Genomic DNA, 138,574 nt, shown 5'->3' on the forward strand with positions numbered 1-138,574 from the left:
GTCCCAGCGCCAGCCTGCACCCGGGCGAACGCCCCTAGTGGCCGGGGTGAGTAGCGAAGAGACCGGACGTCGGTCCCTAGGGACCTGTCTCTGTTCCGCCGTTCTTGGTACCTTTCCAGGCCTTCTTCAGACCTTCGAGGCTGCAGCCTTGGTCATCCAAACCGAAGTTTGTCTCTGAGGTCAGGGGCGGGAGATAAACTCGGAACAGGTCTCCAGCCCAGCTTGCCCAGGACAGGAGAAAGGTGGCTCCAGTGCCGCTGTTCCTGCAGGCGGCATCTCCCGCACTAGCCCTCGGGTCAGCCCTGCGCCACCCCCAGCTACTCATGGGTTAAACCCCCTAGCCGCCCGCTCGCTTCCCGGTGCCAAAGTGGGTGTTGCTGAATTCCTCTCTCCCTCTCCCGTAATGAGGGGGCTGAGCTGTCCCTCCAAGGAGGGGGCATGGTGTGGATAAAAGAGACGAAAAAACAGGGAGAGGTTTCCAAAAATAAAAACCTTCCAGTTCCAGTTCCCCTTCGGAAGGCTCCGGCGACACGGAGAGCGCGCGAAGGTGCAGCTGCGGTGCGCGCCCAGCTGGAGACCAAGCGCGGCCGCCAGGCGCAGAGCGCGCAGCCCCGGGCCGCTCTGCCGTCCAGCCCTCGCCCTGGGGAGAGCCCGGCCCGCAGCCTTTCTCCGCGCCCCGCACACGAGGAGAAGCCAGGAGGGAACCCGAGCGCAGCCCGTGGGCGGCCGGGGTAACCTATTGCCAACCCCCGACTGGTCCCGCGCGCACTGCTCTCCAGTGGCCCCGGCGCCATGAGGCCGCCGACCACCTCTTCCTGCCCCGGGCGCGCCCTGCGGGACCCCTGGAGGCGCTTCCTGCCGCTCACCCTGGCTCTCTTCGTGGGCATGGGTCACGCTCAGAGGGACCCGGTGGGACATTACGAACCGGCTGGCAGGGACGCGAGTAGACTGTGGCGCCCCAGGGGCAGCCACCCCGCAGGGGCTGCAGCCAAGGTGTACAGTCTGTTCCGCGAGCAGGACGCGCCAGTCCAGGGCTTGCCGCCGGCGGAACGGGCCCAACCCGGCTGGGGGAGCCCCAGGAGGCCCGCTGAGACCGAGGCCAGGAGGCCACCCCGAGCGCAGCAGCCGCGGCGAGTCCGGCCACCTGCGCAGACCTGGAGAAGCAGCCCCTGGAGCCAGCAGCAGCCCGCACCCCGGGCACGGGCCTCTCCGGCTCTCCCGCGCTTCGGGACCCTGCAGCGGCCCCGGGCCGCGCCCCCAGCCCCGCCGCGAGGGCGACTCACGGGGTGAGCACTGGAGAGGAAAGCATGGGGGTTGGGGGGAACGCGGGCTGCGGCTGAGCGTTCATTCCTGGAGGGATGTGCAGGCGAGAAGAGAGGGCGCCGGGGCTCTGTCCTTAGTCCCTCTGGCCTCAGTAGTGCGGGGAAACAGCACCGAACTGGGGCTTGTAGATCTGAGCCACTTTCAGAAAGTTGAGGGGAAAGAGAAACGCCATCCTCTCCCTTTCATACCAGCTCGCCAATACCGGACGTTAAATCCTTTCCTAATGTGCCTCTGCATCCCGCCCCCTCAGCAAACCGGTGCTGCTGGGGTCCGAGAGGGGGCGGGCAGGAGCCGCAGGGCGCGCGTCCGAGCGCCTCGGGCACAGGGGAGGTTGAGCCCCCCAAGCGCCGTTGGTTGGGGATGTCGGGGACTCCATGGCGCGAAGGCAGATGCATCTCTGAGAAGGGGGCTGGCAGCGAAATCTGCGCGTGGGGACGAATATTTGGGTTGGGCGCAGGTTGGCCTGGGTACACGGAAGGGGAGTTGGCTCGGGGGCACTTTGGGCAGGAAGCCTGCCCCCGGTGTGCCTGTGGCACAGTGGTTCCCCCTGGGAATGGGCCTGTGTGTCTCCCTGTGCAGTGAAGTGTCAGCGCCATTCAGTCACTTCGCAGGTTTTTCCCAGCCCAGCGATTTACTTTTTCCCCTCTCCCCAGGCACCGCCCGCTGCCCACCGGGGGGCGCCCTCGCAGCGTGGGGAGGCTCCTCAGTCGGGGATCATCCTGGCTGCCAGGCGCTGGGCCCTGCCTGGATGTCAGGTGTTTCCAGAATGGAGGGAAGGGGAGCCTTTGGGCAGTGCAGGGCTGGGTGGGGGCACCACCGGGAGGCTGGGAAGAAACTTGGCATCCCTCTTGGCCTGAGTCCGATTTACCATTTGAGTTTAGTCCTGGTGCATGAGCAGAAGGGCTTGTACCCCCAGTTCTATTCCCCAGCACGTTCTTAGGGCCTTTGCACTGGCTGCTTTCCTTGGCTGCAGCAACCTTCTCCCACACTTCAGCAGGACTCCCTGGCTTCTTTGAGATCTCTGCTCCTGCCCCACCCTCTCTCTCCCTTCACAGGTTTTATATTTCTTCATAGCACTTATTCCCGTGTGACATATTATGTATCTGTTTCTGTGTTTCATGCTAATGTAAGTTCTATAAAAACAGAGGCTTTGTTTTGTTCATTGTTGTTACCATTGCCTAGAAGAGTGCCGCATATATGTGGTGCTCATTAAGTACCTGTTGAATGAGTGAATGAACTCCCTGCTGCCCACAGAAGGCCCAGCTTAAAGCAGGCGGACTGTAGACTCATGCACTGCCAAGTCTCTTACACACAGAATCAGTCAACAACTGTTAATGGAGCACCTACCATGTTTCAGGTTGTTTTCTTTCCTGACCTGTGCAAGTGAATACATGCTTCCTAAGAGCAAGTGTGGGGAGCATGGGATAGGAGATGGGTCCCAGAGACAAAGGCATTGTGCCTGCCAGGAGAGCAACTCAAATACTTATAACCGAGTTGGAGAAATGAACAGATATGTACCAGTGAATGTGCTTTCTAGTACCAGAAGCTTCATGTTAAGTATAAAGGAATGGGACAAGTGTGGCTGAGAAGCTCAGAGGACAACGAGGCCTGTGAGCTGGAGCCCGTGGTGCCCAATGGACAGCATGTGGGGAAGCAGAGGGGAGGTGGCAGAAGTGGGACCTAGAGGCGTAGCACTGCCCGAGGACAAGGGCTTCCCACTGTTGGCACTGGCCTAGAGGCAGGACTGCACCTGTGTGTAGTGGAGCCATGGAGGTCAGACTGGAAGCGTAGGTTAGGCCAGGTCGTGGAGGAGCTTTCACTGTAGGCATTTAGGTGGGGGCTAGGGGTGGGAGGGTGTACTATTAGAAGTCATGAAATGAGGTAGTGATGAGCAAAGCAGATTGTCACCACAATAAGGCTGACAGATGTGCACAGGTGTGTAAGAACACGGGCTGGGTGCCACCCACAGGCACCTGCTGTATGCAGGTGCATGCAGAATATCACATGTTGGGTTTGGCTCCTTTCCCAGATAATTTTCTGCAGCTTTGATAAAGAGTGAGTTCCTCTGGCACTCCAGCCAGCCACTCCAAGTCAGCCAGGGAGGGGCTGAGTGGCAGTCTTGTTAATGGGCTTTCTCAACCCAGGTCCATTCTGGCTGATGGCCCCTGGCCAGGCTGACCTCTGGCAATTGCCTTGTGGGTTCCTTAGGGCCAAGAACCAAGTGCCACCTGCTGGTGAAACTTGGAATTACACCACTACTGCCAGGGATCATTGGATCATTCATTCATTCATTCATTCATTCACTCATTCATTCAACAAGTATTTGGAAGGCCTCCTATATGCCAGGCACTGTGCTGGATGGTGGGGATACAGCAGTGGCCAACACAGCCTTTGTCTTCATGGAACTTGCAATATAGTGAGGGTTTTTTGCACACAGCAAACCAGAACAGACACAATTTCTGCACTAATGAAATTTACAGTCTACAGGAAAATTTTGGAGCCATTGTTTCTCAATATTTAGGGTTTCCTGGACTAGCCTCAAAGCATGCCACCTTTTAAATATTTTCCTCTTTTATCTCTTGCTTTATTATTTTTCTTTAAATTTATATACTGTTAAAATAACAGGATTTTGTGTTTTATTTATTTTAAAGTATTTTATATTATGAAGTTTTGTACAAATGCACAAAAAGGTATTGGATGTAATATAATTCACAAGCCAACTTTATCAAACCTTAATATTTTGGCACATTTTGCTTCTGATTTTTTTTTTAGTTGAAACTTCCTCTATGAATTTGCCTCCATCTCTACCCTAAATTTACTTATGAGTCCAACATATGTTTTTATACTATTACTACATATGCATGCATCTGTAGAGCAACAATTTGTTTTGCATATTTTAAACATAGATAAATGATGCCATGCTGTATTATCCTTCTAAAATTTCTTCTCCTCTCCTCGTTAGATTTTGAGATTGAACCATGTTAATATAATTAGCCCAAGTTTATTCATTTGAACTGTTGTATATTATTCCACTGTCTGAATATACCACAGTTTATTTATCCATCCTCCTGTTTTGGGACATTTAGATGAGTTACACTTTCTTGCTATTACAAACAGCGCTTGACTCATTTTTCTACATAAATAAATTCATTTCCAAAGAAACTTTGTATCACTATCATAAGTTGAAAATAGTTTCACTTGTCATGAAGAGAAGATAACTGTAGGAAAGTTGAAATGAAAACAAAAGTTCTCAAATTCTAGTCAGATACTGTTATCTTAAGAAGCTCAATCCTGTGTTCTCCCTGTTGAAAAGGGGGACTGGCAGGTGTTGGGGGAAGGACCTGGCTTACAGATCAATTTTTTTTCACTGACCTAATTAGGCTAGAAAATCACCAAAACAGGAATCACTTTATCACCAAGTAACTCAGAATTGTTGAATGCTGTGATTGTGGAAACCTAAAACCCACTTCTCTGCTCTCAGTGCTGCTCATCTGCTTTTTGGGAAACACTAGATTAAGTTAAACAAAGAAGTATTAAATGTATCACATGTGTCAGGCGCTGTGTTAGACTCTAGAGGCACAAGGAGGAATCAGAAAAGAACCCTCAGGTAGTCACATAGAGAATCATACAACTAACATCCTGAGACAATCACTACTCAAAGATCACAGGGAATGGAGAACAGGGAAGGCAGGGTAGATGTCAAAGTAGGTTTTACACAAAGAAGGTAACATTTGATTTGGAAGTCTTGGAGTGCAAAGGATTTTAATTGCCAAAGAAGAGAGGGAAGGCATTCTAGGCAGAGAGTAGCTTAAGCAAAGGCATCAAAATGTGAACACAGAGAATGCAATTGGCAGATGACAAACTTTGTATCCTTGGAGGATCACAGCCTTGGTTGCGGGTGGTCATGGAGACGAGGGAGGGGTAATGGAAACAATTAGGCTGCAGAGGCAAGTGGGGGCCTGGTTAACTTTGTAGAGGCCAATGGAGAGCTATGAGAGGTTTTAAACAAAGGATTACTATGATCATATTTGTCTGAGGTGGAATAGCAACTGTCCCAAGCTGTTAGTCAGAAGTGTCCCCAAGTATTGGGCAATGATGCTGCATATCAAGCTAATGTTTGCTGAGTGGTATCACCTGGAAGGTTGGGCTCATATGATCTCTAAGTGGGACCTTCCGGGGAGGCAGACCAGAGTCATATACCCCAGCTAGTAAGGCTCATTTGCTATCACCAGCCGCGCAGAGCCCACTGAATGGTCATCTCTTAGCTGGCCACCTCCCTGGGTCATCTCTTAGCTGGCCATCTACCCAAAACTCTAATACTGGCCTAAAAAGGACCCTCAAGAGGCCGTCATTGAGAACCTGAATCCCTCTTGAGCACCCATCCAGTCCCAAGCTGCTCCTCCCACCCCCACTGCCTGGCAGCCTTTAATCCTAGCCACTCCTCACTGTGGCCCTGATGGCCCTGAGGGTTCCACCATGGGCAGGCAAGGGAGGCCCAGCTGCCGCCCTCCTACAGTCAGCTGCGAAACCATCCTGAGGTCATCAGCTGGCTCAGGGGGCCTCCTTGGGCAGTGCTCCATGCCATGACTGCCCAGCCAGACGGGCCCCTCAGTTTGTGCTATCTGGACTCCCACAGGCCCTAGTTCTTAGAAAACTCCCAGGGAATGTGGTCTGTTTCCTTTCAAAAACTTCCCAGGCCTCTAGGAGGTCTTGTCACCACCATGAGGAGTAGTGAGTTACAAATGGGTGGGTAGTTTCCCCCTTCTGCCAGGGGACACATTCAGAAACCTTGGGTATGAGAACCAGCCCCCTCTCCAGAACCCGGTGCCTGGGCCCTGATGGGAAGGAGGCCATCATGGAGCCAAGAAGCTGCTGAAGGCAGTCAGTGGTCCAGAGAGGCTTTGGGGTGGCTGGAATGGCATAGCCCTTCGCTGGGGGAACATTCTGGGAGCTTCCTGGGAGGTTGGGCCAAAGGGCCAGGAATGAGCCTCAGCTTTTTCAAGCTGCAGGAATTTATTTGGAAAGTTTTGTAAGGCTCCAAAACCACACAAGCTTTGGGGTCCACTCAAATGTTAAGCAAATTCCTAAGTGAGACCAGATGCTTGCCCATTCTGACCACAGAGGTCATGGGATGGCCCCTGTCCTGTCCCTCTCCCTCACTCTCCAGCTTGGTACCTCTGCCACCACACTCATCCTGAGTTTCATGAGTGCTTAGTAGACAATTTCTGATGCTGATGATGGGGTCCACGAAGCCAGAACCAGGAACGGCCTGAGCTGAGGAGTCAAGCCCCCAGAGGTCTTCTCCAGGAAGATCCCTTCTAGGCAAGTCACCCAGGTCCAGGCATTTGGGTCTTTATACCGAGACTCAGGGAGTGGTGACACCTGCTGGTGCTGCAGGGGGCCTCACCAGATGCCTGAAAGCAAAGTTTGGGTGAGTCAGGTGAGTGCCCCAGCAGTGAGCGTAGGTCAGTGTTTCCAGTGGATGCGCTCAGTGCCAGCACCAAAGAGGAGCTGGGAGAAGGACTGTGTCCTATTAAGTGTGTCCTATTAAGTAAGTTCCCTCAGCCTGCCCAAGTTAAAACAGAGTGCTCCTTCAGCAGAGGCAGCTTAACCCAAGTCCCCAGCCCCGTCTTCCTACCAGCTTGCCACCTCACAAGTCCTGCTTAAATAGAAGAGCTAGAGCCCAGTGCTCAGTCTTACTGCAGCCCCTGGGCCAAGGCTCCTCCCAATGTGCGTTTGTTAGCAGGCGATGCAAATGTATGTCTGTAAGAGTTTTATGTGTGTCTTCCAGCTCTCGTTGGGTTGTCAGCATTTGTTGGGCAAGGACGTGGTGCTTGTTTTTTGGTGAGAGGAAATGTAGACTTGGAGCATGACAGTGTTGGGCCAACTCAGGTTTGAATCTGGCTCAGGCTCTCACTTACTGTTTAGCCTCAGCAAGTGACTGAACCTCTCTGATCTTGCTTTATGGCCATCTTCATGATCACTGTCATTGTTGTCCCAGTGGGTTCTGTACTGTACGGATGGAGAGAGTGAGGTTCCCCAACATCATGCAGAGAATGGCAATCAGGACTCAGTATTAGATCTTCAGAATCCCAAAGTGCCTTCCCCGGGCCGAGTGGCCTCCCTAGAGAAGGGAGACAGTCTGTGCAGCCTGACAGTGTTCTGTAGAGGGCAGGACCATCAGAGGGGCTCTGTGAATAGTCCCCTTCTGAGCATCCTTATACCTGACCCCATTTTGGTGACTCCACAGGAGGAACGTCTGTGGGGGAAAGTGCTGCCCGGGATGGACAACAGCAAACAGCACCAACCACTGCATCAAACGTGAGTGCTTCTCCCCACCTACCCTTCTCCTCTCTCTCTTTTGAAGTGGGCTGGGCGTGGGGACTCCAGACCTGGAGCAGAAGTGTCTTCCCCAACCTTCCTCCTGAGGATGGGAGTAGAGGCAATGTGCCCTGGGAGGGAGGAGATTATAAAATGCCTCCAACTGAAAACAACTTCTCAAATAAAAGCCCAGCTTACGTGTTTAAAGCTTCCTGCATTTCCTTCCTGCTGCCCCACTGTGTTGGCACCTCACTTGCTGTGCCCACAGGGTCCCTTAGGTGCCCACATGCCCTGTGGTCTGTAGAATGTGGCTGGCCCCAGAGCCTCTGCATTGCACATTTCCAGAGACGCCGCTCTCTGGACCTGGCCTCTGTCAGGCATCCCGCCAGGATGGTCAGATGAGGCTCTGACCACTTGTCTGGAGCAGCCTTCCTTTGGACTGCTTCAAAGCCCGGCGGGCTGGCCCAGATGAGAGAAAAGAGAGAACAGTCATCTTAGTTACGTGGAAACCAAGGAGTGAGGCAGGAGGAGCCAAGCCTCCACTGACGGTGTCAGGGGCAGTAACAAGGGCCAGAGCCCATACTCACGCAGCACTCGCTTTGTGCAAGGCGCACTTACATCCCCACAGGGCAGGTAGTACCACTGTCCACTTGGCAGATGAGCAAACTGATGCACAGGCAGGTCACGTGCTCAGGGTCACATGACCTGGAAACGGCAGGATTTGAACTCAGGTAACCGGACTCCAGGGTCCCTTTTTTTAAATCACTACACTCGCCTTCCACATATCTTACCTTGCTTTCTGGGCCTTTGTGCATCTGTGAACTGGGGATGACAATCATCTACTACTGCCATTGCTACCACTGCCACCGCCATTCCTGCTGCACTGCTACCACCACCACCACCACCATTGCTGCTGCCATTGCCACCACCACCACCACCACCATTGCTGCTGCCATTGCCACCACCACCACCACCATTCCTGCTGCACTGCTACCACCGCCACCCTTATTACTGCTGCTGTTACTGCTGCTCCTACCACTGTTGCTACCGTTACTTCTGCTACCACCATTACTACCGCTACTACCATAACTAGTACTTCTACTACCATCACTGCTGCTATCATTACTACTGCTACTACCATCACTGCTACTACTACTACCAGTACAACCATTACTACTGCCACTACCATTACTAGTACTGCCACTACCATTACTAGTACTGCCACTACCGTTACTAGTACTGCTACTACCATTACTACTACTATCACCATTACTGCTGCTGCTACCACTGCTAGGATTGCTACTGCTGCTGCTCCCACCACTACACTGCTAGCTAATAGCTGAGGATTTACTGTTCCCAACACTGTGCTAAGCTCTTCACATACACTATCTTAGTTAAGCCTCCCAATAATCTTATAATATGAGTATTTATTGATCATTTACAGACAAGGAAACCGAGGCTCAGGTTAGTTGGGAAACATGGCCAAGGATATCTCACCTCAAGTGCTGGAGGAAGAGCTGGATTCAGGCAGTCTGACTCCAGAACCCAGCACTCTTCTCTATGGGGCTTTGTTCCCTCCCGACACCAATGAGGCTGGGCCTTCTGGAGTTGGGAATCCCCACAGATAATAACAGATATGGGGGTTTCAGGGAGCCCCTTGGATCTTTCTCTTTCACATCCAGGGCCCCTCTTGAGCTCCCGTCAGCTCCCAGGTCTGTATGGCAGCTCCAGGAACTCCCCCGAGCGGTCCTTCCTGGAGCTGCCACCACCCTTAGTCTGGCCCTAAGCCTGGCTGCAAAGCCTCAGTCTCACCAGCAACCCCTCCTGCCCAAGGACAAGCCCACAGGCTCTTAGCAGTGTGAGGGTTTCCAGGTTCATGACAAAACTTATGGTGTTCCAGCCCTGATGGAGACCCTCATCTCTGGTTCTGACGCCTCCAAAGTGGGGATGAGACAGGGATGAGATGGGGCTGCTTCCATGCCTGTGGGGATGGGAATGCTGGCTCACCAAGTTCTTAGTCCTGCCTCAGACCTCATGGCCTTGATCTCTCCCAGTCAGCTGATGATGGTCAGGCAGAATCTTGGGCCTCTCTAAGGATCTACAGATAAAGAAATCAAAACCCCAAATTCAAAAACAAACAGCAAAGCAGATTGCCTCCCTGGAAATTCTTTCCTTTCAGGACCCTGGATTAGTGTGGGCTTTCAGAGGACAGGCCCTCTGTGGCTGGGGGAAGAGTCAGGGGACACCTCATAATTTTAAAGATGAAGACAGCAAACCTCGGAGAAGTGGTGACTAGCTCAAGGTCACAGACCTCATTAGAGGATCTGAGAATCAAAATCAGTGACCCCCCTGGCAGAGAAGCCAGAGATGTGTGTAGTCAGGTAGTTTTATACTCAGCAGAAGCTCTGGTGTGTGTGTTTTTAAATCACCCTAGGTGATTCTAGCCAGAGCTGAAGACACTGAACAGATTTTGGGGTCCATCATAGGAAGATCTGCCTTGAGGGAGTCCTACTCAAATGTGAATGTTCCCCTGAATCCTCTAGTATCTTACTAAAGTGCAGATTCTGATTCAGCACGTCTGGGGTAGAGCTGGAGAATCTGTGCTTCTAACAGTTCCCAGGGGCTGGTGCTGTTGGTCCAGGGACCACATTTTGGGGGCCTTGGGAGACTCTGGAGGCTGTGGAAGGGACTTGGGGTTGGAGGTGGAGAGTAGGGTTGGAAAGTTCTAACTAGCTTAACAGAGAGTGTTGCTGAGATTTGAGTTGAAGTTGGAGCAGGGTGGCTTCAGAGGGGGTGGGCTTCTCACCAGCTGCCTGAGAAATCTGGGCATGAGCCTTGCTCTGGCCCTCCAGCCCCCAAAGCTCTGTTTCCTGACTTGCACGTGATTTTCCAGCATTACTCTCTGCCAAACTGGAGTTTCGACATTGGAAACTCGAAGTTGGGTGAGTCTGCAGATTGTCAGAACCAATGTGTGTGTACACCCTTGTGCCCCAGTAGTGGGCTGCTCCAGCGTGCTTCCAGTGCCCACTGCACCCTGGGGGTCCTAAGCCCCTGTTATTTCCCTCCCGGGCCCTCTCACCCTGCTGCTCCCCTGGCTGTCCCCTGACCCACGCACACAGGCTGGCACTTCCCCTGAAGGAATTGCCAATGGGCGTCAGCCTTTCCCACTTGGTCAGCTTGCCCACTGAAGGGCTGTGTGCTAATTAGCTGGGCTGTGCTGTTTGCTTGTTGCTGTTCCTCTGCTAATAAGCCTAACAAGAACCACGTGGGCAGTGGGGCGTTGGCTCTGGATGGCTGGGTCCTAAGCTCTGTAGAATGTAGGGCTCTTGGCTCCACACCCTGTCAGCTGGCTCTCCTACCTCCCCCAGTGGTTTGCCGGCTCCCTCTCCCCTCCCCACAGCTGCCCCTCTGGCTGGAGCTGAGACTGTCAATGCTGGGGAATGCTCATGACTCTGTCCGAGAAGTTTCACACATATTGGGTGACTCCTAGGACAGCAGAGGAGGAGAGCTGACAAGGACGGGTGTGTGACATCCTCCCACTGCCAAGAATGAAATCTAGTCCCAGAACCGTGTGGAGACTCTGTCCCCAGGTGTCTCCCAGATTTCTATGGGTACAACCCACTGCCCATGTACAGGGAGTGATGGCCGAGCCCCCTGGGGCCACTCCCTGGCCCCCTCTTGCATCCTCTCACAGAATCCTAGGTTGCTGTAACACACAAGCCCATCTCCCTGGCAGGTCCTTTCCTTCACCCCTGCCCAGTCGCTGGACCTCGGGGAGCCACTGTATCTGCAGGTGGCCATTGCTGGAGCCACAGCTCCTCCCTCCGCCTTGGCGGGGTCTTACGCTGGGTCCTCTCTCCTCCTCTCATTTTGGTATCTGCCTGTCCTTCTGTGGCTTTGCCAGCTCTGTCATGCAATTTATGTTTTTATGCATTTGTGGAAGCTGAGGACTGGGGCCTGCCTGGCCCCCTCAACTGAGGGGAAGGTCTGTAGAGTGTGGGGTGAGTGGGTCTTGTGTATAATTAGGGCTTTTGGAAGACTGTCCATCCTTCCCAGACTGGCTCACCCTCATCATCACCCCAATACACACACACACACACAAACACACACACACACACAATGGTAAGAGGATTCTTTAAATTCTCATTTTATCTCTGCCTAGCTGCACAGCAGCTGGGGCTGTTCTGGGGTTGAGGATGGGTCTAGGTGGGTCGCTCCCCTCCAACCCTGCAGCAGTAAGGCGTAAGGTTAAGAGCACGTGTTTTGAATTCTAGTGCCAGATCCAAGGCGTGGTGGGTTTGAATCCCAGTTCTGTGTCCTCAGGCAAGTGACTGGCCCTTTTTTGCTAAAGAGCCTCATCTATACAGTGGGTATAATAATCTATATAGAGTTGTTTGGGGAGATTAATCATAACACTCTGTATCTCTTACTGTGGGTCAGAGCTTAAATTATTAATTTTTAATCCTCACAACAACCCTAGAAACTAGATTCAATCTTTATTCTCATTTGCAGATGAGGTTAAGTATTTGTCCCAGTCTTGCAGCTGGGAATCAGCAGAGCCTGGAAGTTTAGCCATTACCCTTAATCTGGACCCAGGAGATTGTGCTACCTGCCTGGGCTGAAATGCTTACTCCACCTCTTAGCTACATGACTGCGGGCAAGATGCTTAAGCTCTCTGTGCCTCAGTTTCCTCTCCTGTAAAATGTGACTAATATTAGTCTCTGCCTCTCATAGTTGGAAGGAACAAGTGAGATAACTCAAGTTAAGTGTTCAGTTCAAGGCCTGGCATGCTCTGTCCACATCTGGCCTTGGTGTTGAGACAGGGACTGTGTCTCCTGGCCCCTAGCATGCCGCTCAGTAGTAAGTGTTCACTGGACACAAAGTAAAGGCTCAATAAGTGTGTACTGAATAATCCAGGGCCTAGCCCAGGTCTGTGCTGAGGTGAGCCCTTCTGCAGTCCCAGGTCTGTCAGCCCCTCCAGAGAACTCCTCATAGTCCTCAGGAGACCCTCAGGAGATCCTGGAGTGGCCTGGGCATGTGCTCCTGCCTTCTTGGTTTAGAGCCTCTGCGTGGCCTTCATTCTGGTCCACATCTCAGTGCTATGAGGACTTTAACCCTCTTGATCTGGGCTTTGCCTTGACTCCCCTGAGGGAGCTTCCTTAGCCCACCCATCCGAACCCTGTAATGATCTCATCCCACAGGGTAAGAGCCCCAACTTTGGAGCCAAACTCACTGGGTTCAAACCCCTGCTCCATCACTTACTAGCACGGTGATCTCAGGCAACTGCTTGGCCACCCTCAGCCTTACTTTCCCCATATGTCAAGTGGGAGTGAGAATAGTTCTTATAGTGGTTATAAGAAGGAAGAAAAGAGACATGTGTAAAGAAATTAGCCCAGGGCCTCATAATGGTAAGCGCTGAACAAACGGCTGGGAGAAGGGTCAGGGCAGGGGCATGATTTGCAGGCCATTCACTGACTCGTCAGGAACCACTGGCAGCCAGAGTGGTGGAGAGGAGGGCAGGAGGTGGCTAAGGGGAATTGCGACATGACCTCAGTGAGACCCAGCCAACACGGAGGGTGCAGTCCCAGCAAGACACCATCCACCTCCACCCCCCACCTACGGGCACCGTAGCTCTTCCTGGTGAGCAGGTGCATCTCCTGAAGGTCTAAGTTAGAAGATGTTCTTACCCGGGGCCTCCTGAAGCTGAGTGCCATGTCCTGTTGATAGCAGGGCAGTGTTCGCCCTCTCTACCTACTTGGCATACGTTTGTTAAAGGACTAAGTGGGTGAATGATCACAGGGGTGACCTGGTAGTTTCCTTCTGCCATCCCCAGCTGCCTCCTCTCACCTCCTTGGCTGGCTTCTCCTTTTCTACCCGGCATCTTAATGTTGGGCTGCCTCAGGACTTTCCCCAGATCTTCCAAGTCCCCACACAAAGGGGGCCATGGGAGCCAAGCCAAGCATTATTTGCTCCCCATTTCTAAGCACCAGTAAGCACCAGGACAAACAATTAACATGCAACAATAAAAGAGCAAAGCTCTCTGTGTGCCAGGGACCACACTAAACACTTCGATCCCCTTCACCCTGTGAGCGACCATCATGTCACTATCCTGGCCCCTCCTGTGTCCCTGCTGCTGCTTCTCCTCTGCCCAACCACCAAACGTGGCTTCTCAGAACAGAGTCCTGGGTCCTCGGCTTTGCTCTCTAGCTGTACTGCTCCTGGAATGATCTAATGCATTCCCATGGATGTAAACATCGTCTCTGGGCTGACGACGCCCAGATTTATATATATCTTCAGCCAGACCTCTCCTCCGACCTCCAGACTCCTCCGTCCCACTGCCTACTCGACATCTGTTCTTGATGCCTCCCAGACATCCCCACCCCTACTTGTCCAAAATGAACTTGTGGTTTCCTTTTCTCTGAGCTGACTCCCCTGGCAGGTCTTACCCACCCTGTTAAAAGGCATCCCCATCTACCTAGATGCTCAAGCCAGACACCTGGGGGCCCTCCAAGACACCTTCGCCTCTCAGCTTTATATCCATTCTGTCCTGAGCCCTGTTTGTTTTACTTCCTGAGTCGCTGGGGAACCTGCCTGCTTCTCCCTGAGTCCCCTGCTGCCTCCCTAGTCCGGGGCTCCAGCACCCTCTCCTGGGTGACGGCAGCCACCAGCTGACGGTTTATCTCCTGCCCACCTTACCCTCCAGCTCTTTCTCCATAAATTAGATCATAACACATCCCTGTCCAAATCTGCCTCTCAGTGTGCACCCCCTTGCTCGCCATAGCAAGCTGGGGCTCCTGGATAGAAAGTGCTACCTCGGGGCTGTTGCATGTGCCGCTCTCTTGGTTTGCTTTCTCTCCTCTCTTCACGAAGCTGACTCCTTGTCATCTTTCCAGTCTCCATTTCAAGCTCCCCTCCTTGGAGGAGCTCCCCCTAACCACTCAGCCTAGAGCTGCCCCCCACTAGCCTTGTTCTTCTAGATCTCAGCCCCCCTCCCCCAACGCTTTCCATCCTAACTCACATCCCAATGTCTGCTCTTCTGCTTCTGTGTTTGCTCGTTTTGTGACAGTCTCTCTAAGTTGAAAGGTCCATAAAGGTGAGGACAGTGTCTATCTTGCTTACCATCTTAGGCAAATAGTAAATATCAGGTGCATGACCATTTTCTAGATGAGGACACTGAGGCTCACCAAAGTAAAGAAACTTGCCCAAGGTCACGTGGGCAAAATTCAAATGCAGATCGCTTTGACAGCAAGGCCACGCTCTCCTGTGTATTACGCCCTGGCCTTGGCTGTGCTATAAGTGGGAATGGTGCCCTCCCCTCCTGACCTTCCTGGGTCCTGGACATGGAGCTGGTGCTGCTGTAGAACGGCTTGGATGGCTCCCTGCCAGCCACACAACTCTTCCATGCCCTGAAGCTGCTCCCCTGGAAAAGACTGGCCCCAAGCTTGTCCCTGATGGGGGCTGTCCCAGGACGCCATCCCATCCTTCTCTCATCTCCAGGGACCTCGCTGGCACTAAGGCCTCCAAAGCCCTGCCTCCTTCTAGACAAGGCCCTCTGGGCTGTGACAGGGTGGACAGGGACCTCTGCTTTGGAGCAGGAGCTGGAGGGGAACCCAGGCCTCAGCCCTGGGCCACAACCCTGCCCATGGTCCCCCTCCTCATGCCTGCTAGAGCCCGTGGGAATTGGGGCTGCTCCCTGGCCCTGGCCTCCAACTGGCCCAGCATCGAGGCATTTGTTAATGCAATTAGCAGGGCGGTCCATGCAGAGGGGCTGGGGTCCAAGGTCTGACTCACACCTCCCTTTCCTCCCCTCCCTCTGCCAAACGGTAGAGGCCCACTCAGCCTGCCAGACAGCGTCTGCAGAGAGCTCGAGAGGGGCCAAGAACGGCATCTTTCTCTCATTAGAGGCTTTTATGTGAACACAACTGCTATTTTGGAGCCGGGCGCTTGGCTGGCCCCTGAGCCCCAGTGCTGTTCCAGCCATCCTGAGCTGAGGCCCGAGCACAGCTGCGGTGGGAGCAGGGTCAGTCCTTGAGGACTTGACTTCTCCCACTGCCTGGAGGCTGGAGGCTGAGGTTGGGGCCTAGGGACACAGACCCTGGGCAGAGCTTGGGAGTGGAGAGGATGAGTCCCCAGGTGGATTCTAAGGTGTGGAAGCCAGACAAGCCTTTCCTTGGTCTCGGAGATCTCTGACATCTGGGCCCCCTTTCTGTGAGGGTAGCTCGGCGGGTAGGTCCTTAGTGTCACGCTGACACAAATTTTAGGGAAGATGGAGGTTTAATGGAAGAGCAGCTAAGCTTCAGGTGTAGGGGTACTGGGCCCAGAGTCTGATCTGGTGCTGAGGTTCATCTTCCAGAGAAGAGAGAATGGTATTCAAGGCCTTGGAGGAGGGTACAGGCCTAAGAGGCCCACCCAAGTCAGTGCCTCATCTAAGGGGTTATAGATGGAGGGAGGAAGTATCTCTGGGGCCCAGGAGAGAGACCTGATGACAAAAACCCTCCCTTGGGAGGGTGGGGTAGAGAGGGGACTGGCTGAATTTCACACCTGGAAAGCAGCCCTGCTTTCTGGACCACAGGCCTTGGTCCATCTCTCTAACCAGAGCCTGCATTGACATTGCCTTTCTCTGGGACAAGGGTCATAGCAGAGGTCAGAAGCCCTCTTGCTGCTGCCGTTGGGGTTATGGTGGGTATTTTTAAGCGTTGCCATGCCGTCCAATAGAACTTTCTGGGATGATGGACAAGCTCTGTGTCTTTATGTTCAACATGGTAGCCATGAGCCACCTGTGGCTATTGAGCCTTTGAAATGTGGCTAGTACAACTGAGGAAATGAATTTTAAATTTCATTTCATTGTAACCAATTTCATCTTAAATAGCCACATACAGCTCATGGCTGCAGCATTAGACAATGTTGGACAGCCAGCTTTAAAGAATATAAAGTACTTCCACATCCATGGTCTCTGTTGAGATTCACTACAGCTCTTGGAGGCAGGAATGATCACACCTACTTTATGGATGACACGACTGAGGCACCGGTTGGAGAATCTCAGGGAGATGAGATGATCCCAGGGTCACGCAGCTGGGATGTGGCTGAGCTGGAGTCAAACTAAATCCTACTGACTCCCGACCCCATGCTCTTACTGCTACCAGGTAGTTGATTGCAGAGGCTCTCAGCAAATGGTAGGAGCAGCCCACATGGTGGGAGCTGAGCAGCCCAAACGGTGGGAGCTGTTTCCAGAATCTTCCCCAGGCCTGCCCATTCCGAGTTTGGTCTCCTCCCAAAGGTGGGGGTTTTGTGTGGAAAATCTGAGCAAATCTCTGCTTGGCTGTTTTGGAGCAGAGTGGAGGTAGAAGGGGCACAGCCAGAAGGCCGGGGGGGTGGGGTGGTGTGTAGAGGAACAATGCCTTCTATTTCTTACTTGCAAAGCAATTTTGAGAGTTTTCTTTTTGTTCCCCTCTCTTTTGGCATCCTGCTAACTCCACAGAGCTGTACTCCCAGAGCTGAAACTTTCCACATGCCCAGTCCTCAGTAAGGAAGGGAGTGCCAGGGAAGTATGGAAGTGCCCAAATTATGAATGGCCATAGGCTGGCATTGGGGAGGGGGCATAGGGAGGCTGGTAACAGCATCACCTCTCGGTTGTCTAAGGATGCTGGCTTTCAATAGGGAAGGGAGAGGGTGTGTCCTCGATGGCTAAACCTGGACCTCTTGGCATCAGGCTTGAGAACCATTCACCAATAATCAAACATGTCCATCATGACTTCATGCTTCCTAACATTTCACCAATAATCGATCAAGGAAGAATCACTCGAGCCACGTCCCCATCCTGGGATGATTTCTCATGTGTAAGGCACAATCTGTGCCCTTGAGGAAAAATGGAAGGGATGAGGCTCTAGAAGTAAAACAGAAAGACTTCCCGGCCTGCCGAGTTTGGGAGTTTTCTCTCTCAAAATTCCCACAGTGCTGCATGGAGCTGTCTCTCCTGGACCCTCCACATTTCCTTCTTTGCTTTAAGCAGTAGCCCCTGCCATCTGCCATTCTGAGTTGGCTGATCTCCTTTCAGATCCTTCAGTTTTGAAAGCAGTGCTCATTTGACAGAGGAATGTTTTGCTTCAGTCTCCTTTAAACAAAAGGACACGTAGCCACTATTGCCCCCTCCTTCCCAAAGTGTCCCAAACTTTTGGATTTCATGCACCAGTAAAATATCCAAAAACATCTTGGGCACCAAAGTACAGTAGCCAGGTTTCCTTTTTGCCAAGTGAGGGTGTTAGAAAAACAAACTACCATTTGCCATCACCTTTAATTAAAAAAGAACATTTTAACACCAACAAAGTAGAAAAGATATAATTTCAAAAATTATTAAATGGGTGGAAGAGGCATTACAAAAAACCCAGGAAACTGTTTTTATTTCCCTTATTTATGGTAGACCAATAAAAACTGTCATAAGAATGTACCCTTTCATAGACAGGCACTTGGAGCCACCATTTGGGGCCATTTTGGGGTGATTTGTGGGGAATGGAGAGAGAGGAAAGGAGTTTATGCTCCAATCCCATAATGCAGAGGCTCAACTCAGACCAAAAGTAAAGTGTTTACTTTAGTGAGGAAGTCAGTTCTTGCTGAGACTTATGAAAACATCTCAAGAGCGGATGCAAATGAAGTCGGTGAGGGCTGGCTCAACACCTCCAAAAACCTGAAACTTGTTGGAAAATCTTTCTTAGAAGATCTGATCCAGAAAGGTTATCTTCCCAGGGAGGTTTTTTTCTGCCAACAAATTGGGCTGGTTTGGAAACCTTTTAGAATTTTTATTTACCACGGTGTTATATACATATTAAATGCCATGTTTATAGTTTTCCCCCTCTAACTACCCATTTTCCATGAGCTGTTCATTGTACCAGCCGAAGCTTGCCAACCCTGGTCTGCACTGAGGACCTAACTCCCTGCATGGCAAGGGGCTTCTGTGGTTATGAGAACCTACCACTGGGCAGAGTTTCCTCTGCAGTGACCAGTGCTGTTTTCTTTGCACCCCCAGCAGCCAGTATGACCAAGAGGGTGCTTACTAACTGTTTGCAGAATGTATTAGCAAGTAAGGCACAGCCAGAAGTAAGCGAATCCACGTGAAACAGGGATTTGGGGCCTTGGGTTTTAGAGAGTAGAAGACGTTAAAGTTAAGAATGGGCTGTCCTCAGAGTCCATGAGGGGAATGGTAGAAGCTAGATTGGTTTTGAAAGGCCATCTTAAAAGCAAGGACCACCCATTCAAAGGAGGAAGTGACCTATCCTGGGAGACAGCTGCATGACCTTCCTCTCGCCCACGCCAAGCTTCGAGTCTGTCAGCAGAGAGGCGTGGCTTTGAGGGACTAGGAGTAATGCAGCATTTGTGGTCCCCATGGAAAACCACTCAGGCCTGCCCGTTCTACTCCCTCCCTAAAATAAAGCAAGGCAGAGACCTGGCCTGGGCATACCTCCTTCCCCAGTGTTTGCTGGACCTGGTTTGGCAGTGGGGCTATTGTCTGGGGGTGGTGACAGGTACCTACCTGGCAGTTAGGTGGGGGCTGCGAAATCTGCTTCTGCTTCACACTGAATACTCTCCCACTCTGTTACCAGACCCCAGCCTCCCCAGACCTCTACTACTCCTAGAACATTCCATGTTCCTTCCAGCCTCCAGGGCCTTGCACTTGCCTATCCCTCTTCCTAAAAGAGCCTGCCCATATCTTTTCCCGTCTACTTCCTTTGCACCAGTCATATCTGACTCTTCAGAGAGGCCTGCCCTGATCACCCCATCTAAAGCAGCTGGCCGGGCACGGACCTCTGCATCGCCCGTGATAACGCCTGATACGACATTATGCTGCTGTTTTCTTGTTTCTTACTGGTCTCCCTCACTCGAAGACTGCAAGCTCCATGTGGGCAAAGGCTTTGTCCGTAGTGCCTGGCACATAGTAGGGGCTCAGCAAATAATTGTTGAATGAATGAATGGCAGATGGAGGAGACACTAGATTTAGATGGCCTAGCATGAGCTCACTGTGCTCTCCTAGGTTCCCACCTGCTCCCCAGAGGAGGTCCTGGGAGAGGTGGGCAGGCCAACCTCGCCCTGAGGCCTGTGGGTAGACGGGAAAGAGAAATGGGGCCAGGGAGCCGTCGGAGGTCAGCAGTTGGCTTCCTGCTTGAGTGGAGGAGGCCAAGCAGCACGAGGCAAGGGGCCCTTCTGACAGAGGGTGCCAGCCCCCTGGCCCCTGCCCTCACCCCTCTCCCTGTCTCCCTAGCCGTGTGCCAGCCGCCGTGCCAGAACAGGGGCTCCTGCAGCCGGCCCCAGCTCTGCGTGTGCCGCTCCGGCTTCCGCGGAGCCCGCTGCGAGGAGGCCATCCCTGAGGAGGAGTTTGACCCCCAGAACTCCAGGCCGGCCCCCCGACGCTCAGCCGAGGGTTCATCCAGCTTGCGCCGGAGCAGCGCAGCCAGAGAAAGCACAGCGGCCAGAACATGGCCACTGACACCACGGCTGCCGCCAGCCAGGTAAGTCCCCTCGTCAGGGGGACGTCGGGCCTGGGGCTTCTCCCTTAGACTGTTGGGTGAAGATCTTGGTCCTTCCTTCCCTCGTCCTCACTGCCCTCCCATTCCCCTGCCCCCTCCAGATGTGCGGGGAGCAGGTGCTGGGGCTGGCGTAGGCTTTGCCAGGCTGGGGTGGACAGGGAGGTGGGAGGTAGGACAAAGCTGAGGTGGGCATGTCCCTGGGACCAGGCTCTTTAGCTGCCAGTCCTGGCATTGTCACTTCCTAGGTGGGTCACCTTGAACAAGGTACCTGATTCCTGCTCAGTGGGAGGGAACAATGATGACCGTAATCATGGAGCTGTAAGGATTAGGTTAGTCAACACAAGGAAAGCGCTAGAACCGTGCCTGGCAAGTAGTAAACTCTTTATAAATGTCTCTCCTTCCCCTTGTCCCCCTCCACCTGTGGTCTCAGCGATGCAGAGAGGACTCCTCTGCCTGAAAAGCCCCTTCGGTTCACTCTCCACCCAGCGCTAAGCCCTCTCCTTGGAGGGCTGAGAAGGAGCGTATGGGGGAAGGGCGTTGAAGAAAAAGTGGGCAAAGGGAGTGTTCACGGGCAGGGTTCCCTGGCCCGTGTGCCAGCTGCACTGGCGAGGCTTTTCCTAGCTCAGGCAGGAAACCTGAACTTTGTAAACTGGTCCATTTCTAGAGAGCTGTGTTTTCTCTTTTGGTTTTTCAGGTTAGTTTTTCCATTCGCTTTCCACTTAGGAAGTTCTTTGTGAGATGTTGCAACCTTGTCTTGCTGAACTAAGGGGAAAAAAGGATTTGCCCTTTCAGAGGCCAGGAGAACCAGGGAGAAAAGATGGGTCCCCAGTGGAAAGCTCAGGAGAGAAAGGAAAGGAGCCTGAGGTTGTCCAGCAACTCTGAAGAGGAGGCCAGGCCAACCAGGGTCTTGGTAAGGTGGAGTTTTAGGGCCCGACCACCCAAGCAGGTGGTTTCCAAAGGCAGCCAGGAGCAGAAAGAGCTGAAGGATGAACTCAGGTCAAAGCCTAGGGGGCTCCAATGTCAAAACCAGAAGAGCCAAACCCTTAGGCCAAGGCCTGGGGATGCTGAGACAGAGAGGGGCAGAGCTAAGTGCCTAGGTGGACAACAAAGGGGCAGGTGGACATGGCCTGAGCTTTGTTCTGAGTTGTCCCAGCTGTGGGTTTCAGGTGGTGAGAAGGCACCTTGAGGAGCCCCAGTGGTACCAGCTCCAGGGCCAGCCTGGGGCAGGGTGGGAACAGAGTCCTTCTAGCTGGACTTCCTCCCTGCAAGCTCTCTGCTGGCTTGTGTGATTCATTCATTTCATGATGCACTGATCTTCTCTGTATGTGTGTGTTCATGTGTATGTTTGTGTGTTCAGGTATGTGTGCATGTGCGTGTGTGTGCCCATGCGTGTTGGAGGGTGGTTGCTTGGCAGGTGATTCTGCTCTCGCACCCTTGAGTCAGAGCTATCTAATATCCCCTGCCCGATCTTGCCAGCCCACCCTACCCTTCACATTCTTCAAGGCCCATTCCTGCTTCCTCCAAACCTCCCCTCCCAGGCACTTCTACCCAGCTCTCTGACTTCCTGCATCACACATTGGCATGCATCTCTGTGGGTCTGTGCCCTGTGTCTGCAATCAGACTGTGTGGCCGGTGCCCTAGAAGGCAGGAGCTCCATCTCACACCCTGGATTTCTCTGCAGCTCCTCCCACGGTCCTAGCTTATAGAAAGCACTCAGTCTGCATTTGTACTATCACTTGGTCCAAACTGAAGAGTTAGCATTGAACCCTCACCCTGTGCCTGGAACTGAGGGCATGGCTCGGAGTGCAGGGGGAGGCTCCCTGCCTTCCTGTAGCACTTTTCACTCTGCTTGGGGTGGTCTGTTTATTTGTTCCCTGGACCAGGAGCTCCTGAGAGCAGGGACTCTGTCCTGCTCATTCATGAATGTGGCCCTGGTACTTAAAACTGCAGGTACTCATTCAACAGAAGTTGAATGAATAAATGAATGAGGCTTGATGCTGGGGAGAGGAGGAAGCTGGGAGGAAAAGAGGATGAGCTATGGGAGCCTTTGATCTCCCAGTGAAGGTTTCATTTGTGCAAGACGTGCTAGAGGGCAAAGGCCCAGGGTGAGGTCTGTGGCCCACAGCAGGGCCACCCTCTTTGAGCTTCACAGGCTCCCTGGCCAGGGGCTACTGTGATGTTTTTAATGAGCTGCATCCTCCAGGCCAGCCCAGTCTCTCTGCCCTGGGACCTCAGTGCCATGAAATCTGGGAAAGTCCGAGTGGCCCGCTGTCGGCCCAGCTGTGTTTTGCTTCTGGAGGCCAAATCCTGCTTGCGTTGTGGTGTCAGACATTTCCTGTGAGTGTAGCCAGGTTTCCCAAGCAGCTGCTTGCCTCTCTCCTGGTGGCAACTTGGACAGGCCCTTGGTGTCCAGCTAGAGGGAGTGACATGACTCAGGGGCACTCTAAGAGCGAGAGAGGGGTACAAATGTCCAAGAGAGGGAGACACTGCAGGAATTGGTGACAGCCAGAGGTCCCTGTTAAGAGAGGATTAGCTAGAGGCCAAAAGACTTGTGTCCCAGAAGGAAGATGAGAGGGAGAGGCCAGGAGAGTCTGAGGCAGCAGGCAACACACCCTACACAGAGCCAGACATGGATAGATGTTGTCCAGCTGTGGCCTGGGCTGACTGCTTCTTCTGAGGTCTGGGGAACAAGAGCCAGGCAGCTGGGGAAGGGCCTTGAAGATTGGGGAAGGGGTGGTTACAACAACCTGAAACCAGCAGACCTTAGAAAACAGTGCTTCACACAGTTCTCAACTCTGCAATGGAAAGGGAATTGCCTGGGAACTTGTTAACATGCAGCTTCTGATTCAGCAGGTCTGGGGTGAGTGTCAGGTCTCAGGTGATGCTGATGTTGCTAGTCCATGGACCACACCTTAAGTAGTGAGAATCCTAGCCTGAGTCAGTAGTCTCAACCTGCTAGGATTGCAGAGAGGATTAAATGAGATCACATGCGTAGAGCACTTAGAATGGTGCCTGATTTGAGTTAGTGCTCAATACCTGTTCGCCATCAGCAGGGCGGTTCTCTTTGCCTTAGGGACTGGAGTGGACAGAAGACTAGGGTGCGTGCATGTGGCTGTGCGTGTGTGTGTGTGTGAGTGCAGACCTGCTCTGGGGAGAAGCCAGAGGTCAGACCCAGCCTCGCGGGAGGTTTGACTAGCAGATGCAGCAGTAGCACCAGTGGTGGCTTTGTCCAGCTTGGTTGTTCCACCAGGACGAGTCTCAGCAGCTTTATGGCAGATGGGATCAAGGGGAACTGTCACATTTCTCAGAATGGGAGGAACTTCCACTGGGTTTGCCCCTTAGCCTGACCTGAGGACTTAGAGGCTGACTCCTGGGGACATTTAAGCATCTTAGTCAGTACTTGGGCAACAAGGAGCCTGGAGGACAGTGCTGAGCACAGCAAACGGGGATGGCAGAGAGGTGTCTGGGAAGTTGTGGACCCCAGTGGGCTCTCAATTGGGCTGGTGGTGGCTTTCAGTGGGCTGCTCCCCAAGAAGGCAGCTCTTCTCTGCATACTCCCTCTCTTTATATCCTCTGTATTAATTTTCTATGGCTGCAATAACAAATTGCCACAAATTTAGCAGCTTAAAACAATGCAAATTATTACCCTACAGTTCTATAGGTCAAGTTAAGGTATCACAGGGCTGAGTTCCTAGAGGCTCTAGGGGAGAATACATTTCCTATTCATTTGGGTTGTCAGCAGAATTCAGCTCCTTGCAGTTGTAGGACTGAGGTCCCTGTTTCTTTGTGCTAGCATCTAGAAGCTGCCCACATTCCTTGACTTGTGGCCACCTTCCTATCTTCAAAGCTAGCAATGGTGGGTGAACTCTTCATGTTTTGAATTCCCTCTGCTTCTTCTTTGGCTGAATCTCTCTCACTGACTCTTCTGTTTTCTCCTTTAAGGGCCTATGTGATTACATTGGGCCTGGAAAACCCAAGCCAATCTCCCTATTTTAAGGTCAGCTGATTAGCAACCTAAATTTCATCTGCAATCTTAATTTCCTTTTGCCACTTAATGTAACATGTTCCAAGGCATAACACCAGGGGACAAAGATCATGGGGGCCAGCCACACCCAACCACTGCCCCCCATTCCTGCTGGGACCCTCCGTCTGAAGTGTGATAGCTCCATTGTCAATAGCTTGCCACAAGGGTAGCCCTACAGGACCTGGCCCCAAAAACCTTTCTGACATCTCTGATGCTCACCACTTGCTCTCCTCATTCACCCTGCTTCTGCCATACCAACCAACTGGTGTTTCCCCAAACATGCCAGACCTGCTTTCACCTTAGGGCCTTTGCACTATGCCCCTCCCTGGAACACTGTTAGTTTCCTAGGTCTGTGATAACAAATTACCACAAACTGAGTGGCTTACAACACCAGAAACTTATTCTCTCACAGTTCAGGAGGCCAGAAGTCCAAAATCAAGGTGTTGGTAGGGTTGTTCATTCTGGAGGCTCAGAGGGAGAATCTGTTCCATGCCTCTCTCCTAGCATTGGTTGGCTCCTGGCAATCCTTGGCATCTCTTAGCTTATAGCTGCATCATCCTAATCTCTGCTTCTGTCATCATATGGTCTTCAGTGTATGTGTGTGTGTGTGTGGTGTCCTTCTTATAAGGGCACCAGTCATTGGATTTAGGATCTACCCTAATCCAATCTGACTGCCTCCAAACCTAACTAATTACATCTACTAAGACTATTTCCAAATAAGTTCATATGAACAAGTTGGGGGTAGGACTTCAATATCTTTTTGGCAGACACAATTCAACCCACATCAAGCACTTCTCACACATATCTGGCTTGCTTCCTCCCCTTCAGGTCTTTTCTTCTCAGTGGGGCCTTCCTCAGTCACCCAGTTTAAACCTGTGTATCCCAAGCACTTCCTACCCCCTAATATTTTTCTGCACAGAACTAACATCTTATATATTTTGCTTATTTATTTGATTTGTTGTTTTCCTTACCCCAGTAAAATGGCAGGTCTGGAAGGACTTTACCTGTTTTCTTTGCTGATGTATCTCCAACACCTCAAATAAGACTGGCCTGGAGTCGAGTTGAGTAAATATGTTCTTGGCTGTCTATCTGCACTATTTCCTTTACTTTCCACAGCTCTGCAGTGGGTTCCCAATGACTCCATTCTACTGATGAAGCTCAGAGAGGTGAGGTCACTTGTCTCGACTCCCACAGCCCTGCCTGGGACACAGATCTGTGCCAAGCCTGTCTGGGCTCTTGTCTGTGGGGACAGGGCGGAAGGGTTGGGTCACTAGTGCAACTCCTGCCCAAAGTCCAGCCCTCAGTGGTTAGTGAGTGCCGGGGCCACTGAGCACTTGTGTATGCCTATGCGTGGGTGGTCAGAGAACTTGCTGCCTTGGATCAGGACCCTGGTATTGTTCAGCCCCCATGTCTCAGTCCCCACCCTGGCCCTCTTGGCACTTCCTGACCTGTGACCTTTAACGTGCTGTTGCTGGAACTGAGCCCGTTGATTTCCCAGGAGAGTGCTGCCTCCCTTTGCCCCCAGGCCTTGCCCAGGTCTCCTCTAGGGAGGGGGCAGGGAGAAGAGGACTCTGCCCCAAAGGGCAGTCTCTGCTTTTCTAGGGGAACAAAGCAACCACTCAGTAGGTCACAGTGCCTGGAGCCCCTATAGGGGAGACCCAGGCACCTCTTCCCGAAAGAATGGCAAGGGATATTCCCAGGAGACTGACGATCCAGAATAAGAGACCAGGTCCCTGGGGAGAGGGCAGCTGGGCACAGAAGGGACAGTGAGAAGGTGCAAGGAGGCAGGGGCAGCTTTGGGCTTTGGAGTCAGGCACAATTTGGACCCTGGTACCTGCATAAACTAGTTATGCAAGTCCCTTCACCTCCCTGAAATCAGTTTCTTAGACTCTGAAGTGGAGAAACTCATACCACCTCATAGGATGGTTGAGAGAACTCACTGAAATAATGCAGGTAGAATGATGGCGGGGTGTCTGGCACACAGTAAGTCCAATAAATGTGAACTCTCTTACCCTACCTGCCTATTCCCCATGCTTGTGACAGATCAGTGTGAGACACCCCATTTACCAGGGTAGGTTTTCTTCCACCCCACTGTCTGGGCTTATAGATGGAGAAACTGAGGCAGGACAACGTTTGGCAGCTAGGTTGTCGGTCTATCCTGGGAAGCCAGGAGACCCTGACTCTGGCCCAGTCTGAAGGCTCGCTGGGCCTCTGAGCCTGCCTCCTGCTCCAGCCATCTCCGTCCCACTCCCTTCCTCTGGCTTGGGCTTCTGCTTGCTCCTTTGGGCAACATGAGCCCGTTTGTCCGTCCTTCTCATTCAAGTCCCTCGGACCCAAGACCACTCTCTAATGGAGAACTTGGAGAACTCCCTTGCCCTTCCTGGGCCACAGTTTCCCCATTTGTAAATCAGAGGGATAGAATGGATCTTCTCTGAGGTCAAGGTTTGATCCCCAGTCGGGGCACAGACAAGAATCAACCCATGAAAGCATCGATAAGTGGAGCAACAAATCAGTGGTTCTCTCTCTCCCCCTTCCTCTTGCTCAAAATCACTCCATAAATAAACATATTTTTAAAAAAGAGTTCATGACTTCAGCTGGTGGCCTCCAGCTTTGACTACTTCCATGGCTATTCCACGCTCATTCCCCCCTTTACCCATCTTCGAGGTCGTGACAAAGATATGTGATGCCTTTCACCAGGGCAGACTGTCCCTGACAGTCTGATCTCAAGTCCTTCCTCCAGAGCAAGGCTGTGATGGGGTTAAGTGAGCACACCTTTTGTGCTGTGTCACAAATTCCTCAGAGGCCATTGAGTGGCGCCCCGCTGCAGCGTTGACTCAACCCTATAATCCTGATTGAGTCAGGGGGACCTCCGGGAGTTGACTGCCTTCTTTCCTTTTCTTGTCTTTTTTCTTTTCTTAGTCTTATAGATATTTTTTTCTGATTTGTTTTTATAACTCTAAACCCCAAGCTTGCCTCCTGGGGTTTTTCTGGAATTTCCCAGTCCTTAGGACCTTGACTACACTATTTTGAAAAGGCAGAATTAGGAGACCAATTTTGCTTGTAGCTGGGCTACTAATTGGCCTAGCAACCAGGGCTACTTAACTCCCTCAGCCTTAATGTCTCTGTCTGTAAAATGCAAAGGACGATTCTTGCCTCACTGGGAGGTTGTGAGGATTAACTGAAACCATGCCCGTGAAAGGTTTCTTCTTGAATTATTGTAATTCTTCCTCAGTCCTGGCAGTGGGCTGAGGTATCTGCTGACACCTCTTATACGTGAGTGGGTTACTTTCAGGAGGAACTCCTCACTGAGGCCCTCCCTGGCTATCTTTTAAAGTTTCGACCTTAGGGTTAACTTTAGCCACTGTACACAACACCAGATGTGCTTCGTGCCGTAGTCTCTGTGATGGGTACCCAGCAGCTGTGCAGTGTGCAGCCTGTGTGTCTGTGCGTGGTGACCCTGGACCTGGCTCCTTCCCAGAGGGAGGTGTCTCCCATTTTCCTGTTATTTAATATTGTAAACCTCCAGCTTGAAAGTCCCCTATTTATTGGCTCACTTTTTATTTCCGCAGTGCTTTTTATTTTCCACTTTCTAATATGACATAATTTACTAATTATGTTTATTGTCTGTTTTTCCCCAACTACAGTGTGAGCTCCTCCAGGGCAGGGATCTTTGTTTTGTTCAGATAGATCCAAGGCTCCCAGCGCAGTGCCTGCTGTAGAGTAAGCATTCAATAAATAGCTACTGGATGAACACCCCTGTCACAATGTATCCCCTGTTGCTGCCTGGAGCAAAGATGATGGTTTAGGGTTCATTTCCTTCAGAGCTTGCACGCGGCCCATCCCCTAGCATGCCATTGATCGGGAAGGGGAATCTCCCAATGCCCCCAACAGGTGGGTACCTACCCACCCTGTGTCCTTGGCCACAAGGGTCTGGAGTGAGGGCAGGCTGAGGGCCATACTTCTCTCCTAAAGTGACTACAGGGCAGCCAGAACTGGGGTTAGCAGACCCTCAGGAGTGCCGGGAGTCTGGTGTGGGACTGTGGCAGCTGTGAAGGGGTCTCCCCCTAGTTTCTTCCATCTCTTGACCTTAGGAGAATCCCATGAACCCCTTCCCTGGGGCTGTGGGTTTGGAAGAGGGAGGGCTTAGAAGGGAGTAGCCGGAGGGAGATGCTCGCTCATTGGCCTCCAGCCAGAACAAACGGAAAGGGTTTTGTTGTCCCAGGTCTGAAGTCACAGAAGTCCTGCTGCTGATTTTTGAGAGGACTCAGCTGAGGACCTCCCTGACTGTCCACGGCCCTCTCCCTGCTGCTTGCAGAGTGTTCTGAAAAAGAGACAGGGGCCACATTAGGGTTTGTGCGTGGTCCCTTGGCACTTAATCCCTGCCAACTGTGCCCATCCCTGCCCAGCAGAGATGACTGGGAGTAACTGGGTGGGTCTGAAGTACTCCATTCCCACCAGGGAGAGGAGGGAAGCAGGCTGTTCTGTGCTGGACCTTTTAGTGACTGGACACGATACCAGGAGACGACTGTCACTTCATAGTCTCTGTGGCAGATACTCCAGGAACTGTGCAATGTGCAACTGTATGTGGTGACCCCGGACCTAGCCCCTTCCCAAAGGGAAGTGTCCTCCATTTTCCTCCTATAAAGCATGTTACTCCAAGGCCATCCTGTCCTCTGGGTTTAGCTGCTGAGGTCCCTCTAGGTTTCTCTAAAAGGGAAGTAGACCTCCGGGACCTTGTAGAGTGTTAATGTACGCCTCTCCAATCCACCCATATATCTGAGACCCATGGAGCTCAGGGTCCGGGCAGGGTGTAGCTGGCCTTAGGGTACCTGTGTGAATAACAAAGGACTCGGGCTCTGGGCAGATGCACCTGGGCACGGGATCTGGCTATGCTTTGCCTCTAGGCCTAGGGGTCCTGACGAAAGTCATGAGGAAGGTGGAGCCCAATGTGCCTCTCTCTGTGCAACAGAATCTGCAGCCTTCCTCCTTCCCCCATGCTCTGTCCAGAGCATTCATCTCTGGACTGGTGAAGATCCCAAGCTCAGGCCTCTGGGTGCTCAAGGAAGGGGGGGGCCTCCTTGCTCCCCACATAGAGCAAGTGGGAAGATTCAAGGGAAGTGGTGTCTGCTTTCTGCCCACTTCTTCTTACCCCCCTCCTCTCCTATTTAAGCTTGAACATGGACATTTGGCCTGGATGGCCCGAGACAGCCCCAGATCTCAGATGAAGACTGCATGATTCCCTTTTCCAGGACCCTCCCTGAGCAGAGGAGAATCAGGATCTTTCCCTAGGTTAGGAGCCAGAGAGGGGCTTCCTCTCAGCCTGGCCCTGGCCCCAGCCCTCTACCATCTCTAACATAGGAGCTATTGGCCTCCTATCTGCCCACAGCTGCAGCAAAGTGATGGAGAAAGCTCCGAGCCGCTTCCTCTTCTAATTCCCCTTCCTTGTCACCACCATCCACAGGGTCATTGCACCCCGCTCTGTTGCAGGCACTGTACTGGGTACTCTGCCCTCTTCTCTTCTCTCCTTTCCTCCCCACACCAAAGTCACCAGCTCAGTGACATACCAGAAATGGATGCTGCACAAATGTCTTTTGGCTAATTATGTTGAGTCCAAGTACGGCGTATAAATGGAGTGGGGTGCAGGGCTCCACCTGCCGCTGGGGTGGGGGCAGGCACCCAGGACCAAAGGGGCAGGGAGGCTCCTGGTGCTCACCACGGCCCTGACCTAGCCTCAGCCTAATGGGGCATCTGGAATTGTGATTACAGTGGCAAATGTTTGGGTCAGGACCGAGTGAGACTAAGGTTATGGTTGAGGTGACATTCTTTTCACAACAGGGTGGCGGTTAGGGTAACTTGAGTGTGGTGTCAGAATGAGGTTATAACCTGAGGGTTGTGGTTAGGGTTGGGTTGGGCTTATGTCACAGTAGAATTTAGGACTGTGGGTTTTTTTTAGTGTGGTAGGGTTGTTATTTTAACCTACTCTTTACGAGCATTATTGAATCAGCTGGCCTACTGTGTGAAGCACTTGACAGGCTCCACCTAATTTAATCCTGGGGACAATATGGCACAGTGGTCAAGAGTGTGGGTAACGAGTCAGACCTCAGTTTCATTTTATTCCGTTGCCTACTGGCTCTTTGATACTATATGAGTTTCTTTACCTTCCTGAGTCTCAGTGTACATTGATGCAAATACTGGCCAGAATAAAATAAAGTACAGGGTTGCAGCCAGAATAAAAGAAAGCAGGCAAAGTGCTAAGCCACATAGCTAAGTGCTCAGTACTTGATAGCTGATGTTCTCTTATCTGTATGGGTCAGAGTTCCAGCAGGAAACAGACGGCACACTCAGTGGGGACAGCTTGATAAAGGGTCTGTCCACAGGGGCACAGACAAGGTTAGGGGAGACAGTAAAGGGTGGGGGCATCCTGGGGATAGCTGTGCAGGGAAGCCCTTACTTAACCCTCCAGGTCTAAAGGGGACAGGGACCAGGGGTTACTGGAACCCAGAGTAGCTCTAGCCATAGGGCCCCTGGTAGAGGAACGCAGCCTCGGCCCACCCACAGCGGCCCGTCAGAAGAGAGCCGGAGGATGAATACCTCTGCTTTTTGCTGGGTCCCACGCGGGCTGGGGCGAGCAGAAGATCTCCAGCACATTGGCCAGTCCCCACAGTAGCCCTGTGAGAAGGATACTCCTACTACCCCCACTCCACAATGAGGAATCCGAGGCAGGGTGACTCCAGCTCTGCTCTGCTCGAGACTCAGGAACCCGTGCTTGCAGCCATTTAGCTAGCCAGCCCCTAGAGCAGGTGAGCCGAGGCACGTGCAGACCAGCAAGCCTGGCCTGGGAGCTGTGGAGGAATGGGTCTGGCATGGCATCCAGTGTCTTTTTCAGAAAACTACGGAAACCTGGCCAGAGCTGGAACAGCATTGCGCATGGCCAGGTGTGTGGGAGCGAAGGGAGCTTACTGGGTCATTAAAACGTTAATGTATGCAGTTTCCAGCATCCAGCTTAAAAAAATAGTAACAACAAACATTTCAAGCTTGTGGCTCTCCTCATAGCATTTAACTGACCTAATCCTCTAGGAGTTTTGTTTGAAAGGAAAGAGTTAGGGAGAGATGAAGCAAAGAGGGAAAGGAAAGACAATTAATACTCTTTCTCAGATGCCCCAGGGAATGTCTGTCCCATCCGGTGGCTTTGTGTAGGCTGTGGATGCTCAGTAAATACCACCCTCTGGGTTGGTGGGGGTGTGTGTGTGTGAGAGAGACGTGGGGTGTGAGTGGGAAGCTGTGCTGAGAGGTCATGCCTCGAAAATCACAATAGAGTTTTTCAGGTCCTGTGAATTTTCCTTTTGAGCTCAAGGTTTTCAAATATGTATCCGGTTTCACCCCCATTCACAATGAAGAGGAAGTTTCGGATGTATGGGTCCAATAGTTTTTCCAGTTACACGATGTTTAAATCTGCCACCACTTAACTAATTTGCCACTATCAGAAAAGGCACTGTAAGCTTCCCAGGTGAAAATACTTCACTGAGATAAAGTGGTGCCAAAATGCTACATTTGGCTCTCTGTATCTGCAGGTTCCACACCCGCAGATTCTACCAACCACGGATCACAAATATTCAGAAAAGCCCGGCTGGTGTTGCTCAGTGGTTGAGTGTCGACCCATGAACCTGGAGGTCATGGCTCCATTACTGGTCAGGGCACATGCCCAGGTTTTAGGCTCGATCCCCAGTAGGGGGCATGCAGGAGACAGCCAATTGATGATTGTCTCTCATCATAGATGTTTCTCTCTCTCTCCCTCCCTCTCTCTGAAGTCAATAAGAAAAACATTTCAGAAAAAAAAGTTACGTTGTTGCTGACGTGTGCTATATAGTTAGGCCCATGAGTCTATACCGAACATGTACAGACTTTTTTCTTGTCATCATTCCCTAAACAATACAGTATAACAACCATTTGCATAGCATTTACATTGTATCAGGTATGATCAGTAATCTAGAGATGATTTAAAGTATATGGACACTATGCATAGGTTATATGCAAATACTGCACAATATGATACAAGGGACTTGCGCATCCATGGATCTTGGTGTGCGCCAGGAGGGTTGGATAAGGAGGGAGGGCTGTATTATGGTAACAGTAATAAAAAGCGGGCTCTGAAATGTACAGTTTCCACTTGTGGAACTGAATCAGTGTGTCAGCATTCTTCCCTCCCCCCCCCACCCCCACCAGCTACCTGTGTCCACGGAGGGGCGGTCATACACCCACCCGCCTCTGGTGCGGGCTGAGGAGGAAGATTTAAGTCTTGCAGGATAATTTCCCGGAAAAAGATTAGAAAAGGAAAATGGGTTACATGCAAAGTCATGTGGTGACCATGGTTGTAAAATTGGCTACTTAGGACCCAGAGGGGTGTGTATGCACGTCTGTCTGTCTGTCTGTCTGTCTGTCTGCAGATGACATAGTGAAGATTGCTAAATGATTTCCAATAACAAAATGTGAAGGCACATAGTTCCTTTGTTAGCCACATAGCTGTGGTTTTGTGTCCATGATTCATTGTGGAAGTGAGTAGCTGTGACAGGCATTTTGTGGGATTTTTTCTTCTTCTTTTTTCTCCTAAAAAAAATATTTGGGAAAGATCTAAAATTCAAGGAAGTCCAGTGCTTTTTGAAAAGAAAAATCTCCATTCCTTGCAAAATGAAGACTGCAAATCAAAACCTCTGGAGCTACCACACTTCTGCTTCCAGCTGGTCACCTAGGCTGCATTTTCCTCCCAGCCTCAGCCCCCGACTGCTGCGAACATGTCCACAGACAGGTGCCCAAGGGAGGGCGAGCGATGCGTCAGAGGCCTCTCGAGGGAATCCGGTGCTGCGAGGAAGTGGGGGTGTCTTCTCTAGACCCCAGCCAAGCCACACTCTTGGGAAACAAATTGATTCCACATTTCTTTCTTTCTTTGAGGATCTTGGGTCAAGGTCAGAGCCCCTACAGCAGGCAGTAGTGTGTGAGGGAGGAATCGTGAAATCATTTATGTCTCATAGTTAGACAAGTCTGAGTTTGAATCTCAGCTCCACCACTTAACAGCTATGCTGCCTAGAGGCGAGTGATTTAACCTCACTAGTCTCAGTTTTCTCTTCTATAAGCTGGGGACAACATCGCTACCTTGTAGACTTGTCAGGAGGATTTACTAATATATATAAACACGTCTGACACCTTTTAAATGTTCTATGAAGGCACCCACTCTTGCTTGTCCCTGGATTCTGGGGTTATCTGAGCTTTTTGTTTCCATCAGAAAAGCAGCAGTGGTAAATAGAAACTCTGTTTGCCCAGACCACTCGAAGGTGTTTCTGGCCCTGGTGAGGTTTTGTGTCATGGCCAAGGGTGAGCCTCAGGGTGGGGAATGTCACCTGCCAAAGGCAGGCGGAGCTCAGGCCCTGAGACACACACAGAACTTTCCTGCTAGTGGGAGTCCCAGGGAGGGTAACAGCCTCTCTGTGCCTTAGTTTTCTCTTCTGCTATAGTTCCTATAGCAGAGAGTTGTTGCATTCAGCAAGTGAGGATTCACATGTAAAGGGCTTAAGAAAAATAAAAAAGGAAATGCCTATAGCTGATGTCTGGCATATAATCAGTTGGTAGCTTTGGGCTGCTACATTACTGAGTAAAGACTTCTCAGGTTGGGTCCCAGTTCTCCTAGAAATCTCCTTTTGTTTATGGTCCTGGGGCAGAGTTTCAGCTACTGGAAGAGTATGCTGGCTGCAGGCTGCCAGGACTTTGGCCAGCCCCTGAGGAGCATATCCTTGACCCAGGCCCCCGCTGCCTTGGTCTACAGTGGGCCTGCCCAGGCAAGTCCAGGAGTGGGGTAAGCTCACCTGAAGTCATAGGCCTGTATTTGCTGTCCAATCGTGCAGGCCTGTTCAGCTCGGGGGAGAGGGGGCATGTGTATGGGGGGGGAGGTATATTATGGAGGGTCGAGAGGTCCTAAAGATCATGATCTGGGGACTCAAGGGTTCAGGAGGTAGGCATTTCATGACAGTTTGGTGGTGGTGAGATGCCCTTATACGAAGCTCTCCCTGGCTTCAGGATGTGATCCTAGCTCTATCCCCTCAGCCTAAAGGCCTCTCCTCTCCTCTTCTGATCTTCTGGAATCCTTGTCAGGTGTCCATTGGCCCTTACTTGTGTTTTCATTCCTGGCCAACGGCTTCATCTCTCCCACCACTTCCTTTTTCCCTGTGCTCCTTTGTAACTCGTCCAGTGATGAGGCTCTGAGGGGCCTCTGGGCCCTTGGGAGACTGAGGCAGCCTCTGCTTCACGACTGCCTGAGGTAGGGATCAGGCCCCAGGCGAGGCCTCAGTGCCCCCCAGACATTTCCCCAGACATGTACAGTTCCTGCCCACCTCTGCCTCTTATTTAGCTGCAAGGAAACAGGAATGCTGTGTTCTCTCCTGGGCAGAGCAGGATGTGGTCTGGGCAGGAGACACTCCCCCCTGCGCCCCCCCCAGTTCTGCCACCTGCCGGGGCATCCCCTGGGATCTGTGTGCAGGAGCTCCAGACTCCTCAGACTTGGGTGTGGCTGCAGAAAGAGCTAGACCTCAGAGCAGGGGGCTGTGACCTCAGAGCAGGGAGATGTGACTCACAGGCGGCCAAGTGGGGTGGAGTGAAGGCCTTGGGCTGACCAGCAAGGCCGAGGGGTTTGGAGGAGTGGACACAGCAGAATCCACAGCAGGAGAGGTCTTGAGACACTTGAGGGTGCTGGCTCTGGGCCCTTTCAGGAGGGCACCAGGGAGTGAGGGTGCTGGTATTGACTGTGCTGCATCAGCGTGTCAGACAGCAGGTGGGGCTGGGTCCCCTGGGCACTGCCCACTGAGTACCCCCACCGCTGGTCCCTCAGAAGTCATCAGCCTGGAGCCCTGCCCCGAGCAGGACTATCTGTGGCTTCCTCTCTGGCACACAGGGACACAGGGCCTGGGAGCTGCGGCCTCTCCAGGGGCTGCCATGTTGCTGGTCAAGTCTGGCTCTTTAGAAGTCTTTCCTCACACTGGGCTGAAACCTGCTCCCCTGTGACATGATCCTGGTGTGTCCTTGGGAAACCCAGTCTCTTTTCTGCCACAGACCTGCTGACATCTCATGGCAGATAATGCAGTTCGGGGGCCAGACAGCAAGGCTGGGGGGCTGCTGATTCCCCTGGAACAGGACAGGGAGGGAACCTAAGAGCCGGGGGTATGAGTGAAGCTTTCCAGGGACAAAAAAATGCGGTGAGGGTCGTTAGAGGAGCCTCCTAATGCTACAGTTACAGGCCAAGGTAGACTTTTGGGGTTCAAGTCCCAACTCCTCCATTTTCTCTACTGTGCTGTCCAGTGCCGTAGCCCCCGGCCACAGGGGGCTATTTAAATTTAATTTAATGTAAAACTCAGTTGCTCAGTGACACCAGCTGCACTTCCAAGTACTCAAAAGCCATAAGCGGCTAGTGGTTCACAGACTGAATAACACAGACTAGTGAGCATTTCATCAGCACAGAAAGTTCCATTGGACAGCACAGATCCAGGTGCATGACCTTGGACAAGTTCCTTAACCTCTCTGCACCTCAGTTTTCTTTTCGGAAAAATGGGGTTAATAACAGTCCCTAGCCCCTAAGGTGGTTGTGAAGATTAGCTAACATAAGGCAAATATAACATATAACACACAGCACAGAACTAGTGCTCAATAAATGTTCACTATTATTGTCTAGCACAAGTGGGGCAGGGTTCAAGTCCTCCCCTCCCCACAGTGACACCTGGAAACCCACCAAGCTGGTACCTCTGATACCCAGAGGCTGGAGAACGATGGCTGTGGCCTTAGCCCAGCATGGGTCTCACCTGCTCAGCCTTCAAGCCCTACACCACCCAGAATCAGCAGGCTCCTGGCTCTGGGCCAAGGCCACAGTGTCCCCTCCCCTTTACCCTCCAGGTCCAGGTGCCCACTTGTTCACTGCTGGGACAGGGCTGGTGTGTGGCAGGGGCTGGGGCAGGATGTGTGGCAATACCATCTTGGGTGCCTGGGGGAATCGCACAGGGGCCATCTGACCGTGGCCTGGGCGTGAGGCCTGCCTGGCCAGCCAGGAGGACAGGAGGAGCAGACCTCGGTGAGGACTCCCCTTGCCTTGCCAGCGCCCGGATTCTCAGGAGAGACTGAGCTACCTGGGAGGCACCAGGACAGTTCACCTTCGGTCACAGGAAGGAGCAGCCTCCGCCCCTTCACACAGCAACAGAGATGGAGCTCTGGGAACAGCCTCCTGTTTGCTGCTCCCTTCCTGTCCCCTCCTTCCTCTCTGCCTGCTCCCCCTCGGCACCTTCACAGCCTCTCCCTCTGTCTGCCTCCTAAGTGTGGGTGCTCCCCAGACCCCCCTACCCTTCTCTACTCTCTCTTATATTTCCCAGTGTTTAGGTGTCAGGGCACCTGGAAGTCATAAGAAATACCATAAACTATCAATGTAATTAATCCCACAATTAGAGCTGGGAACAGTTTTATTAGCAGAAACTATGACGATCGTCTGTATGGGCAAAATAAAAAGCCCGGCTGCGGGCACACGTGAGTAGAATCAGCTGTCGAGTGAAGTGCGGTGGGCTGCTGCCATGTTTTTCCTTTAATATTCATTTACAGCTTGTTCATTTGTTTTATCGTGTGCTAGCAGACAAGTGGTAGCAAGCACCAAAGGTCGGAGATGGGTGGATGGGAGCATAACTCGAAACGGAGACTAACCGGTTCATTGACATTTTCCCCCCTTGAAACTGGGAAACGTTGGCAGAGTTAATGCCTCAGTCCACCAGTGGAAGGAACTCTGAAGTGTGGGTTGTTCTGCACACTCCCGGGTGATATCATCCCTCCTCCTTTATTCTATAACCACCACCTCTACACTCGACTCCCCAGCCCAGCCCCCATCTCTCTCCTGAGTGCTCCTCCTGGGTGTTTCCATCTGCAGATCCATCCTGAGACACTCAACAGTCCTCCTGTCCAAAGCTGAGCCACTTCTTGGACCTCTTACATTGGGATCTTGGCTCCTGGAACCCTCTCTGCCCATTTGTCTAACTCACAACTGGGAATTCTCTGTTTTAAATATCCTTTGAAGCCAAGCTCATTCTGGGCCCCACCCTTGGTCCTTGTAGCCTAGACCAGAGCCTCCAGCCCTCCCCAATCTGGTCCACTCACCACCAGGTAATCTCACCAGAGTAATAATCATTTTGAAAGGCCCATCCTTCCATGTCCTAGACCTTCTTAAAGACCATGAATATCTTGAGGCTAATATGTGGCTCCCCTTGTGCCCCCACACCTTTCCTGGGGTGCTGGTCCCTTTGCCAAGCCTCCATTGGAGCAGAGAGGGTAAGAGCGTCTTTGCCATCCTTGGACCTCAGTGCCTGGCATGTGGCAAGCACTCAACAGATGCTTCTTACCCGTTACCCATTCAGTACAGCCTAGACACCCCCATATTTTAGACCCTCCACCATGTGGACCAGACTTACTCTTCTTAATCCCTCAAAGCCTTAATGTCCTCATCTGTAAGACAGTGGTAAAGAAATCACAAATGCTGGGGTGGCTTTATGGTGAACTTAAAGTTCATCCTGATTTGGTGACCTCACTTCTGCACCTGGGAGTTCTGCAACCTTCAGCAAAGCACAGAAGCTTCCTACCCTGTTTTCTTGCTGTAAAATGGGGATGAGTAACTCTTAGGGTTCTGGAGAGGCCCACGTGAGGTGACGCATGCGACGTGCCCTACCAGACAGAGGCCGGTGCAGAGAAAGCTTCGTTACACAGTAGCACTAGCTTATACCCCATCCACCCACTTCCCACTGCTACCACTTCCCAGGGCGTCCTTCCAAGGCTGCTTTATGGATATGCAAATAAATGCAAAAGGTGTCCTTATTTTCTCTATTTTCACCCAAAAGTTTACATGTCCCACACTGGGAGTCAGCAAACTTTTTCCATAAAAGGCCAGATAGTAAATATTTTAGGCTTTGAACAACATGTGGTTTCTGTGATTACCCAGCCCTGCCATCGCTGAGGAAAAGCAGTCTTAGGGGAGTGTGGCTGTGTTCCAATTAGCTTTATTTATGGAAACTTAAGTTTGATTTGCATATCCCTTTCTCATGTCATGAAATATTATTATTATCCGTTTGATTTTTTTCAACCATTTAAAAATGTGAAAAAGCTATTGTTTCACAGTCTGTTCAGAAACAGTGAGAGGGCAGGTCTGGGCTGCTTTTCACCTTTGGGCACATCTCGGGGACCTTTCCTAGGGCTGTAAGGGAGCTGCTTCGTTCCCTTCTGAGGGCGCGCAACTCCATCCTGTGCACGCAGCCTAGTTTGTTTGACCTGTCCCCTACTGCAGGACACTTAAGTTGTTTCTATTCTTTACAAAAGATTTTGCTACTACAGAATAGTGTTGTTATGAATAATCTCGTCCATCCATCATTTTTGACACTTACAAGTGTCTTAGGTCAGATTCCCCTAGAGGTGTGGCTGGGAAATGGATTTGGGTGATTTACTGGGGTGAGCTAAGGGAGGGAGGGAAGCAGAATGGGAAGGTGGGAAGAGCCAAGAGAGAATTGGTCCTGGGGAAATCAAGCCAAGGCCCGACTGAGGGTGCAGCTTGCAGTTTTCCTACCCTGAGGCAAGGGTGGGGCTTTTGAACTTCTGGTTCAAGCTGTCATTGGCTTTAGTGGTCATGGCAGTGGGAGGAGCCTGTCAGGTGGCTGCCATCAGTCGAGAGCAGGACTCAGAAGAAGCCAATGGAGGGTGCAGCAGCTGCAAAGGGGACCTGGGCCGGGAGCCTGCAGCACCCACCACAGCAGGTTTATCTGCAGGATAGTCTTGGAGGTGGAACTGGAGAGGCAAAGCATAGATGCACCGTGGTGTGGGTAGACATTGCCAAATTGCTGTCCATAAGGGCCGTATGAATTTACAGCCCTACCAACATCTGAGAGTGCCTGTTTCAGCACAATCTCGTCAAATTAATATATTATTAAACTTTTGAGTTTTTGCTAATCTGAGTAGTTTTCATTTGCACATCTCGTAGAATGAAAAGATTGAACATATTTTCATATGCTTAAGAAAAAATTGTATTTTTCCCCCCTGTGAACTGTAGACATATTCCTTTGCTGATTTTTCCTTTAGGGCTATTGGTCTTTTTTCTTTCTAAGAGCTCTTTATATATTATGGAACTTGGTCTTTTGCCTATGACATGAGTTGCACACATTTTTCTCATTTTGTCATTTGTCTTTTTACTTTGTTTAAGGTAGTTTTGGCCAAGCAGAGAGTTTTTATCATAGGGTTGTTTGGACGAGTAGATGATACATTATGTAAAACACATAGCAGGAGGCCTACTACCTGATAGGCACTGAACGAATGTTATCTCCCTTCCCTCTCCTCTCCTCAATTCTGTGCTTTCTCTAACAGTGCTCATAATTCTTCCTTAAATATGGTCCATGCTTCCCACCTCCATGCATTTCCTTATGTTATTTTTCTTGTCTGGAATGTCTTTCTCCTCATTTTAGACTAAAAATCCTATCCATCTCTTAAATGGGTAGCTCAGATGTCATAGTCTTTCTTACATCTGAATTCCTGTACCTCTATTAGTTGTCATAGTCCACCTTGGATCCTGGTTATCTGCACACATTTACTGTGCTTTTCCTGAGCCTCGGTTTTCTTATCTATAAAATGGAGTTGCTGGGGGAAATAGACATTTCTTTTTATTACAAAATGATGCGTGTTTACTATTAAAAAAACTTTACTAAAAAAATTCCACAAATATAAGAACACATAAAGTTTAAAACAGTAGTTACACATACACAGGCACTCTCATTCCCCAGGGCAGCCTCTGTTTACAGATCCTTCCAGACCTTTCCTGTGCCTGTATAAATATTTTTAGGGGAGAGAAAAAGAAGTTTTTCTTAAAACACAAAACTGGAAGCATACTACCCATATTGGCCTGCAACTTACTTTTTTTCATTCAATAAAATAACGTGAATAACATGATATATTTAAAGCACCCGGCTCAGTGCTCAGTGAATGGCAGCTATAACTGTCCTAGCCACCTTGCAGTGATGTTTCTAAAGGTTCTGTTGGCAGCATAATATTTATCAAACACAATAGTATATGGAAGCCCATTTATAAATGAGATGGGGTGGAGCTCCCACGTGAGGGTGAAGGTGGGTGGGGTGAGGGTGGGGTGGAAGGCATGGAGCCCCTTACTGATTTGTTTTCCCATCCCTGTTTGAAAACCTGAGTGTATTGGGCAGGGTGCAGGCACATAACTTTTAACTGAGTGGCAACGTTATGGGAATGTACTGTCCAGGCAAGCTGGTAGCTCCCCTGATGATCTTCAGCTGGCCCTTAAGGGATTTGAACTCAGGAATCTTGGGGCCATTAGCATTGAGTTCCAATGAGAGAAACAAGTGACAGCAGGTCAAGTGAAAAATCAGAATTTGAACTGTATCTACAGGCGATGACAATAGTTTAAGAATATATACTTGAGCAAAGGTTGAAAGGAAATATGCAAAATTATTTGCTCTGTTGGGGTGGGGGTGATGAATTCATTTTTTCTACTTGAATATTTTTGTTATATTATCTTTGCAATAAAATTAATGAAAGGGATATGCTAGGCTCTGCCCCTGAATCATTCTGTGAACACGTATATGTTGGGCACCTATGCCACAGGTAATGTGCTTGAAGGGTTGCATTAAGAAGTGGCAGAGGGCCCTGGCTGGGTGACTCAGTTGGTTGGAGGTTCAATTCCCCATCAAGGCACATACCTAGGTTGCTGATCTGATCCCCAGTCGGGGTATGTATGGGAGGCAACTGATCGATGATTCTCTCTTGCATCAACCTCTCCCTCTCTCTCTCTCTCTTTCTCTCTCTCTCTAACTCAATATAACCTATCCTCAGGTGAGGATTAAAAAAAAGGAAGTGGTGGGGTAGGCACAGGACTTGGTTTGGGGGCAGGGGCTCGTCCATAAGTGTCTCAAAAACTCAGAATATTAGAGCTACATGGGACCAGTCTAACACCTTCATTTTGCAGTCCAGGGGCCTGAGGCCCAGAGAGGCTAAGTGACTTGCCCAGAATACCCAACCAAAGCCTGGCTGTTCCACATAGAGGTAGGCACTCCCACTGAACTAGCTGGCTGGCCTTAGCTCAGGCCCCTACTTCAGGGCACCTTCATTTTCTTGGAATTGGCAAGAAGGCAGCCAAGTACAGAGCACTTTTCTGGTGCAGGTGGGGGTGGGCATCCTGAGCAGGGTTTGCACAGAGCCACTGCTCTTCAATGCAAACCCCTGTGCCACCGTTGTCTCCACAGGTCCCTGAGTGAGCTCAGCCAGACCCGCCCCTCCCAGCAGCGCATGGGGTTGTCCCGGACCGTCCGACTTTACCCGGCCACCACGGCCAATGGTCAGCTGACTTCCAATGCCCTGCCTGTGGGGCCAGGCCTTGCGCGGAGGGATGGCACCCAGCAGGCAGCATATCTGGACCACCTGTCATCCCCCTGGGGTAAGGATGCCCTGTCTTGGGGACCTAGAAGAACAGGGCATCTCAATCTCTGGTTTTCTTCCCCCACCTTGCTTCTCTCCTCCACTCTCACTGAAGGGTTAAGTGGTTACCTGTCCCTCATCCTCTCAGCCAGTCAACAAACAATTGTGCAGTGCCTGCTTTGTGCCAGGCTCCAGGGGTCCCAAACCAGCGGTCAGGACTTTGCCCCTTTGAGACCCTTAGATTTTGATTGCTCCATTTCTGCCCCATCTGTCACCCGTCCTGCCTTCAATTCCTTCATGTCCAGCTATGAACCTCATCTCCCTGGCCCTAGTCCTTCCAACTCATCCTTCCTGCAAACCCCACCTCCTGAACCAAACCAACCAGTTGCTTCCTTAGCACCTAATGGCTGGGCCTCCACTTCCCAGAGGAGAGAACCGGGGATCCCTGTGGATTCACACCTCCGCACATGCTTAATGGTCTCCCAACAGTCCTTCCCTATGTGCCTGGACACTCCATCCCATTCCTCAGAGCAGCTACTCCAACTGCTCCCACTTTCCCAGGTCCCATCCCTTCGGCACATGGACATGCCACCCACCTCCCAGAAAGCTCCTCCCTTCCTGCCCATCCGCCCCATCATGAACACACTGCCCCCTTATCTCAACCCATGCCCAAGCTGATTTCCTTTCTTTTTCTTCCATTTTAAAAATTGAGGTGAAATTCACATAACATATTAAATTTTAAAGTGTACACGTTAGTGGTTTTTAGTATGTTCACAATTTGACACAATCCCATTTAATTATTCCAGAACATTGTCATCACTCCAAAAAAAAAAAACCCACCAAAAAACCCTCAGTCATTAAGCAGTCACATTAAGCAGTCACTTGGCCCCACTGATCTACTTTCTGTCTCTATAGATTTGCACGTCCTGGACTTTTCATATAAATGGGATCACACAATATGTGGCCTTTCGTGTCTGGCTCTTTCAGTTGGTATAATGTTTTCGAGGTTTATCCATGTGGTAGCATATGGTTGATGCCTTCCTTTCTTGTCATCTTGAAAAGGCGATGTCCCGCTTCTTGTCTAAGGCACACACACCTCCTTTCTCGATCACTCTGGAGAGGTAGGCCATCACAGGTCCTCCTCACACCTCCTCTTCCATCCCCCTTCAACCTGTCCCTCTCTCACCCCTTTCCTGGCAGCATATACACTCACTTACAGCTCACTCTCTCTCACATTCACTCTCTCTCTCTCTCTCTTACACACACACACACACACACACACACACACACACACACACACACACAGAGTTATTTCTCCACTTTTCTTTGGTTTCCTCTCCCTCTTCTCCCATCAGTCAAGCCTCTTGAACGGGTGGCCACATAGACTTTTCACTTTCCCTCCTCAACCCCTCTGCCTTCTGGCTTCCTTCTCTGGGCTCCCCACACCAAATGAACACCCCTCCTTTGAATTTCCACTGCTACCACCCTTCAGTGAAACAACTTTAACTCACACTGCTCGTGACTTCCTCACTGGCCACCCTGCGTCCCCTCCACTTGCACACCAGGCTGGGAGGGCATTTGTCCCCCCACGTTTCCTCTTTGATCTCTTACTGGAATTTTTGAGTGACTTCCCACTATCAGCCAAATAAAGTGCCAATCCTTGTTCTGGAAACCAGTCTCCCAGCCCCCAACCTGTCTCTTATCTTTCAGGCTTTACATTCCTCCATTTTTCTTAGAAAATTCTCCACTCCGGCAGGTCTGAGCTACATTCTATTCTCTGCCCTTTGGATCAAAGCCCAGTGGCACCACTTGCAACCCAACCTTCTCTGAGCCTGTTTCCTTACCTGTGAAATGGAAATATTAGGTTGGATGTAGGAACTTCGCCAATATACAACCATTCTAACCTAGAAAAATGGCATCTTCTAATGGTTCAACCTAAAATGATACTCACTCAAGAGGGCTGAGAGTTAATGTGCATAAAGCATGAATTTATTGGCTGCACACTGACGTCCCTCAATAAATGCTGGTGGGTACTTAGCAAATGCCCTTGGGATGGATTCACCCCTGGTCCCATGGGCCTTTCTAAGCAGCCTCTGGAGGTCACAGCTGTGCCTCTCAGCCCTGCCCCCTGGACCCAAGCCCTCTCTCTGCAGGGCTGAACCTCACGGAGAAAATCAAGAAGATCAAGATTGTCTTCACTCCTACCATCTGCAAGCAGACCTGTGCCTACGGGCACTGTGCCAACAGCTGTGAGCGTGGCGACACTACCACCCTGTACAGCCAGGGTGGTCACGGGCATGACCCCAAGTCTGGCTTCCGCATCTGTGAGTCCCTTCCGCCCTCAGTTTTCGGCTCTCCTTGTCTCCCAGGTTATTGGGGGGTCGAGGAAAGGCATGAAAGGGCTCTTTAAAAGGGCGAGGGCTGGTTCTTATCTACCCTTCTTCACTCTGGGCCTCTGGAAAGTCCCCACATTTCAGGCAGTGCTGGGCTCTCCCCAAGCCATGTATTTTTGGAGCACTACTGCTCCCCTTGCTTCTGTTGTTACCCACTGGCGACACGGTGGGTGCTATGTTCCTCCACCGTCGGTCACCTTGAGGTTGATGTTGTAGATTTCTGCCAGATCCCCTGCCTGAATGGAGGCCGCTGCATCGGCAGGGATGAGTGCTGGTGCCCCACCAACTCCACCGGGAAGTTCTGTCACTTGCCCGCCCCAAAGCTGGACAGGGAGCTTGCAGAGAGGGGCTCCCACCACAGGGCCCCAATGGAGGGCCCCTTGAGGCAGTCCACCTTCACACTGCCGCTCTCCAACCAGCTGGGTGAGTACAGGGCTGGGGATGTGGGGATGTGGGGACGTGGGGCTGAGGGTGCACTGGGTGACCCAGTGGGGGGTGCCGCCATTGTGGTGGGGAGGACAGCAAGCTGTCTCCAGGCCTTTCTTCACAGTCAAGCCTCCCTCCTTCTCCTCTGCCCTCAGCACTAAGTTTTATTCCCTAAACTTCTCTTTGCCCTCCCATCTGAATTAGCGATATGTTTGTCCTTACCCCATACTGGGCGCTATGCATGAGACAAAAGAGTATTAAGGACAGGGTCCTGCCTTCAAGGCACCCACGGACCTGGACAATAGAGGGAGAGTGAATGGAAAGAGAATAGCATTATAAAACCCTTCATTTCCCCTGCCTTCCATTATTAGGTGCCAAATTAAAGGTACAAAAAATATAGGAGGTCAGGGTGGGGATGGAGATCCCCTAAGCCCAGGGTGTTCAGGGAAGGCTGCTTGGAGGAGGGGGACTTTGGTTAGGTCTTAAACAATGGGCAGCCTTTGGTTCTGCAGAGGAGTGGGAGAGGCTCCGCTGCGGAGGGACTAGCATGAGTGAAGCCATGGAGGTGGAACCACGTGGGCTCGGCTGCGCGCTGGAGCTCAGGATTGTGCAGGATCGTGGGGAAGGTGGAATCAGGAGGGTAGTTTAGAAGTTGATAATGAAGGTCCTTCATTGAGAGGCAAGGAGTGAAGGAGTCTGTGCTTCATCCTGTCCTTACTGGGGAATTGTGCTGGGGTTTGAGTAGAAAATGAAGAAGTGAGGGAGAATTGGGGGGCAACACATGGCCAGTGGCTTGCCTGGCCCAGGGCTAGGGGGCACTTTCAGAGGGGGGGCATTTCCCTGACTCTGATCCCAGCCCCTGTGCCCAGCCTCTGTGAACCCCTCCTTGGTGAAGGTGCACATTCACCACCCGCCCGAGGCCTCCGTGCAGGTCCACCAGGTGGCTCGGGTGCGGGGCGAGGCCGAGGAAACCCCAGAGGAGAACAGCGTGGAGACCAGACCCTCGCCCCGGCTCCCTGCCAGCCCCGGCCACAGCCACTGGGACAGCAACAGCATCCCCACTCGGTCTGGAGAGGCCCCTCGGCTACTGCCCCCAGCGGCACCCAGGCCTCAGGGGCTGCTGGGTCGGTGCTACCTGAGCGGTGTGAATGGCCAGGTGAGAAAGTAGCTCCTATCTCAGCCCTGGAAACTTCCAGAACAGTGATACCTCCCCACTCTGCCCCCTCCTCTCTCTCTTCCTTGTTCTTATGGAATGTGAGTGTCAGCAGAGTCTCCCATCCCCCAGATGAGAAAACTCAGGGCATAAAATTGCCTGCATGCAGACAGGCTGGGCCTCCTACCTGGGCTCCGCTAGGTACCTATCAGTGCAAGCAGAACGGGGCCCAAGAGATTCCCCCTCTGGAGGGTCCCCTGTATCCCTGCGCCCCAGTAAATCCTGGGCTCTCTCCGAGCTGAGTCTAGGATGTCCTGGTGCATGGACAGTGGGGCTATTAAATCTGGCAAGAAAGAGTTTGGCATTCAGTTGAGATTGGAGTCACAGAGATGTGGAATTAGCAAATGCAGGTTAAACCCCAGAGCCTTGGGGGTGCACTGATAAGAGACACTCCATCCCCCTCTGGAAGCAACAGTCAGTGATGAAAAATCAGGTGAGCTTTTCTGAGTCCAGGCACCTAAGAATGGGGGCTAAGCCAGACTCAGGATGATTTTTCTAGGGGTTGCAGTTGGTTGTTCCCAGAAATTGCTCTTGAGGTTAGGAAACTGGAGGAGGTGAAAGTAGCCAGGGGATAGAGACCCTGAATTCCCAGACCCTCCTTGGCCTGCCAGCTTGTGGTGTCCCTGAGCCTGGGCCATGCCCATGAGGAAGGCTGGCACTGTGGGTGACCCTGGAGCTTAACAGAGGAAAAGCACATCCTTTGGGATCCTCTATCTATGGGCTGTGACATGGAAGGAGGCAGTTTGCAGACCTGCACAGAGATCTTATCTTGCCTGGGGAATGTCCCCACCCCTCAAATTTAGGGTCTGGTTGAGTGGACTATAGGTTTCTTTGCTTTCTTCTGGGACATCAGCTGATTCTTTCCTACCCTCCATTGGGTGTGGGTATCCTTTGGCGAGGTGTGGGGGGAAGGGAGCCCTTGTCTCAGGCTTTTCTGGGACATCTCTGTGCACAGCAGGGGAGAGAAGAAGTGGTGACACATGTCCATGGCCTTTTTTCCAGTGTGCCAACCCCCTGCTGGAGCTCACTACCCAAGAGGACTGCTGTGGGAGTGTGGGGGCCTTCTGGGGGGTGACCTTGTGTGCCCCATGCCCGCCCAGACCAGGTGAGTGCTAGGTGCCAGGATCCAGGGTTGTATGGCAAGCTATCCTGGGGCCTCACCTCTGTTTCACCCCTGACCCATCTCCTACCAGGGTCTCAGAGGCCAAGCAGGTAGAACTTGCTGATAAACTGGGCAGCTTTTCCAGATCTGCTTCGAGGGTGCCTCTGGCTGGTGGCTGAGGCTCCTGATGGCTCAGACCCTCTTTCAGGGCAGCCTGGCCTACCTGCTCCATCTGATGCCTGAAGAGGTTCCATCTTGCCAGTATTCCTGCTCAGATTTTAGGGATCCCATCCCATACTGGGCCCTCTTCTACCCCTGTACCCCCTTCCATATGGCCCCTGCAGACTTGGTGATTTAGTATTTCCCTCATTCTCTCCCTGGAGTGGCTCCAGACCTCCTCCTTGCCTCCTGTTTTCTGCCTCCAGTCTTTGAATCAGGATTAGGTGTCTGTCCCAGAATGTCCTCAGCCTTGGGTATGGGAAATGCAGTTCCCTGCCCTCTTTTGGATAGTGGGAAAACCTAACATGTATTTATTCATTTATTCGTTCATTCACTCACTCAGCAAATACTTGCCAGGTGCCTCGTGCATGCCAAGCACTGAGAATTCAGGGGTGAGCAAAACACTGCTCTCATAGGCATTGATCTTGCAGTCGGGAGGCTGAGACAAGGTGCCTGTGCCTTGAGTATGGCTCTGCCCGCCTGGCCTGTCTTCCCTTCCAGGCCTCACTCCTGGGCTCCGTCCTGCCATGTATTTCTTTGGCCTGTCAGCAATCAACTTAGTGAGTTGGCTTGGTGGGGGGCCTGGGCTGGAGCCCAAAGGTGGGAGGGGCAGGGCTGTTCTTAACTTCAGACCAGGCTTTGGAGCAGTGACTGTATTTTCCTAACTAAAAATAAGTGTGGACGGTTTCACAGTGTAATAGAATTTTTGGTGAAGCAGCAAAAGGTTGTTTTAAGCTCCCAGGCTTAAACACCCAGCACATAGCTGGTATCAGTCCCAGCTCTGCCTGCTGACCTCTCTCTTCTGGGCCTCTGATCTAGAAAATGCAGAGGGTAACAGTGCCAGCCTCCTAGGGCTGCTGTGGAGAGTAAATGAGATGATGCATGTGCTTAGTGTCAGGTCCATAAATGGTAGCTGTTAATATTATTATTAGAAAGATCTCTCCAAAAAGGGAAAAGGGAATGGACCCACGGGCCCACTAGGAGTGTGGTCAGACTGCTCAGCATCTCCCCCTGCAGGCCAGAGATTTTTTTGCCGCTTTTCTTTTTTCCCCTTGTTTTTCCTTCCTCCTGGTCCAGCTGACCCTGGAGACTTCCATACCCCACATTCCACTCAGTCAACAGCTACATTGATGAAGCAAGTTTAAAATACCCTTAGTGTGCAGGCCCTGGCCAGAGTGGAGAATTTGGTAGAAATAGTGCTTCTTGTCTCCAAGCCTACAGTCTGGTGGGGAAAAGAGGCACAGACATATAATGGGAATCAGTAAAAGAGAAAGAGTGCAGTGACTAGACAGTGCCAAAAGCAGTGGGAACAGACAGCAGAACCAGGGACACTGATAAGTTCTACAGCACCTTTGTGCAAATTAGAGAAAGGTCCCCCTTCCATTTGTTCAAAACAGCCTTTATAAATATACTATCCAGGATGCCAATGATCCCCTTAATGTGGTGCTTTTGTGCCATGCACAACCTGCACATCTGTACACTGCAGGTAGGAAATCCTAGCTCCAACTAGTGAATCAGGGAAAGCTTCTTAGAGGAGGTGGTGTGAAGATTTATCAGAGTAAGCCAGTCAAAGAGATGGGGAATTGCTTAAGAAGCCAAGGAAATTACATATGCAGGTGAGATCAAGAGAGTGAACAACATTTCCTGGAGCACAGCACACCCAAGGCTGAGCCCCCCCCCCCGCCCCCGTCCCTGGTATCATATGCCACCAGCTCCCCCCCCCCTCCGCCCCCTCCCTGCTATATTCAGCACACTCAGCAAGCTGGGCACCAGGGTGCAGACCCTGGAATGGCAAGCATTCTAACACACCAAAGAGCGTAATAACAAAGACAGGGCAACATAAGCATTTAAAACACATTGAAGTGCAACTGGGCATTGTATAGGGAAGGGCAGGAGCCGGGAGCCTTGTTTGTGTTGACAGGGCGCCACACACCTAGCTCCATGCGCAAGCCTGGGGCTGGGGGGGATGTTTCTTTAAGGAGGCATGACAAGCAAGCTACTGTGCAAGAGTGAGCAGAAGACAGGCCAGCTGCTAGAGGGAAATTGGGAATAGTGGGCAAAACTTCTGGGTTCTAGAACATTCTCAACCCTGGTGGCTTTGCCCCTCTGAGCCTCTATTTCTCTGATACAATGAGGCTTTGCGTCTCAGGGAAGGACTTTGTCATCCCCAGTGAGGTGGTCTAGCAGAATCAGGGGTGAGGGGAGTAGTGCAGCCAGCAGCCAGGAAGCTCTGTGACTTCATGGCTTCCCCTAAATCACCTGGCCTCTGAGGCTTGGGGCTGGACTCTCGATGAAGGCCCCTGCAGAATGCTGCTATTTCTGACATGGAAAAGGGACTATCTTGAAGCCTGTTACATGGCACGGACAAATCCCCTTTCTTCCAGAAAAATTCCCGTGCCTACTTTCTTGGGGAGATGGCTCCATGGATCGATCCAGGCTAGCCTATGGTCACCCTTCTCCCTTCGCTGGGTGACAGATGCAGCTGACCTTCCTGACCCCGTGGGAGTTATCGAAGGTCCCCACTCAGAACTTCCGAAGTCCCCCGCCAGAGTCTGCAGGGCACCTGGCTCTCAAAAGCCACTTTGATTAAAGCCACATTTTTGAGATTTCATCTGAGAAGGACAGACATCTGGGTTGGCTGGAAAGTTGGCCGCTGCCCCATCTGTCTTGGCACTGGCTGTGTCCACCCGAGGCCCCTTTGCTGGGGCAGCAGGGCTGGCCCACAGCTGGAGTTTTGCATTGGTGGGCTCCAGCTGTGTGCCACGAGATCGTCTTTCCATCTGCTTGGCATGGGATGAGTTCACCTCAGAACCCGGCCCCTCCCTGTATCTCCAGGGAGAACTGATTCTTGCTCTGCCCCTTCAAAGAATTTGGCAGCTTTCCCTCTTAAAACAACAATAGCCACCAGTTACTGAACTTTTCCACTATGCTGGGCTCGCCACCTGCACGATCTCATTGAATTGTTACAACCACCTACAAGCTAAGGCTCTTTATTCCCACTTGACAGATGAGGAAAATGAAGTTCAGAGAAGGCTGAGGAACTTGTCCAAGGTCGCACAGTTAGGACAAGTGGAGCTAGGGTTCAAACACCACAACGCGTCTGATTCCTAGCGAAGATCTCCCCAATTATTCTGGGGAGGCCTGGGCCTGTCTGGAGACAGCAAAATGCAGGACCCCAAACCATAATTTCACAGGCAGGAGGATTCCCCCGAGGATTGTGTTTCATGAGTTATGTGGGTGTGAAGCACCACGTCCCTCAAGAAGATTGGAGTTGAATAGACAGTCTGGGTAGCAGCCGGCAGCCCAGGCCTAAGAGTTAACCGAGATGCACTGACAGAATAGTGGAGTGAGTAGGCTTGTTCCACGTGGTTCAGGAGGGCGAAAGCCGAAGAGTGGATGTTTCTAGTAAGCAGAGCTCAACTCGAAACTGAGTGCAAGCAACAGCTTATTAAAAACTGTCACTGGGCCCAAACGGCGGAGCAGGTAAATGCTGTGCTCGCCTCCTCCCACGACCACATCAAAATTACACTACATTATAGACCAGTCACCCTGGAGAACCACCTGAAGACTAGCTGAAAGGAACTCCTATAACTAAGCGTATAAAGAAGCAGCCACGCTGAGATTGAATTTTTTTAAAAACTGCAACTGCCCAGCAATATAATGGGGCGTGCCCAGAAGTACTGAGCTCCCTGACGCGCGAAGTGTGCCTACCTCAGTAGAAAGTTCCTAGAAGGGGGTTGGGAAGGAAACTGATTGTGGAGGGAATGGAGGTTTATATATACATCTGAAAATTTATGTGAAACACTCAATATAAAGAAAGCTTGGGTTTGGCCTGGTTTTGTCAGGGCCCTTGCCCATGAGGAGTATGACAGGCACAGTCTGTGCTGCCACCCCTGTGGAGGGTGGATGTGAGGGTGATTTGGGCATGAGGCCAGGTTGGAGTAGAGAAACCTGGGGCCACAGCAGCAAGGTCATTATCATCACTGCCGTTGTTATTCAGAGCATCTCATAAGTGCCAGGCCCCATGCTAAGTGCTTCCTCATTTCATTGTATCCTAACAATATCTAGGAATTTCAGGTGTTACTGTCTTCCTTTTATAGATGAGGAAACTGGGCCTGAAACCCCAGTTCTACACAACCCCAGACCTCTGCTTCTAAACGCTCTCTAACTGGCTTCTTGTGCCCCTGGCATTTGCTGAGCTAGAGGACCCAGCTTGCGGAACAGCTGTGCTGGGGTGGGATTTCTCCCCTCTGGGACTTTGGATCCTACCCTTAAAAAAATGGGATTTTCAGAATTTCAGTTGTTGGGCTGAAAAAAACTGTTTCTTTGGCTTGGGGATGTTCTGAGAGCTTCTTCCAAGGGACTCGAAGCATCCTGGGAACTGTGCCAGGGCTCATGTTAACACCCTCCCTATACTCGCGGGGGTGTCCCTGACACGTGGCATCTCTGGCCTGGAGAGCTCCATGAAGGGATGGGGGTAGGGTGGCAGGGTGGCACCTGTCTGAGCCAGGGGTCTGACCAGACCTCTCTCCACCTCATTGTTTGTGGTGACTAAGACGCCCACTTTGGCTCTAGTGCCCCCCTGAGGAAGCAGTCAGAGCCAATCTTTGGGCAGAACTTCTACAATTATTGGGAGGATCCCTTAGGATTTCATCAAAAAGGAAAATCTGGAATAATAAACATTATGATAATTACCAACATGTGACAAGCATCGTACTCAGAGTTTTACATGCCTGTTCAGCATTCACAATAACCCCTCACCCTCCAGGAAGGAATTTTCAACCCATTTTACTGATAAGAAAACTGAGGCTCAGAGAGGTTGAGTAACTTGCCCAAGTCTCTCCAGCCAGTGAGGGGCAACACTGAGATTGTGTGGAAGGAGGGAAGGAAGGAAGAGAGGGAGAGAGGGAGGGAGGGAGAGAGGGAGGGAGGGAGGGAGGGAGGGAGGGAGGGAGGGAGGGAGGGAAGGAAGGAAGGAAGAAAGAAGGAATCCTTGGGGAGCGCCTACAGTCTGTGGCAGGCATCGTGCTAGCTTCAATCTGCCATTGATTGTTTCGGTCAAGTTAATCCTTACAACAACCCACGAACTGAGTTTCTGCCCCGACTTCTACAGATGAAAAAATTAAGACCGAAAGAGGTTAAGCAATGTGCCCCAGGACACACGGCTCTTTGGACTGGAGCCAGAAATTGATGCAGGTCTGGCTGCCCCAGCTCCCACACTCTTTCACCTGCTCTGGGGAATAGGAGTTTCTCTCCAGCTTACCTGCCTGAGGTTTGCAAGTCGGGGGTTCTGCTAGTGTGTGTGTGTGTGTGTGTGTGTGTGTGTGTGTGTGTGTGTGTGTTCTCTGCGCAGAGAGGTGTGTGATGGGTCCCTTCACATCTCCCTGCTGCAGCCATCTGTCATCGCAGGCTGAGATCGGCATGGCTTTTAAATAGCCCTGTGGCCAGACTTACATTCCCACCTCCTGCCCGAACTCTGTCATGGGGTCCGGGCCAAAACCATCTCCAGCAATTGGTTTGCTCTTGTTGAGGACTTCCTGGGGGAAGAAAGCCAAGGAGGAGAATTCACAGGCAGGAGCACGCTGCAGCCAGGGGGCCTCTGCTTGCTTCCCGGTATGTGCCCAGGCAGAGGTGCAGCGAATAGACAGGGCCCAGGTCAGAGGCCAGAAGACCTGAGTTGCAGGCCCCCGTGGCCCAGGTTTCCTTATACATGTCTGCCCTACATGCTCCCCAGGCATTTTGTGATGTTCAGACTCCTTGGAGTTCAGGTTGACCCCAGCTGAGCCCTCAGGAGCTGCGTTGGCTTCCTTGGGTCTAAGAGTCCCACCTGCAAGGTCGCCTGTAGCCTCTAAGTGTCTGTGGAAATCACGGGTCAGCAGGCACTCTCTCTAGATCTCACACCTCCTTCTCTCTCTGTTCTCTGACCCTTGAGCTGAGAGGCCATGAGGGTGGCATAGGTTCGTCACCATTTCCTTTATCGATTCTGCATGGCGTCGGTTAGATACATTGTGGAGCATTTACCCAGCATCTAATTAGTTCTTCTGACCTCCTCCTGGGTATCCTTGTCTTTTTCTTTATTTCCCATTCACTCTCCTGATCCCTTGTAAAAAAAAAAGGGGGGGGGGGGAGACAGGGGAGAGGGAATGTTCCCAGAAAGGGTGATACGCTTCCTGCTGGCAGGTGTTTTCCCGTGACCCCCAGACCCTAGGATTCTCAGCCTAAACACCTCCTAAGACTTGCCATGAATTCAGTCATTTATTTATTTGGAGGCAGTAGAGAGGAATGGTTCAGAATCTATCCTCTGGAGGCAGATGCCTGAGATCATAATCCCAGTTCTAACCCACCTGCTTGGGCATGTTTCCTAACCCCTCTGTGCCTCAGTTTGCTCATCTGTAAAATGGGGATAATAACATTAAGTGCCTCCGAGGGCTGTTATGAGGATTACATAAGTTAATATATGTAAAGCCTTCATAATAGCTGGCCCGCAGTGAGTGCTGTTTTAGTGTCTGCTATTAGTATTCGTTCCATTTTGATTGAGTGTCTGCACTGCTGTTCCACACACTATGCTTGGCTCTAGAGACATAGCAACAACGAAGAAGACAAGGTCCTTGTCCTCACGGAGATTATGCTTTATCGGGGCAGAGAGACAAGCAAACAGCCTGTCATGTTAAGTGCTGTGACGCAGGAAGACCTGGACGTGTTGTGAGCACCTGAGAGACGTGCCTGGGTGGGTGCCAGGCATGTGATACCTGCCTTCCCCCCTCACTATGAATCACACAGCTCAAGCGCTTTCAGCCGGAGCCCAGTCCCCGCGGTGGAACACCATGCAAACCCCGAGCAAGACCTTCCACGGGAGGAACAAATATTACAACTTATATGCACATCCTTTTAATCTTAAAAATTAAGCTTTTCTAATTATGTCCTCACTTGGTCTGTATATCAGACTGTCACCTATCACTTTTGGCACGCAAAGTGTCAGGGAAGAGTGGAGTTCCCAGGAGAGGTGGTGCCTCTCGTGGTTGTTTGGTGTTTCACAACACACAATGTACAACAGTGCGTGGTTTACGGGATTTTTCAATTATGTTGTCTCATTTTAACCAGCAACCCTCACCAAGTGGAGAAGCAGCTCAAAAATCCCTGCAAAGAAACAGGATTCAAAATAACACCAATAACATAATCGCAAGTAATCATGAAAAGATGCAAAGCTGACGCGTCTCCTCTAACATGTAATCAAGCCACATCCCAAGGTAAAACAATGCTGACCTCTCAGATGTGACCCAAAATGGAACCCAGGATGCAATGATCAAGAAGGCCATGTGAACTATAGTTTACGTCTGTCATCTTTACTAACAAACCCTGCCTTGGGTATATAATGTGCCCAGACATAGCAGCTAATGACAGAGTCAAAGCTGTCAGGATTAAAAAACCATTTACCAATACCGAGACACTCAAACCTGGCTGTCCAAGTCTCTTGGTATTTGCAAGAATCTATTTCAACAATAAAATATATGAAAAACTATCTTTTTTTAAAAAAATCCTCACCCGAGGATACGTCTACTGATTTTTTAGAGAGAAAGAGAGAGAAACATCTATGTGAGAGAGAGACATGGACCGGTTGCCTCCTGCAGCGCCCCGACGTAGTGCCCCCAAGGAGGAGCAAACCTGCGACCTTTTGGTGCACTGACTGATGCTCCAACCAACTGAGGCCCCGGCCAAGGCAAGGACTATCTTTTTGTAAGTCGTTAAAGAAAGGATGAACCGGAGGACATATATTCTCGACAGCCAATGACTTCTTGAATGAAAATAAACTTTACTAAACAACCCTGGAAGTATATCCGCTGAAGCTATGACTGGTAAGGGAACGGCGAGGAGAGCATTGGATGTAAAATTCCTTCACAGCAGACTTCATGGGCCAGCTATTGCCGCAAAGGAGTCAAAGCCAGATGACAAATTGTCCCCGGAAGTCATCGCGCAGTTAACTTTACAAAACAAGACCTTTAAAGTATGATGGTATCTTTATGGAACTTTGTGTTGGAATATTGTCTGTGAAAATTCCTTGAGCCCTTTGAGAATTGCTGGCTATGTCTTTCTTGGCAGAGGAATTGCCAGACTTAAAGATGAGCTATTCTTTGTTAAAAACCAAAAAAGGTGGGTGTTCCATATTTGTTGCTTTTTTTCTGTGACGACAGGTGGCTGTCAGTGGCTACCTGCTAGAGCTTTTCAACAAGGTCGACAGACTAGTCTGTCCCTCCAAAGTAGTGGAGACTTTTCCATGTTTTTATTTAACATGGGTTTTTCATTTCCCTATAAAGTAAAGGGGAATGTTGTGAAATCTAGGCAGGAGATGTATCAACACCAAAACACTGAGAATTATTTCCTCATTATGGGGTGCTATAAACCATATCCATTTGTACACTTGAAAAACTTGAAAGCTGGAATTTTCTAACTTAGAATTTAATTTGTAAGAACAATTAACTGACCTGACCTCCTCACGGGAAGATGGAAATTTACTAGCCAGATTTCAGCAGCATCACATGGTTGGTAAATGTGAGTGAAAAATAAATGTCACGGTTTTATAAGCACAGACACTGATGAGTTTTCTTCCCTCTTGATCTAGGATGCTTTGTCAGCTATGGCAGCATTAAAACCAAGTATCAAAATAGACTGAACTTAGCCAGGGTGTGAATTGTTCTATCCAGATGTTTAAAAACCAGTAAAACAACTGTAGTTATGTAGGAGAAACTGGGTGATGGATACTCAGGTAGTATTTTTTACAATTTCCTGCAAATCTATAATTACTTCCAAAAAAAAGGTAAAAATACGTAATAAAACATGTTTAATCATATGTGATATTGTATTACATCGATACATATATACGACATACAATTCTATATACTGTATACAATATATACAAAATATTTACTATATGCTATATACTGTATATGCTATATATAATTATATACAAGATATGTACTAGTTATTTAGTATCATTTTTATTAAGAGCAAGGTGGACTGAGAGTAGCCTGGTGGGAGCCAAGGAGGTACAGCTGCCCAAGGTGATGGCTTGGGGAGATGGGCCCCACAGCTGCAGTGGGTGGGAAATTCAGACTGCATCCAACTTTGCAGCATGGATGACAGAGGAGCCCAAGGGCCTTCATTGAGACCTGTCTGTATCTTCACTCCTCAGCCTCCCCAGTGATTGAAAATGGCCACCTGGAGTGTCCCCAGGGGTACAAGAGACTAAACCTCACTCATTGCCAAGGTAAGGATGACCAGGGCCACGGCTCAGCTGGGGATGGGAAATGACAGAGGCCTGATGATGCAGGGACACCCCACCCACCCTGCTTCGTCAGTGGACACTGCCTGTATGGTCTCCACTGGGCACCTCTAAGCCCCAGCTTGGGGGAGCTCTGGGCGTTGCTGGTTCTGGTTCCAGAGGCCTGAGGAAGTCAGGGGATAGTGATAGAGTGAGCTGAGAAAGGACCTGCAGCTGAGCCCATCTCCTCCTCCCCTTCTCCACCCACCCCCTCCTGGACCTGGGCCAGATGCCTCTCTAGGAATGTATGACTCCATGTCTGAAGGTGGCACCTCACTTCCCGCACAGCCACTCACCTCCTAGACTGAGCTCTCTGGATGGGAGAGTTTTTGACTCCAGTTGGAAGATCAAATCAGCCTGAGTTAGTGGAGACATCTGTGGACTTTCCCCAGCAAAGCACCTTCAGCTATTTCTGCCTCAATCCATGGCCAGGACAGGGGAAGGAGAGGGCACAGGGGGAGGAGAGGGGGACCACAAAGCATAAACCCAGCCTTGCTGGCCTGGTTGACAGGCTCTGTAAGGCCAGATGAGGCCCAGAGTGCTCTGCATTAGAAAGTAGCTCAGCCACCCCAGGGCCTCCAGGGGGTTAAGGTCCAGGGGCACCTTGGGACAGAAGGGTGAGAGGTAGGGCTCAGCTATGGCTTTGTCACTGCAGGGAATTCCAGTAGGGGTGGGCAGTGGGACCAGGATTACTGAGGGGTCCAGAAGGCTCCCCTGAGGGAGGCAGCTGCTGCCACTCGGCAGCTCAGGCTCTGAGTGAAGAGCCCCTGTCGGCCATGGCCTGGCAATAGGTTTGATAGGAGTGGGGCCTTTCGGCCTGTGAGAGGATTCTGGGGCTGATGGGCGTCAGTGAGGAACTAAGGCAGTTTCCCCTTTGGGAAGCTTTGAGAGCCGGATGTAGTTCTGTCCGTATGGCTACTTCAGGTGAAGCTGGGTTAGAGACAAGGGCTTGGCCCAGATGGCCTCCTGGGTGCCTTCCCCCTGGAGGCTTCTTCAGGGGAGTGGAGTCTGAGGAGACCCTGGGGTGGCTGAGCTGTCTGCCTGTGAGGTGCCAGGCCCCACAAGGGATTTCTGGCCTGTGGATTAAGAAAAGTGCTTGAACCAGGCAAAAGGGCAGACTCCTGGCGCAGCCCGGCCTAGGGTCCACCTCCCGCACAGCCAGTGGGCTGAGGGCCTAGTGCACAGTGGGTGCAGAGAGGTGTCTGTAGTCTTGCCCTTGGAGGGTGCGGTAAGGCTGTTCATATCTAAACTGTCTCCAGTGGCCCCTCCTGGCAGGTTTCCCAGCCTGGAAGATTAAAGTTATTTCCAGAATCTCAAACGAGCTCTGCCGTCCATCCACTGAGCCCCCGGGATACAGGATGCCCCGTGTCTATGGTGGTGGTCTCCATGTCTGCGAAGGGCCCCACCCAACTCTGCGTCCCGTGTGCCACCTCCCCTCTCTCCCCATCCTTCTCTCCTACTCCCACAGGGAAATTTTGGGGTGTTGCTCTGAGCTGCATACATTGTGCCAGGTGCTAATACACAGGGATGGCTAAGACACGGCTGCTGCCCCAGGTGAAGACAGACACCTAAACAATTACACAGCACCTGCCTCCTCCTCCTGGTTGGGCACCTCCATCCTGCAGCTCCCTGCGCACATGTCCCCCAGACTTGGGTCCTGCGGAGATGCTTCTGGGTCTCTTAAGGAAAGCTGATTGGGAGTCCCGTTCTCCACCCTCCAACCCCAGCTGTCCCCTTATCTGCTTCCCCTGTTTGTGTCCCAGCATGTCACTTACTAGCTGAGTGGCTTTGAGCAAGTTACTCCTGGAGCCTCAGCTCCCCCACCTGTAAAATAAGGACATGTGGACCTATTTGATAAAATTGTGAAAATTAAATGAGGTCCCACGTGTAAAGCGCCTAGCATGTTATAGGCACTCGGTAAACACTAGCTCTTAATATTATGATCATTATTACCAGTTACAGCACCCAGTGATTTGCCATTTTTATCTTGTTTTATCTTCCTATTCAAGGCTATCTGGTAGTTACTCTTATTATCCCCATTTTAAAGATGGGGAAATTGAGGCACAGAGAGCGAGATCAACTTAATAAATGGCAGCTCTCTTACTGTTGTCCCTTTATTTGGAGAAAGCATTTGAAGATCTCTCCCCCAGCCTTTCCCCTCCATCAGGCCTCAGTAGGGTGGGTGCATGGTCCTCTCCAACCCTGCAGATATCAACGAGTGCTTGACCCTGGGCCTGTGCAAGGACTCGGAGTGTGTGAACACCAGGGGCAGCTACCTGTGCACCTGCAGACCTGGCCTCATGCTGGATCCGTCAAGGAGCCGCTGTGTGTGTAAGTGCTGGTGGGGAGCAGGGTTGGGGTACACTGGGAGGCAAGATGGGACCCTCAGGGTCCACGGGCCAGGCCCAGAGCAGAAATTTCCCCCAGGCCCCATCCCAGGGCCCAGTGGCTGCTACTCAACCTAGAATTGGGCCCAGCGTACAAAAAAGGATCTGCCCCGTCCCGCTGACACACAGACAGCTGCTACTTCACTTTGGGCTTTAGGCATTTCTTTTGGGACTTGGCGGTTTGGGATTTTCTACTCCTGTTTTTCTCTAATCATTTCTGCCCCATCTGTGGCCGCATTTACTTTGGGGGGATGTGTGTGCCTCTGCCCTAACACCTGGCTGAGCGGTGGCTGCCTTTTCCAGCTCCTGCATGGAGCAGCCCTGTCACTCAGCTGCAGATCTTCCTGATAGGGCCTGTATCATGAATGCCACTGCTGCCCAGCCCCAGGCCTTTCCACAATCCTGTGGTCCTCTGTGGTTCTGAATGTGTTTCTGCATCCGTAAACACATACGTGTCACGAGTGGTATTGGCATCATGTCCGTGTGTGCGTGCGCGTACAGCCTGGCAGCTGTTTCCAGTGACCTCTGTGGTTTCCCACGGAGAGAGGCCCAGGCTGGCAACCCCTTCAGATGGCAGACTGACGCCACAGTCCAGACGGGGCTTTCCTGGGGCAGGGAGGCTTGACCAGAGCTGAATAAAACCAGTGCTGACTGGCCTCTGCCAAGTAACAGCCCGGATCAGGACGGCCACCCTGCTCAACAGAGCTCCCTGTGGCTGGCTAAGCACTCAGCCTGCAAACCCTCAGGCACTGGGACCAAGAAGACCATGGAATGAACATGACTCCAGCGCCACCCAGAGGGAACACCCATGTGAAGGGGGGACAAAGATGACAGGGTCCCGGTCCTGAAAGCTCCCCCTCGGGCCTTTGGTTCTCACCTTGTCTCATCTCCCCACGGACACCGTGGCCCTCAGAGCACACTGCTCCCCATTCAACCCCAGGCCCATGTTGGGCTTTGGTAAACACTTTTAACTCAGCACCCAGAAACAAGCAGGTGCATCCCCACTTCCTGCTCTCAGCTTCTCCATGTGGGTGGGAGCCAGGGTCCCCTCAAACAGGTAACATGAGGAGGTGCTGAAGCATTCCACTACCGTTCTTCCTCCTTACATTCTCATGAGCATTTTCAGGGCCCCAAACTCCCAGCCTGCGACGCAGGCTAGGCCAATCCGAGTGCACGCGACCAGCCACTGTGCCATCCTCTGCCCTCTCCCTGGCCACCTGCCCATTCCTACCTATGTCTGTTGCAGCGGACAAGGCTGTGTCCATGCATCAGGGGCTATGCTACCGGTCACTGGGGCCCAGCACCTGCACCCTGCCTCTGACCCAGAGGATCACCAAGCAAATATGCTGCTGCAGCCGAGTGGGCAAAGCATGGGGCAGCAAGTGTGAGAAATGCCCCCTGCCTGGCACAGGTAACCCTCGGTCCCCCTCTCAGCTTCTTCCAAGCCTGTGGCCATTTTCCCCCTCCTAGACCTAACCTCAAGCCAGAAAGCCCTAGTCTTCCTTCCTGCTCAGCTCCTTAACCCAGCCTGGAGTCCCTCCCTCCATGTTGCTGCAGCAGCCTTGTCCCTCAAAGGGAGGGGAGGGAGGTCCCTGGGTTCCTGCAGGAACAGCATCTCTCAGCATGCCTCTGACCATTGACCTTGCAGAGGCCTTCAGGGAGATCTGCCCTGCTGGCCATGGCTACACCTACTCAAGCTCAGACATCCGCCTGACTATGAGGAAAGCCGAGGAGGAGGAACTGGCCAGGCCCTCAAGGGAGCAAGGGCAGAAGAGCAGTGGGACTCTGCCCAGGCCAGCGGAGAGGCAGCCACTCCGGGCGGCCACCAGCACCTGGCTGGAGGCCGGGACCACTCCTGACAAGGGTATCTGGGCTGGGGGAGATGCCTGAGGGGTTCCCCTTTCCCCTTGGGTTACAACTCCTTGGACAGCCACCGGGAGTTTATCCTGGGTTCATGGCATCCATCTCTGGAGCCTTAGAAAAGGAAGTTTGGAGGAGCAGCACCCAGCCCTGGGAACCTGCTCCCCTGGCCTGGCATGACGGGAAGGCCTCGCCCCCTTCCTCTCCCGTATGGGGTCAAGAGGTACCCACATTCCAGAGGGTTGCTAATGGAGGTGGGAGAGGTCACCAGCAGCCCCCACCCCAGCTGCTCAGGCCTTTCCATCCCCTGCCCCTGGCCATGCAGCTTCTGAGACTGGTGCTGGCTGCAAGGCCTAAAGAGCTGGCAGGTGGATCCTGGGGAATCTAGATCTCCAACCCTGGCATTAGAGTCACAGCACTAACTCCAGCTCAGCTGCCTTAGGCCCAGGAGGCATGGGGCTGGGAGGAGACTGGGCCTGAGGCACCCCTGGCAGGCTCCCTGGGAAACCATGCAGAAGGCATGCCCAGGTTACTGGTAACCCAGAGTGCAGGAGGCGAAGGACATATTAGGACCAGGAGAACTATGTGATGGTCAAAATTGCTCTAGGGATCCAGAACAGACAGATAGGGAAGTCAGGACAGAGCCCCAGTCATCATGGGAACTGGACACCGGCCAAGCAAGAGCAACTCCTCTCCTTACTAGAACTGTTGTTCCCCTGGCCTGTAGCCCAGGGCAAGGGGTAGAATGACCTGGTGTGACTGGTAGGCTTGGGAGGGAGGAGGTGAGAGTGCAAGGAGGAAGATTACAGCTAAGACAGGGTGGACTGGCCCAGGTAAGGTAGGACTTCTGTCACAAGAGACCTCCTCCTATTGGCTCTCAGCTAACAGAGAAGGGACAGGAGAGACCTTCATCTAGTAGTGGAGTTAGTGCACATGAGCTGACACATGGGTCTTCGATCAGATGAGGTCGTGGATGAGACATGACATGTGAATGCTTCTCCAGGAGCTCCATACCCCTAAGGAGCTAGGGCTGGGAACAGGGCACTGTTCCAAAGTCAGAAAGCTGGGCTTCTGCTTCCTCTACTATAAAATGGACATGAACGCCTACCCTGCTGCCTCCCAAGGTCCATGAGATGTTGATGTTCATGCAGAGCTCTGTAAACTGTAAAGCTCTTTGCAAACAGGGGAAGAATGCTGACGTGAGTACCAGATTCCCAGCTTTGGCTCTGTGTCCAGGAAGCTAGGTAGCCTTGGACAAGTGGCCATGTCTGCAAGCTTCGGTCTCCTCCCCTGTGAAATGGAGGGTGAGGCTGGATGAGCTCTAAGACCCGATGGGCTCACAGATTCTCTGGCTCTCTCTGGGGCCAGGTCAAGTCTCAGGAGGCTAGGAGGCAGAGGGGTGACCCACCCTAGGCTCCCCCCTGGGTCTCGGGGTTAGAATAGCAGGGAGGAGGGAAAGGCCACTTCCAGCATCTCTGGAGGGAGCACTGTTCCTGGTGGGAAGGCAGGTGGCCAGGGGTTGGTGCCCACCTGCTCCCCCTCCCCTCTGCCCCCTACAGGAGACACCACAGGAAGACCAACGCCACCACTGCCTGGGCAGGGGATTCCAGAGTCCCGGGAAGAAGAGCAAGTTACCACCCCCACCAACGTGCTGGTGACCCTGGGTCCCCCAGGTACTGCAGCCAGCCCTGTGAGGGGTGACTGCGCAGAGCTGACTCTGGGGCTTCTCAACCAGATGAACGAACTCTGCAGTGAACTCTGACCCCAGCTCAGTGCCCTGGCCTCATCTCACAGAGACCACAGGGTTACCTAGTGAGCCAGGAGTCCCGACTGGAGCATGGGTCCAACTAGGAAGGGGAAAGGAAAGAACACCTTGGGGGAGGGTCTTACTCAGAGGCCTCCCAGGAGAATCCAGGGGCCTCTAGAGGAAGGGGAGCACGTGGAGCCTCCGGAAGCCTGTTGACCCTGAGTCATCTGAGTGCCTGGCAGTGGCAGCCTCCTGCCCACGGGGAGGGCCGACTTTCGGGAAGGTCTAGTTCTCAAGATTGTTTAACTGCCGGGGAGCCTGTGCTCCCCCCTCCACCCCACCAGCTACAGTGGTGAGGGGGTGCAGGGTGGGGAGATTCCTGGCAAATCCACCTTGCTCTGGAATGTGCCCTTCTTAAGGCTCACTGTTTGGGCACTTGGTTCAAGAGAAGCAGGGCCGGTGTTACCTGCTCTTCCCTGGGCACATGTGCCCTCACACGTGCCCCAACCAGGGCTTGCTGATCTCCTGACCTCACAGATCGAGGACACCTTGGTGGAGAGGGGTCTTTCTGGATTTCCTCTGGCAAAAGGAGAGACCCCGCAGCCTGGTGGAACAGTCCAGAGAATGTGGGGTGGGGGCTGGGTTTGTCTTCCTGGGCTTGAACCAGGGCATCCGCTGCCCCCTCCCAGGACCTCTCCTCTAGGCTCAGCAACTGCTCCTCATCTCCCCTCCACCTGGCAGGCAGCATGAGCTGGGGTAAGGGGCTCAGCTTAGGAGTCTGAGCCTCTGACAAGGAAAGTGGGCCTGGAGGCAGAGGAAGAGGGGCAGGAGTGGTCCCGGCCAGGCTCAGCAGCAGCTCTAAGTGGGACAAAACCACCACCAAAATCTCCCCCAACCACCACCAATAGCCTTTTGCCTGATCCCCCGTCTTCCTAGCCATCCCCCATCCTCATTCCTCTGGAAGGACATTTAGAACCTGGCTGGAGTCCCCATGAGTCCCCAGGCTGACACTTGGAGCCAGGCCAGTGACAGGATAGCCTTGCAAACAGGCCAGTGTGCATGTTCAATTCAGTCCAGTTTAGCAAATGCTGTGAAACCCCACTGAGCACCCTCACAGGCCATATCCCAAACCATTCCCTTGGGGAAGGGCAGGGAGCTCAGGGTGTGTGGGCTTCCCACTAAGACATCCGGGTGGACACAGAGGCTGAAAACATCATTATTCATCCAGCCAATGATTTGTCCATTCAGCATGTGCTGAGTGCTGGGCACTTTTCTAATATCAAGGACACAGTTTAAAAAGCTAGTCTCTGCCCTCTATGCAGCCTCAGCCCTGAGTCCTGGTGAGTCTTCAAACTGTTTCCGAATTCAGTGTCTGTCTCCTCACTTTTTACCCCATTACCACCACCTAAAATGGTCCTTATTTAAATTATTTCATCAGGTTGCTAAGGGCCCCCAGTGCCCCCCACCCATCTCTCTGAGCACAGTGGCATGGCAAGATGAGTGGTCTTTCTGAGACAGCTCTGATCACACCCCCTTGCTTACATGTCTCAATGTGGCATTCAAGGCCCTACTTAGTTGGCCCCAGCCCCTCTCCCATCTTCCCCTGGCAGTTCTCCCCAAGCACCCTGCTCACCAGATCTATCTGTCTGTCTGTCTAAGGGAAACTGGGCAGGATTTGCCAGGGAAGGGAATCACTGGGTACTGTGGTGAGAGCCATGCCCGTATTCAGGGTAAGGTCAGGCGGGAGATCTCAGCAGGGCCAGCCCTGCTGTGACTCAGGACATGGGTCATTGGAATCTACTTGGTCTCAGTCAGAGCGATGCACTCCTGTGAGCTCCCTCCTGGTAGGGCTCAAGGCCCTTGGAGGAGGTGCCAAGAGGGGGCCCAACTAAGGGTCAGATGAGGTTTCTGTGAGTCTTTTGAGGCCCCTGTGTCCTGCCTCCCCCACTCCTCCCACCAGCTCCACTGCCTTTGCCAACACCCTACCCCCCATAACCTCTGCTTTGCTCTGTCTCCCACAGATATTGACAGATGTGCCGCTGGAGCCACCAACATCTGTGGCCCTGGAACCTGTGTGAACCTCCCAGATGGATACAGATGCATCTGTAGCCCCGGCTACCGGCTGCACCCCAGCCAGGCCTACTGCACGGGTACTTACCCAGGGGTCCTGGCTCGCTCAGTGTCTGGGGTAGATGAGAGCAGGGCTGCTAGGGGACAGAGTCAAGGGTCCAGGCAGCAGAAGGTCCAAGCAGTGCTGTGTGATTTGTGGGTTAAGAAGGAGTGCAGTCCCTGTGGACAAAGCTGACCTTAACCTTGGGGAGACCAATCTCTGGGAGCAGCATCTGATGAGTCTCCAGGACTCCAAGAGAGTGGGAAGCCATCCCAGGGACCCAGACCAGTGCCTGGAGCCCTCGGCTGTGAGTTCAGCCCACCCCTCAAACGGGCCATCTTGCTGCCTACAGAGTGGACCAAGTTTTGCCCTTGTTGTAAATGTCTCTACCAGGGCCATCATCAAGTGTGGGCCTGATCCCTACAAAGAAGGCACATACACTGTAGGGCAGGGAGGAAGTGGGGGACAGCCTCCCCAGGCCCTTGGTGCCTGAGTGGGCCCTATGGACTGACTTCATGGCTCCCAGCCTTAGAAATATTTCATCTTTCTGGCTTCCTCTGCTCTCTTATCCCCTCCTTGCCCCACAGCACCATCCCCTGTCCAGCCCTTAGCAGGGGCAGGTTGTAGGCAGGTGCCCAAAGAAAGGCCTCCCTGACCTCCCTCCCCACCTTCCTCTGCTCAGATGACAATGAATGTCTGAGGGACCCCTGCGTGGGAAAAGGGCGCTGCGTCAACCATGTGGGCTCCTACTCCTGCCTCTGCTACCCTGGCTACACACCGGCCACCTCGGGGACCACGCAGGAATGCCAAGGTAAGCCCTTGCCCTTGGGAGGGGCACAAGACCCCACGGAGAGGGCTGAAGTGGAAGAAGATCCAGGCGTCCTCAGCGCTCAGCCACAGCTCTGCAGTGTGGGGAGTTCAGGGGCCCAGGGAACCAAGACCAGAGCTCTGAGCTGGACTGGGGAGGAAGCCCACCGACCCTGGCACCGAACTCGAGAGGCATGAGTCCAAAAAGCAGCAACATTCCCAAAAGCTTCAGGGCACTGCGGCTAAAGCCAAGAGTGTGAGGGTCCAGGGTGACCCGAAATCTGAGTGACAGGGAGCTGCTTTCATTTTGGGTAAGGAGGGCAACCCATGAGGACACCATCTAGGACTCCTGGCAGACTGGGGAGAAAACATGCCTTTGGGAGAGGAGAGGAGAGGAGCACAGGTCCTCGGCAGCTTGGTGCTTGCAAGGCTTTGAGCTTCCCAAGGAAGCCGTGTATGGGTGAGGATGCTTCCGACACAAACCCTACACAAATCCTTTAATATGCAGCAGTTATATTGTGATAGACACACTGTTACAGAAGAGCTCCCAGAGAATATGATGCAGCACTTTCCAAGCTGGGGCTTAAGATCCATAACCCAATTGGATCCTTCACCTGGAGAATGGCACTGCCTTCTTGGGGCTCGCATTGTGGTTCTGACCGAGGCAGCCCAGCAGGCGCTCGAGGGCCCCTCCAGGAAGCTGTATACCCTCCCATTGCCAGGGTCCCCAAGGATCTGGTCTGTAGAGACCAAGGCTGCCCAGGTCCCCTCACCTGATTGTCGGGGAAGGGGAGTAGAGGGGACAAACCACTTCCCTAATTGAAGAGTGGGAGACTTGAGGGCATCATTCATTCAGCACTCAAGCATCGAGCACCTATGTGCCAAGAGCTGTGTGAGCTCTGAGGACAGTGTGATGAGTGAGATGTGAATGGTGGGTCCAGGGGATGAGTAAACAATTGGTTCTATATGGAAGAATGCGGGAAGGTTTCCCCATGAGGGTGTTTGAGCTGGGGCAGAATTGGAGCTACCTTTTAATGAGCACTTAGTACAAGCTGGTGCTGTCCTAAGCACTTTATTTATGAAGCTCATCATCCCAAGCCCATGCAATAGAAATCTTTATGCCCATTTTATAGTTTAGCAAACTGAGGCTCAAGAGGTGAATTGAAACACCCAGGGACCTCACACCTAGTTGTGGCAGAGCTTTGTGTCTAACCACACACTCCCTTACACGCGAAGTGAAGGACTGGAGAGAGAAGAGGGTATTCCAGGGAAAGGGAACCATTTCTGCAGGGAGCAGAGTAGTGAACAGGCCTGGCATGCTCCAGGGATAATGATAAACCCAGTGTGACTGGAACATGGGGCATGCGGAGGAAGTGGCAGGGGCGTAGCCAGTTGCGAAGTATCTTGAGTGCCAGGCTGAAGTGTTTGGATGCTGTCCCACAGGCAGTGGCAGCCAGTAGAGATCTGTAAGCAGAGGTTGACAATTCGGTCAGTTGGCTTTCAGGGACATGACTCAGGCAACGGTACTCCAAACAAGCTGGAGTTGGCGAGGGGAGAGGCTGGGGGCAAGGGGCTTCTCTGGGCTTCGAGGCCTTGGCGGGTGCTGTGGGCCAGAGGCACTGCTCTTTGCAGGCCCAGCCCTGGGTGCTGGCCTGGGACCAGCAGTGGCTGCTGCAGGGAATGGTGTCGCCAGGACTGGCCCAGACAAGGAGTTTTGCTGTGTGCCGGCCTGGGTGTCCGGGATGTCTCTGCCAGACCCCACAGTGGGGGGGGGGGGAGCTCAAGGTCAGCTGTCAGTACTTCTCCCAGTGGGGCCTGGCTGCCACCTAATGCGGCCTTATCGAGCAAAACATCCATGTTCTAAATTTCACCAGGCTTGTGAAACAATATCTCATTATTTTAAATATTTACTTTGTGAGTTATTTCATTAATTTACACTTTCTAGAATTCAGATAATATAAGCTTAATTGAGTAACATAAATTACCTGGCTATTAAGTATTTAAAATAAGTTACTTTACGGATGAGCTTCTTTTCGTAGGCTAGCCTTCGGGTTTCCTTACCTGGAATGGCTTGTTCCCGTCTTTCGCTCAGTTTTCCAGTGGCGGTTGCCGCGCTTCCCTGTGGCTCTTTTGCAGTTTTTATATTCCAGACTCGCCTGGGCTTGGGTGCTGCAACTCTCCCACTTTGTCCTCTGTGCATTATCCTTATTCACAGGCCCTTCTTTTTACAGAAATCCTTAATTCTGATGTATTGAAATTCACCTTTTTGCCCAATTTTTATGCTTTTGGGGCTTAAGCCACAGAGCTGTCCTCCTACATGTTCTTTCAGGAAAGGTATAGTTTCACCTTCCGTGGCATGTTTAACTCACCCGGAGCCCACCTTGCATGTGTGTTAAGACCCGGGCTTTTTTTCCATTTCCATTTCTCTCCAGAGAGCACATCAGTGTTCCCAGCCTCATCTATCAGACAGTCATCCTGGCCCCACCAGCTTGTGGGTCCGTTATCAAGTCCCCACACGTGGCTCTGCCTCTGAGTTCCCTTTTCTCTTCCATTGGGATTAGAGCTTCTAAAGGGAGGACTAGTTATTTCAGAATTGCCTGGAGAGTTACTAAAATGCAGGTCCCTGGGCCCGTCCAGTAAGGCTGGGTCAGAACCTCCAGAGTGGGCCCGGGAGCAGGCATTTTACACCTTCTGCCGGTGACTCTGCTGTGCGCTGGTGCTATGAAGCACCGCTCAGAGGAAAACACTGTCCATAAGCAAATGATGATTATTCCGTTCATGCTGTATATGCACTTTTTGGGGTTCTGTGTTGGGCACTTGGGGTCACTAGGATAGTAGGACATATTCTTGGCAATCGGGGAGAAAAAAGCAAGTAAATGAACAGTTACGGTTAGGGGTGAGTCCTAAGGGAATGCTGGGAAGGGGCATGTGGGTTAGAGGGGAGCAGTCAGACTGGGAGAGGAGCAGGAGACAGCCAGGCCAGGGGGTGGGAAGCTACTCCAGGCAGGGAATCAGCATGTGCAGAAGCTCAGAAGCAGGTCCTATGTAGCTGAGGCCAGGAGGTGTGTGGGAGGCAGGAACCGAGGTGAGGGACTTAAACGGGGCAGCGCATGGAAGATCTTACCTGCCGGGCGGAGGAGCTTGGATTTTATGGGGTAGGTTTAATGCTACAATAATAATAGCTAACATCTCTTCAGTGCCTACTTTGTGCCAGGCAGGCCCTGAGCTAAACTCTTCACCTGGATTGTCTCATTTAATCTATGAAGGACTCTGTGAAGTGTTTGAATCAGTGCTGGGGGTGGGGGCAAAGGTGAATCCTCCTTTAATTAGACTGTGGGGCAGAGAATGGGAGGTGGCCAGAGAGACATAGAGTTAATCAAATGAGCCAGTCTTTGAAATGGGAGTAGAACTCTGCTGGCCATCAAACCAAGCAGAGGCATTCGTGTGAACAAAGGCTTAGAGGCTGGACCAGAGGGGATCATCAAATACAGGCTGAGCAGTGGGGAACCCTGGTAGGGGTTAAGCAAGGGAGTAGCATGACCAGGGTTGGGCTTTGGAGCCATCATGGGGCACCAATATGCTTTGGGACATGGGAATAAGCCTCACTGATAGTTCCTCAGCTGCCTAACATTCTGCCTCTCACTTGCTGCTTAATCCCAACCTTTAAGGAGGCCTGTTAAGAACTCTAGGACTAGACCAACACAAGGGCTATACTGGGGTCAGGAGGGGGACTTTGTTAGCTTCCTCAGATCATGCCCTATGGACTGCCACCTGATCTCAAGACCAGCCCTTGCACTGTGGTGAGGAGACAGCTGTGAAAGTCCCCATGGGCCCCCAAAGTAGCCTCCCTACTGATGGGAGAATAGAACTCGGGGGTTTGAGCTAGGCCAGTCTCAAACCTGGCATAGAAGTCCCCTGCCAATCATGGCCACAGCAAAGACGTCTTCCCCTCCTGGGCCTCAGCATAGGTATCCTTGTCCTTGGCCTCTGAAGGGAATGTCCCCAGGACCCTCTGCAGGGCTGGCTCCAACTCAGGTCTTTTCCGTGTGTTTGCAGACATAGATGAGTGTGAGCAGCCAGGGGCGTGCCGCGGGGGCCGGTGCACCAACACAGAGGGCTCCTACCACTGCGAGTGTGATCAGGGCTACGTCATGGTCAGGAAGGGACACTGCCAAGGTAAGGAACTGGATGCCACCCCACCACCTCCTGTTCTCTCCCCATGAACTGATTGTCCAAATCCCCTTTCAGCTTGTCCCTGATTGGGCCCTTGATGCCAAGCCCACTCCTATGGACAGAGACCTATCTGGGAACATCTGAGCCCTTCCTTCCCCTCAGTGATATTTTGGCATCCTATCTGCCCTCGGAGTAAGGAACATAAGCAACTTTGTGTACATGAGACCCTGGAACATCCCTGCATACACCTGTGGCCCTCACTTTGAGTCATAGAACTCTCCTTGTATGGAGAGGAGGAATCGATCTACCTGGGAGGCACCAGGGACCTCAATCTTGGCCTCCTTGCTAAAGAATTTAGGCTGTGAGCTCCTTAGAACTGGACCATATCCTAGATGACCCATGATAATTGTCTATGTGTTGGACACCCCCAACAAATTTTAATTGAATGAATGAATGAATGAATGAATGAATGAATGAATGAATGAGCTGCTATCCTTTCTCCCTTTCCTAGGTCAAAAGGTGGCTATGATATTGCCAACTGGCTTGAACCTGCCACTATTGTGCTACCTCCTGGCAGCTCTGCCACCACCACCTCCCTGCCAGGCTGGGGTGTCAAATGCTTGCAAGAGGCCTGGGTTATGTGCTCTCAAGACTGGCTGAGACAGGAATAAATGAGGGTAATTCAAGGCTCTCTCAGAGAGAAATCATGCCCCAGATCCGAGGTTAGGCCCAGCCTGCTCCCAGCCTCCAGGTTTTTCCTGACCAGGACTTGCCTGGATTTAGAGGGTTGTGGTGATAAGGGATTAGCTTGTGTGCCTTGTGAAGGAGAGCCCCCTTCCCAATGCCATGACCACAGAAACAAAGTCCAGAGTCCTAGAAGTTCCTAGCAAAGGCAAGAGGCAGCTGGGGTTGTAGGGTGGAAAACTCTGTCTGCACGCCCCCACATGGCACCTTCCCTTCTCAATGCCTCCTGCTTGGTGCTCCCCCTTTAAAACTCAAGTCTGTATGATCAAAGCCAGGACCCCTTGTTTTCATTAGCATGATGGAGAATGAAGGGAGTTAGCATTTGATAGGTACCTACCATGTGCCAGGCACTGTGCCAGATACCTGATAGATTGCCTCCTTTAAGCATTGTTATGAATTTGACCTTAAACTTCATTAAAAAGAAAAACAAAACTAAAGGAAATGAACCAAGCAAACATCAGGACATTAAGAAGATCAGATTTGGCCCTGACTGGGTAGCTCAGTTGGTTAGAGAATAGTCCCAATACGCCAAGGTTGCTGGTTCAAACCCCAGTCAGGGCACATATAAGAATCAACCAATGAATGCATAAGTAGAACAAATCGATGTTTCCTTCTCTCTCTCTCTCTCCCCCTCCCTCAAATAAATTTTTTTTAAAAAGATCAGATTTATGCTAACCAGTCCATGTTAAGGGCACAGGCTCTGGTGGAGACAGGCCTGGGTTTGGCTCATGTCTCAGTGTCTGAAAATGGAAACAATCATGCCCATCTCAGAGGCTCTTGTGAGGACCAAATAAACCATACAATGTGCACACGCAGACCCTCCGTGAACACGGGGAAGTGTTACTATCTGGGAGCCCTATTCTTTTTTGCATCTAGATTCCCCCTGACCCCACGCCCCAGACCATGCCTCTGGGTTGCCCCCTCCCCTTCCGGAGTAAAGATTCCAGACACACACCTCAGCTGGGAGGTCAGGCTGAGTTCCTGGCCCAGGGCAGACCCTGAGGCTGTTGAAAGAAAGACGGATGTAGCCTGCACACTTCTCCAGGTTTCCATCAGTAACCACAGACCAGGCCCACCACCCAAGGAGCCCAGTCAATTTTCTCTCCCTCTTTCTTCTTTTTCCAACTAAGAAACCACTCTCTGCACTTAAACTCAGGGTCTCTGCCGAAAGGCCTGAGTGGTCTGGGCAGCAGCCCATCCAAAGTCTCAATGGCATGTCTATTGAACCAGGACTCTGAGTTCCTGTGGAAAGGGGTTAGATTCCCCTGCAGACTGCCAGGGCTTTGCTGCCCCCTACCCACATCCAAGGTCACCTGAGCTTCTGGCCCCTGACTGAGCACCCTCCCCACCCTATGCCCTCACAAGGAACAGAGGCGGGCGCCCTTCTGTTTCCTAGTGCAAAGTCTGCCGTGCTGGTGGAGAAGCTCTGAATTCTCCCAGTAGACAGCAGGCTGGCAAGCTGGTGCCTGGAGTGACTGTTTCCATGGGTCTTCTAGGGTTTCTTCAGCATCCTCATACCAAGAGGGTGTGAAGTTTTAACACATTGTTTGCAGGTAGTTTTTATCGCGCGCTCTACTACCAGTCAACTTAAAACGTATAAATACGTTTCCCACATACAATGTGTTAATCTCATTGTTTGATCCACAAACATTTGCTGAGTTTCACCTGTGTCCCAGCCATGGGCTCAGAATATAGCAGTAAGAATGATAGCTCCCACCTTCATGACCAGGGTGAAACCTACCAAAATATACCATAATCTTGAATTAAAATTCAAACCCTAGACTAGGCAGAAAAACCCGGCTCCACTCCAGGCACCAAAGGGTTGGTGGAACAGCCTCAGTAAATCTGGTGACAATGGGAGAGCTAGTGCTTTCAACAGGGACTGGTTAGATGTGGCACCACTTCATGCACAATCTTTATCTGGCTTCTTATGATTCGTTGGCTAATGGCTCCCATTGAGAAGAGGCCTTCCCTGTGTCTGGGGGAGACTAAGGGCTGCTTTGCTCTTCTGCCCTCATCTTCTGGTCTATTGCACTTGCTAATAGACCTCTCCGGTGTGATCATTGCTGGCTGGGGCCCTGAGGAAGGAAGGCAGCAGTGGCCTCCCAGGGCAGACTAAGTTATGCTGCACTAATGAACAACCCCAATCTTAGTGACTTAGAACACAGCAAACTATTTTTTGAATTTTTATAAGAGTTTATCTGAGCCAAACTGAAGACATTCTGGGAGCAAGGTCTCAAATGCTCCCAGGACACAGCAAACTTTCTATCTGACCAATGCCACATGCCCATCGCGGGTCAGCTTGGCATCCCGTCCCCCATTTCCTAGCTCTAGAACCAGGCTAAAGGAATAGCCGGTGTCTTGAATGTGGCCAGAAGGTGTCATTATAGAGCAGAAGAACACTGCAGCATGGCACACAATTAAACGCTTTGGTCCATAAATCACACACGTCTAGTCCCCTGGCCCCGCCCAACCACAAGGGGCCAGGAGGCAGGCACAAACCCATCATGACCCAAAAGAGCTAGAATATTTAGTGAACAGCAGTGGGACCACAGTCTCCTAATCCCTAGCATAAGACACTTCATGCACCACCTCCACGGATATGCCCAGATAATTTGGGACAGGACAGACCTCAGGCAGATCTCATCCTCCTATACTTCCTGATCCCTGCAGGCAAGTCCAAAGACTTCATTTCTCCTCAGTGTCATCTGAGAGGAGGCTCCCTGCCTGTTCCTTGCCCTTTGCTTCATCCCCGAAGTCTTGCCTTCCTGAAGCAAGGACCTCCGCTCAAGTGGTGGCCTTAGACCCTTCATTCCCCCCATCTGTCTCATCCTCTCCATCTCTGTCTCTACAGAACCCTTAGAATAGTTTAGCTTGGTGTCACCACACCCAACTAGGGGCTGCCCTCTTTCCAGAGATGAGCCTTATCTCGGTGTCCCCAAGATTGCACAGGAGTTCTGAGTGTCTCCTTGCAGACACCCACCTGACTATCTACCTACCCTGTGAATGCCTTTCTCTTCTCTGGGAACCTCAGGCTGAAATTTTGGCCTTGAGAGGGCCCTGATTTCCTGGGGCAGGAGGCTTTGATCTATCCTATCTCCTGCAAGCCAAACCAACTCAGGGGAGACTCATTTTCACCCTCTACTGCAGGGCCCATGTCCTGTTCTGTAATGACATCTTCTGCCTTTGGTCCCTTGGCAGAAAGCCTGTGTTCTGAGCCTTGACCCTGCCTCCGGTGTTTCCTCCATGGGGCTGAGTAGGTCTTCCTTCTGAGCCATAGGGCCTCTGAATCTGCATAAGCAGGTAGACTTCCTCCAAGACAATGGCAGTTACACATTTAGGGAGAGGAAACCCTCCTGTTTCTTCTGGAGCTCAGTCTGTGTGTCATGATGTCAAGACCAGGAGCCTTGACACTGGGCTGGGGGAGCTTTGTGTTCTCCTGCAGGCCCAACCCCGAGTTCTGTCCCTGTGCTAGGACCTTCCTAACTCAGCCCCATCCCCTGGGGCCTGGGGTATGGGCTCCCTGAGATGTCAGATCACATCAGAAAGAGCCCTGTGTGCAGTTCCTGGGAGCAAGATCTCCACCCTCCTCCTTGTCACTCTCCCAGGACTGCTGCTTCTCTCCCTCCTAGGTCCCTACTTCCCCTGCTTGTCTGGTTGATGCTCAGGCCCATCCTTTCTGGCTGACTTTCCTGGATCTCACCAAAGTGGGTGCTGGGAGCCCTACATAGACCTTGGCTGGAAGAAAAGTCTTCTCTCCAGCGGAGAAACCTTGCCAGTATCCACCCTTAGCTCTGCATCAGCCTCAGGGCTGGTCTTGGCCACATTGAAGGCTGGGGGTCATCTTCAGTCCTCATTTTCTGGTGCAGAAAGCCTATTTGCCTTCATCACCCAGCTGGTGATCCATTCTGGGGACTGCTGCTCCAAGTACATACAATCCCAGTAATTGTCACCACTTGTAAAAAAAAAAAACAAGAAACAAAAAACAGGAGTTCCCCAGGAGAGATACAAAGGCCATTCCCAACAGTCCAGCTCACAACGCAGTGCTCTCTCCCCCTCCCACAGCTCATGGGAGCCACAGCCTCCGGCGCCCACCCAGGAAATCTCCCTTTCTAAAGTTCTTCCATCTCTCCCTTTGTCCAGGACAGTGGGTGGGAGGTGGAGTTGGGAACACAGGACAACACTGTCTTTTTCCTACTTCCCATCTGTACCAAAACTGGCATTCCTTCCCCTCCCCAACCAAGGGCGGGGTAAGGACTTGCTTCCTCATAGACCTACCCTTGTGCTGTGGTTCCCAGGGATGACCAAGGGAGGGTCTGCTATTTTGCAGATATCGACGAATGCCGTCACCCTGCCACCTGCCCCGATGGGAGATGCGTCAACTCCCCCGGCTCCTACACTTGCCTGGCCTGCGAGGAGGGCTACAGGGGCCAGAGCGGGAGCTGTGTAGGTGAGGGCTGCTTGCCAAGGTACTGAGAGGACTGTTTGGCCTCGGGACCTCTGGTTGAGCCAACGCACAGGGAGAGAAAGGGGTGGGCAGAGGGAAGTGGTTTGGAGGCTATTGCCCTTCATGAGCTGGCTGGGTTCCCAGATGACGTTGGGCATGAGATGAGTGTGCTTCAGTTGCTGACGCTCCACTCTCTGAATTACCAGGGTGGGGGCCACTGTGGCCACTGTGGTCATATCCATTCAGGAGCTATAGCCCAAGGTCCCAAAAGCCTCTGTGGCTGGATCCTGGGTAGAGTGAAGTGCCAGCCATCTTAGGAAGAAGCCGAGTCTGGTGGTGAGAGCTGGCATCCAGGCCCTGCTGCGGTTTCCTGGGAGAAGGGGTCTTCTGCCCTGCATCCCAGCAGCAGTGTCTAAAGAGCAACACCTAACTCAACAGTGGGTGCTCTTCTCTCTCCAGAGGGGCTGCATGTCAGCTGTAGGAGGAATGTTCTTTCCCCTCCGCCCTCACAGGAAGAAGGGCCCAGGGTTCTGAATGCTAGGAGGGACTGAGTTGTGAATAGATGCTTTGAGGCTCTGGAGAGGGCAGACATTTCCCAGGCCCTTGACATTGCCTTTCAGCCACCCAGGCAGAGCTTGGCCTTTCTTCGCATTGCCCACTCACCTATTGAAGCTAGTCATGAGGCTGGGAAAGAGCCCATACCAGTTTGGTTGGCAGGTAGGAAGCCAGAGAGGTTCAGGACCACTGTAAGGTGAGCAGGGGTCTTGGACACTTCACTCCAGGTGTCCTTGGATGTGCCAAACCAGCCCCAGGGCTAAGGGACCTGTCCCCTTTTCTAGGACATAAGCAGGGTTCTCGGTGTTACTAGATAGAGATGAAGTGAGCTCAGTGGGGAAGGTGAGTGGAGCCAGGGGCAGGCATGACCTCAAGGTCTCTGGGTCCTCTGAATGGTGATTCCTTGGCCTCATCACAGAAATGCTCTAAGCCTGACAAGGGGGCTGCGTGAAGGAGAGGAGGCCAGCTCGCTATCCTGGACTTCTCTCCCACAGATGTTAATGAGTGTCTGAATCCCGGGGTCTGTGCCCATGGAAGGTGCTACAACCTGGAGGGCTCCTTTAGATGCTCTTGTGAGAAGGGCTACGAGGCCACCTCAGATGAGAAGAGCTGCCAAGGTACAGAGATGCTGAAGCACGCTTCCTCCACAGCAAACCAGTCTGCAGCCCCTTCCCTCTGCACACACACTCCCAATCCACCCTGGTCCCACACCCTAGCCATGCTACCCAACACATCGCTGCCAAGACTCATCCTTTCCCTATCCCCTCACACCTGTCAGTCTCTACTGTCCTGGCATGTCTGTCCTGCAGAGTCCCACACAGCACTCAATGACCTGTTTCAGATGTCAACGAATGTGCCAGCCGGGCCTCGTGCCCCACAGGCCTCTGCCTCAACACTGAGGGCTCCTTTGCCTGCTCAGCCTGTGAGAGTGGGTACTGGGTGAATGCAGAAGGCACGGCCTGTGAAGGTAATCCTGGGGAGGGGATGGCAGAGAGGGACCGAGAATATAATGTAGGCCCTCCTATGGTCCAAAGAACATTCTATTTGTCCCCTAGTTTTGGGCTAATGCTGAGGGTCTCCAGGCTAGGTTAGAAGACCCTATACATGGACTTGGCCCCAAGGAGAGTTTATAGTGTCATAATCCCCAAGTTTAGAGGTAAGGACAGGAGGAAAGAGGAGCCAGAGACAAGAGGTAAGCTCACAGCTGGGGAGGGGGTGCTGGGGTTGCCCTACAGGTCCACAGCCAGGGCTGCCCTTCCCAGGGGCCTAGAGAGAGTCCTCTAAGCTCAGAGAGGGAGACCAGAGACATGGGAAGTTCCTGCCTGAATTGGTAGAGGGAGCCTTTCCCAGCCCCCAGGTGACCACAACTGTCTGCCCCAGACCTAGATGAGTGCGCCTTTCCTGGAGTCTGCCCCTCAGGAGTCTGCACCAACACTGCCGGCTCCTTCTCCTGCAGGGACTGTGACCAGGGCTACCGGCCCAGCCCCCAGGGCCACACCTGTGAAGGTAAGAGCTCCTGTGGCAGATGAGGGAGACCAACCCATCACCCTTAGAGAATGGAATGGCCAGGGCACAGCAGGGGTGGTTCCCAGACCAGGGGCCTTCTGTCTCCCTCAGATGGTAGGCTAGCTGTAGACAGCTGTAGATATGGCTCTAGGGGGCCAATGAGCCACTGGGTCACAAGCTTCAGTGTGCATCAGCATCGCTGGGGGAGTGCAGCTCCCTGGGCCTTGTCCCAGACCTGTTAAATTAACTTCTGTTGGGGGGGGGGGTGTCATGGGATCTGTTTTCTAACAAGCTCCCTAAGAGTTCCTCGTAAGGGTGGGTGCTGGAACCGTATTTTGAAAAACACTGACCTGTACCAGGGAATCTATAGGCCAACTTGAAGAATCTAGTTTCTGTTATCTTCTCAGGTTTTGTGTATCTGTTTCCTTGGTTTAGTTCCCATTTGTCTTCCTATTGCTTCTCAGTAAAATCTAAACCATCTCAGCCACGAGGGCAGTGGCATTTGGCCATCCTAGGCCAGGGTTGCTGAGAGAGGCCGAGTGTCCCCAAGGTGGGCATTGTCTGGGCAGCTAGAGAAGCCCAGCTAAGAGGCAGGGGAGCCTGCTGGGCGGGGGCAGAAGTGGAGGGAGCTTCAGTCATCCTGCTGCCCGAAGGCTCCCTCACCAGCTTCTCCAAGCTGTGCTGCTTTATAAGGGGATGATGCCTCTATGAGGCCAGGCTCCTCAGGCAGGTGACAGGCCCTCTGGAAACCTCCCCATTGGTTCCTGTCCTTGGGAGGTGCTGCCATCAGCTTCCTTCCTCCTGTGTCACCCTGCAGACGTGGATGAGTGTGAAGACCTCCAGAGCAACTGCCTGGGAGGCGAGTGCAAGAACGTAGCTGGCTCCTACCAGTGCCTCTGTTCCCGGGGCTTCCAGCTGGCCAACGGCACTGTATGTGAGGGTGAGTGGCTCAGGTCTCCCCACGGGGGACTGGGAGCAGTGAGTGCGTGGGGAGACAGGAACAGCCCCGGGAGACACCACTGCCTGTCTTCTCCCTGCAGATGTGGATGAGTGCGTGGGAGAAGAGTACTGCGCACCCCACGGCGAGTGCCTCAACAGCCACGGGTCCTTCTTCTGTCTCTGTGCACCTGGCTTCCTTAGCGTGGAGGGAGGCACCAGATGCCAGGGTGAGAAGCAAGTGTGGCCATGTCCACTTGCCAGCAGCAGGGGGCGCGAGAGTCCCTGTCTAGAATATTGACGTAAAATGCTCCGGGTCCCACCCTGGGATGGGAAGATGGGAGGCTGACAGTAATGAGGAGCCAAGTGTCAGGGAGGGACACTTTCACCAGGGCCTCTGCAATGTCTATAGCACGCGTGCACCCTCTGAAGTCTTTGAGGGTCACCCTTCTCTCCTTGACAGAGCCCCGGTTCCAGGGCTCCTCCCCCCAGCCTGGCCTCTGCCTTCCAGCTTTGCACTCCTCATATCTTCAGCCCTTTCCTACCCTGATCCACTCCCTGGCCCTCCTATGGGCTACTTAGGGCCCACAGGAAGCTGCCCAGGGCCCTAGGGTCCCACGGCTGGGTCTGCTGATTGATGTCCCTGTTTTAGATGTGGACGAGTGTACAGTCACAGACCGGTGTCTGGGAGGGCGCTGTGTCAACACCGAGGGCTCCTTCAACTGTCTGTGCGAAACTGGCTTCCAGCCCTCCCCAGAGAACGGGGAGTGTGTGGGTAAGGGCTTCAAGGGGGAATGGACAGGCTCTGCCCCACGTCTGCCACCTCCACCCCTGCCTGGTCCCCAGCTCCCTGGGATCAGCAACTGCAGCTTCCGGGAAGCAGAGCACTTTCCACACATTAATCACCCGATGGATAATGCATTTATTGAGTCTCTGCTGACTCAGGGACTGTGCAAGGATTGCAAGATGGAGACAGTCATAATCCTTGTGCGGGCAAGGCACACAATCTAGTTTTTGAAGCCAAACCGATTCAATAGACATTTATTAAACACCTGCTAGGTTCAATATCTTTTGCTAGGACAAATAGACAGTTACGGGCAATCGTGAAATTGAGCAAGGGTGACAGATATGAAGACAACTCTCTGTAATACACTTCAGTGAAGGTTTTATATACAGAGAAGTATAAAGTGCTCTGCAATGGGAGGGGGGGAGGCGGGGGGAGCAGGCTGAGAGCTCAGTGCTTTCCTAAAGAGCACAGAGCTCTCTTTCAGATGCTCATCCCTGCTGGGCCAGGGGAAATGACCCTGAACTTGATGTTTTGGGGTTGAGATGATCACAGTAATTTGGGACAGATCAAAGACCCCAGAGGTGGTGGGGCATGACCTTCTAATGCCAGAGAATTGGGGCCTGTTTCTAATGCCAGAGCAGTAACCTGTTTCCTCTTGTGGCTCTGGGGACAGATATTGACGAGTGTGAGGACTACGGAGACCCGGTGTGTGGGGCCTGGAAGTGTGAGAATAACCCTGGCTCCTACCGCTGTGTCCTGGGCTGCCAGCCTGGCTTCCACATGGCCCCCACTGGAGACTGCATTGGTGAGTGGGGCTGGGGGTGTCATAAGCGGGAGGGCTGAAGACACCTTGTTCTCATGTACCCAGCTAGAAACTCTCTCATCCTGAGGAAATTATTTTTGCAGCTGTTTGAGTTTGTATGTTTTCCATATAGCAGGGCTCACACAGAAATTGAAGAGGAATGTTAGAGTTTTCTTGTCCTCTGTTTTGGTGTTAATAGGCCAAGTAAATAAGTATTCCCAGCAAATAAAGTGTGTAAGAATGTGTCCTACACTCTGGTCTCCACTGTCCCGCAGACATAGACGAGTGTGCCAATGACACCGTGTGTGGGAGCCACGGCTTCTGCGACAACACGGAGGGCTCCTTCCGCTGCCTCTGTGACCAGGGCTTCGAGACCTCGTCCTCCGGCTGGGACTGCATCGGTGAGAAGCCGGAGGGCCAGCTAGGCTCTGGGCAGGGAAAGGGAGGCTCTGGGCCCTTCATCCCGTTTCCACAGACCTTGGCCGTCTTGGATAGAGGCCCTAGGGCCCTCCTCCTGAAATGTCCATGGTCACGTGGCTCCATAATGGGCCCTCATGGAGTGGGCAAGGAAAGGAGATTTCAGCTACACCCGACCGCTGGCGCCTTGGCCAGGCTGGTAGAGGAAATGTGGCCACATTCTACCAGTGGGGGAGCCGGCAGACTGATGGAGGCCCCACCCTTCTCTCCAGAGACCTCAGGGTCTTAGGAGGCACATTGATTCAGAGAATGTGCCGAGGGAGGAGCCGTTCTTCTCTGTCTAGTGACCCTTGTCTGTGACCCTTCTCTCTCTCTTCCATGCCCTCTGTTCCTCCTTCCTGCTAACTCATACCCACTTATGCTCTTCTCCCAAGACCCAGCCTCTTTCTTTTGAGGGGATGAGTATCTGCCCCCCAGGCTGGAAGCAGGGGTAGAGGGCAGGGGCTGCCCCTTCCCCACCCACAAGCCTGTCCTCATGCCTGGCAGATGTGAACGAGTGTGAGCTCATGCTGGCAGTGTGTGGGGCGGCACTCTGTGAGAACGTGGAGGGCTCCTTCCTGTGCCTCTGTGCCAGCGACCTGGAGGAGTATGATGCTCAGGAGGGGCACTGCCGTCCGCGGGGGGCTGCAGGTGAGCATGCTCCATACTCCACCCAACCACTGGGCACTGAGAGGGAGTCTGGGCCAGGACTGGGGCAGGGGTGCAGCTTAGGAATGGAGTGCAGAGAGGCAAGGAGTCTGAGAGTGCAGCAAGGCAAGAGGGGTTCTGCTCCAGGCCAAGAAACATCCAGGAGGCTGCAGGGCTGTGAGGAACCCTACAAGAGGCTCAGGAAGCTCTGATGCTGACTTAGGTTGTCCTTAGGGATCTCAGATTGAGCCTTGGAGGGACCCTCAATCTAACACCAGGAGACCTTCTAGGTGAGGGAGGCCTGGAAGCAGAGCTAAGCTGGACTCTCCTCTTCCCACTGCACCCCAGAGCCGCTGGGTTCATTCAGCCTCTCACCCCAGGCTGGACCAGGACTCAGCTGGCCTTCTCTAACTTGGGGAAAAGAAAGCAGGACTTAGAACAGGAAGGGTGGGAGGGAGTGGGGTACAGTGTGAAGCAGAGGAATGGGCAGAGGGCTTCCCTTATGACTGAGGGCACCCCACTGTAGTGGCAGAAGGCAGGGGGGTATACTGGGAAGAGCAGGGGCTTTGGCACCTGAGAAACTGGGGTTAACTCCCTGCTATGCCACTTAATAGCTGAGGGTTGTGGCAAGTCAGCTAGCTTTTCTAAGTCTCAATTGCCCATCTGTAAAAGGAAGCCAATGGACATAATACTCACCACATAAAGTTGTTGAGAACATCAAGTGAGTAATATGGGAAAAAGCATTTTGTGCACTATAAAGTGGTATATAAATGTTAAATTTGTAAAGGTTAGGGCATCCCAGAGAGCCATGAACAGACAATAATAAGGGACATCTATCACACATAGGTCAGAGCATCCCCGAGACCCCACCAGGGGACCACCTCTCGGGCCCCATCCGCATGGAATGCTACTCTGGGCACAAAGACCAGCCACCCTGCTCCAGCCTCCTGGGCCGGAACACCACACAGGCCGAGTGCTGCTGCACCCAGGGTGCCCGCTGGGGAGACACCTGTGAGCTCTGCCCTGCTGAGGACTCAGGTAAAGCCCCTAATTGTCCTAAATCCTCTCAGGGTCAGCTCTGCAGGGTGACACTGAGAGAAGGGGGCAGAGCCTGCCTCTCTCTAAGCTTGGATGCCTCCCTACAGTGGAATTCAGTGAGATCTGCCCTAGTGGTAAAGGCTACATCCCTGTGGAAGGAGCCTGGATGTTTGGACAGACTACGTACACAGGTAACCTCCCTACACATCCTGCTCCCCAGACTCCACTCACCTGAGCTGGCCCAGCCTGGCCCTCCAGCAGGTCCTGGGAAGCTCTGCACTGCACACAGCCCCAGACTCCCCAGTCAGTCATCATCCCTGTCCTAATGACCTGCAGAGTTTAAGGCTGGAAGTTCTGACCGGAGCCCTTCCAGGAATGTTCATACAACCCCACCTTGGTTTTTCTGCTCCCCCGGGGCTGAGCCCTCCAGGAACAAACTAGGCTGTATTGACTGACCCAGTCTCAGGGCACAGGGAGGGAGAGGGGTGTGCCACTGTGCAGGGGCCAGAGGCAGTTGCTTATCTCCCTGCCCCACTTATGAAGCTAGCACTTTTGGGGAACCCATACTCAAATTGGGTAGTTTAGGTGTGAGCGCCCTAATCCTAGAGCTGGGCAAAGAAACGACGGAAGTTGAAGCAGCTTTCTGTAAGTGCTTGCTATGTGCCAAGCACTATTTTGAACACCTTACAAGTATTAATCTTTTAATCCTCATAACAACTGTAAGAGGTTAGTCGTATCTACATTTTTAGGTGGAAAACTGAGGCAAGGACTTAAGCAAGTTTCCTGAACTCTCTCCACCAGCAAGTGGCAGGGCCAGGATTCAAACCCAGTGAGTCTGGTTTTGGAGCCCTGAGTCTCAGGCACTGCTTCTCGCCTTGCCCTCACCTCGGCCCTGCATTCCACAGACGCTGACGAGTGTGTGATGTTTGGGCCTGGGCTCTGCCAGAACGGCCGGTGCCTCAACACGGTTCCTGGCTACATCTGCCTGTGCAACCCTGGCTACCACTACGATGCCACCCGCAGGAAGTGTGAGGGTGAGGACACACTCCACCCCTCCCCACCCCAGGCCCACCCAGCCCTGCCAGCCGGCCCCTCTGGCTGGGAGTTCCCCTTCCAGGGCCAGACTCCAGCGGCAGCAGGCAGGTCTGAGGTGAGGGGAGCTGTGGGACGTCAGGGATTGTATGTGGGGACCTGTTGGGAAAGTATCCCTGGGGAGGGGCCACCCAGGCTGGGCTGGGGCAGGGGAGGGGGAGGCAGGGTGCCACCTCTTCATTATCAATTACAAGCAAATCCCTTTCCGTGAAGGTGGTGGGTGGGCAAGCCACCCTGGCACTGCCCCACACTGTCCTCCATTTTTCCTGCCTCCACAGATCACGACGAGTGCCAGGACATGGCCTGTGAGAATGGCGAGTGTGTGAACACAGAGGGCTCCTTCCACTGCTTCTGCAGCCCACCCCTCACCCTGGACCCCAGCCAGCAGCGCTGTGTAAACAGCACCAGCAGCGTGGGTCAGTGGGCCCGGGATGGGAGGGCAGCGGGGGCAAGGGGACCTGGACTGGAGGGCTCATGGGCCTCTGTCTATGCCACTAGAAGACCTGCCTGACCACGACATCCACATGGACATCTGCTGGAAAAAAGTCACCAACTATGTGTGCAGCCAACCCCTGCATGGGCACCGCACCACCTACACAGAATGCTGCTGCCAGGATGGCGAGGCCTGGAGCCAGCAGTGCGCTCTGTGCCCCCCCAGGAGCTCTGGTGAGAGGGGTGGCCTGTGCCTTCACGCAGAGAGGGGAGACACCTGCAGAACCAGGTTGGGCCTCAGGGTAAAGAATGCCCTGGCCTTGGAAGGAGGGATTTAGAAAGGAGGGCAGCTAGAGTAGTGGCCCTGTCTTCAGACCCTATTCTTTGGGGATAGAATGGTGGGGCACTGCCAGGAACTCTCAGAGGGCACCAGTCCCAGCATGTTCCCTCTCCCTGGGGCAGTGAGCCAGGGGACAGCACACCAGGCTCTAGCTACCAGAAGCTGGGCCCAACTTCCTCTCCCTCCTCCCTGGCAGAGGTCTATGCTCAGCTGTGCAACGTGGCCCGGATTGAAGCAGAGCGGGAGGCCGGGGTCCACTTCCGACCAGGCTATGAGTATGGCCCTGGGCCCGAGGACCTGCACTACAGCCTCTATGGCCCAGATGGGGCCCCCTTCTACAACTACCTGGGCCCTGAGGACGCCATCCCTGAGCCGCCCTTCCCCAACACAGCCAGCCACCCAAGGGACCATGCACCAGGCCTTGAGTCTCCCCTGCAGCCCTCAGAACTCCAGCCCCACTATGTGGCCAGCTATCCAGGTCTGTCTTGCTGTAAAGATGGGGAAAAGGTGGGCACCAGTTTCACTTCCATCTCCTCCACCTGCTAGTGACTGCCAGCAGGGTGAGGACAGGGAAGGGGAAAGATACTCCAAGCCCTCTCACGGGTCACTCGGGACAACTCCAAATGCCCAAGTCAGACCCTAACAACTCCCTTTGGTAAACCAGCACAGGGGATAGAGTTACAGGACCCCACCGTCCCCACCTCAAAAGCTTCCCGGTGGGAGGAAGCTGAGAGTGGGAGAAAGCAGGTGGAGGAAGCAGGTACACATGTATGGCCCATTTTTCACCCTCACCCATAGGGTGTGCAGAACAGCCTGCTCCACAAGTTCAAACTTGTGACCTGAAGTGTTAATTCAGGATTTCCAATCACTTTAAAGGCCCTGGTGGTGACTTGGTTTGTAAGTGGCAGTGACCCCAGCACTCAGGACTTGGATTCTAATGAGGAAGTCAGGCCTGGCATCTGTGTAGTGCACCCGCCACAGGCCCAGCCACCGTACCAGACTGACTTGACTGCACTGAGTCTAGGGATGGGGTCTTTTCAGGGGTGGGGAGTTGCTTAGTGAGAAAGGAGGGTTAGGCAGACCTGGTAGATTTGCTTTGTGTTGAGTGAGGGTAATCTACTTTTGCTGCCAATCTCCTCCCAGCAGGGGGAAAAAAAAGTAAAGTTTTTAACAAAACACCCTCCTGTTACCGGGAAACCCAGGTGGGGTTCGGGCTGCCTATAGCTGTGTCCAATTCAGCGGAGGCAGGGTTGAATCATGTAAGGTACTTATTGAGAAGGCTGGCCAACCAAGAAAACAAGGGAGCATAGGAGTATCCAAAACCTGTCTTAAGGAATGGCCTGAGGGATAGGGTTATATAGGGAAATGGGGTAAACTGAGGCTGGGAACAGAATGCAGCTACATGTAGTCTCAGAAGTCTGCATATGTCATCCTTTTGTTCTTGGTCATCTGGCGATGTCTCGATAAGATGATATCTTGACTCCTGGTTGGGCCAGCCTGACCATGCCTGTTCAAAGATACATTGTCCACAGCTGTGCCACCTCCTTGCTTCCTCTGGGATCAAGGGGAGTGTGCGGGCGTAAAGGCCTAGGAAAAAGAAACTTAAACCCCTGTTCACATAAGTATATGTGTTCTCTAATTTTTAAGTAACATAATTATATTTCAGGTTAATTCAGGTGCTCAATCTTTGGAAGTTGTAAGTGTCCCTATCACTTCAACCAACCACAACAAAATCAAAACTGTACAGACCCACTGCTCAGGAGCCCTGGCGTTGTGAAAGCAGTGAATCCCAACCTTCCTGGAGGCCTCAGTTACAGGTCTCACTTAAAGGCCTACCCAACCTAAAAGGACTATTATTTTTTAAGAGGACCGCCTTTTGTTTTAGCATCTTTCTGTGAGAGTTTTACGACCCTCCCCACCCCACACCAGAAATTCAACAGGGCAACCCTTTGTAGTGGAGGGTGAGGGTCCCAGGGTTGGGCTTCCTTCTATTTTTATTTTAAGATATATTTTATTGATTTTAGAGAGAGGAAGGGAGAGGGAGAGAGATGGAAACATCAGTGAAGAGTGAGTCATTGATCGGCTGCCTCCTGCACACCCCCCACTGGGGATCGAGCACACAACCCAGGCATGTGCCCTGACCAGAAATCGAACCACGATCTCATGGATCGTAAGTCGAAATGAAGTTCAACCACTGAGCCACAGAGGCTGGGCATCAGCTTCCTTCTCTTGACTTCCTACCAGACCACCAGGCTGGCTTCGAAGGGCTTCAGGCAGAGGAGTGCGGCATCCTGAACGGCTGTGAGAATGGCCGCTGTGTGCGTGTGCGGGAAGGCTACACCTGTGACTGCTTTGAGGGCTTCCAGCTAGACATGGCCCACATGGCCTGTGTGGGTAAGTTTAGCATCAGAGTGGCAATGCCCGGGAAGCAGACTGGCCCTGATGGCTCCATGTGGAAAAGTCAGACTGGCCCCTTGCTCACTTTAGGGATGCGGGACTAAACTTAGAATGGCTGGAAAATCCACCATGGCCCCCGAGTGAGGCTGCCCAGGGCCAGGCCAGGTCGGGTGGTGAGAAAGCTCCAAAGGAAGGTTGACATCTGTGTTTAGAAAGCCCTTTCCATGGAGATGCTGAGACAGGAAAAGGGCAGGGACAGAGTATGGCCACTCTCCTGGGCACTGTAAGGGCTCACTACTACCTGCTTTGTGTCTTTGAGTAGCTTAGCTTGGGGCAGTGAGTTCAGCCTCTGGCTGTCATACTTAGGATTCCACGGGGGGGGGGGGCAGGGCTTAGTGACCTGAGGGCCAGAAGCAACAGGCCAGAGGACTTGGGCTCCCACCAGCTCTCCTGCTTTCCTTCCTCTTAGATGTGAATGAGTGTGACGACTTGAACGGGCCTGCTGCGCTCTGTGCCCATGGTCACTGTGAAAACACGGAGGGTTCCTACCGCTGCCACTGCTCCCCAGGTTATGTGGCCGAGGCAGGGCCCCCCCACTGCACTGCCAAGGAGTAGCAGTGAAGGGTCAGTGTGGGCAGCTACCTGGAAATGGGCCTCAGGCGGGGACCTCGAGGATGCTTTCCTAGCTGGGAAGACACCATGAAGACATCGGGCAGGAGGCCCTGCAACCCCACTCCCAGCCAGCCCTGCCTGCTTCTCATCTCTCCCAGCTTAGGCTCTGGCTGTGAGCTGTCACTGCCTCCATGTCGCCATGCCCTTGCTTGGCTCAACCACCACCAAATGCTTTAATACTTCATCCACTGGCCATGAGGCCCAGTCCGCCATCTGTCCTGGCCTTGCTACGAGATGCTTACCAAAGGATGGCCCTCATTCTCCCCCTCAAGTTGTGCAAATGTGCAAGGTCCTTAGGCCTCACACTGCAGACACCCTCTTCTAGCCATGACCCACACATATCACCCCAATGATTCCAAAACTGGGTCAGAGGCTACATCTGTCCTGGGATGGCCCTTCAGAATCTATGGCGCAAAAAAGGACTGGAGGAAGTGTGGGGAGTAACTCCAACGCCTCCTCCCAAGAACCATCACTGCCGCTTAGCCAGTCTGGTCTGGACCAGATGTTGCCATATCATCCTGTAGCCACTTCCGTGGCCCCAGAGAGGGGCAGAAGATCCCTTCATCTCAGAGAAGCAAGACTGATACTAGCTTGCTGAGTGTAAGAGACACAAATGAAAGGGAGCAAGGAGTCTGAGAAAGCAAGAGGGAAATATTAAAAATTTAGGGAATCGAGAAAAAGAGTGGGGGAGGGGGGAGACAGGGATTTATACAAGTCTAAAGAAAATATTCAGTAGCTTTGAGTAAATATTCAAAATGTACCCAGCAGTGCACAAGGGCTACCATAAGACAGGGTTCCTGTCTCAGAACACCTGTATTAAATACATACTGCTCCTTACAGGAAAGACATTTCTCCGATTTGATGTGCTAAAAATAAAGAGGTCTACTTTCTAGCTTGTGAAATACAGTGTAGTTTTGTTTGGGGGAAGCCAGATTTCCTATGTTGTTTCTCCTCTCTACTCAGGAGCCTCTGCCCTCTTCCCTTCATAAAATGGCTGGCTGGCATTCCTGAGTTTACAAGTAGAGACCCAACCTTGGCTAGCTGGGAATTTACCATCACAACAGAATAAAGAAATGTACATCTGGGCTCTTTTGTTTTTGTTTTACACTAAACCAAATTTACCATATTGGCTAAGTCTAAATATTAAGAGAGGAGGCTGTGCCCACCCTTTGCCAGCTCTGCCAATAGCCTATGATTGGGTTCCAATGGGAAAGGGCTCTTTCCTCTTCTGAGACAAGGAAAGCTCTTTGTGTTTCTCTGATGAACAGCAACGTAAGTGAACAAGGCTCCCTGTGCCTGGAGACATGGAAATGAATACCATTTTCTTAATTTAATCTGTCCTGTCCTACCTGCTGCTCTGACGGTCACCCATCACACAATAACTTATTGAATGCTTGCTATGTGCTAGGCAATGTTGAGTGCTATACACAAATTTCATTTAAATGTCCAACAATCCTATTTACTATTTTTATATGAAAATATTCTGACCTTCATGTATAATAAAAGAAATGCAAATTAAACCACACTGAGATACTTTGTCAGTTGGCAAGTTTCTGGGGAAGGAGGCACTCACCTATATAGCTGACAGAAGTATAAATTGATACAAGTTCTGGATATGGAAATGTCTTTCAAAATTATAAAAGCACTTACTCTTTGAATCAGTAATTCCACTTCTCGGAATTTAATCTTCAGCTATATTCTCAGCAAATGTGAAATGACATATGAAAGAGGTTATTATAGCATTATTTGTAATAGCAAAAGACCAGAAACAATTAATTGCTATGGAGCCCTACAAAGAAAAAGAAAACGTGGCTCTAACTGCCTTGGTAAGATATCCAAAGTAGATTAAGGGGAAAAGGAGGCTGAACGACAAAGTGTAACACATGCTGCTATTTGTCTACAGAAAGGAAAGTGAATAGGGCATCTGCTAATTCCATTTCATACCCCATACTTCAGAGGCTGTCTTACCACTCCTCAAATCACCCTGATGGCACTGCGCTTTCTTAAAAGCTGTTCCCACTGCCCTCCCCCAACCCTCGCACCCATCCCACCCCCACCCCGCTTGCCCTTCCAGAGATATTTCATGCATATCCATTTCCATGCACTAAAAGCACAAACAGCATACTATGCATGCTGTTCTACACTTGCTTTTTTCACTAAACATATACTTGCACATAAGAGCTGTCTCATTATATTTTATAAATGTATACTATTCCATTGAATGGATAAACCATAATTTATTTAATCAGTCCCCTAATGGTGGACATTTCCATTGTTTCCTATCTTTTGCTATTAAAAATATGCTATAATGAATATTCTTGTGCAAATGTTATTTCATACTGTATCTGTGGAATTATATACCTGTGAGCTAAATTCTTAGAAACAATGGCAATTTGTGGGGAGGATGACGGTGGATGGGTGCAGGATTGGACACGTTTCATTGTATCCCCCTTTTGTGTCTCTTGGAAATTTGTACCATACGTCTTACTCAAAAAATAAAATATTTTTAAATACAGCTGCTGGCCATAGACTATTTAAATGTTCCTTCTCTTTATATATTTACCTACATTTTACAATTAAAGCCAGATCATTATTTCAAAACTTCTTAAAGCAAACTTCCCTTAAGCAGTCCTGTGGCATTTCTGTGGAGAAATGGCAGGTGGATTTTTAAAAAATCATAAATATCAATCCTAGATACCTAGAAAAGTAGTTTCTTGCCTTCGAGACAAACATACAAAACCATAATAATGTTGCAGTGGACAGTGTTCCCTGCCCACTGCAAGTTGTAAGACATCAGCTCAGGGCCAGAATTTAAGGGAGAGCTACACCATGACCACCAGTGCTGCCCACTTCTCTACACAGGGTGATCCTGTCAAATGTCAACCCTCTACTAGGATGCTTTATAACAAAAGGCCACAAGAATAGGGCTCAATTCTCAGAAGAAAAATAGTATCTTCTTGGACACCTACTTTAGTAGTCCTTCCTAATCTTTTACTTCTGAACCTGTTTTCTCCTGATTATGAAAGAAACAAAGGGTAGTTGGGACACCTATAGTTTTCATACCACTAGTCACTATCAATCATATAACTAAAGCTTCATACCGCAACAAGGTAAGATCTGGACGCTGACCAAGAGGCCCCCTCTTTGGAACAAACAACATAAAGCTATTCACAACATAAAGCAGATCCAAGGCTCCCCTGCCTTTGCTTCCTGCACTATTATATTTTGCTAAGGCAAACGTAGGGCATGCTGCCCCAGGCACTCACTAGCTTGCATAGTGAGTTTAAAAAAATCAATTCTGCAACAAATAGGGCCTTGATAACCTCCCCTTGAAAGGGAGGCAAAAACAAACAAAAATACCTTCCAATTGATGCTGAAAGAGTATAAATGAATTAGCACAGTGAGCAGCAGTATTTGTGAAAATATCTGCCCACTTTATGGCCTGCCAGGAAGGCGGCATCTGGTCAGAAAGTGCCCCTGAAAGGTCCTAACCCTGTTTCACATTGCTGTTTACTCCAAGCAAACTGCCTGTCACCACTTGATGCTATCATTTCCCCATGCCCCATTATTAAAATTTCTGTCACTCACCTCCAATGGAGACTTCCTGTAACTCTGAAGTAACAAGAAGTCTCCGTTGTTACTTCTTGTTACTCTGAAGTTCCCCCAGAATAAGATTTCACACAGAAATCCACCCTTTCTAAACACAAAATTCCATTTTTCTCATTAACAGTAGGTACTTAGATATAGGCATTCTAAGGCATCCTGTTCCTAATAGGCCACTACAACTCAATGGTTTAGCTACTAAAGCTATTATGCTTATGCTCACTGGTAGCAATTTTTTAAAAAATGTTTTTATTGATTTCTAGAGAGGAAGGAAGAGGGAAAGATAGAAACATTGATGAGAGAGAAACATCATCCATCAGCTGTCTCCTGCACTCCCCCCACTGGGGAATCGAGCCCACAACCTGGGCAACCGGGAATTGAACAATGACCTCTTGGTTTCTGGGTCAATGCTCAACCACCGAGCCACACCGGCCAGACAGCAATTTTCAATGTTTTAGTAAAGTTACACACAGACATTTCCATGGCATACTGGTTTCAGCCTATGAAAACCTGCTAAGAAATCTGCTCAGGTTTCTGAGTGTACCTTCTTTCCTCTTTGTACACATTGTCTACACAGGATAGGTTTGTTTTCTCGAAGTCCTAGATTTTCCCATGATAAAAATGTAAGCATCTAAGTTTCTATCTCAAATACTTTTTTAAGTTTATCTTTATTGTTGAAAGTATTACAGATGTCCCCTTTTCCCCCCAATGACCCCCTCTACCCCCTCTATTTTAGATACTTTGTTTCTAAATTCTGTATTTCCATTTTTTAATGGTAAATTCTTTTATTGAATGACCTGAATTCTAATCTAGTCTAGAAATGTTCCAATCCAGGCCAGAAATGCAAGTTTTTACTGTAACAAACTTTTAGGCTCTGGAGGAAAAGATGGGTTTAACCAATAATTCTTCCAGAATCAACTGGGGTGTGGTTTCCCCAACATTAGCATTTATAAGTCATTCATCCTGGTGGTGGTATTTTTCGTTGTCAGTCCATGCAGTTCTGGCTCCCCCAGCAGTCATACACATACCACAACAATTTCTAGCTCTGTAGCCTATTTAAATGCCATACCCAAACAAGTACTTTAATTTTTTTTTAATCCTCACCCAAGGATATGTTTTTATTGATTTTTAGAGAGAGACTGATGTGAGAAACACTGATTGGTTGCCTCCCATACATGCCCCAACCGAGGATCAAACCCACACCCCAGGTACATGCCCTGACTGGGAATTGAGCCCTCTCCAACCAACTAAGCCATCTGCCCAGGGCTCAAACAAATACTTTAAAATTCATTGGAATTTGTGGCTTAAAATGCTTTTCCTTCAGTAATCCTAAAGTGAAGTTGCCAGGTTTAATAAAGAAATATACAGGATACCCAGTTAAATTTGAATTTCAGATAAACAACAAACAATTTTTAGTATATCTCATGCAATATTTGGACATACCTATACTAAAAATTATTTACTATTTATCTGAAATTCAAATTTAATTGGGCATCCTGCATTTTATCTGGTAATTCAACCTAAAAGAAAATCCCTGAGTTATCTGTTATCTATTCCAACAAAGGGACCAGTTCCTGCTATGCACAGACCAGAGATGTTTACGCCATAAGGCAAGTGAAGCAACATACCCTTAAGAGATTCAGTCACTAAATGATCACAGAATCTTGAAATGTCTGTGGGACTGCAGGGGCTATTTTTCAAGTAATTAGGGTATCAGTGGGAGTTAGGTCTGTTTTCTGAGTGATGGGCTTTTGGTTTTGTGAATCTAAATTCTGAGCGTGTAAGAGGGCATAGAATGGATAAATGGTGATGAAAATAATAAAATAAAATTTAAAATAAAATAAAATTCTGAGTGTGAGAAAATGTATCTGCCTAACAAATGGGAAGTAGACCACGAACTGCATAGGAAATAAAGATAAGTCAAGGAGAACATTCAGGAAGGGTGAGATGAAGATGAGAACTTTTCACTTGCCTTTCTCATCCTCTCTGGCCTAGTAACAAGTGTTCAAGCTACTTAATCTAAGACTGATCCAAAACACAAGTAAATAAGGACTTTCTGTAAAATATAGCTTTTATACATAGTTTTACATATATGTATGAGCACCTCTGAAGGCCAGAGAAGTAACTCAAATTTTGGAACCTTGGAGGCTCTACAGATTACACTGCATTTCAACTAGTTATTAAATCTTAGGTAACGGCATCTAGGGCCTTGGCTTTAGAATTGTGCAGGAGAAATTAAGTCAAGAGTAACAGCTTCACATTCTGAAAATAATGGTGGCAAAACACAACAATCCTGAATTGAGGGAGGGACATGATTGGAAGGAAACCACTAAAATTCGACTAATCCCAGGTTCCTCCAATTGGTACCAATGGCAGCAATCTCTAGGTCACCTGTCATCGAATCAGAGTTTGACAGAGAAGGATGACCCACAGGAGCAGCCTTTGTCAGCTTGAGGATTGTTCAACACTTGAAATGAGCTTCGGATCAGTTCCTGGCTGAAGTCCACCTGGGCCCCTTTCACGAAGGCCAAGCTATCAGAGTCAACCACCACTTTTGCCCCACCCTGTTCAAATACCCTGAAGAAAAAAACAGGAGAGAAGCATTAATGAATATCATAAACACCAAAAACATGACACCCTCTGAGCCCTGATGTGAGAGGTGCACGTTGTTTTCTGAAATTGAGGAAGCATTCCTTATTACCTCCAAAAGGTGCAGATGTTGAGGCAAAAAGATTCAATGGAATGAATACTGGGAAATGTTGAGATTTAGGCCTGGAATCCGGTCCAGCCTAACTCTATCAACTACCCTATGGACCCAGGCAGGCCAATTCTCCTCCTATAACTTAGTAAATTTGAATATCATAAACACCAAATCTTCAAGACAACAAATCTTCACTGTATCCCCACTGTGTGAGAAGGGTGGTGTTAAGCAACTTCAGCAAACCTTTTAAATTTGGGATAAAAGTGCACCTTAAACTGGACACGCTTTTATCCCTCCCGCTCGGTTCTCGAGGACCCACCCCTTCCTCCTTGCCTGTCGTCCGGGTTGATAACTGTATCCAGTGAAAATCTGTATTGGAATCCGGAGCATCCACCTCCCTCCACCTCCAGCCTGAGGAATTCTGAGCCTTGGGTGATTTCCAGGAGCCTCTGAAACGCAGGAAGAGGGGATCCGGAATGCTAGGCAAGGGGAGGCAGAAGGGTGGGCCGAGGGGAGGGCCCTAGTCCGGCCACCGCCGCCCCTCTTACCTGGACGCAGCTGGCGGTGAGGTGAATCTGCCCTTCGCCAGCCTCGGGGCTGGAGGACGACGCTGCCCGAAGCGCCTGAGGTCGGGCGGAAGCCCCGAGGAGCCTGCCACGCGCAAGGGAGGACGCTGAGCCCGCGAGCAGAGGGGCACCTGGCGACCCCCATCTGGACAGAATGAAGCCAAACCTGACGACGCCCACCGGCACTGCCTCACGCCAAACGCGACGACCTCCAACTGGGCAGCCTCCCGCCACACCCTCACCTCCCCCGTGGACCTTAGTTTCCGCTTAGTCCTGGAAGGCGCAAAACCTACTAGATTTCCCAAGTGCCCTTCTAGGCTTGGTACCTGCTCCTCCACCAGGGGGTGACGGCTCTCAGCGCCGCCGCCGACAGGGATAAACCCCGGGCGGCCGCCATCTTCCTCCACAAACCCCACCCCTCGCGTCATCCAATCCCCTTCTCCGCCTGGGCCTCGGGAGGCGGAACCCACAGAGACCCCCGCCTCCGAGCACGCCGATTGGGTGGTTCGAGAGGCAGAGGAATTTTATTGGCTAGAAATGTTCCCATTGCGGGAGCGGAAACGCACGGGGCGGGGATGTATCCTCGCCCGCCCGGCGGCGAAGTGGACGGGGTGGGAGGAGACGGACCGGAGCCTGGCTCCCTGCAGCCGGGGGCGGGGCGCGGGCGGGCCGAGGCCTTGTTTGCTGGCGCGGGTCGCCTGACTGAGCTCCTCCCCGAGCCCGCCCCGCCAGGTTTATCTTGTGACTGCCGCGGCCGCTTCTTCCTTCCCGACGCTTGGAAGTTCCTTGGCAGCGATGTGTTTCTCGGCCGCCGCGTTCCTGCTCCTGGCGCTCAGCGCTTCCGCCCTGGCGGAGCCCGTGCATTTCAAAGACTGCGGTGAGCCCCGCACCGTGCCGAGGTTCCCGCGCTCTCGGCGGGAGTCTCAGCCCGAAGCTCGCGCGGAGACCCGAGCTAGGTTGGGCGGGTGCCGTAGGCTCAGCTTTGGGTCCCTCGTGGGGTGGGGTGGGGTGCGGTGCGGTGAGGTGCGGTGCGGTGGGGTGCGGTGGGGTGCGGTAGGCGAGAAGCGCCGGCCTCGAGGAAACGCGACCGCGCACAACTTTGTCTCTGCCCTTGGAACGCGTGTTCGGGGTCCCTGGACCTTCCTGGAGGTGGATGGACCTTTTGCTGAAGTTTCCTAAAGTTTGTAGGGCGGAACCGAAGGTCCATAGGCAGCGCGCGGATTGAGGGGTGGGGCGCAGGACTTTTGTGTTTGCCTTGTATCTCGCACGGCCTCTCCCTCCGCACTCTGTTCGCTTTTTATTTTACCTTTTGCTGACAAGTCAAAAGTCACTTCTCCTTTTCATGATTTTCTCCGTTAGCGTTACCTTTGGGCTCTGGAGTTTTGTAATTCCTCCTTTATATAAAATTCGTATTTCTGGTCACAGCTTGTGACACATAAGCCCCTGTTGCTGCTGAGGTTGGAATCTTGGATGGGAAATGCAAGAGGGAAGGGCGTAGGCATTGTGAGTTCGTTCAGTCAAGTCTATAGCATTAATTATTCCAGCCGAACTTTTCTGAAGTGGAGAGGTGCAAGGATAAATGGAAGAGGTATGACACTGATTTTGTAAAATTTGTGAGCTGGAAGGAAACTATCTAAAAGTCAGTCATTGAATTCCAGAGATGTTAGGTAACTTAACCAAAGTCACACAGCAGAATGGGAACCAGCATAAGTTTGCTCCTTTACATCCAGTTCCCAAGTAATAGTAACTGCTCAATCAGTATTTGTTGAAAAAGGAAATGAGGGAGTAAATACTCTTTCCACCATGTCATTAAAATTCATGTTGAAGCAAAAAGTTGGGGGCTAGGGAACAGATTGGTTAGGGAATAACGACTGCTGGCCTATTGATTTTTTTTTTTTTTTTTTTTGTAATATATCTTTATTGATTTCAGAGAGAGGAAAGGAGAGGGAGAGAGAGAGAGAGAGAAACCTCAGCGATGAGAGAGTCACTGATCGGCTGCAGCCCGCAACCCGGGCATGTGCCCTGACCAGGAATCAAACCCTGATCTCCTGGATCCCAGGTCGAAGCTCAACCGCTGAGCCCCGCCTGGCCGGGCTGGCCTATTGATTCTTAACAAATGCTGTTGCACTGAGCGAGGAGGTGCTGTTACCACCTCGGGTTACTGTCTTTCCCTCCATTAAATTTAGTGGCCAACATTTGGATGAAGACACTCATCCAGCCCTCACAATCTGTTTTACAGATGAGGAAACAAGCACATAGAGTCCCTTTCCCAAATTCTCACAGCTAGCAAGCAGTAGGAAACTGGTGTGTGTTTTTGAGCCACTTTGGGTTTCAACGGTAACATTAAACACGCACACACACACACACACACACACACACACACACACACACACAACTAAGAAAACTAAATCCAGACATTGTTCTACTCATTTGAAAAAAGCAGGTGTACACCCATGGCAAGAACTTAAGGGAAGGTGCGTTTCAGTTACAGATTTTCAGTTGACTTTTGAATTGGGAAATACAATGTAAAAACTTCAGTGCCCACATCAAAAGTCTTTTGAGTTCCGCTGTGCACCCCCTTTTCCCTGGAGTGTCATTTCTTCAAGTGAGAAATAAGGCCAAGCAAATTAGTTTTGTAATTTTTGCAGGTTAGGACTGAGGAGTTTGTTCTGTTGACATTGGAAGTGCAAGAACCTCTTGTCAGCCAAAAAACTGGCTGAAGGAGCTACAAGTGCTACCCTTTACTCAGTTCCTTCTAGGTCGTGTGACCCAGCCTTGAAAGAATCTGGCAGAAGCTAGGCATGGAAAGCTTGAGTATAAGCACTGATTTTCAATAGGCCGTTGCTTAAAGTTCTGGATTTTCACCCCCCCATCCGTGGAAGATATGACAGAGTGAAACACAGTGCTTAGAGAATTCTTGAGTGTAGAGTTTGAGAACTTTTCCATGATGGAGAAGCAAACTGGGGATAAAGGACAAGCAAAGTATTTACAGACTAGCTGAAGCAGTGTTGGTCAGTGTGATGAAACTGTTCCACCCAAGAGCAGGCGCAGGCTGAGGAAGCAGAGGGCATCCACCTGAGCTGCTCAGTTCGTATCCTACAGGACAGAGCTAACCTGGTGACTTCAAAGCAGATAATTTGCTCTCAACCTTCAGTTCTTTCTGTCTTCATGAGTTCTACTTTAGAGACAGAATCCATTCTATCAGCTGGATCCATAATTTCTACCCACAAAGTATATTTGAGATGAGAGGCCCACCTTGTGTGGTAAAAGAGAACATGCTAACCCACTCAGGAGCAGGTAATCTAGATTAAATTTATGGACTGAATCCTGATATGATGACAATAGTAGTAAACGGTTATATAGTAGCCCCCCTTTATCCATGAGGAATACATTCTAAGACCCCAGTGGATTCCTGAAATCATGGATAGTACCCAACCCTATACAAGGTCAGGCAAAAATAGGTTTACAGGTGTTCATATGGAAAAGAATACAATAATTAATTAATAATAACAGAAGAATAAACTGTTTTGTGTACTCATAACTGTAAACCTACTTTTGCCCCACCCTGTACATACTGTTTTTTCCAGTACATACATATCTTTTCACATGAAGAAAGCACTTTACTGTGTCTCTCTGGAATATCTGAATTGCCAGCATCACTACTTTTGCTCTTTGGGGCTATTATTAAGTAAAGTAAGGGGGATGTGAACACAAGCACTGTGATACCAGGACAGTCAGCTGCTAACTATCTTGCTAAACAAAGAGATGAGTCATGGGGTGGGGTGAAATTTCAACACGCTATTCGAAATTTAAAACTTATGAATTGTTTATTTCTGGAATTTCCCATTTAATTTTTTTGGACCACAGTTGACCATGAGTAACTGAAACCGCAGAAAGAAAAACCACGATAAGGGGGCTACTGTATACCATTAGTATGTTCCAAATACTTATCTCAGAGCTACATGTGTGTTAGCTCACCTACTCAATGAGGTAGGTACTATTATTATCCCCAGAGAGGTTAAATATCTTGCCCTGAGGTTACACAGTAAGTAATGGAGCCATTACTGAGATTGGTAAGATTTTATATATATATATTTTAAACATATCTTTATTGATTTCAGAGAGAGGAAAGGAAGGGGAGAGACAGAGATAGAAACATCAATGATGAGAGAGTCGTTGATCGATCCCGCAACCCGGGCATGTGCCCTGACCGGGAATGAAACCCCAATTGCCTGGATCCTAGGTTGATGCTCAACCGCTGAGCCATGCCCAGCCGGGCGAGATTGGTAAGATTTTAAACCCAGGAATCAGGTCCCAGAGTCTACCTCTCAACGGAGATGGCTGAATTGCAGAGCTTACACTTACCCTGTTACAGGCAGTGTTGACCATCGGTTCTCTTGCATTCTTTCCCATTCAGCTGTCCAGCATCAGGGGCCTAGATGAGATAAATGGATTTTTAACAATTTGTACTTAACCTTTTCTGATCAAGCATTTATTGTAAATAAACAGCACTTTTGTCCCTTTTTAGACTGAAATTAAAAAAAAAAAAAGACACACACCCTGCCCCGAAGATACTTACTTTGAAGAACACGTTTCCAAAGTAGAGTGTACACATCTGAATATTGCAGATGAGTGCTTAAAGTTGTTCTCATTGGTGGGGATATACAAAGCTTGAAGACCACTAATTTGGAGAAACACCAGTACAGGATTGGAAGATGGTGGAGGAGGGGAGTTTTTGAGCAGCCAGTCTCAAGATTCCAAATGGAAACAGTAGTGCTAGACTTGAGCCATCACTTGTAGGATGTGTGTGCTGCTTTAAAACCCTGTGGGGGTGCCCAGCCGGCATGATTGAGCAGTTGAGCATCGACCTATGATCCAGGAGATGGAGGTTCGATTCCCAGTCAGGGCACATGCCTGGGTTTCGGGCTCAACACAGCAGGGGGCGTGCAGGAGGCAGCTGATCAGTGACTCCCTCTCATCATTGATGTTTCTCTCTCTCTCCCCCTCTCCCTTCCTTTCTGTGAAATCAATAATATATATATAATCCTGTGTGGGGATGGGGGGATGATTTTTCATGGTATAGCCCTCCCAGGTTATAGAGTAGGGGAGTGGCTATGTATACTTAATACCTTCCTTAATTCTCTTTTACCCATCAAATATGAACAGTTTCCTGGAGATCACCAAGCGTCAGAGGAGAAAAGCTCATCCTAACTGGGAGAATAGAGCATCTTCCCATTAGATAGGGACAGCCTAAGTGGTTTATTTTTTCTCCTATTTCAACTCATTTTTCTTTTGCAGGTTCTGAGGTTGGAGTTGTAAAGGAAGTGAATGTGATCCCATGTCCTGTTCAGCCCTGCCATCTGCAGAAAGGACAGTCTTACGCTGTCAATGTCACCTTCACCAGTAGTGAGTAAAAGTGACTCTTACCTTCAAATTCATCTTAAAGCATAACATAAATCCCGAGTTTTGGTATGAGCGTGGGAATGTGGGGGAGGGGAACTGCAGTCAAGAATTCTGTGACCTCCCTTCCAACCTGTGTCAAGCTAGGATTCGCTATACCCTTACACACCCTTCTCATATGGGATTCCCATATGCCTGTTTCCTAGAATCCAGACTCTAAGCAGAGAGAGATTTCCATGTGTTCTCAGGTGAGACAAGACAGCTTGGCTTCTCTATGTCCTATTTTAGGCCATATTGCACAGTAGCCTTTTATGGGAATGTCAGCCTTGTGTTGCCTCAGACTGCAGAGTATTAGTAGAGACCCCAATTCTGTAGACTTTGGAACTCCTCCAAAGTGTCATTTTAAGCAATATACCTTCTAGCTATTAATTCTATGTTCTGCCTCAAAAATACAGGAGCAATTAATACTTAGCCTCTGTAAGGTTTAGGGAACTCACTGAGGACCCAAGAAGCAATCAAGAAGTCTGAGAACTTTCTTTTAACTTGAAGAAATATTATTGGAACCTGTTGCTTTCCAGGACCACATTCATCACCTTCAGATTCCCAGGAATCTAGACTAATGCAAAATCTTTATTTCTAGAAAGGGCATCTCCCTTGACTTCCTCTCTCATTTTCTTTCCTATTGAACTAAACTAGACAGTCCAGTAGATCTTGGAGCACACTTTCCCATTCCATGGAAGACTGGAGAATGCGTCTCCCTGGCTGACCTGAAAGACCAGCCCAGCCCAGCCCAGCAGGAAGTGCTAAGCAAGGCGGGTCTTGGAGGAGCAGAGCAGAGCTGTCTGGCTGGAGAGGGGCCTGGCCCCAGGGCTGCCTCACAGCCGTGTGATATCACAATTGAGCTGTTCTGCACTGAATCTAGTTCCTTCTTCACTGCACCTCTCTCCAAAAAAAGAAATCTCAAAGTCCCCGTCATCTCTTATTCTTAAGCCTAAAAACAGCTCTAAGTACTAGAGTTGTTTTCTCAAAAAGTACCTTCTAAACAAAAGTCAGCACTAACCTAGGTAGAAAGAAAGAAACAGAGCCCATTGCTTCTCGGCCTTTTGGCTGAGATCAAGTGTGGTATCTGTCCTTATGAGTTTAATATCTGATACGTCCCTTACCCGAGGACAATATATTAAATGGCTTTTTGGAGTAGGGAGATGGAATAGGAGCTTGCTCTCTCTACTCCGTTCATAGACCTGGTATTGCAGTACCTCCAGGAATGGTGCACCAAAAAAAGAGAAAAGGAAAGCCAATACTCTGGATCTCCAGAATAACCTAACAGCTCATAATTCTGGTTGCCCTAATTTTATTATATTTATTTCTCCTGACCATCTTGTCATATGGAGGACAGAGCTTAGCATGAAATGCCCCCTTTCTAATCGTATCCAGTTTCTGAAGGTTACCTCGTTCTCTACTGTCACAGCCCATGGTATGTCTCTGTAGATTCCTTATTCTTTCCACATTTCCTTCTATTTAATTCTTAATTTCTAATGGAATCCTTTGTGTGGGAGTATTTGAGAGTTCAGAGACCAGTCTCCTAAAATTCTTTAAGATGCACAGTACACTTTGACAGAAACTGATGTAAATAGTAAATAGAAAGTTAACTGCCAAAAATCAGTTACTTTGTTGAATGAGGTTATTTATCCAAGTAGCTCTGGTTCTCCTGAGAAACTATGAAAAGCGGTGAATGTTAGGTCTGAACAAAAGCTTAATGTTCCTGAGGGCTCTCCCCTCCCCAGCATAAGAATGTAACTTTTAGATGAACTCAAACAACAACCTGTTCCTTACACTTGGTAACTTTCACTCCCTGCATTAGAAATTATCTCAAGCAACAATCTGTTCCTTACATTGAATAGCTTTCTACTCCTGCTCAGAAAAAGTGTGCATACACCAAAAAGTTCCCTCCCTACACCCTATAAAGAGACTACCTCCCAACCACTTAGGGCTGATGCCACTTGGAGCTCAGCCCATCTGTATTCAGATGCTTTAACCATCTGTGTATGCGGATGCCCTAATAAACTTACCTTCTTACCTGGCCTCGTGTTTTCCTTGGCAAGCCTAAGAGTGAAGAGCACGGTGGGGTTAAGAGCAAAGAAAACAACCCCCACTGATTCCTTTTTTTTTATGGTATAATTCAGTAATTTTTCAAGTTTTGGAGTAATAAGCATTTGCAGAGGTACAAAGCATAACTACAAAGAGAGCTAGACCCTGGGAATTAAGAGCTATAGACTTTATGATTTGCTATAATAGCAATGCTGTTGCTTGAGAATGTATCAATTTTTAATTTAGAGTTTGGAAATACGCTGTTTTCTTCACTATCTGATTGTCTTTTTTTTCCCTCTTAGGTACTCAGTCTCAGGGGAGCAAAGCCGTGGTGCATGGCATCGTGATGGGTGTCCCAATTGCCTTTGCCATTCCTGAGCCTGATGGTTGTAAGAGTGGAGTCAACTGCCCCATAGAAAAGAATAAGACCTACAGCTACATGGCTAAACTACCAGTGAAGAGTGCCTACCCCTCTGTGAGTGACTTGTTGACACTGGACATCTTGTGACTAGATTAGATATCTGAGGAGGGGGGCAGGAAGAAAAGATTGGAGGAGGAGTCCTTCCTTTCTGTGGAGGAAAGGAGCCTGAGGGAAGGAGATAAGTTAGAGTGTTAGGAATCATGAGGTAGGCAGGTATTTTTTAGTGGCCTTTTTTCTTTGTCTGTAGGCTAATGGTTAGCCATTTTTATATACAATATTTCACTGGATTCTCATGACCATCCTTTGTAGAGGTGATATAGAGGTGATATCCCTTTTTCACAGATGAAGAAATTTAAGCCTCCAATATTATGCAATATGAGCAGAGTCCACTCTGCAAAGGAATACTACAGCCTAGACTTAGAGCCAGGTCTTTTGACTTCAAAACCTGTATAGTATTAAAAGATTTTAGCCAGATATAAAATAATTCAAGATTTCAAGTTGTCATAACATGTCATCAGAAAAGTCCTGGTTTCTCCATTAATCTGTTAACAACAGAGCAGTAGCTTGTTAGCTCCATAGCAGAAAGGTAGCTTTTTCCACTCTTCTTTCTCCCCTTCACCCCCTCTACCCCCTGCCTTCACCTCTGACTCACCCTGCTATACCTACTTTTTTTTCTACCAAACATTTATAGATAGAGCCTGCTGAAATGGGCCTGTATTAAAAATATGAATCTTGATAAGAATGAAGGAAGTAAAGGGATTACTTTCTTCCAGTCCAATAGAACCCAGGAGCAATCTGGCTATTTTCTAGAAATGGCAATTAATTAAAAAACATTCTAAAAAATCTCTGATGTAGAGAGTCTGTGTTTAAGGGATGTCGGAGACCCTAAAGTTCAGGGACAGATTTGTAGATTAATTTGCAGAGTAGCCATATAATCGTGGGCATTTTGGAGCCTCAGTTACTTAATACAGAGTTTCTATTTAGGGCCTGATACATAGCAGGCACTTTCTATATGGTAGTTATTATGTGAATTCTTAAACTGTGTTAATTTAAGCACTAAGTGAAACAGTAATTAATGTGTACTTGTCTTGAAAGACTTATAAAACAAGGTTAGAGAAGCCTGGGTATCACTGTCACTCAAATGGTATGTGGTAAACAAACAGTTGAGTACACAAGAGAAGTAATAAGTTAATGTCCACATAAGAAAGGACCGGCAAAGTGTCAGTGAATTATTAAGAACTAGAAGGGACAGCTCATAGTATGATTATAACAAGTCAAAGCAGAGATCTGTAATGAGGTATATAATCAAGAAACGCTTTAAACCCTGGCTGGTATGGCTCAGTTGGTTGGAATATCCTGTACACCAAAAGGTCATGGGTTTGATTCCCAGTCTTCCCAGTCAGGGCACATACCTGGGTTGTGGGTTCAATCCCGTCAGGGTGCGTGTGGGAGGCAACTGATCGATGTTTCTCTCTCATATTGATGTTTCTCTCTCTCTCTCTCTCTCCCTCTCTCTCTCCCTCTCTCCCTCCTTCTCTCCCTCCTTCTTTCCCTCCCCCCCTTTTCCCTCCCTCCCCCTCTCCCTTCCTCTCTCTTTAAAATAAATTTTTAAAAATGGTTTAAGGAATTTAACTGAAACTATATACTACAAGGGTTGTTGTTCCTGAAATTATTCATACGGCAGTAAACTTCTTTGGACATCCTTTGTGCTTTGATAGTTTCATTTCCAACTAAAAGTAAGTTTCCTTATACCTAACAATCTCTGCTCTTCATGGTTACAGTTGGAAAAAGCTGGATCAGATTGCCAAATACAAGAGAAATTGTCTGAGTGTAAAATTATTTTTCATGTAAGCCTTCATTTATGGAATAAATGCTTTAGAAATTATATTTGATAAGTTAACTAAGTTAGTATTTTAAGTTTAAAGACAGGCTGTGTCTACATCCCAAGCAGCTTTCCTGATGCCATGATTTAAGAAGAAAAGCATGAGGAACTAGGCAGTTTGTTAGAGTGTACTTCTAGGATTCATAGTTATACCAATTCTGGATCGAGATGAGATCCCAGTTTCATTTTTCCCAATTCTTTTTGTCTTTATCCAGATAAAACTGGTGGTGAAGTGGGAACTTCGGGATGACGAAGACCATTGTCTCTTCTGCTGGGAAATTCCAGTACAGCTTGAAAACTAGAGCTATTTAATGCCAGTGTGTCCGTCTGGAGATGAGAGAGCAAGAGTGGAGGGAGGGGAAGAGAAATCAAGTCTAAACTAAATCAGTGCCGTAAGAGGAAAGGAATTTCTAGACTGCTGTTTTATGCCTCTCAACCTCCAGCTGCATCTAAGACCCTGTTTCCGGAGAGCTCAGAACTGCTGCTCTTGTAATACCTTTTGTAAAAGCATTGAAGGAAAGGGAAGAGAGACAGAAACAGAGAGACAGACACTATAGGAATTGATGTAATTATCTTCAGTGTTTTTTGCTGTTGAAATAAGGAGGGTCCAGCCAGACAGGACCCGAATGAGGCTGCTTAGGGATATTGACCCTTGTAGTGAAGGACAGGTTCCAAACCACATTCCTCTAGCTGGGATGTTACATCTCCAAGTGCCTCATTGAGTTCAGTGCATCTGGCCAATAAGCCTGCTGACTTGACAGCACCTCCAGCTCCACTGCCTCAACAATAATGACATGCTCTTCTGTGGTGTCCAGCATTTCAGCGGAGGGGGGTGGTCTGAGATAGAAATTCAGCTCTGGGTGGCTGGTTCTCTGTGGTTATCTTATTTCTTCTCTGTCTTAGGTGGTTTTCATTAAATGCAAAACTTGATTAGCAGATGTTTGGTTTTTTGTTGTTTTTTTAACATTAATTTGTGACTTCTTTATGCACCTGGAAATGTCTCTTTGAATAATTAAAAACTTCGCATTTCTCTGCATTCGTACTTAGGTAACCTGCTTCTTTCAGAGTATTTCCCCCAGATCTATGCAAGGTGGCTACCGAGTCCCATGGTCCCAGAATGCAGTAAAGACTACTCTTTTGGAAACTGCCTTTTCTCCCCTTCTTGCCCAGTTAGACCTTACTTATCTACTTCATATGAAATGACCTGGTTTTGCTTTATTTTGCATAATCTTATACCACCAAGTGTTTGAAATGAGTAGTGAAAGCAAACATCATCTAGTTGAATAATAACATCTGAAAGGCCGAGGGAACAGAATTGAGACGGGAGGGTGAAGAGTAAGGTTACAAGTTGGCATGGAGCATAGTAGTCTTTGGGGAACGAACCTTCTGCCACGAGGAAAGCCTAGAAGCTTAAAAATGAAATGTGAAGTCACAAGTAATGGCTAAATTAATTAAACCTTGTTACTTGCTGCTTTTGAAATACAAGTATAATCAGGGCATATATTTTGCTGCCTGTTTTAATCAATGTACTACCAATCAGCTCTTAGCTGTCACAAGGATTACAACACTTCACAAGTGAGTTGGGTAATGTGGACCTTGAAAGGATTATCTGTTTTTGGTTAGGGTGTTTATACAGCAAATAAGTAATTTAGATCAGTTCTTTTCATCCCACTAATTTCACTAGAGCCTTGGGTTTCTTTGCTTGTGAGTTTCCCAGGAAAACCACCAGGGGACAGCCATAGATCGGGAATAAAGTTATCAGCAGCCAAGATTTACTAGTTAATTCCCAGAGCCATTCAACCACTGTACTCTTGGTCAGACCTTTTGTGTATCCTATCACATTGGGTCCAGAGGGACAGCCCACTCTCTCCCCATGATGGACCCTAGGTATATCAGGCTTGTAAGAATCCCAAAGGGATTCTCTGGTCTCTGGCGTCAGGCTGCCAGGAGTTGGATACTGGCCTCACCAATTAAGAGGACTACCAGTGGGATCTTTAAACCCCTTAACCTCCCCAGTGCTTCAGTCTCCTTATCTGTTAAGTGGGGATAATAGTAGGGCTTCGAAGATTAAATGAGGTGCTTGTAAAACAGTTAGAATGGCACATGGCACAGACTCAGTAAATGTTGGCAATTATTCTGGGATACACATTGCTCTTCATCTAGAAACATCAGGAAAATCTAATTCAATCTAATGTGTGAGGTGCCGCCTGGGAAAATGAGACCCTCCTCTGTGCACAGAACTTTTCAAGGTTCCTGGAAAAGCTGTTCTCGTGCGTCTGCGCTCTCCCTATTCCCAGAAGACTCCTCAGGTCATTGAGCTCCTTGAGGCTAACAGCCCCCCTCCCTATTTCATACTCCTACCCTCATATGGGAAACGACAGAAGAAAAGCAGTTCCGCTAGCTTGTCCCCTTCAGTCAGAGCAGAAGGGTAACACAGCAGCTTATAACTGTTTACAGGCCAGTGTGGGGCCACGTGGAGCCTGCAGCAGTGAGCTAGTTAGGGCTCCTGCGGGGGATTAGTTTGAAAGGTCGTCTTCAGTACAGATGGTTCACAGGTGCCCCCGGAGTCATTAAAACATTGAGAAGCACTGAAATTAGGCTATATATAAAAGGTCATGTTCTTTCCAGCGACAGTCTCATACTTTTCTAGTCCACTGAGCAGGCCATGGAGACTTAGACACATTGCTCCTTCATGAATTTCAGACTCCAGTCATTTTAAAAACACACACAGACACACACAAAAAAAAACATGAGAGGCACCCCTGCTTACAGAGTGAAGGGGACACAACACCTAGTATCCCCCAGTTTGGTAGAGTGCTAGGCGGGAGGCCTGGCATTTTAGTCAAATCAAGCCAATAAAGAGCAAAAAGCATAGATAATTTCCAATCCTCTTTGGTTTTGAAATCTTAGTTGACTTCTTAAAAGAAACAAATTCATCTTAATTATGCTTTGCAAAGGTTGATGAAACTGTGTTCTCTGAGAACACCCTCAGGTGTAGGAGGGGTGGCTTGACGTAGGTGAGGTTCAGGCTAAGGCAAGATGATCTGGAAATAGCCACTCATCAGATCATCTGAAAAGCAAGTATTGCTTAAGTGATAAGGTCAGTTTGAGGCCAGGGTCCTGGGGCACAGGAAGAAGACTGACGGGTTATGTGTGAGAAGCATCGCCACGGTGATAGTCACCTCAAACTAATGCTTTTCCCCAGGGCCCTTTGGGGAGAACACAGCACAGAAAATAGGCTTGGGGGATTTAAAGTCCTGGGAAATTCTGGGGGTTTTTTTGGGGGGGGGAATGGGATAGGCAGTGTTGTGTGACCTGAGTTTGAAAGTGGCGCTAGATCTCCACAGATGCTGCCTGTGAGAATCTCTAGACGAGTTGAGTCATTTTGGGTGGTTGTGTCTTTTTCTGTGAAGACAATCCCCCGGCCTATCCCTCAAATTCTAAACTGAATTCTATTCATTTACAGCTGTCAGTTGACTAGCAACTAAATGGTCTGGGTGTTGGTTGCCATGGAAACAGTTAAAAGGCCCATTGCTATGGGAACCTACCATGCTCTGGAAACCAGGGGTCTGGTTCCTAAAAAGTGGAGGGGAGGGGAGAGGGTGGAGCGCAGGTGATGGGTTGCGTAGTTGGCTCCAGGGCCCTGGGAGAGAGGGAGCAGTGTGGTGAGCCTGCTGTGGCAGAAGAGCAGTGACTTCTTCCAGTGACTTTCTGCAGGCATTCTCCACCTGTTCTCTGCCCATTGCCCCATGGTCGCCACAGAGCACAGCTGTTTGCTGTCCCAAATGCAGAGGAAGGGCGTGAAATCTTGGGGTGCTGCTATTCATCTGCTTGGGCTCAGAGAGGGAAAGTCTTGGCTCATGTCTGCATGGCAGGCTGTTCTCCACACATCGTGTCTCACATGGGCAGCCAGCAGGTAAGAGAATCAGCTTAGCTCTGACTGCCAGCGGGTCAGGCTGAGAAGGAGCCTGGCAGACAAAATGGATGGCTGCTGGCCTTGAACGTGGCAGGGATTCTGGGGGTTCCAGGTGAAGAAGCAGAAGGACAGGCAGGCAACAGCAGTCTGCTTTTAGCATTAGAGAAACGCACTATGTTGCTCTCAAACCCCCTACCCACCCACACGCCTCCACCACAGAAGGGGGTACTGCAGATAGAGAAAAGATTAAAGACGAGCTTTGACGGAGGCTCTCAATGGATGTGCACAACAGTTGTAAGATTCTTCTCCGGGTTTTGCAATCAAAGAAAATAACTTACATCAGTGTCCAGTGGTAAGATGACCTACTGAACAAAGAAAACATTCTAGTGGCTCTGCCATTAACTACTGTTAATGTGTAACGTACACATTGAAGGGACTGGGCTAGGTAATCTCTAAAGTCTGTCAGAACTAACAGCTTATGGTTCATTGAGACTGTCAACAAAAGAATGCCCGGCCTATAGAAAAGTTTTCTTCAAGTTCATTTCAGCCAAATTTTGAGGATGTGCTCAGAAGTAAGATGTCGAAGGGTGGAGAAAATGCTCCAAAAATAGCAGTTTTATAGCTTATTTTATACATTAGAATCAAAGGAGAAAATGTAAGGAAAGTTAGATGAAATCCATTGGTGGTAGTTAGGGAAGCAGGAGAAAAAGTGGGGAAATGTGTAGAATTGGATAAAAAACAAAATGGAGAAACACATGCTTCTTTCACGTTGGTTGGTACAGGATAGTTAACATTTAACACGGAGATGGTGTGTGGGGATCAGATACCCACTGGGGGCTCTGTGGTCTCATGCTTATGCTTTGAGGGGTCTAGAAAAGAAGATTACGCTGACATTTCAAAGGTGCGTTATCTTAGATGCATAAGAACAACAGACAGAGCCTGGCTGGGCGTGGCTCAGCGGTTGAGCATTGACCTAGGATCCAGGCGATCAGGGTTCGATTCCCGGTCAGGGCCCATGCCCGGGTTGCGGGCTGCAGCCGATCAATGCCTCTCTCATCATTGAAGTTTCTAGCTCTCTCTCTCCCTCTCCTTTCCTCTCTCTGAAATCAATAAAGATATATTTAAAAAAAAAAAAGATACAACAGACAGAGCCCAGTTAAGGTAAAAACTGGCCTTTGTTAAGGAAGCTTTAGGACTGGGACGTGACTATCTGCCATGGTCTGCCCAGTTAGGAGTTTATGATCAGACCATCCCATGTGGTACTTTTGGTCACTGGGCTTCTCAGGTGTGCCAGGTAGTGCCCTGCATCCCCAGGTTTGCTACACAGTCTTTTTTTTTTTTTTCCATTCACAAGACACTGAAAGGAAGTCTGGACACTACAGGCAAACAGACACAGACTAATCATACCTATCAGAATAAGGAAAATCCCTGGAGTCCAGAGGGGCTTAGGACTGAGACAAGGGCCAAGACATTCATTTAGAGACCATCTCAGATATGTCTGGCCCATGGGGCTTTCACCTGATTCTCTAGAATTCTGAAGTCTATGGTCTTGACTTTCTCCCCTAATCCTGCCTTCTCCTGCCTGGAGTTGTGGGCATCTGCCCCTCCCAGGAAGCTTTAGAGTCTAGGAGCCTGGCACCAGAGAGAGAGAGATGCCACTGGAATTCGAACTGCTCCATAGGTGATTGAGCATCACCCCAGGGTCTGTGGGGAGGTTGGATCATAGTAGTTTATAGATTTCTGTAACATTTCAATTTTTCAATATAAGCTGGCTTTGTATTCCACCTCCAACTGTTTCTAGCTAATTAACTTTGGATAGGTTATTTAACTATAATCTTTTGATTTTTTTGTGATAAGTACTTTTAAGGTCTAAACTCTTTATTTAACTTCTTAAGGACTCAATTTTCTCAGCTGTAAAACAGGATGAAAGTACCCACCTTCAGGTGGTTTAACCATGACCTCAGGTGGTGTATGCAAAGCGCGCTGCCTGACTCTAATAAGCACCTGCTTACATTATCCTCCTTGATAAGAAAAGAAGGTCGCAGCCATGGAAACTGCTCAATGGCCCAGAATCCTAGACATTTGCCATGGATTTGTCCCCTAGATTTAACTCCAGGTGCCATTCAGGACTGGAAGCCACCCCGACGGCCCTCCCTGCGGCTTGCCTTCTTTAAGGCGGATTCTAATCCTCTTTATGACACTTAACCCCGTTCATTTTCATGTATAATTTTTGTGTGCCAGCTCACCTTCCTTCTAGACTGTAAACATATTAAGAATAGAGACTGCCCTTTCAACTCAGCTCTCAGCAGTTGTTTAGTGAATTCTTCCAATATAGAAAAATGTCACGATTTTGAATCTGACCACTTAACCCTGTGGCAACCTTGGTCTCCAAAGGGGCGGGAAGCTAACAGTTGTTTTGGATTCATTCTTCTGAAGAAGGGCACGTAGTTCCTATCCTGGGTGGGCATCTCTAGAGCAGGACTTCAGCTCACATCTTGCAGAAGCCAGCTGTCGTCTGTGTCTAGGAGTCATTGACAACACTAGCTCGTCTCCAGCTTGCAGGTTCCCTGGCCCTGGCTCACGAGGAAATGGCCCCCCTCCCTCCTGGCTGCTGTCCGTCTTCAGTTCAGTTCAACAAGCCTCCTGCCTCCTGACTGCTCTTGGCTGCTCCTGTCTGGGTTATGGCTCAGTAGCTGCATATTGTATCAGGTTCCCCCTGAGAGGGTGAGGGAAAGCCGATTTGGTTTACCCAAGTCTCTCCACTGAATCTCTGCAGCCCCTGGCAGAACCCCCTCGGCTTCCCACCAGAGCTTTCTCAGCAGGAACAAGGCCCAAGGGACTATCTGGAGCATCTCCCAGACTGTGGCCACTGAGAACCATCTTTCTGCAAGGTGGGTAACAGGGAAAATGCTGGGTAGGAAATATAGGCATTGGAATGAATATAGAAGAAAAGCTTCTAGGCCTGACTGATTTGCCCTGACCTTGGATGAATCATTTAACCTCTTTTAGTTAAATACCGCATATGTTATATGAACGAAAAGAAATGACGGGTGTGTGCCTGTAGCTTGGAAAAAACAAAGGCTATTCACAGTCAGAATATTAATATCATAGGCAAGTGGAGAAGCCTGACAGATAATTCATCCTTTGGATTTTCCTGCTTAGCTTCTGTTGACTTGGTGAACTGAATACAGAAAAACCCACAAGAAAAGCAAGTCCTAGGTTTGATCCCTGTAAGAATAAGTTTAAGATTTGGCCACAAGACAGATGTCTAATGCAACTGGCTCTCCTGAAACGTTTGCTGCTAGTCCTGAGGGTATAGAAGGCTTAGGCAACTGCTCGCTTTCATTATCCTGACCACCCTGCAGTCTGGTTGAATTTGTACGGGCAGGACCATGTGCGTTCCTTCAGGTAACATTTACTGAGCACCTAATATGTGCGCAGCACTATGCTGGGCCCTGGGGATGGAAAAATGAGGAAGGCAATATAATGTCCCTGACTTTAAGGAGCTCAGAGTCTAGTAGGAGAGACAAGTGGCAAACCATCACCATGATATGATGGGACGCTGCTGTGATGGTCACATGTGCAGAATGCCATCGCCACAGGAAGGCAGAGCACTGGGTGATTTGTCCTGGGAGAGGCAGAGTCTGGTCAGGGGCTTCTGCTGGCAGCATGGCTGGGAATGGAGATGTCTAACACTGTCCTAGGTCTTCATTCATCTACCACTTATGATTCATTCATTCATTCCACAAACGTGTCCCTGACCTTTGTCTTCTGAGATTTGGGGGAAGTATTTATTATAGTGAATTTACCTCCTCCTGAACTACTGATCTTGGTTAATTTGATTTTTTGTTTGTTTTAAATATAATTTTATGATTTTAGAGAGGAAGGGAGAGGGAGAGAGAAACATCGATGTGTGAGAGAAACATAGATCAGTTGTCTCCCGTATGCACCCTGACTGGGGATCAAACCTGCAACCCAGGCATGTGCCCTGACTGGAACTGAACTAACAACCTTTCTGTGCATGGGATGATTCTCAACCAACTGAGCCACACGGGCCAGGGCTTGGTTAATTTGTTTTTACTTAAAGTTCCTCCTACTTAATTTTTTGTGGAAGTAAGTAAGCATACCTGGTTATGTCCTGACTATGCATCCAGTGTGTGTGTGTTTGTGTGTACATATATAGACATATATATCTCCAGCTAAAATGATCTGTTCGGACTTTAGAATTCTGGCTCCCACCGACCCTGCCCATCTGACCCACTTTTCCTTTCTCTGCCTCTGCTCCAGCCACACTGGTCTCCTTTCTGTTCCTCAAGTTGGTTGTGCTCCCTTCCCCCAGCCATGGGACTCTTACAACATACTGTTCCTTCTGCTTGGAATGGTTCCCCTTACTAAGTTAACTTTCATTTCTTTAACTCCTGTCTGACCTCCCCAGACATGTTGCTTCCTCAGGGAAGCCGTCCCTGACCACCTCACCCAGATCAGATCAAGTACTTTGCTCTATACTCTCATAGCCTCCTATTCTCCCTTCGTGGCACAGTTCAGGATTCCACGCTGATAGGGTTATGTGATTCATGTCTGCCTCTCCCAGGATCTTGTACCTACCACTGGGATAGAAAACATTTCCACTTTGCTCGTCACTGTATTCCCAGTGTCTAACTGCTCTTAGTCTAAGGAGGAAGGTAGCCCGTAGATATCTTTGAATGAATTAATTAATGGAATGATTAATGACTTTTTTTGGGCAGTATTTGCCTCTGGCCTAAATGGTTATGTGTCCAAAACTAAAAATAATACTAAACATAAAACCAGGGGCCAGAGCTGAACAGGGAGCCTCCTCTAATAGAGGCGCAAATAGAAGGTAGGCTGGGGCGGGATGTGCCAGGACTAGGAGGCTCCTGGCTTGAAGGAATGGAGGCAAAGGCAGGAAAAACAGAGACCTGAGCTGCCTGGCAAGGTCAGACCTAGGAGGGGTCCTGGGAAGGAGGGAGTGTTGATAAATCAGCACTGAGTATGTTACCCCAGTTGTCCCTCAGGGGTACTTGTGTCCCGTGGGTATGGGTATAAGATAATGTAGAGGGGTTAAAAAAACAACAGGATAACTGTCCCATCTTCCTACTGTTTCAGTTATAACTAGACTTCAAGGAATGTGGGATTGGAGGAAAGGAGCATCGTTTTCTATTAAAACCAATACTAAGTAGAATATAAATTTCATAGGATTATAAAAACTCACGAGACTTCTAAAGGCACTAATGATTTTAGCAGTAGTGCTGTGAAAGAGTCTGTAGTACATTAATATCTTAAAGTACTATGTTCCAAAGGATTCTGTATGATTGAAATTTTGTAAATCAAATATAACTAGAAATACATGAAGGGCATGCTTTTTAGAAGCAATACTCTTCTTGTTCCTTTTTGTACCACTCACCACTCCGCAAAGGCCAAGCACAGAGTCCTGCAGGCAGAGTAGCTGCACATTGAATGTTGAACCGACTCCACAGCAAACAGCTCTTAGTCTGGTCTGTAAATCGTTCATTGGATTTTATTATCAAGATTACTCTGCCTACCCCCTTCTCCAGAGAGAGTTGGAACCACTTCTGTGTCTCTCTGGAGAGGCTCTAAATAAAGAGGCTTCATGGGGTATTGTGTCCAAACTATTCCAGGGAGGAATAGTGAGGAGACAGGAGGAGGCAGCAAGAGTGAGGTGAAAGCAGAAAGTACGAAGAGAGCCTGGCTGGTGTGGCTCAGCGGTTGAGCACCGACCTATGAACCAGGAGGTCACTGATTCCCGATTAGGGCACATGCCCGGGTGGTGGGCTCGATCCCCAGCAGGGGGTGTGCAGAAGGCAGCCGCCTGGTGACTTTCTTTCATCACTGATGTTTCTCTCTCCCTCTCCCTTCCTCTCTCGGAAATCAATAAAAACATATTTTTTTAAAAAAGAAAAGAAAGTAGGAAGAGAATTTAACACCCTGCCATAGCCTATAAGGAAATTATTCCCTAGTTCCTCTGCATGTTTCCATCTTTATGTTTACCTTGACCCCAGGAGAAACTAGGAACTCCTTGAAGTCAGGGCTAGGCCTGTTTTTAAAACGAGGCACCTCGAAACCACGCACAACAGATACATGCCCACTGTTGAGCCCAGGGAATCCCGGGTTCAGAATAGATAGGATCTTGGCAAAGGCAACCATCGGAATTGCAAAGCCACGAGGAGCAAAGTCCTCAGAGGTAGGCAGTGGGAAGCAGGAAGCTGGAGCAGTAGGTGTGCGGGGAAGGCTGGAGAGCAGCGGTGGGAAAAGGACTGGTGATTACTGGGATTGATTCCCCGCAGGGGCCGCGACGAAGGAGACAATGTTCTCAGACTTAATCGCTGCTTTTAACTCCCCCAATGTAATCTCTAATGGGCCCTGGCTGGTGTCACTCAGAGCCTCCGCCCCCAGACCCCCCACTCTGCTACCTGAGCAAATTCTTTCCAGCTTCTCAGCAGCTCTGTATCTCAGATCCAAGCCTGCCCCCTACCTTTCCAATGCATCGGAGTCCCCACCCAGTCAGTGTTCAGGGACTAGCAAGGAGCGAGGCTGCAGCTTTGCAGTCTGGATACTCTTTTAAGAGCGTATCAAATCAATCACCCCAGGAGCAGCAGCTCTCTGATGAAGGGATCGGACCCACTGGCAAAATGTAGCAAGCCAGAGGTCCTGGATAGCCAGTGCACGGGGTACCAGCAGGCCGTGACGCGGTTTGGAAGCAGCAGGCCGGGCTGCACTCATGTCAGGAAAGGGCTGGAAATAAGCCAAATAGAACAGAATGGAAAAACAAGAATCATCTGCGGTTAAAAAAAAAAGGGGGGGGGGGTTAGAAAGAGTCAAGAGCATGAGATTTGTTGCCAAAGAAGTTAGAGATGAGGCAAGAACTAAGCAGCACTTCTCCATTCCCTCTTGACTGCAGCGTCTCCTTTTCTCATAACTTTCGTAATAAATCACCTGCAAATTGTAACCGTGCTGGTTGCACCCACTTGAAACTGCAATCTGGCAGCCCTAAGATTGGCATTCAGGGACCGTCTTTGTCACGAAAAGCAGAATTCTTGTTTATTTTGGTAAATTAATTGCTGGCAGAGTGGGTTTTCATTTTCCAACCGGAACAACACAAAAAGAAGTTGCAGGATTGAAAAGCACCTGAAGGTTACTGTGGGTTAAGCTGCCAGACCTAGCAGCAACAAAAGCACTGTTCTCGCCATCTCTGAATTTAAGACCCCAAATAGGCCAGGGCTGTGCGCTGAGCCCAATGCGTGCGCATAAGTAGCCCCTGAGCCTTGACCCCTTAGCAATGTGCAGGCGGCCAAAGCCAACCAACCTGCCACTCTGGGGATGGGTAGCGATGCCTGCACCTCACCCACAGTCCCGGCCACAGCTTGCAGGTGACGAGTGCTGCAGGGCGGCATGAGAGGAGGACACCCTGTGGCCCCATCTTAGTGAAAAGGCTCTGGGAAGTCCTGCTGTGATAAAGGTCGCTGCGGCCTCTGTTCCTGATGCCGTCCTGCCATCTTCCCCGACACCAAACCTGGCCTGGCTATCTTGCTACGTAATGAGTCTGCTGGTCGGTCAGCAGCCTGTACCACTCACATCTTGGGGAACCAGCGTGTATGGTGCCTTTGGGAGTGATGACCCCCCGAAACTTACCAGAACCCACAGACGCACACTCAATATACACACACTACAGAGGTGCTAATCTCTTCTAGAAAGTGTTCAGGTGAAGGAAGGTCAAGATGTCATGAGGTTATTTGGGGAAGGTTTCCTGGAATGTAGGAGATATTAGGCCAATTACTCAAAGTGTATTTGGTTGATTTAGCGGAAAAGGGGAGGAAATTTGGGTGGTGGGTGAGGGCCTGGTTTGGAGGCAGGAGGTTGCAGAAAGCTGATTGTCTACAGAGGGGCCATGTCAGGGTGGTGCCTGGGCTGGTCAGGTCAGGGAGAAGCGAGTGGGCCCCGGCAAGTGCTCGGTGAGTAACTCGGGCTTAGTGTGGGATGTGCACCTGAACACGCAGCAGGTTTCCAAGCAGGGAGGTAATTTCCAGCTGAAGTATGTGAGATGAGCTGGAGCTGGGAGGCTGGAACAGGGGGGCCAAACAGGAACTCTGCCTTATTGGGAGCTCAGTGCCAGAAGCCACATCAGGGTAAAGGCTGGAGAAAGAAAGGGAGTGGGAGGAGGGTGCCTGGGAGAAGGAAGGGAAGTTCAAAGGAGGGAAAGAAGCAGGCCCTGGGCTTCACCTGAGCAAGTCTCCAAGAGCAGGAGGGAGAAGAGCCTGGAGGAACCAGGGACCTGCCAGCTAAACCCCAACCATCTGGCCACTGAATAATACCTGGGGGGGAAAGGAATGAATACCTGTAAAGCAATTTTCACTTTTAAAAAGAAAATCTCACACCTGTAATCTGATTTGATCAGAACATCTCCTTGATGTAGGTCAAAGATTATCCATATAACAAGGGAGCAAAACGGAGGTGTGTAGAATTAAAGTAACTTGTCTGAGGTCCCTGCCACACCCCATGCCTTCTGGAAGGCAGGCCAAGGGAAGAACATAAAGTTCCCTTCCAACCCACCCTCCTACTGCCCTGCAAGGGCCTCCCCTCGACCCCCCACCCCCTTCATTCTTTCTTGGGCACTTCCTTTTCTCTTATTGGAAAGAGAATTGGCTGCATAGGGCCTTGCTGCTGTTTTATTGCTTAGATTAGAGATTTTCATATCCGTCCTGATGAGAGGTAGTTGAGGGGCTAGTGTTGTCACCTGCTGCAAAGGTGATTTCATTCCGGCTTCTCAAATCTGGATGCGCTTGGGGAACTGAGCTGCCCTTTGTCTAAAGAATTCTTTCCAGGAAGCTCACTACTCAGAATTGATCAAAATGACTTAACCCCATGGAAGAGTGGGAGAGCCCTGTCAGTCTATCATTTCCCTGCTGTCGAAGTCAAGCCCGGCAGAAGTGCCTTGTTTATGGAGGGGGTGGGAAATGAGAGGTGGTGGTGGAGGTGGTGGCGGTGGTCCATGGAGGTTGCCTGAAAACTACTTATCTAGTCCCCTTTTACAAAGGAAGAAACCGAGGTCAGAAAGGAAGTTGCTTGCCCGAGATGATGCAGAGCTCCCTCGGGGCCTGTGACTTGGTCTGTGGACCACTTGGCCTCGCTCGCCTGCTCCCTCGGGGGCCTCTGCTCTAGCTGCCCACCCATTCAACCAGTTTGGGCGGCGCTCTGTGCTCGCCACTGCACTGGCCACAGCTGCAGCAATGAACAGACATGGGCCCTGCTCCTTACAATCGTGCCACCTTCTCAGCAAACCTGGTAGCTGCAAATTTTCCCCACCCCAGCACAAGCCCCCACCCTGCCTGCCACTCAGGCTTCCAACAGCCAGAGCTAAAGATAGAATTAGGGCAGCGTTTTAAGTCAGCAGTGAACAGACCTGCCTGGCCGAGTGGGGAGGGGAGCTAAGCTGAGTTAGAGACCTCGGAGCAGCCAGGCTGCGTTTCTCTGATAATGGCCCATTCCCGTGGGAATGGTAATAATCACTGCTGATCCCCCTCCTGCAGACAGAGCCCTGGACCAGGCTGGTGGAGCCTCAGTCTGTCACCTCACTCCAGGTGCCAGCCTTCCCTGGGCATCAGGTATCTTCTCCTGACTTTCTCTCCTCTGTCCCCACTGTCTCACTGACCCTGGGGCTTTGATCATTCCCAAAGCCAGTGAACACCTCACTTCTACGGATCTGTTCTGCCCTCATGCTGATGTTCACAGGTTAGTGTTAGGGCCACAAAATGGAAAGATGAGGCCCAGGGATGAGGAGGTCAGGTGCTCTGCTGGGAGCCCACAGGGCTTACAGTCTGGAAGATTCTGCCGGCTGGCAGAACCTGGATGCTGTTTCCAGGAGGATGGGGCCACCATCAGACCCCACCCATCTGGATTTCTGCTCCCAATCCTCGAGCCACCTGCTTCTCTTTGCTGCTCCCTAGTCCTGGGCCAACTGGTGCGCACAAGTGTCACATTGGCATGGCAGGGAAGTGAGTGCCGTGGGGGAGGAGAAACCCCTGGATTTATTCCCACTCTGAGCACAGCTCCCCACTCCCCACTCCCCAGGCAGGGTGGGCTGCAGGCGGTGGAGGTGCCATGGGAAGAAAAGTAGGAAGAAAGATAGGATGAGCCTCCTTGAGCTGCTCACTCTTCCTCAGAAATGCAGAAGAGGCCCAGCCGGTGTGGCCGAGCGGTTGGGCATCAACCTAGGAACCATAGGTCACGATTCAATTCCAGGTCAGGGCACATGCCTGGTTTTCAGCCTCGATCGCCAATAGGGGGCGTGTAGGAGGCAGCCCGTCGATGATGTTTCTCTCTAATCAATGTTTCTCTATTCTAACCCTCTCCCTTCCTCTCTCTCTAAGAATCATTTAAAAAACATATTTTTAAAAAAAAAAAGAAATGCAGAAGAGGAAGGAAAGCTGCTTTCCCTTGTACCCGGGCCTAATTGGGTGGGTGGGGGTCACCTGAGCACCTCTCCAGCACCACAACAGCATCAAATGCAGTCACAGAGACAAGATGCTGCCTGCAACCCTCCAGATGGTGGTGTGCCGGTGTCTTGGTGAGAGCCACCAGGAGAGGCAGGCTGGAGAGCTGGAGAGGGTGGCAGCTCTACCCGACATTCACCCCCTTCCCCAGTGGCAAAGCGGGGGACTACCACTCCAAGAACCTGCTTTCCAGGGACAGAAATAGTATGGAAGGGTGGGGCTCCGGGGCTGGGGCTGGCACATGCTACTTTTCCATGGGCGTTCTGGGTAAGAATAACAATGAGACTATTAATAACTTCTTTCCTCTGTTTAAGTCTTGAAGACCTTTTTCTGGATGTTTTCACCACCTGCACAACCATTATCTCATTTGATTTTCAAGACAACTCAGAATCTGTGGGGTCATCACCCCCATTTGATAGATGAGGAAACTGAGGCATGGGGAAGGGATTGTCCTGTGCTAACCAAGTCATACTGCTAATTAGTGGCTGAGCAGGGACTGGAACCCAGATTTCCTTGGGTCATCTCTTCAATATTCCTATTGGAATGTGGTTCCAAAAGCCAGGGCTTTCTCCTGGCTACCCTGAAGTCTCATCTGGGGACAATGCAGTACAAGGTCCCCCAAGGCTTTGTCCCCTAGATGAATTAGTCCAGATTGATTTACCCAGCGCTTCCCATGATCTATGTTCAGTACCACATCCCAGAGACAGCTATCAACAAAACGTGGTTCTTGCCATCAAGGAATTAATAGTTTGATGAGGAGCGAGGCAAACCCTTAGACCATCTCAGAGCCACAGAGTTAATCTAAGGAACAAGGTAGCACAGAGTGTTTGGGAGCACAGAGAAAAAGCCCTGAGCCAACCTGAAGGTATCAGAGAGGGCTTCCTGGAGGAGGTGATGCACCAACCAGCTCCTTAGCCAAGGTTATTCTCACTGGTTTTGCTTCTTTTCTAAATATCAAACCAAGTCAGTCCTCACTGCACTTCTCCCTACATATAACCCCAGCCTCTAGGCTCTTTCAGGACTGGTGCAACCAGGCAGCAATAGCTGGAGTGTCCTGACCCTGTGGGACAGAATGAGCCCATCCTGCAGCCCAGGGGTTGCCACAGTCACACTCTGCTGCTGGAAATGGATAAGAGACCAGGTTCTAAGCTCAGTCCCACCTTGGACTTGCCCCTCGTGCCACCATGAAGTTGTGGATCCTGGGGTGTTAGTGGGTTACCCAATTCACCTGCCCAACTTTAGCTCTGTCTACCCTGGAATCATCTCAGATGTGCAAAATCCTAACCTACTTCTAAAAATCTGCTGATCGGATTCTACATTGCTCTAGCTAATTCCTGGCATTTAATGCTTCTCTGTCTCTAACCCGATATGTCATTTCTGTCCGTACTAAAACTTAACCTTCTCCTTTCTGGTCTTTGGAGGATACAGGGCAGTGGTCATAATTCTCAAAGCAAGGGGCCTCTGCAGACCTGAAAACAATAATCCAACCACCCCTAAGGCTTCTCCATCTGAGGCTGATGAATCCCACTTACTACACCCATTAATTTATGACCTACTCTTTACTTCCTCAGGCCTCTCCCCTGTCCTTTAGTTGAGGGATCCAGGACGGGACAAAGAGTAGCCCTAAGGAGTAGTAAGGCTATAGGAGCCATGGGACATTCTGTAGGGTTGGCAGGTAGAGTGCGGAGGGGATGCAGGGAGTGTTGGGTGATAAGGTTAGCAGAGGCCAAATGATGCCCTGAGGTGTAGCAACCCCCAGGAAAGGACAGATGAGTGAAAAGAAGGTTGTGGATACAATTGAGAAGGGCCAAAAGGTAAAAAAAGAAAAAATACAGGAGCCTGTGGTATGGAGGCAGGACTGTAAGAAGCTAGGAAAATTCCTTGGCAAGTGGAATGGGGAAAACTGAGGCAGAGAGTTAAACAGCATTTTGCAGCCATCTAGTAAATCCTTCCCTAAACCAAGAACACTTTTTTCAAATCCTCACCTGAGGACATGTTTTTATTGCTTTTAGAGAGAGAGAGAAAGGGAGAGGGAGAGAGAGAGAAACATTGACCAGTTGCCTCCCGCACTTGCCCCAACTGGGAATCAAACCTGCAACTTGGATATATGCCCTGACCAGGAATCGGGCCCACCACCAGGATGACGCTCCAGCCAACAGAGCCACACCAGCCAGGGCTAAACCTAAGACACTTAAGAGTAAATGGTTTGCACTTCTCCTCCCCAACCAGAGGGTAAGTAGTTTAAATCATCCTACTCAGGGAGACAGCAGAAATCCAATTAGTGCCATTTGCCAACCACATCCAAGGACAGATAAAGTTAAGGAAATAAATCTCATTTTGGCACATGTGCATAAAACTGATGAATATTCTATTGAGATCCTTCCCTAAGACCTCCCCTAAACTCCCAGCCTTTCGAACCCCCAAGATGAAGATCCCAGCACAAGAGCAGGCCCCCTTCACCTGCCCCACCTCTTTTTGTTCCCCAATAGGCGTGCATCTCCTAAATTCTAAGGGACCCCATGAGACTTGCAACCAGGGCAACAATGGGCAGTTGCAGTTCTTCCTGGGCAAACCCCTAAACCTGTCCCCAAGGCCCCTTTTTCTCTGGCTCCTTAGTGAGCCAAAGCAGACCAGCCTAGGCTCATCTCCCCAGCCCTTCTTTGTTTCTCTGTCCTCAGCTTTAATAAACATCCTCTAAAATTCACCTGGACTCATGACATTTTTCCTTCACGAAGTCAAGAACCCACACACCACTGGCCAGCCCTAGGCAGATCCACTAGGGCCAGGCCCCCTTTCTAGTAACAGTATCACAGGAGCCAAGGAGCTGAGAAAGAGCGAGGGGGGCTCACCGAGGTGGGATGCTGCAGAGGGGCCGCCTAAGACAAGGACTGGGGTGTAGCCAAGGAAATCACTGGGGACTCAGTGAGGACAATCTGAGTGACGAGGTGGCAGCAAACTGTGGAGACAGCCAGGGTACGCAACTCTCCAAATAAGTCTGGCTGTGAAGTGAGGTATGGTAGCCAGCTTCCAAGACGGTCCCCGGTGACCCTCCCCTCCTGGTTTTCTCACCTGGCCGTCCCCTCCCACATTGTATCAGGGGTTGGTCTGTGGGACCAACGGAACGTAGCAGAAGTGATGGAATGTCACTTCCAAGATTCTAGTATAAAAAGCATTGCAGCTTCCATTTTAGTCGCTTCCTCTCAGATCACTCACTCTGGGGGAAGCTAGCTGCCCCGCCATGAGGCTGAGTGCCGAGGAACGGAGGCGGCCTCCAACCAGCCAGGAGCGAGCCGCAGTGGAAGCAGGTCCTGCAGCCCGGTCACACCTTCAGATCATTGCTGCCCATCTTGACCGCACCCCCGTGAGAGGTGCCAGCCACCGTGCTTAGCTGACCCCAGATTCCTGCCCCTCAGGCGCTGTGTGAAATAATAAATGTTTCCTGTTTTGCGTTGGCTGTTTTAAGTTTCGAAATGTTGCGGTAAATTCGTTACACAAGCCATAGATAATGAATACAGGTAGAAATAGAATGTGAGGATAAGGGAGAGGATTTTTTGTTTTGCTTTGTTTTTAAGGAGTGAACCTTAAACATGTTTAAATGTTAATGAGGAGCCAGCAGAGAGGAAGGGATGCGAGATAAGAGAAAAGTGAGTGGAAAAGCAACTGAAGGGGGTTTCAAGGAGGTGGAAAGGGAAAGAGCCCAAGCCCTTTAAGGAATTAGCCCAAGTTCTTAGGAGGACCTCTGCCCCCTACTTCTTCCATTGTGTCCAGAGAACAAGGGAGGAGAGGGCAAAGCCTGCCTGAGGCCTGGATGCTGAGGGAGCGTCTGCCAGATGACTCCTACTTCTCCAAGTTTATCTGCTGAGAATGTGGAGGGAGGTGTGGGGCAAGGTGGTATCTTGAGGAGAGTGGGAAGGTCTGAAATAGCTGATGGGCTCTCGAGAGGGAGTTTACTAAGGAAAGGGAAGAAAATTCTGGGCCCTTTGAAGGCCTGGCTGTGATGCAGGCTCTGACTGTGTAGTCCCCTCAGTCTGTGCAGCTGTCTGACTTTCCTCCAACGGCACCCAGTACCTTAGATAGAGGTGCAGAGAAGGCAAACAATTGAATTAACTTTGGACTGGGTCTTTGCCAAAAGGGTGTCACGAAGAGACAAGCGGGCAATGGCGGTGGGGCTGCTAGTGTAAGAGAGATTAGAAGAAATGGAATATGGACTCCAAGGCTGGCCAGAGATGGAAGGGAAAACGGGAAGGGCTGAGGCAGAGAGAAAAATAAAAAGCCAAGGAATTGGGGGGCCCATGATATCGCAGGCCTGTTACAAGCAAGGCCGTGGAGCTTGTGGCCTGCCTGCAGGACGCCTGGATGCCATTCCAGGGGCGGGCGGTTCCGAGATGACCAGGTGCAGGGGTGGCTGTGGAGTGGGGGCTGCAGCGAGAGACCAAGCTGTCGAGGGAGTGGCCTTGTAGCTACGGCGTCATTCCAGATGATCATGCCATTTCGGCTTGCAGCTGGCAAAGCTGTCTCCAGAGGAGGGAAAGGGATGTCTTACGGGAATGAGGCGGACCCGTGACAGCACCAAGGAAGAGCAAGTGCCAAGCTGGCAGCAGGAACCCACCCAAGGCGGGGTTTCATGAGCGAGGGTCGGGCTTAGTGGTTTTCTGAGCCAGAGGCCACCAGCCCATCTCCTGAGCCACATGGGCTGAGAGCAAAGAGGCGCTTCCACCTAAATGGCCAAAGGGAAGCCGAGTCACAGTGCACCAGGCACGGAGGGGAGGGGGAGGGAGGGGCTCATGAGAGGCGAGAAGAGGGAGCTCAGAGAGCTGCGGGGGTGAGAGTAGGAAAGAGCCTCGCTGGCAGAAGGGACTGTGTCCTGGTGGCTTTCGCTGGCTACAACTTTTAGAGGAATCCACCGGGGCAGTGAGTTATTGCTGCTGGGAGACATGGAGCCTCTGAAGGGGTCAGCAACAGCCCTCTTTATTCTTCGTACTTCTGAGGGAGCCCCGGCCCGAGCGAGCAGGCTGGTGACTCGGCCTGCGTGGGAGCTAGCAGTGGCCCCTGGTGGCTGGGGGGAAGGAGTCAGCTGAGGCTGCCTGGAAGGGGCTCCCCATTCACACACAGGCCCTGTGGCCTGAGGCTGTGGGGTACCAGGTGTGGATTGGGGGTGATCTGTTTGGCCCAAGGTTAGCAGAGAGTAGAAACGAGTCCCTGCTATACTCTTGGGCTCAGAGCCCCACGTTCAGAAGCTCCCACATGACATAACATGTGTTCCCTCAGGCGGCCCCATTCCCTGCTGGTTTCTAACCAAAGCGAGTCTGCCAACACCCCGGCCCTGGGAGCTTTCTCCACCGGCGCCCCCTTCCCTCTGGGGACAGTGCTGCCCCAGCCTGCCGGGGGCGCCCTGCTGCTCTCGCAGCTCCGCCCTGACTGACCCCAATGTGTTCGCCTGGTATTTCGTTCCATCTTTCAAGACACTGCCCGTGGCACACGCACACTCACACACTCACGGCCGCTCCCCCCCCACCCCCCACCCCCCCCCACCACCCCCCACCGCCCCACCCCCGTTCACCATCAGGAAGATGGGACAGGGGTGCTCCCCAGTCCACTGCCCAGGGGTGGAGGGCAGGGAGGACTGGAGGGCGCAGGGGAAAGTGGAGGAAAGAGAGAGCTCCCCAGACTCTGTCTTCGGGGTTGATCTCCTTAATTCACAGAACAGGGCTAGTCACATTTGTTTACCTCCTTCAGAGCGGGCGTGTGAAGATCAATAAGATGATGTACGTATAAAAATTTTTATTAGCAGAACTGTTCAAAAGCACCCATTTAATTATCTTCTGGGTACGAAGGAGAGCCACATGGATGCCACAGTCGCTTTCTGGGTTTCTCTGTAACAACTGGCATTTGCACAGCACTTTCTAATTTACAAAGCACTTTCAGAAACATGCTTGAATGCAATCAATATTCGAAAATGCCCAGCATGGAACCCGACATACAGAATATACTCCATAGGGGGGAAATGGGGCCATCTGTAATAGTGTCAACAATTTTTAAAAAAAGAAAAAGAATATACTCCATAAATGGTAGTTATTCTTTCCTCACTCAGCCATCACAGCTCCATTTCATAAGTGAGAGAACTGAAGCTTAGAGAGGTTAACGAGCCCACCTAGAGTTCTCTCAGAGTCAGTTCCCAAACTGAAGTCTTCTGATTCCAAATCTTGAGCCCTTTATATTTATTTCTTTTTAAACCAGCAGTTATTTTAAAAGTAAAATGCTCAAGAGATTTTGAAAAGGTGCAAAGGCCCTGGATGGTGTGGCTCAGTTGGTTGGCACCATCCCACGCCCCGGGAGGCTGCTTGTTCAATTCCCAGGCAGGGCACATGCTCCGGTTGCAGGCTCAGTCCCCAGACAGGGGGACGGGGATGCGGGAGGCAGCTGATCCATCTTTGGCTTGCATTGATGTTTCTCTCTCTCTCTTCCTCTCCTGTCCTTTCTAAAATAAATAAATAAATAGTCCAAAGGCCTAGAGATTATTCATGTTTCAGATAAGATTATAGGCAAGTGCTGACTGTTGTTTTCTCCATTGTTAAAACCTAAATTTCAATGTGCTCCATTCTATACCTCCATGATTCTTCTAGTTGGGGAGTGGTGAATGACTTCTACTCTTGGTTACATCAATGTTTGCCAAACTAATAAAAATTAGAAAAAACAAGGCCATAGCAATCATTGTCATTGCAAGGGGAAATGTTTTATGACCCAGGGTGAAAGCCGCCACACAATTCGAAAAATCAAAGCTATGAACCCAGTAAAGAAGAAGAAGAATCGTTTGCAGGATCTATATGAACACTTTTCTTGGATTATTCTCTGCAGCCGGGTCTGTTGACTATCAACTTGAGATGCCGAGATCATGATGAGTCTTATCTGGTATTAAATGCAGCTCTTGAACAACCAGAAAAGTCAAACTCCTTTCAAGATGAGATCTTGGACCCTTTAAAGACATACCGTGCCCCTCTGCGGGTAACTGTGGCCCTCTTTCCTCGAAGATACTGAATGTTGGAGACAGGAAAGGGTCACACCTGGGGAGGGGAAGTGAGCTCTGCTTTGGGCCTGTTTTCTGCCCCATTCTGCAGAACAACCTTGATAAGCAACCTACAGAAAAACCAAATCCAGAAATGAGTGGGGGACCGGAGAGTAGGAAGAGGGGAGAGGACAAGCATAACCAAGCTAAAGACAGCCAGAGAAAGCAACTGTGACCAGCGAGGCAGAGAGCTGATGGATGGCAACGTCTCTGGCAGAGGAAAAGCGGGGCTTAGACTATAGGAGGGAGAGTGCGTGCCAGGGGCTGAGTGGAGTTCTGGGTGAGTCAGGCATGCAGGGAGCTATGTGTTCCTTCCCAGTGCAGGATATTGATGGCTTATTGATCCAAGGCCTGGGCAAAGGGTGACTGCAAGAACTCTGCTCTGGGCTGCCTGGGGGTGCAGGGGGCGGGGGTGGTAAGCAGGGGCTATCGGCAGGGGTGGGAAGGGAGGCCCAGGGATAGAAGTGAGGGAGGACCACTGTGAAAGGAGAGGGCTGCTGGCAGGGCAAGGGGTGGCTCCTTGTGGAGCAGGAGAGGACACTGACCCAACACCCAGCTTGGTGGCCTGAGGTTAGCTGGGGTCTTTCTGGCAACTAGAAACAGCCAGTAACTCTGCCCTGAAGGCTTTGGACACTCTGGCCCTACTCACAAGCCCATGCTGGCCCTAGATGCTTAGCATGCATAGGACAACATCCAGACAGTTGCGACAAAATTAGCCAATTTCCAAAACCCATTAAATATGTCTCCTGATAGCATCTCTCTAAGTGCCATTTTCAAAAGCATGAAACGCCTGGGGAGGCTTCACTATGAATAGTTCTGGGCTGTCCTCCGCACCCCTCAGCCTGAGTCTACGGACTGAGTGGTCTTCCTTGGTGGCTCATGCAGGGGCATGACCCTGGCTCCTGGAATCCTGTGGCCAGGACTCTCCGTGACTCCCTTTGAAGTCTAATTGCACTCACCCAGCCCTGACTGATGAACACCGCAATGTACCAGGCCGCTGGACTGTGGGTTCCAGCTCCAGCTTGGCAGGAAATTGTGTGACATCCCATTGCCACCACCGCTACCAAGTTCCAGTGAAACTTCTTGTAAGATGGGAGCAAGGTGAATATGTAACTTAACTGGGAAGCAAAGTGAGTATGTAACTTAACTGGGAAAATAAAATGGAATCAAGAAAATCAAAGAATTGAAAAGACTCTCTGAAATTACCTACTGTACCTCCCTCACTTTAGATGTAAGAAACCAAGGCCCAGAGAAAGGTCGCAATCGTCCAGTCACGCAGCTAGTTGGCAGCAGAACCAGGACGAGAAGCCAGGCCCCTGATGCTGGGGTTCCTGCTCTCCCCACGGCCCAGTCTGGTGAAGAGCTCTGGGTCCGATACGGTATAACCATCAGACTTCTAGAAAGCACTGGAACTGACGTCTGAAGGCCTGGATCCAAATCCTGACTGTGTCCCTTAATGACTATAACCTTTGGCAAATTATTAAATCTTGTTTGCCTCAGTTTCCTTATAAAGCTATGTTATTAAGAACCTGTAAGTTTGGAATTTTTGCTGCTACTATTTGACCAGTGAGTTAAAGTTTTAATCATTACACAGTGACACTATCTAGAATTATGCTATGTTTTTCTTCTTGCCTTAAATTTTGTTTTGACTGTTATTAATATAGCTGCAACAGAGTTTTCTTTTTTAGTTAGCAGTTGCTGGTATACTATTTTTCACTTGTTTTTTGTATTTTTATGTTTTTGCTGTCTCTCCTTTAAATAGCATATAGCTGGGGATTGTTTTTAAATCTAGTTTGAGAATCTTTTACTGTAGCATTCAGCCCATGTATAGTTATTGTCACTGCAATCAACAATGTTTGGATTTCTATGTTGTATTTTGTACGTTTTATTGGCCTCATCCTTTCTGTGTGTTTTTTTCCCCATTTCTCTTGACTTCTCTTGCATTAATTGAAAGTTTTTTCACTCTATTTGTTTCTGGTAATAGTTTGGAAGATACATTCTGTATCCTTCTTTTGGTGATTATCTTAGGAAAATCCTACATGCTTAAATTATTGAAATCTAAAGCAAATTTTTTGTTTGTTTGTTTGTTAATTTTTAATCCTCACTAGAGGATAATTTTTCCATTGATTTTCAGAGAAAGTGGAAGGGGGAGAGAGAGAGAGAAACATCGATGTGAGAGAGACACATTGACTGGTTGCCTCCCGCACATGGCAGGGATCGAGTCTGCAACCGAGGTTCATGCCCTTGGCTGGAACCGAATCTGGGACCCTTCAGTCCACTGGCCGGCACTCTAACCACTGAGCAAACCAGCTAGGGTGCGAATTAGTTTTTTTTACCCTTTCTTCAGACTTTACAAAACCCTTGGAACACTTAGGCTCTGTCTCCTGAGCCTGGGAAGTCTGTAAAATCTCAAGCCCAAGTTTACTAAAGGTTGAAAGATATCTCAGGCTGATAGCCAGCCACGTTCAGAATCTGTTCAGTTATTTGAATTCCTTCTTTCACTCTGTAGATTCTTTACTTTCTCACCAAATCACTGATGCATTCAAAATATTTTACCCACAATTTTTAGTTGTTTTCAGGACAAGGGTAGTTTCATGTATTTAGATTTTCATGTTTCCAGAAATAGAAGTCTGTCTAATCTCTCTGAGCCTCAATTTTCCTATACATTAAGTGGGGCTAATAATAATAATCTCATAGGGTTGTTTTGAGGAATAAATAAAAAATAAAATTAAGCAGCCCTGGCTGGTGTGGCTCAGTAGTTAGAGCATCGGCCCACCCATCAAAGGGTAGTGGGTTTGATTCCTGGTCAAGGGCATGTACCTGGGTTGCAAGCTCGATCCCCAGGCTCTGGTCTGGGCACTTGTGGGAGGCAACCAATCGATATGTCTCTCTCACATCAGTATTTCTCTCTCTCCCCACTTTCTTCCCTCCTTTGCACTGTCTCTAAAAATCAGTTAAAATATCTTTGGGTGAGGATTAACTATATATGCAGTTAATACAGTATTCATAAAATAATTTGTCATAAATATATTTCCACACACATATGAACACACGGAAAGCCAGCTTGTTCTGTGGACTAGCTCATTTTTATGCACCTTAGAATAGATGTCCTTTTGCCATCTTTGATTAATTAAAGAGCATCCTGGCATTGCAAGATAAAACTGTTGTTATCTGCACTACTGATCTGAATAAATCACGATTCGGGGGATCTTTTACAGCCAAAACAAAATAAACAAGTTGGTTTCTGAAGCCAATAGAACTGATTTCCTTTAAAAAAAAAATTATCAGAACAGCCTCACTTTTTTCATTTACTCATCTTATAATAAATAACAAAAATTGTACTTATAAAATAAATCCCTTACAATAAATATCATTTTATCTGTTGGATTGATTGGATTCTCGTATAAACAATTGATCAATTATACAAGGTCCTAAGTGCTACAGGAGTTGAGAGAACTCAGAGAGTTTAAGTAGTTGGTGAAAGCTTCATGGCTTTTGACTGGATTACACTAAAGAAGGAGACATGCTCTGGAGGTTTGGACCTTCATGGGGAAATCAGCCCTCCCGCCCCTCACCCCAAACCACGGTTATTGACTCCACATGCCCTGCCTGACCTGGGGACCATGTGATTCCTGAAGAGTGTAGCTTTCATCTGTTCCTTTCCCAGCTGTACTCCAGGTCTCCCTTTCAAGAGGGCTGGGTTCATTCATAGTTCTAGAATATAAGCTTCACTAATGTCATGTAGAAGCACACGAGTCAGGTACCTGGGTCATTCGAAGAAGTCACGTCTTTTTCTCTAAGGCAAACACCCTCAGTCCCAGCTCAATCTGGGTGAAGAACTGTCCTAAGCATTCTTTACCCATCATTTAACTTGCACCTTCCAAGAATTTCAGGCTACTGCCGAGTCTTTCTCCTCCCTCCACAGTTGTGAAACGCTCACTATGATCATTTCCCCACTTCCCACTCTCTCCCCAACCCTGGCTTCCACCCCATCACTCCATATCCACAGCTCTGGCCACGGCCACCAGTGACGTCTGTGCCGTTAGATGCAATGAGCACCTTTCAGTCCTCGTTTTACTTGACCTTCCATCGTCTTTGCACACGGCGGAGCCCTCCTCCTTTCATGAGTCATTCTTTCCTTCCCTTCTGTAACCCATGATTTCTAGGCTTGGTTTCACCTCCCCTTGCCCCGTTGTGCTTTTTTCAGGTTCACTCTTCTTACCCAGCCATTAACTGGTGGGTTCCTTTAAGGCTGAAACCCAGGCCCTCTCCTCTTTACACTATTCTTGGTACCCGGGGCATCTCATTCTTACGCACAGTGTCACCTGCTGTCTCTGCTTATTTCCCCTAAATCTATATTCCCAGTTCAGACTCACATAGCCCTCTGGCTGCTGGACGACTCAACTTGAATGTCTCAAGGGCACCACCAGCCAGCCAATCCAAAGCCACTCAGGTTCTTTTCCCCACACCTGCTGATTCTCTGGGAGCCCCTCTCTTAGACAATGTCACCATCAGTCATGTAACTGCTCAATCCAGAAAGCTGGGCATCATTCCTGACAAATTCCTCCCCCTCACTACCGCCACCTTGACCCATATGTATACTCTATTACCAAATCCTGCCAATGTTATCCTCTAAATAACTCTCTGATCTGTTCGCTTCTAAGTCCCTCTATTTCCATCCTATTCTAAACTACCATCTTAGTTCACCTGGACCACAGTAGCTAGTGTGCCTAAACCTTTAACCACCTTCCCCAAAATCTATCCTTAGCTCTCTTCTAAAGGCAAATCTGACAATAGTGGCCCCTGCTCAAACCCTCAATGTCCTGCCTCTGATTTTAGGATTAAAAATAAAACATTGTGAGACCCTGCTTATCTCTCCACCCTCACTTGGTCCTTGGTTCCCTTTAATTCTCCTCTCTCCAGCCTCACTGGCCTTTTCCCTTATCTGCTACCCCAGGACTTTTGCACATTCTGTTTCCCCTCTTATCTAGTTAGCTATCCTCATTCTTTAGTGCTCAATTCAAGCATCACCTTCCCAAGAAAACCTTATCCAAAATTCTTATCACATCGGATCCCTCTGTTATAGGTTCTTAAGACACCGTGTTGCCATTCTTAGCTGCACTCGTCACAGTTGCAATGTTATATTAGTTAGTACGATTGTTCAGTCATTGTCTGTGTTCCACACTAGACTGTAAGTTTCATCTGGTATTTCTCATAACTGTATCCTGTGCCTGGCTCATAGGGATCACTCAACAAACATTTGTAGAATGAAGAATCACAAAAGATAGGTACTATTTTTAAGATAGGCACTATTATTAACCCATGTTACATAATGAAAAAATTGAGGTTTAGAGAGGTTAAGTAATATGCCCAGCTGAGCAGTGGCTGACTCAAAACTTGGAACAGCTTTTCTGATTCCAGAGCCTGCAATGCTTAAGCAGAACTCTGCTTTCCAAATGGACTGAACACCAAAGCCAGGTTAACCAGCAGCTTTCTAAGGACAAGAGTTCCCCGCAGCCACATCTGCATAGTCCTGGAAATCAAAAGCAGAATCCTGAAAATCAGACCAGAATCTTAGAATCCTAGAGCTGAATGTGATTTAGAATTCCTCTGGCCGGGCCGGCGTGGCTCAGTGGTGGAGCATTGACCTAGGACCCAGGAGATCAGGGTTCGATTCCCGGTCAGGGCACATGCCCGGGTTGCGGGCTCGATCCCCAGTCGGGGGCGTGCAGGAGGTGGCCGATCAATGACTCTCTCATCATTGATGTTTCTCTCTCTCTCCCTCACCCATCCTCTCTCTAAAGTCAATAAAGATATATTTTTTTAAAAAAAGGAAATCCTCTGGTGAGAAGTGATCTGTCCAAAGTGACACAGCAGGTTTAGGGTTAGAAGTTCTAATTCTGAAACCAGAAAAGTGGGCCTTCGTGTTGCTGTAACTACCAGAACCAATAAGTAGAGACAGGGGCCGATTCTTTATGGGCGCTTTGTCCGGATGGCTGGCGATCTGAGAAGACCGCGGGTTATGTACCCTAAAAGAGTGTCTTACATCTCATCTCAAGCGGACCTTTTTTTATAAGGAGAAGAAACGTGTAGGTAAAGGGCGTAGGGTTCGGCAGAAAGCAGGTGAGGGGTTTGGAATTCAGGGGAAAAGGTTAATCGGATAAAAGCTGCAGTCAGGTGATTTTCGAGCATCCCTTCCCCTGCTGACAGGTGACTGTCTGCATCCTGGGCATCGGATGTTCTCTCCCTGGAGCGCAATGGCTCAGATGCTGTCCTGGTCACCTGCAGTCCTCCGGGGGCACACAGGTTAAATTGCTCGCAGGTCCCCTGGAGTCAGGGCAGGTCCAGTCGTACATTCCAGTCCCGAGAACAACAGCTTTCGACATGCATTGATTACCAAGCCTATTATCTATATACCTAAAGCTAAAATGTTTATCTTCTTGAGTTCCTCATCAATTCCATACGCAATGCTTTACCCCCCAAATTCACTATATTCACCCTGCCTCTTTTTCCCAGGGCAGGAGCTTCGTGTCCAAGGTCCAAGGTCCAATCTGCCAAGAGTAGTGGTCTCCAAACTTTTTTGACTGTAGTTAATAGTGATGGAGGGAGGAGAGAAGATGATAAAAAAAATCCCTGGACCCACCTTTTATCACTTTCCAGGATAAAAGAACTCAGTGCTATCAGTTAGGACTATCCTACAAGCAAATTTAGGGACACCCCTAAACATCTACTCAAGCAGTAGGAGTGTGGCTGAACTGCATAATTTGTTCTGCCCCAGGCACCATACTAAACTGCTGAACCCATAAACTGCATTATACAACTCCCCGAGGGAGGTACCACAATTAAGTCCACTTTCCGGATAAAAAAATTAAGGCTTAGAGAGATTAATTTACCCAAAGTCACAGAGTTTACGAGGGACAGAGTGGGGATTTGAATCCAAAATGCTCTAGGTATAGGCTCTTAAACACTATACTAAATTCTTTCAAAAAACAAAACAAACAGCCGTGCATACATGTCTTAAAGTCTACTAAGTGGAAATTCATTCCTTCCACCACTGTTTGCCTAGTACATTTATCATTTCATTAAAAAACTGGTTTAATAAAAACAAAAATAAGATATTCTGTATGTTCAAATATGGAAAGATATATTATGAAAGATGTATTATAAAAATCCATAGTAAACTATGTATGATCTATACATACTAAAAAGTACATATGTACTTCTGGATGGGTACACAAGAAGCCACTAATCTTGGGAGTGGACCTGGGGAGACCATAAACAGGAAGCAGCCAAAAATAATAAAAATTAAATTAAATAAAAAACCAGGAAGCAGTCTTTTACTCCTCACTCCTCTAGTTCATGAACAATTATTACTTGCATAATTTTTTAAAACTTGAAGTGCATGCTGTAAATATACATTATTTCACAATATAGTTAACTAAACACCCACCCCAAACTAAACTGGTGGCAATTTAATCCCCTTATTCATACTCAAACCAGCCCCTTTAAAAATGAAGGCAAAATTAAGAGTAGTAAAGCAATGCAGGCACTAGAATCTGAGCAGGGTTCAATTCCCTGGTTTCACCATTTCCCAGCTTATGATTTCAGGTAGGTTATTTAACCTCTATGAACCTCAGTTTCCTCATCTGTGAAATGGGAACAATCCTGCCTCCCAGGATGGTGGTAAGGATAAGAGAGATAAATGCATGTCAGACACTTAGTGCAGAGCCTGGCAGGTAGCGGGCAATCAATAGGGCTAGTAGCCATTACTGTGCACCCCTGGTCAGGCAATTTACAAGCTTAGAAAATTCGGTCAACCATAGGAATTTTTGCAGATCAATTTGACCCAAGGTGGAACACAAGGGCTGGAACCTCTGTGGCACAGCAATCTTTCAACCAAAATTCTGAAATCCCAAACATTCTGAGATCAAAAGCTTTTTTGTAAGTCTAAGCAAATAAAGTCATTTGGAAGAAGACCCTGAAATGCCATGAGGCTATGTAATGCCTTTATTGATCACACTTGGGATGACTAGTCATAAATTTTTCTGAGGAAATATTGATTGCTTGATTATATGGTGCTGCCCGGGACTTCACTAAGGATTTTACATAATATATGGTAGATGCATCACATTGCTTTGTTAAAATCTGAAGAAATTCTGAATTCTGAAAAACATCTGGCTCCAGGGGTTTCAGATAATGTCTTGTAAACTTATCTTTCCAGATAGCCTCTCGCATCCCCTCGTCCACAGCCCAGCTTCTTCCTGTCACTCATTGGCTGGGTCATCTGTGGGGGCAGATGAACCTGGCTCAGACCCAGAGGGCTCCGGGCACCACTGGGAATCCAGCACTACCCACAGCAACACGCCCAGTGCGAGCTGTCAAATACATTTTCTAATCTTGGACTTGGTTTTCCTACTCCTAGGACTGACACAATGCAGTTTGCCTGAGAAATGCCACCATTGTTTTCAAAGAGTAAAACACAAGGCATGGGGTAGGGGAGGGGTGAGGAAGGATAGTCGATGTGTTCTGGACAGAGAAAATAAATGTGCTTCTTATCTTTTTCCTCCAGGCTCTTCTCCTCTGACATTATTAAAAACCTGGGAGGTACTTTGAATGTTTGTTTTCATCAAGTTTCCTTGCCTTTCTAATCCGCAAATACTTCTGCATGGTTTCCTTTCCTGGGTGTTCTGTTTTGCTTAGCCACTGGATTTTCTCAGCCTCACCTGTCCAATGCGGGGGTGTAAAAAAATAACTTTCTTCTCACCTTCCAAATTCTTCTAACTGGTGTAGTTATCTGGCAAGGGAGATGCCATAATCATGAAGGTTGTTTTCCCAGGGTGAGGCTTATCCATTGTTCTCCGGATGTTCTGACACCTGAGGTTTCCCCTAATGTGGGAAACTCAACTGCATAATTTGTGGTAGTGGGGAACTGCGTTCATGCTCTCTCCTGAAATAGAAATAAAAATAAAAATAAAAATAAAAATAAAAATTCTTCTAGCTGGGCTAATAACCAAATTAACAGAGACAGATTAACAAAAGAAAGCGTACAAAGTTTATGCTGGGACATCATGAAATGTGAAGTCGGAAATACACTAGGCAGTTGAGGCTTTTATTTTAGGCAAAAGAGAAGCAGGGCAGGGACTGGAATTCCAAAAGGAAAGTAGGTAATTCACAGGGAGTGGAAAGAGCAAACATATAGCAAACAAATCCTTGTTGGGCCATCGGGAAACAATGTTCCTGCCCTAGTTGGTTTGGCTCAGTGGTTATTGCGGTGGCCCTTGGACTGAAGGGTCCCGGGTTCGATTCCCGCCAAGGGCACATACCTCGGTTGCAGGCTCTATCCCCGGCCCTGGTCGGGGCATGTGCGGGAGGCAACCAATCGATGTGTCTCTCTCACATTGATGTTTCTCTCTCTCTCTCTCCCTTCCACTGTCTCTGAAAAAGCAATGAAACAAACCCAAAACCCAGAAACAATATTTCTTCCTGTCCATCACATACGTGCCAGTTCATGCCTTCTAAGGTGATTGTGCTAAGGTTCCTTTCCTGAAGCAGGTTTTTAAAAAAATCTGAATTGCTTTCAGCAGAAAGGGGGAGGTTCAAAGTTTCTTTCTGAGTCATTTGTTTTTCAATAACCAGCTTAAAATCAATATCCCAAGGGGCAGAGCACAACTTTGAGGTGGCAAAACTTTGATCCCCTCACCAGCAACCAGGTAACTAGGCAGAGACCTTGTTAGGAGTGGACTCCTGCCGGCTCCGGTCACTCGAATAAAAGGCAGGTGAAGTCAGCCACAGGTGGCCACTGTCGTTCCTGCTCGGATTACTGTTATGTCCCCGAGGCGAAAAGCAGGGCAGCGGTGAGGTGGTTTCCTTCACTCCTAAGCGAAGTCACATCCAGCCCCAATGAAAACAATGCCTCAACCGGCAAGCATGAAGTCACAGCACGTGAGAGCTGCTAGGGACCTTAGCGCTTATCTGCTGGGGACAGTACAAGGAAAGTGGCTGCTTTTCTTTATTCCATAGATGTCTATTAAGTGTCTACTTACATCAGACACAAGCTAGGTACCAAGGATGAACAATACAGCCCTGCCCTTCTCCCTGAAGCTCAGAGTCAGGTGAGAGAGAGGCAAGGAAGGTTTAAAAGGACACTGTGGGCCTAGCTGGTTTGGCTCAGTGGTTACAGCGTTGGTGCACAGGACTGAAGGGTCCTGGGTTCAAGTCTAGCCAAGGGCATGTACCTCGATCCCTGGCCCTGGTCTGGACAACTGCTGGAGGCAACCAATTGACGTGTCTCTCTCACATCGATGTTTCTCTCACTCTCTCTCTCTTCCACTCTCTCTGAAAAAATGTCCTCGGATGAAGATTAAAAAATAAAAATAAAAAAAAGAACAGTGTGTTTGATTCCTGTGGTAGGGAATACAGGATGTTACAGGAAGCAAGAGGAGGGAAATCCAGCCCAGGCCGAGGAGGAAACACCTGAGCTGAGATTTTAGGGACATGTGGGTGGGTGTGGCGGAGGATTTCAAGGAAACAACTACACATGTGAAGGCAGGGCACTGTTAGAGAACTCCGACTTGTCACCTCTTTGTATTTGTATGTATTTGGCCTTATTCCACAGCTAAAATAATCTTGTCTCTGATGACCAGGGCCATATCTTTTAACTCTGTGTACCCTCAGAACCCACTCTGTTCCCTAAATACATTAAGTGCTTGATCAGTGGTTATCAGTGGGAAGTATTTCCTACATACAGAGGGAAAAAAGTCTTTCCTTTGAAAGTCACCTTTGGGACAAGCACACACACACACCCAAGTGCCAGGTCCTGTACATAGCAGCCCGGCTGCAGCCCCCACCTGGCTGGCGGTAGCTTCCAGGACAGGGAAAAGGCAGGGTCATGCATCAATTTCATGTCTCTTTCCTTTGGCCAATTATTGATCTCTAATTATTTTGTCCAAGCTGGAAGTTACTTTCTCTGGGACACATTTTCCTCACCTGTAACCTGGAAATGGTACCTGTTTATGAGAATCAAAGGAGGTAATAGCTGAGCAGGTGCTTCAACCGTAGAGTGCAAGGCAGACGCACACATTCTTATTCTCCACTCACTTTCATTTTCTTCGTTACATCAGGTGAAAGACCCGCCGGTGCGCTTGCCATGGCTAATTCCCGCCCCACACCCCTAAACATCCACACACCCTTGCTCCGGGAGAAATGGGAAAGTGCCAGCGGTTCCATTTCCTCTGCCAGTGAGCCAGTGCCCACATGCCCCCAGGGCAGCCTGTGAAGGCCAGAGTTGATGTCGATGGGGTTCCGAGCTGTGCAGCCTGGGGTTGCTGTGTTCCTCCACTTCATGCTCTGGTTCTCCCTCTCCAAGTTGCATTAACTCCCCCATTCTCCTTCCCAGGCTTGAGCGAACCTGTGTGTGGTGGGAGAGCAAGGAGGTGGACAGGACTGGTGCTGAGAACTCTCATCTTCTTTCCCTGGCATGAATCAGTGTGGTAATGTACTTCCAGAGCCCCCCAAGGAAGTTTAAGAGACAGACTACAGATCCTATTGCTGGGTCGGGGAGGGTCTGTCTCTGACCAAAGGATCCGACTCAGAAGCAGAGAGGGTCTCCAGGGTTCTCTCTTGAGTCCAGAGTCAAGAATTGGTCCCTGCTACCTGATTAAACCAGAAATCAGTGTGGCCTTGACCATGAGGTTGACTTGAAGGTACCGGGCTGGAGGTGGGACTCACCTTCCCCCTTATGGGGAACATCCCTTCCAATGTGTGGCCTGTTGGTGCAGGTGGTGAAGCAGATCTCCCCACACCTGGTGCTGATTTACATTCCCTAGGGAACACTGTGAGCAAATCAACCCCTTGAAAGAGCGAAAATTCTATGCATGAAAGAGCTTATGAAAGGATGTCCCTAGGTGAAAAGAAATTAGCAACCAGAACACACTCCAACAAAAACAGAGCCCATAGTGTTGCATTCTGCTTGGAGAACGTCAGAGAGGTGGGAGCAGAAGAAGACATAAAGGCATCTTCTTCAAGGTTTCCACCCAGTGCCTACTCTGCCCCTTTTCTATGGACCTTGCTCTGTTCCCAGCTAGGATACCTGCTGTCTCCTCCAGGAAGCCTTCCAGGGCTACTCTGCCCCCACTGAACTCTCCTGGCCCAAGCGTGGACCTTTTCCTTTTCCACTAAGACATTTAAAATAAGATGGGATATGCTAAGTGAAATAAGCCAGGCAGCGAAAGACAAATACCACATGATCTCGCTTTTACGTGGAATCTAAAGAACTTAATAAACTGATGAACATAATAGATTCAATGACATGGAAGCATAGATGAGACTGATGAATGTCAGAGGGATGGAGGAGGGTTGGTGGGTGGAGGGGGAGAGAATAACCAAAGAATTTATGTGCATATATGCACAACCCAAGGACATGGACAATGGTGGGGAGAGGGACTGGGGAGGGGGAAGGAACAGGGTGGAATGGGTCATTGGGGAGAAAAAGAGACATCTGTAATATTTTAAACAATAAAAAAACTTAAAAAAAATAAAATAAAATAAGATGGGAGAGGTGAAACGGGTCATGGGGGAGAAAAAGGGACATCTGTAATATTTTAAACAAAAATAAAATTTAAAATAAAATAAAATAAAATAAGATGGGAGAGTTTTGGGGGCTTAAGGAAAATTCCTAGGAACTAAAGGTAGAATAAGATTGAAACAGACAGTGTGAAAACCTAGAAACTGAGGGGTTTGTGGCCCTCAGCAGCATTACGGGCTAAGCAGAGTTCCCTCTCTTCCCTCTCGTAGTTAGCATAAGCTTCCCAGAAGCCAGAGGCCCAAACATTACCCTTGACGCCTTGCTCCTTCCCCACAACCAACCTCTCCTCTCTGTTCTCCTGCAGAGGTGTCTCAAGCCTGTCTCCTGTTCTCCATCCTGCTGACTCTGCCTTGCTCTCGCCGTCTCTTTCCTGGACGCTACTGTAGCTTTCTCATCAGTCCTCCAGCCTTGTCTCTTCACTCCAGCTTTTCTACCCAGAATTCCCTCCTCTCCTAATCTCCCTGGTGAATGTCTCATCCTTTAGAAAACCTCAGCTCAAATGTCACCTCCTCCTGGAAGCCTCCAGGGACTCCCCAAGCAGAACTAATGGTTTCCTTCTCTGTGCACTCTTCACTTACCCTATAATAGCCTTTATCTAATGTGTGGAATTGCTGGTTAACATGTCTTTCTACCCCACCACCCTTCATGGCAGCTCCTTCAAGAACCCGGATTATGGCTTATAATTTGTATTCTCTAGAGTCTAGTGGGGGTCTCACCTTCCTTACAAATCTGAGAATATTTGATGGAGAAAGGAAGGGAGTGGAAAATGGAATGCAAACTTTGCATAGTTATAGATTCTTTCGTTTCTGAGCCACTCCCTATATCTTGTGAGGGATGAGAGGTAATTTTCTCAAAGGAAACTCTTACTGTGCATTAGCCGACCGTTCTCTCACACACATTTCACATAGTGCTAATCACCCTACAGTGTCTTCAAAGCTACTGAGGAGACTTAGAATCCTAAAGAAAAAAAGGCCCAGGGAGATTAGGGATGGCCTAAGTTCACACAGCCAATTAACGACAAAGACCACACTAGAACTCAGGTCTCTTGGTGCCCAGGCCAGGGCCCTAGACACAATACGAATGGCCTTTTTTCAAGTTTTCCCTCCAGGCAACAGCATATAATTATCAACATTAGTATTTGGAATTTATGTGCCGCTTTGCTTCACTGGCTTTTTTATTATCCTTTTGATTAGTAATTCGGTATGCAGCCCAGACATGGAGCAAAGCCAAGAGAGGGAGGAAAGGAGCAGAAGGAGGCCGAGGCCAAGGCCAAGTAGGGGCCATGAGGCCCTGGGAGAGCAAGGCCAGAGAGGGCCAAAGGTACAAGAGGGCAGGCAGACTCAAGGGGACGTGTCTCCTGGGGAGAAGGGGGGGCGTTGTACAGATGCTGAATGGGCCTCAGATGAATGGTCCAAGAGCCTTCCTAGCCTCAGGGCCTCCTCTCTAATGGGGCAGGGGCAATAAGAGCAAGAACATATTTAACACCCAACATGTTAAACACCAATACCAGTCCTGAGACAGACCACAAGGCTTAGGGAGCTTTCTGCTCAGCCCTG

General features: G+C 49.9%; 3 protein-coding genes and 2 non-coding genes across 5 annotated transcripts; 4 read left to right on the top strand and 1 right to left on the bottom strand.

Moving 5' to 3' along the window:
- Window positions 1–728: 728 nt before the first annotated feature.
- LTBP2 (latent transforming growth factor beta binding protein 2) lies at window positions 729–86,955 on the top strand. The gene is made up of 34 exons (XM_087819169.1): window positions 729–1,286; window positions 7,574–7,644; window positions 19,895–20,141; window positions 41,493–41,683; window positions 43,818–43,988; window positions 44,274–44,480; window positions 45,353–45,639; window positions 46,699–46,801; window positions 56,205–56,279; window positions 58,542–58,664; window positions 59,967–60,131; window positions 60,369–60,584; window positions 62,140–62,253; window positions 64,349–64,477; window positions 65,120–65,248; window positions 69,301–69,420; window positions 74,492–74,611; window positions 75,658–75,780; window positions 76,005–76,130; window positions 76,544–76,669; window positions 77,487–77,609; window positions 77,710–77,835; window positions 78,258–78,380; window positions 79,066–79,197; window positions 79,470–79,595; window positions 80,158–80,301; window positions 81,145–81,336; window positions 81,444–81,527; window positions 82,242–82,370; window positions 82,707–82,844; window positions 82,927–83,094; window positions 83,397–83,678; window positions 85,445–85,594; window positions 86,067–86,955. Exons 1-34 carry the CDS (start codon window positions 793–795, stop codon window positions 86,210–86,212), a joined length of 5,400 nt encoding a protein of 1,799 aa, XP_087675295.1. The 5' UTR covers window positions 729–792; the 3' UTR covers window positions 86,213–86,955.
- A 4,739-nt stretch (window positions 86,956–91,694) lies between these two features.
- ISCA2 (iron-sulfur cluster assembly 2) lies at window positions 91,695–93,544 on the bottom strand. The gene is made up of 4 exons (XM_016208141.2): window positions 93,466–93,544; window positions 93,122–93,284; window positions 92,907–93,022; window positions 91,695–92,449 (listed from the first exon to the last, which is right to left on the bottom strand). The coding sequence occupies exons 1-4, from the start codon at window positions 93,534–93,536 to the stop codon at window positions 92,275–92,277; spliced, it is 525 nt and encodes a 174-aa protein (XP_016063627.1). The 5' UTR covers window positions 93,537–93,544; the 3' UTR covers window positions 91,695–92,274.
- A 301-nt stretch (window positions 93,545–93,845) lies between these two features.
- NPC2 (NPC intracellular cholesterol transporter 2) lies at window positions 93,846–103,966 on the top strand. The gene is made up of 4 exons (XM_016208205.2): window positions 93,846–94,016; window positions 98,438–98,545; window positions 100,930–101,102; window positions 103,146–103,966. Exons 1-4 carry the CDS (start codon window positions 93,935–93,937, stop codon window positions 103,230–103,232), a joined length of 450 nt encoding a protein of 149 aa, XP_016063691.1. The 5' UTR covers window positions 93,846–93,934; the 3' UTR covers window positions 103,233–103,966.
- Window positions 99,627–99,817, top strand: LOC148094029 (U2 spliceosomal RNA). The gene has a single exon (XR_015716400.1). It is a non-coding gene; the product is annotated as a U2 spliceosomal RNA (small nuclear RNA).
- A 29,255-nt stretch (window positions 103,967–133,221) lies between the features above and the next one.
- On the top strand, window positions 133,222–133,385 carry LOC148094030 (U1 spliceosomal RNA). The gene has a single exon (XR_015716543.1). It is a non-coding gene; the product is annotated as a U1 spliceosomal RNA (small nuclear RNA).
- The last annotated feature ends 5,189 nt before the right edge of the window (window positions 133,386–138,574 follow it).

Source organism: Miniopterus natalensis, chromosome 1 (genome assembly GCF_054644295.1).
Source record: "Miniopterus natalensis isolate mMinNat1 chromosome 1, mMinNat1.hap1, whole genome shotgun sequence".
Taxonomy (NCBI): domain Eukaryota; kingdom Metazoa; phylum Chordata; class Mammalia; order Chiroptera; family Miniopteridae; genus Miniopterus; species Miniopterus natalensis.

Excerpts from the sequence above, each read along its gene's own strand:
- LTBP2 (XM_087819169.1), top strand. The coding sequence starts at position 793 with ATGAGGCCGCCGACCACCTCTTCCTGCCCCGGGCGCGCCCTGCGGGAC. Across the intron at positions 46,802-56,204 it reads CCCATGCCCGCCCAGACCAG|CCTCCCCAGTGATTGAAAAT; the intron begins GTGAGTGCTAGG and ends TTCACTCCTCAG. Across the intron at positions 65,249-69,300 it reads GACCACGCAGGAATGCCAAG|ACATAGATGAGTGTGAGCAG; the intron begins GTAAGCCCTTGC and ends GTGTGTTTGCAG.
- ISCA2 (XM_016208141.2), bottom strand. The coding sequence starts at position 93,536 with ATGGCGGCCGCCCGGGGTTTATCCCTGTCGGCGGCGGCGCTGAGAGCC. Across the intron at positions 93,023-93,121 it reads TCACCGCCAGCTGCGTCCAG|AGGCTCCTGGAAATCACCCA; the intron begins GTAAGAGGGGCG and ends CCTGCGTTTCAG. Across the intron at positions 92,450-92,906 it reads GTTATCAACCCGGACGACAG|GGTATTTGAACAGGGTGGGG; the intron begins GCAAGGAGGAAG and ends TTTTTTCTTCAG.
- NPC2 (XM_016208205.2), top strand. The coding sequence starts at position 93,935 with ATGTGTTTCTCGGCCGCCGCGTTCCTGCTCCTGGCGCTCAGCGCTTCC. Across the intron at positions 94,017-98,437 it reads CGTGCATTTCAAAGACTGCG|GTTCTGAGGTTGGAGTTGTA; the intron begins GTGAGCCCCGCA and ends TTTCTTTTGCAG. Across the intron at positions 101,103-103,145 it reads TGAAGAGTGCCTACCCCTCT|ATAAAACTGGTGGTGAAGTG; the intron begins GTGAGTGACTTG and ends GTCTTTATCCAG.